We start from the raw sequence: 144,179 nt of genomic DNA on the forward strand, positions 1-144,179 counted from the left end.
TTGGAGTAATTGGCAGTCTGCAGATACAGTTGCAGCCATACTACGTGTGTAGCCATTACAGGAAAAAAAGTGACACGTGAGATGCCCATCTTAGGCAGGCTGCACATCCACAACTTTTTGTTCAAATGACTCCAGATTTGCCCAAAGCAGCATTAGCCAGGGCCACTGGGAGTCTCATCAGCATCACAAAAATAAGATCAAGCATACCACTATCAAGGTGTGCATACTTCCTCATTAAACAGAATACGATGCTCATTCTTCACTACAGCAGAGCAACGCACACTCTCTGGGATGGATCTGAGCACATACAGCACTGAAGTATTGTAAGTAATAAATGGTCTACCCAATAGTGCCTAGCTGCAGTGGTGATTAATCATTTAGGCCCTGATCCTGCAAACATGCATGAGTTTAATGTTACTACTATGAGTAATCCCCTTGATTTCAAATTAGATTAGTCACAGTCTTAACACTTGGCACGTGAATAAATGTTTGCAGGGCGAGAGCCCTATTTATGGCCTGATCTTGCAAATTATTACTGTCTAGCACAGTGCCTCTGTTCCTGAATAGTTTCACCGATGGGGGAAAAAAAAAACCAAACAAAAAAAAACAACCAAAAACCACTCCCTTGAATTGTGAATGTTGCAGGATTAGATCTGCTGTATGGTACATATGCGTAGCTCTGCATAGCATAGGTCATGGAGAGATACAGCTGTATCTTACCCTGGGTGTGTGCCTGCTAAAGGCTCTGATGCCAGGCACTGGGAAGCTGATCACCATTGATGTTTTTTACTGTCCTTTACCACTGGTTCTAAGATTTAGGTCTTCCATCTACAGTGTAAATGGAATTTTTCTCCTGTTTCTTTTTAAAGAAATAAAAAAAGAGATTAAATCAGTTTTTCTAAGTTAGGGTGAAGACAATAAAGAACCCAATAAGCAGCTTGCAAATTTAAATCACCAGTCTAATCAAATTCCTCTGGGGTGCAGTGTCCTTTCTGTGAAATCAACCTGCATTAAAGGGACTGGGTTGCTGTTTGTGAATGTACCCATCTCTGCAAATTACCGCTGCTCTGTTGCATTGTGTTTGTATGAATGGGGGTGACATGTGCTTGCCCACAGGTCCACGTGAGAGAGGTGGGGTGAGGAAGGAAGGATATTTTTAAAATGAATCTAGAGGGAGAAAGTGGAAGCTGTGGCTTCATAGAATGTGAATGGTATCCTAAAATAACCCCTGTCATCTGCCCCCCCCCCCCCCCACCAAAATCAAGGTGCATCTCTTTTCATTTAAAATTAATTCTTGGCCCCGGAGGGTATCGATAGATCAATATCTTGTGCTTCTGATCTCTTGCGGGCCACCCTTCAATGGCTCATGCAAAAGCTAAAAACAGAAAGATGCAACACAAAAGATACTGCAGTCAGCTCAAGCAAGGGGGATATTTTTAGATCAGAAAAGGGAAAGGAGGGGAGAGGGAGAGAGAAAGGAAAGAGAGGGAGAGAGGCTGGTCTAGGGTTTGCAATCTAATTTGGTCTTTCTCTCCCTCCACACCCCCCCTCTTTCTTTCTCTCTTTTTTTGTTCCATCGGTGGTATTTTCCATACAATCTGATTTCTGCCTGCTTGGCTTGGGGGGGTGGGGGGGGGGCGGGCGGGCGAGGAGGGGATGGGGCAGCACAGCAAAGCCAGGCTGAAGATTCTGGAGTTTTATGGCTCATTCCAGCTAGTGGCTTCTCTCTGCCAGTTGAATTAATTTGATACTATTTTTGAAAGTCAGTGTTTCTAAGGGAGACCTAATGACGCAATGACGTCAATGCAGGTCAATAGCACACACTGGAGGAACTGGCTGTGCTACCGGGAGCCAAGGGCTGGGAGCCCGCTCCACCGCCACGGCTCCCGCACACGCACCCCCGCCGCCCCGCACCCGGGGGCTGTTTGCAAAAGCAACCCCCCACCCCCCGGAAAAAAAAAAAAAACCAACCCAAAAAAAACACACCAAAAAAAAAAACCCAAACCACAACACCCAAAACAACGTGACGAGAGGCAGTGCAGTGAAAACAAAACCCACCCTCGCTACCTGCCCGCGGCAGCGCTCCCGTGGCGGTGCACGCACACGGAGGCAGGCAGGGACACGCATGTGCCCGCGCGGCCGGGCTATAAATAGCGGCGGGGGCGCGGGTCCGCCCCGCGCAGTCACTCCCGGAGGTGCCGGCTCGGCCGTGCGGGGGGTGGTGCGTGGGCGGCAGGGCGGGGGGGCGAGCGGGGGAGCGGGGGGGGGGGCTGCTTCTCCCTATCTCCAAGTCAGGCTCTGAACACGAACTGGCGCTTTTTTTTTTTTCTCTCTTTCCATTTTTTTCCTTCCCTTTTTTTTTCCCTTCCCCCCCCCCCGCTTTCCCCCCCCCCCCTTTTTTTTTCCTGCCTTTCTCCTGGAAGAGTGCAGGCACACATTACGCGAAACCCACAGCCTTTCGCGATACACAGCTAAAAACGCTCTAGTTTATTTATATAGCCCCTCCACCCTCGGCTCTTCCCAGCCGTCCCCAAATTCCCTAGAAATCCAGCTAAGGCGTGGGGAAGAGAGAAAAGCGTTTTGGAGGGGAGGGAATCATTTATTTTTGTTTCGTTTGGGAATTGTTTTGGTTTGGTGTTTTTTTTTTCTTTGCATACAAAAATAAGTGAAGAAGATTTTGCAAGGTAGGTTTCTCTGTGTGTGTGCACGCGTGTGTGTGTGTGTGTGCAGGTGTTTTGCTTTTGCTTTTTGCAAAGTTTTCTGATTTCAGTTGTTAGATGCTTTTCGAAGAAGCAGACTTTTCTGTTTCGTTCTGCTGCTTGCCTTTGAAAAGACTGGACAACATTGCATTCCCCTCCTTGCAAAGAGTTCTCTAGGCTGTCGTGTCGTGTGTCCTGTGTATTTGATGTTCCTGCAGGAAAGCATGCTAGTTTGCAAGCTCAAACTGCAGCCAGGGAGCTATGTACTTAAGACCCCACACACACTTTTTGCAGAGGCTGCAACTTTCACTTTGTCACATTTTGGGGTGGGGGGAGAAGGAAGGCATCGACTCACTCGGGTAATGAGCTTGCAAATTAAATTTTAATTGCAAACAGTCAAAGTCAGCAGCGTTAAAGCTTAAGGAGGATGGAAGGGAGTTGACATTTCTTGCATAGAGAATTTGCTACCACTGGGAATTGATTGAAAGCCCGGGGGGGGGTGGGGGGGTGGAATACGCAAAACAATAAGAAAGTAAATTATGAGACAAAATACTAATTAAAGTGATGCGGGAAAGTGAGAGGCTGTTACAAGCTCTAACCACCTGTAGAGGGAAATCTTTATACGTAGTAATTTCTGATAGCTGATCTATAGAGAAACTAAAGAGAATTACATGTTCCAAACTTTGCTGCTCTGCAATGTGCAAGCCAAGATGCCAAGCTGCTCAGTTAATTCTCGGGGGCTTGCAAACTGCTAAGCCTGTTAGCTCAGGAGAATCCAGGGTTTAGCAGCTACTGAGTCTTGGTCTCCACCTTGGCTGCAGCCATCTGTGGTGCATGTCCTGGTTTTCTTTAACGCTGCTGCACTCGACGTGGTTATCAACAGATGTCTTGACTGAGAAGAGTGGGTTTGATTTATTGCTAATTTCAAGCGGGTTTCTTAATCGGGAAAGGTTGGATGGTCTTTGCTGTCTGAGGGGAAGGTTTCTAAAGCAGCCATGGGGACTGACTGCTCTAACCAGTGGAAAGCCTTTTCCCCTCAGAGAACCCTGCTCAACTTCTGTGTAACCAAAAGAGTGATAACTAATACCGTGTGGTAACTGGCACAGGGCATGATGCGAGTGATGTGCCACACCTTGTGCAGTGCCTTTTCTTCTGAGGAACCTCAGGGCACTCAGTGGAGCAATGAAGCAGCCTGACCTCAGAGGGGACCCGATGTACAACTGCAGGGTGGTGGCCAAATGCCTCAGAAGTGTGAGGTGGCACTCGAAGTCAAAGCCATGGCAGGTGGTGCAGAAAGTCAAAAGTGAGGTGGTTTGGAGGCAGCATTTTCCCTTTGCATCTGGTCATGCAGGCGAGTATTTCCACTTGTCATGAAGTGCAGATCTGTCAGGAATGGGCCGGGGTTTACAGAGCCCTCGTCTCTTAATTCTCCTGTCTATTGCACCATCAGTCCACCTCCCCTACAGAAATATGGAAATCTTAAGTTAGCTTGGCCTTGAATCATCTCTATTGATTGCCATCTGTTCACCCCTCATCTGTCATTTGCCTATCCAGCTGAGAAAAGGTGGAAATCCTGTGGTTTATTGCTGTGATTCTTGCTGCACATGTCATCAGGGTCATCTGATTAGTGAAAGCTGCAGGAGGTGAAACACCATAGGGCAATGCCACTCTCTTCTTTCCTCTGCACGTCATTACGACAGCTGGAGTCCATCACCTGGGGGTGCTGGTTCAGGTCCAGCATGTGCCTTCATAATATACATTAGTATCTCTGATTTCTGGTTCAGTGACCTGTACCATCTACTGCCAAAAAAGCAGGTTTTCTGAGGTTTGGGCTTCATCTGTTTTCTTTTCTCGGCTCCTCATCCCCACCCCCAAATCTTTGACTGATCTGGATATGTGAGTGTTTTGAAACACCAGCAGGTTTGAACAGCTTCAGGAGCTCTTTGCTTGCCCCTTCAAGGAAGCAGTCTGTGACAGAATGACTCTTTGTAATGAGTTTTCATTAACTTCTTTCACTTCCCCTTCTCTGGGAACTTCTGAGGTCCTACACATGGTCTTCTCAGTACAAACTCTCTTTAACCCAGATATTCTCACATCCACTTCACCTATGAGTCACTGCACTTTCTAGCCTACAATTACATTTGCATAGCTTGTGCAATAGAGGGAATTCTCCAGCTTGAACAAAGCTCATCTACCTTTCTGCAGCATTCCAGATACTGTGTCTTTTCATGTCAGGTCTACAAGGATTCTCTGCGATGAAACAGCTAACCACTGCCTCTTTTTCTGCCCTGTCCTTTCTCTCTACTTCCATTTCCTTCTAGTCCAACAATGAACAGGACTGCATCAACACAGGATCTTAGCCTGAAAGTGCTTATCTAGGTTTAGATGCTTGTGCTGAAGGATATTCCTTACCAAGGCTCCTCTTGCTTCGCGTGTTCTTCTGCTGCTCATGATTCTCTCATGTCAAACTATGTCCTGTGATGCCACTTGTCTCAAGGAGGCCGCATAAGCTAGTTGTAAAATGAAGTTTTTATTGAAGACGACGGTATCATATGCCACCATGCAATGTATTAAGAGTGTCAGGTGGACAGCCATGTAGATGAAAATTCTGCATTTCTTCGCACAGTACCTCTCCGGATTGTCTCAATAATTGCATAGTACTGTTAGAGACCTAGGTACAGTCGTCTTCATAGTAAGTGGACAGCTAGACCAGCCCTTTCTTATGAAAAGCCTTCAGAGAGGCAACTCCATGCTGTCTTATATACTCTAGGAATAAGAAGCAAAGCTCTCTCTTCTGCTCAACTATGTCTATAGAAGGACTGGACAAAAAGTACTGGTAAGGTAGAAATATATTTTGTTCTTTTACCAGACACCATATGCTATTTATGACCATTGATCAATCAAGCTTCCATTGTGCTAAATATTGTACTTCTTAAGTGGATAAATGAAAGAACAAAAGAGTTTATTGCTTGGACTCAACTCACCTTCAATTTATAGAAAAACAAAGAAGAGGGCACAAGTCCACAAACTGTCTGACAGATGTATTGTCCTCTCTCAATTTCATTGCGGACCTCTCTGAAAGACACTCCAAACTTCATTGACACCCCTGTGCAGTCTCACTGCCGGGTTAGCTCACCTCTGCTTTCTCATTTGAAAAACTAGTGTCAAGCAAGATGAGTAGCTCCAGTCATCCATATACTCCATGGCGTATTTTATACTCCGTGACATTTTTCCCCTTGAAACACCAAGATCACAAATAAGATAAGATTGTCTCACCCCTGATACTTGCCTTATTGCAATGCATTCAGGCAAATTCTTGTGTAGAAGCTTCAGTTTCTTCCATTTTTCAGGCTTAGTCCCCAGCTTCCAGTTGACTCCCACCGTAAGCGTGAGGCTGTGCATCTTGCTCTTGCCACCTGTGACTTTCCACTCCCCTTTGTTCTACCCAAGATCTCCTTCCTATCAACTTGTGTCTGTCTCTTACTGTGATCTTACCAAAATGATCTGCATAGCTGGAATACCTTTCTGCAATTTTAATTTTTCCACGTCTCTTCCAAAATACAAACCCATGCCAGGACACAAGTCATTTTCATGGAGCTCCATCTTGGTTCTGTGCCCTGTGATTTGGGCTGTACCTTCACGGCGCAGGTACTGTGTCTTGCTGATTATTTTGTACAGTACCCACCACATCATGGGTGGTTAGGTAACGATGACACAATCTGTCATTATTTTCCTTTTCTTTCCCCCTGAATAAGCATCAGCTTTATTGTAATGCCCCAACCTCTGTTTTCAGGTGCTGGCTCCTGGCTAGAATGTTCCACGTGATTACTTTTTGATGCTGTGTTTGCACAGCATCCAGTAGAATGGGAGTTTAACCTCTGATTGCCAATATATAATAATAAGGCTCCCATTTGAAAGTTTAACTTGTGACATGTGTTGCTAATGTAAGGAGCAATCAACTGATACAATATTAAAGTAACAGAAATTAACACGTTTCTAAATTTAGCTAAGTACTCATTGTCAGTCTTGAACAACAATTCAGGATAGCTTTTATATGCAAACCTTGAACTACTCAGAAAATCATTACATGGAATATAATTCAGACTTTGTATGTCTATTCATATAGTCTACAATAATTGCAATTACTGCAAAAGCAGCACCAAAACGATGATTGGTGAGGGATTTGCAGAAGTATATGTTTCATCACCTGGCTCTGCAGCAGGCATTTATAGCCATATGATAATAGCCAGCACTTCTCTGTTGCTCATCTATGGATCTCCAGATATTCTGTTAATGCTCAGTAAGTTATGTATGATACTCACTTCCCCATCCAGTTCACATCATGAGCTGGGTAAGTATTAATACACATCTCCTGACATTAAGAGAATGTAAATGCAGCCACAGCCAGGAGCAAGGACACAGCTACTACCCATCCTTTCTTTGGCAGGCCCAGTGATAAGGGGATGCAATAGAGAAGACCACAATGGTTCCACTGCACACATTTGGCCACACATTGGCAGATAGGAGTGGTGTGATCAGATGTATGCAACACAGTGGTGCTTCTGAAGACTATCTTAAGGGCCTATACTCTTACAAGTATTGAAATGTGTCTTTCTTCCTGTTAATTTCATGGCATGTCTTGTCTTCTCAGTCATAGATGTTAGTCCAGTAGCTGTCACAGTTCTCCCTAGGGGAACTGAAGCATGTCTTAACAGTAGAGACTTATAGATATGTCCAATCACATGAATTTCCTCCTTGCAATTCATGATTCAATAACACCACGTACCAATAGCCATAGTCATTTATTTGGCAAAGTAAAAGAACATGAAGTATTGTAACTTTCTATAGAAGATTCAGCAGCTAGGAAAATAAAAGCCATTGTTGCTGCTTGGCCAACTGGTCCTCCTGGGAATTCCAGAAGTTCTGTACACACTGATGGTTTGCCAGTCACAGTCAGGGAACCAGTGACTTAATTTGTAAACTGTGCACAGCAAAGACAGCTTGGATCCAAGCAGAAACAGCTTGGATCTTGGTGCCATTTATAGGGTTGAACTTGCTATTAGCATGTGGTGCATAAATGTTAACTCGTGATAAAAATAGATGTTCAGACAAAAAGTCATATGTGATCTAGATCTTGTGCTCCATTCATGTTTTAATTTTCCCTGATGTTATTGGTAACAAGTTTGCCAGATGTTTCTGCCCTACTGAATGTGGCTTTCTGGAAGTTCAGGCTCTAGCTAGATAGGAATGCCAGAACTACTGAATGGTGTGAATTTGAGATAATTTTTTTTTGCCGCAAAAGGTAAGTAGAGAAGTGACTGATAAAATTGCCATCCTGTCCTTGTTTGAATATCCATTGGATGTGCTGGCTGAGTAGCAATTTTTTGTGTTGTAATTTTTGATAGACAGATTGAACTACACTATAAGGAAGAACAAATCAGAGAAAATAAATTAGGAAAGAATAGTGTTGCAGGAGCATCATAGGTCAGGATAAGAGTTCACAAGGCCATGTCTTCCCAACCCTAGGCATCTCACCTTGTCTTTCATCTCACCATCTATGAAATGTAGTTAAAGGAATGTATTTTCTTTTTCCACTCCACTGTCTTCTTCCTTGAGAGTACTTGATTTTTTTTCTTTGATTGGATCCTTTGGCTTCATGTTCTATTATCTCAATAAATAAATTCTTCCTAAATTACTTTAATATCACCCCACTCCATATCCCATTCTCTCCCATTGGCTGTAATACTGGCTAGCTTGAGGTAAAGACTGATGCAGATTTTTTGCATTTCTTCATCACTGCCTTCTCTTTTTTTCTACCAGTACAAGATCCTGTATAATACACCTCAAAGTGTTGTCTTATCCTTCTGTTCTTGTTTATAACTCTTTCTTTAAGGTGGTTGCCAGATATGTGTTCACGTTATGTTAAAGGTCATGGGTCTTATTCATGAAAAGTTCCATTTTAAAGGCTAATGAAAATCAAATTTTAGTGTAAAGGCTCATCAAATTTATAACAGGATTCCTCAAAGGTTATGCTCCTTATATCTGAAGTATGATGCCTATTCACTGTATTTCTTCCATAGGTTCAACTTTCATTAAAAAGTGGTATGGTTTTCTTTTGATGTCATCCTCAAGATCAAGACCTTAGTACTCTTTTTCCACCAGCTTCATTATGCTAATGGTTTTCTTCTTTTCATCCCTGTTACACAGAAGTATGTCTCTAGGGTCTGATTTTGCAGCCATTGGAAGAAGATCCAGTTTCTATCCTTTTATATATTACAGACATGATATATCTCTATAATGTAGACAGAAAAGCTAAAGATAACAAAGCGACCCAGGTATACTGGCATTTCAACCCAAAACTCTTCAAAGTGTTTATCAACGCAATCTGTGTGAGATCACATTAGCACGTGAGTTGTCTATTTTGTTGGTTTCCTGGTCTATGCATCCAGATTCTCCAAACATTCCATAAACCGAAGTCATAATAAGTCCTTGATCTTCTGACACAGGTGAGATTTTCTTTACTAACATACTGCACAGCCTCTTATTCTGATGTTGGAGGAAAAGCACTTTTTTCCTCCTTGTGCTTCCTTGTATGCTCTGATCTCTCTGATTATTTATAATATTGCTGTCTTCTTACTGATGACTTTTATTGATTATCTCAATGCTATAGATATCTTCAAGAACATCCTGGTTAGGTAAGTAGGTATTGTCCTATCTTTGTTTCATGGGTGGATAAACCAAGCATAAAGTGATGGGCACTTCACCTGATATTTGAGGAGAACCTCAAAAATATTCAAGGAAAAAGCCTTTCCATGAGAAATTTTGGATCAAGACTTGTTGCGGCAAATTTGTGATCTGAAGAGGAATATCTAGATCCTGATTCTCTGTTTTAACTAGCAATTACTCTTCTTCAGGTCCTTTCACTAGCTTATACTTTGCAACCTATAAGAGCCAGTAGATCGTTGAATAGATATTGCTCTAATTTATTTCCATTTCAGTGTGATTGCTCTTTCCTCTGGGTGTCATAATTTCCTTTAACAAGAGTTAACTAGTGTAAGTTATCAATTGCCCTGATACAAGGTTAACTATATTCAAAAAGATGAATTTTTTTGTGAGTTCATGCTATATCTTGGTGGCACTTCACTCTGTTTCTGGTCATCTTCCGTTCTCCTTATATTTGGAATGTATCACATGTCATTCAGCTGCCCAGGTGAACTAGGCCAAGATTAGACTCTAACTATTTGTGGGAGTAAGACTAGCTTAGGAGAATATAGCAATTAATGAATGGTTCACAGGTCAGCAGAACTCCAAGGCTCTGAGGAGGTAACTCTGGAACTACAGCAAAATATTGTTAGGCTTTTTTTTCCCGTTGTTTTGCGCTGCTCCCTCTGGCTGATCCTTGTCCTGAAGAGAGAAGTGAAAACCATCTTCCAGGCTGAAATGAGAAAAAGGTGGAGCCTTGAACTTGCTGGATCAAAAACCCAAACAAGTAACAAATACCACTAAAACAGCTTTACTTGCAAACTAAACTACTTTCTAGGTGACAGATTGTAGTTGTTTTGAGCAGCAATTTTGTACAGGCTAATGTTTTACTACAATGACTAATAGTAGTATCCCAATGTGTGCCGCTGTCCATCAGGGCACAGTTTGGAACGGAAATTTCCAAGGGTGAGGACAGTCTGATATGCAGATTGTGTGTATTGGAGACTGCACTGCCTGCTTTGGCATCTCCAGTAGCTCTAAGTGAAAGGCCACATACCTGCAGCTGATGGGCACTCTGCTGCTTCGGCCAGTATCAGCAGTATTGCTGTTGAATGGAGGTAAAAATACAGAATTCATTGCTCTCATTAGGACTTCATTGGTAGGGAGGCTTAATTGTTTGGAAACGAGGAGGTTGCTGATAACTAAATATCAAGATAGAAGATAAATGTTCCTTTTAGTGCTTCTAATGATCAGGAGAAGTGGGGACGGCTGTTTGGTACATGATCGCCTGCCAAACATTCTTTCCAGTTTGGATGGTTTCCATTTCTTTTTTTTTTTTTTTTTTTTTTGATCCAGAGATTCCTGGGCACTGGACTTTGTTTCAACCAAGCCTTTAGCAGCAGACAGGCAAGACAGGAGATGGTTCTGCTGAGGTGGAGATGAGACATTTGGGTGGAGAGGCAGAGGACAGCAAAGGAGGAGGCAGGCCTGCTTTGTGAAATTGAGACTCGAAAGATGGTGCTAAATCTTCCAGAAGAACAAACCCTTTGGCAAAAATATTTAGTTCTTTCACTAAGATTAAAGAGTTTAGGGGGAAAAAAAACCCAAAAAACAACAAACACAGATGTGACTGCAAGGAGCTGCTCAATAAGGGCAGCAGGGAGGGAATTCCAGGCATCTGGCTGGCTTGAGAGGGCCTGAGGTCCAGGAGCTGCAGGGCTTGCCACTATGCCCGCCCCTGATCTGCCACAGACATCATCCTTTGTACACAACCATGCCCATCACCTTTTCTTTGCAATAGTGAAAAGCTAAAGAGCTTTCCTCTGGTGAACACTACAGAGAAATGCAAAGCTCTTAGGTATGTGTGGGAGGGCAGAGGGAAGATGACCATCCCCTCCTTCCACAGTAGTCCGTGGGTTGTCTGAATGCTCTTGGGTCTGAGTGGCAGAAGGTACTTGAGGTGTGCACGCCTCCATCCTTAAACTGCTGTGCGGCCTAACTTTTTATTCATCCAGGATGAGCTTTGTTGCAGCTCTCGGAGAAGGTATGTTTCACGTGTGGTTCTTTGCCTAAGTCTTGAGATGACAAGATCTGTCCTTGGTATAAGGTCTTTCCCTACTGTGGGTATTTCTTCGTGTCCTGGCTTCTGGGCTACTACTGCTGTAAAGGCCAGCTTTCCAGGTGTATATGGTGAAAACGTGTGTGTGTGGGGGGGGGGTTCCAGGTCTGACGCACAACACCTTCTCCCAGTCCTGGGAAGATGGGTTCATGGCTGATGTGTGCGGAGATGTGTGAATGACAATGTGCCTGCTCACTTCTACCAGAGAGTGCGTGTCATCATTTAAAATGCCTGATCTATCTCCCCAAGCTTAGCAGTGCCTAGATGTGGTCTTGTATAGGTGTGTGATGCCCCCTCCCCGGGTGCTGCTGCAGTAGCAGTAGTTGGCAATGGCATCATCTGGCTAAGAGAGAGAGGCAAGAAAGAGCCTTACCTCATTGATTGCAGTTTATTGACATTAGGAAATTCATTGTCTGCGGAAGAAGTTGGTATAATTAAGCGAGTTAATAAATAAGAAATGTGTGTGTACAGATTAGACAGTAAATAACTTACTGTCTTCTTGATTGCCCCGGCAATTTTGCTTGTCTTTTCATGCGAGGTGTGAAGTGGACTGATGGTGGGCAGAGCACAGCAGGGGATTCTTGGTGCTCACCTGAGGAAGAGACGGTCCCATAAACCTTGGCTTCCCCTCGGGTGCTGGCATGTGTGTCTGACCCTGTCCCCGGGGTGGGGAGATTGTTTAATGCTTTAAGTGCCATTTTCCAACAAATGAGAGATGTGTTTAAAAATAGCAACAGCCCTTTGCGTTTGCCTTTTTTAGGCGTATTAAGAAAGAGCTGTGTCCCTTTGTCTGGGAGACAGGGAAGACGACCTGCTCTTCAGGGTCCTCATTAGCTCCTCTGGGACCGTGGAAGGGCTCCTTGGTAGCCCCCCTCCCCGGCTGCATGTGTTAATTGTCGCCTCTTCACACCCTTAGTGGCGAGCGAGGTCGTTTCAGAGATGTGTTTTGCTTAATGGGAGCTGCGAAAGGTGTGGTGCATAAAGGAAATACCTCTCTTGGCCAGATAAACGTCGCATTTGTCAGCAGACAATTCTCTTTTGTCTGGTTGCTTTTGATGCCTGGGTTTGGGGTAGGGGGCTCGGGGCCGGGGGGGTGGGGGGGGTGGGGCTCGGGGAGGGGGGCGAGCGTGTGTGTCTGTGTGCCCCTGTGCAAGCTCAGGTTTAGCCATTTGCGTACAGACTATAGCAGCATTATAATTTTTAATTGCAATTTCATTTGATGTTCTCTCCCTTTCCCCCACCCTTGTCTCTGTATAATCTGGATCATTGCTCTCTGTAGCTGATTCCGTGGGAGACCAAGCAGAGTGCGTGGGTGCAGAATATAGAAAGCCAGAGCCATAGAATCTGTTATTTGCGTCATTCTAGGAGACGGGGCTGTTTGCCTGACAAATATACAGAATTAATCCTAGTTTTATCAATATCTGTCTTTTGCTACAGTAGCTAAATACAAGTGTAAGGTGGTAGGGGGACTAGCTGCTGCTGCTGGTCGTATTGGGGGGGGGGGGGGGGGGGGCCGGAGAGGAGGAGACAGAAAGAAAGGATGCTAAAATAGATTCAGCTACCCCCAAGCTGTTTGCCTTACAAATATTCAGAAACCTGAGATTTTTATCCAAATTGCTTTTTGTTAAAATTGCTAATCACAAGAAGGGCGAGGGGGTGGGGGTGTTCCTGCAAGGTCTGGCTATGCAGATTGTTCTCCCTGCCTGTGCTTCTGCATGGGATATATGTGTGTTTTTTAAGAAATATCTCCCTGTCCCCGGCGCATATTCCTTTTTTTTTTTTTCCCCTCCTCTCCCTCTCTTACAAACACACACATGCACACCCCTCAGGATTTTTGTGCAACTCAATAGAGAGCTGCACAACACAAAATATGGGGCTTGCTAATTAACTCTTTTCCTCGAATTGAAGTGCCTTACTGCAAGCACAAAGCTCTAAGCACAGACATCTTTTATGATGAACTAGAGCCTCTGAAGAGGAGAATCTGAACGTGACGTCAATAGCTGATAACTGACGCAGCCTTGCAAAGGAGTCTCAGGCTGGCTCCTTGCAGCCTGCAAGCCCTAATGATTCTATTTTTTCCCCAGTTCCCCCTCGTAGTGAATTACTAGAACGCAAACACACACACAACCTTTTTTTACCCCATATATATATTTATAGATCCTTTATTCTCCAAACAAAGGATTTTTTTAAGGGGGGAAAGGCACTGGGCGGGGAGGAGAGAATTAAAAAAAAAAAAAAAAAACCACACCAAAAAAACAACAACCATTCTTTGTGCTGGGTGCAATTCACTACATGAAACCATCTCTGTCTCTCGGCAAAGCCAGCATCCCTGCCTGAAATCCACATTTGTGCATGATGGCAAACGGGTGCGTGGTGGTCGTGTTTTTTCCAAAGCCCACTTTATAAAGACACCGCAAGAAGACAGGCACAATAATGCTTGCAAGGCAACAGGCAGAGGCACAGAGACAGACTCAATACAACTGTGGATTAGGGGTTTGTGCAATAGGACAGCATGGAAGGCGGTCAGTTGGGGTCGTTTGGTGTGGGTTGTTTTTTGGTTTTTGGTGGTTGTTTTTTTTTTTTAATTCCCTGCAATGATGCACCTGAGGCAACTGTGAGTGGTGGTGCAGAAAGAAGCTGGGGTAGGGGGGTGCCTGGTTGGGGGTGGTTGTGTTGTAGGGGAGCAGACTTAATGCACATTTAATGTTTTGGACGTAGCGTTCCAGCGAAATGCCTTTGTGTGTGGATTTTTTTCCCCAGTACCTGCTAAAAATAGCATCAGGGTTTTGATCGCGTTCCAGAAATAGACAGAGGGTTGCACTTGTATAAAAAGCGAGTGCGGGTGCAAGAAAACCTGGACATCACCGCAGTATTTTTTTCCAACTCCTGTCTGGAAATTAATTGTTGGATTCCCCCCCCCCCCCCCCCGGTTTCCTCGCCACCCCCCCCCCGTCCCCCCTCCCTCCCCTAACCGAGGAGTTCCCGTTTGGGTAAGTAGTGATCTTTCCTGTGCATGTTGCAGAGAGCGGCTGTGAGTCTTGTCTTTATTTTATGCATGCCTGGATTCATTTTTCCCCCTTCCTTTCTACTTTTCTTCTAAAGCGAGAGGGGTATACTCGTCTACATAATGAATTTGGTGCATGCTCGGAGCCCAGAGACAGGGAATTCTTGCAGAAAAGGGGAATCACCCTGTCGGTAAATCTCTGAATCAATAGCGAGCTGCAACTCTCTCTCTCTCTCTGTCGGCGCTGTTGAGCCCCTCTCCCTGCCCGCCCCCCTCCCCGTTTTCGCCCTCCGAGGGGGGGCGAGGCCGGGCCGCCGGCGGGGCCCGGGGGGAGCGGGACGGGCGGCGGGGGCCGGGCGCGCCCCGCGGAGCGGCCGCCCGGAGCTGTCCGCGCCCCGGTGCTGAACCCGCCGCCCGGCCCCGGCCCCGCTGCCCGGCGGGCGGGGGCCGCGCCGCGCCGCCCGGGAGCGCCTCTCCCGCGGAGGCTTCCCCGCCGCCGCCCCTCCGCGCCGCGCCGTGCCGCCTGCCCTTCCCGCCCGTGCGTTTGAAAGAGCCTGTACCTGATGATGGTGCTCCGCAAAATAAGAGGCTATAGGTTGCTTTACTTGGACTCACCCCTTCTCCTCCCACCTCATTTTCCCCCTCTAGGTGCTCACACCTTCCGCAGACCGTGTGTGCGCGAGTATCTAGTTTTATTATTGCCCGTCCTTCGCGTCCTTAGTCATATCCTCACCAGATGAGTTGGTGGAATGACTGAATTAGAGGCGAAATAGTGGGGGACTGTTGTGGTGTGTACGGAGTAGATATGCAGGGTTACCTCGGTGCTGCGAACACCCGTCATCCCCCCATCGCTCCTGGGAGCCGGGGAAGTTCTCGCTAGGCTATGAGCATGCAGGTTCGCAGGCATTCCGGCTAGCAAAGACGTGTCATCAGCTTGCATTAGAAGAGACGCGGATACACCGTCCGGTACTCACATGCACCACCCCGTTATCCCGCACAATGGTATCCCTCCGAATCGGCCGTGGAGGGGGGCTGAGCCGCAGACTCAGACCTGCAAGGGGTGGAAAAAGCACAAGGCAGACAATAGCCGAGGAAGCAGCTTTCCCCTAAGCACGTTTAGCCACAGCCTCGCAGTAAAAGCAAGCTTAGAAAATGGTGCACCTACCACACAAAGCCCAGCAACAATTGCGGATCCTGCAGACAATGGCATGATGCGGCCATGAACATCAGTATAGCACAGCACATTGGGTTGGGGGGTGAGAGCAGCTCCCGGCCAAGACCGCATGCAATGGCTCTAATCTAGGCATACAAAAGACATCATTTCTTGCAATTAATCAAATACCAGCGCCTGAATTCACAGCATGGTACTCCGCCCACGGCTGCCCTTAATGTCTAAACCGTCCCTTCCCCGAGCTTGCGTGGTCGTATTTACAAGCGGACCCGCTATCTAGTTTGTTTGTTTGGTTTTTTAAGGAAAAAAAAAATCCCCTTACGACACGTGTAGCCAATCATTGCAACTCTTAATATATCTCTATAAAACAGTCATTAGAAACAAGAAATGCCCTCCTTCCTCGCCCCCTCCCTCGCCTTCCCAGCCCTCCCCTCCTAGATCGTTGCCTCTCTTGGCACAATGCATAAGATTACCCTTAACTGGATCCTATTAAATAATTCAATGGTGGCGGTGTAATTTTGCTTGGAAACTGCACGGATTTCCAAGTCGTGACTGTAAAAGTGAGTAATGTGCTCTGGCTGCGTCATGGCTCCAGTCACAGATGGTTCCAAACTGAGGAGAAATCGTGACTTCGACTTGAGACGTCCCCTCTCCATGAAAAGACCATCCAATCACAACGGCGTCGGGGGGCAGCCGGACTCCGCGGAGCTCGCTTTCTCCTTGCTCTCCCGTCCGTGTGTGTGTGCGTGTGCCCGCCCGTGTGCCCGTGCCTGCGCGCGTGTGTGTATAAAATCCTCAACAAGTTGCAGGAGGGGAAGGGAGAGGAGGGGTTAATTCTGGGGAATCTTCTGCACCTAGCGAGATCGTGACCCTCCCACACAGTACAGTAACTTATATACATACCTGGAGGAAGGGATGCTTTGCTTTTGGGCTTTCTGGGAAAAAAACCCAAAAAAAACAAACCAAACAAAACCAAACCCCCCAAAAACCAAAACACTGTTGGTGACGGTTGCACCCCGCGCGGGACTCCCCGGAGCGGCCAGGGACGCGCCCCGCCAGGTAAGTGCTGGGGGTTTTCAAACTTCTGCTGCCTGCGCTGCCCCGGCCGCCCTGCCCGCCCCGCGCTGCGCTCCGCTCCGCCGGGCTGGCCGGGGGCTGGGGGGCGCGGGGCGTCGTGCGCCCGGCGGGCAGCGGCGTCGGTGCGGACGGGAGGAGGGAGCCTCGGCGGTGCGGGCTGGGCTGCGCGGGGGTGTCTCGCGGGGGTGTCCCGCGCCGCTCGCGCGGGACCCGGTGCCGCCGCGGGTCAGCGGCGGACTTGCAAGTTCTGGAGTTCGGGCTGCGGTACGAGTGCCCCCCGGTCCCCTGCGGGTCCCAGCCCCAGCGAGGGCGTGCGGCACGCGGCGAGGGCGTGCGTTTGCCTTGCTGCCGCTGCCGCGGGCCCCCCGCAGGCTGCAGCACAAGACCTCTGGAGTTCGGTGACATGTCCTGGAAACTTTTACCGGGCGGGTGTCCCTGCCGGCGGCCGGGCGGCTCAGCGCCCAGCACGGTGTTACGGCGCTGAGGAGCGGAGGGGAGGGGGCGTCCCGCGCCCCCCCGCCGCCCCGGGGAGGTCGCGCCCCGGGGTCGGCCGGCTCTCCGCGTTAACGGGGGCGGTGGGAGCAGGGAGCGGCGGCGAGTGCCCCGTGTCCCCGGCTGCCCGCCGGGAGGTGGCGGGCGGCCGGGGGCGCTCTCGTCGGGGGGGAGCGGCGGCTCCGCGCCGGGGGGCCCGCGGCGGCGGGGCTGGTCCTTAGCTTAGCGGCGCCCCTTTGGCAGCGGCTTCCCGGAGAGGGGTTTGGGGGTGAGGGGGGTCCGGGCTGGCCCGGCCGCGCTCTCGGACGTGCTGTCGTCGCAGGTTCGGTGACTAATTAAGCATGGAGAGGGCGCTTTTTTTTTTTTTTTTTTTTCCTTCTTCCCTTCCTCCTTTCCTTCCCTCCCGCTCTCCTCTCCTCTCCCCCTTTCGGGAAAAAAAAGAAGGGGAAAAAAAAAAGAAGGAAAAAAAAAAAAAAAAAAAAAAGCCGAACTAGGCAATGTGAGGCGCTGCCTGATTGGTGGGTGACGATTTTAGCCCGCACCAATGAGCTGCCCGCTTGCTCTCTATTTATTTAGCGCTCAGGGGGGAGAGTTTTCTCTTTACGCAGCGCCCGTGCCCAGCGCCGGAGCCTCCGCGCCGAGCGGGGCCGCGGACACGCCGCGCTCCGCCACGCTCCCGCGGCCCCGCGCCGCCGGCCCCGCCGAGGGGGGGGTGCGGCGGGAGACACCCCCCCCCCCCCCCCCCCCCCCCCGCCACATATACACACACGCACCTCGCCCCGGCGGGGTCCGGCGTTTTCGGAGCGGGACTTGGTGGGGATGGGGGGTGGGGACCCGGCGTGGAGGGGGATGGCGGAGCCGATCGCCCGTGGGTCCTGTGGATGTTATGGTGGCAACCGGATGCATGGATGTAGGAAGCCGCGGGAGACTTTGTCCTTCGCGAATCTTTTTGCGGTCTGGGCTTGCTGTACATAACTACCTACCCGGGAAGCCCTTACCCCAAAAAGCATTCGCGGAGGGCGCATTCGCCGAAGGAGCAGCAGCTGCGATCGCCGACCCTTGGACTTATCTAGACTCTGTGGGCTTCTATTATTAATTCCTGGCACCTTTCCCTTTCCCCCGTCCAGCCCGACCCCCCACCCGCCCCCACCCCCCCCCGCTGTGAGTGTATATATGTGTCTCCCTAGATATATATAGTGAGAGAAATAAACACCCTTTCCCCGCTTTCCTACTCCGCTTGGTCCCCGAGACGTTCAAATATTCACCGTCGCCTACTAGCTAACTTTTTAATCGACTTTTGCCTAACGGAGCAGATCACACGTTTATTCGGATAAATGTATGGTGGCTTTTATTTCATTAATGGAAAAATAAAAATAGAATAAAACTTCCTAAAAGTTCTCCTACCCTCACCTTTTTCCCCCCTCCCCTCCTCCTTTCAGGGCATAGCCGTGTTTAAAAAATATGGATGTCCTGGTTGATCGAGATTAATTCATGAAAAAAATATTCGGAGAGATTCATTAATTGCTTTGTAATCGGGAGCCTCGGCTTATTTCGAGGTGGGGAGGGTGGGATTTACTGGGATCACCCCATAAATAATAGGGAGGGAGGAGGAGGGGGAGGCGCACGGATCCGCCGCGGTTTGGGGGAGACCCCAGTTAGCAGGAGATGCACCATGGAAGCGCTTGCCAAAGGCGCCTCCCTCCCCCCCTGCCCACTTCCAACCTGATTTTAAGCAACTTGCAGTCCGGTGATCTCTCCGATCACTCTTTCCCCAAAAGCTAGTGCCCCCGAAAAGGGTAAAAAAGGCAGAATCCGGAGGAAAACCCAGGCGAGGCGATGCTTTTGGACGAGGTGATTGCAAGCGAGCAAAGCAGCATCAGCACCAGCTCTCTGGTTCTGAAACTGCCTTGTGCATGCACACAGCACTGAGAGCATCTCAGGCAGGAGTTGGGGAAGCTGCATTTTCCCTCTCTTTGCAGTAATTACCAGCCCGGATTCCGTGGGCAAGAAATAAAGAGCAAAGAGAAATCCTCCCTGCTTGCCACCCCCCCAAAAGAAGGAGCGATTAAGAGCAGATCTGTCCGTGCAGATCAGCTTCGTGAAAGAGACAAGATCTGAGCAGCAAGTTGGTAGCAGAGTGGTCGCTTGACGCAACACAGGGGCCTATGGTTTGCCCGGCTGTAAAATAAAAAGGAGGGGGGGGGGCAATCTAATGCCTCGACTGTTAGAAACTAGAAGGGCTTCTCCCCTCTGCTCCCCCGACAGCAGCACGGAGAGCGATCCGGCTGAGAAAGGGCTGATCTTGCACTTCAGAGAACCCTGCACTGGAGAGATCGGGCGAGGATCACAGTCGAGGCTAAGAGTTAACATTTCTCGAGAGATAAAAGAGATTTTGAAGCCCTGCCTGCACTTTAGAAAAGAGTAAAAGGCCAGCTAAGGGATGGGCGAGGGAAGAAGGCGAAGGAAAAGCACCTCATTGCTCCCCTCCCTCCATTCTTTCTTGCTCAGGACACGTAGCTTGAGCACCGGCTGGCTTGATGAAAACAAAGGTGGAAGGGCCACAGCATCTTTCACTTAGACTCGCATTTTCATAATTATTTATCCTTTACTATTTAGAGAAAAAAAATGCATTTGTCCTTTCCGGTCGCCAGCAAACCTCTTTATGGGGGTTTTATTCATGTGAGCATGTTTTAAAGGGAGAGACAAGGTACTAGAGGGAACTTGGGGAAAAAAAAAAAGAGAAGTGGTAAGAGGGATCAGCCAAGCTAAGGCTAAAAAAGCATCCTCTCTCTTCCCTGCCTACCGTCGTCCCTCAAGAGGATTGAAACCAGGCGTGATTTGGGGGTGGGGGGGCAGCTCAGGCTCTAGTGGAAATCCGAGCCACGGTGGTGCAGCTCCACGTCTCTTTACCTTGCCAGCCAACTGTTGCTGCCATGCTGTCGGCGGCTGCTGCTGCGAGCGGGAGCGGGTACCGCTCCTCTCTGCCCGGGGGCTGCCCCCCGCCGGGCCCGCGCCGCCGCAGCCCTACGGGGCACCTGTCCCCCACCCCGCCCGCCGGCCCCCAAGGTCTCTATCCGCAGCCGCAGAGTTAGCCACGTCGGGCCAGCCGGGCCGCTGCCGCGCCTGCCCCTGCCCACCGGGCGCCCAGCCCCGGCAGCACCCTCCGGGACGCCCTGACCCTCTCCTCCTCCCGCCGGGCCCTAGCCTGGCGCTGCCGGGGTCCGTCCCGGGCCGGCCTCGCCTCCCCCGAGGTACTGGGCCGGGGCCGGGGCGCTCGGCCCTTTGCTGCGGGCCTGGGGCAGCTGGGGGGGCTCCACGCTGGGGCTGTATGTGTGTGTGTGTGTGTGTGTGTGTGTGTGTGTGCGTCCCACGGGTGAAAGGGGCGGCCGGGTGGGGCCGTGAGCCCGTCTCCGCTCTCCCCCCGGGTACCAGGGCTAGTCGCAGCCAGGTGAGTCGGGGAGGAGAACAGACCCCAGCGGGTGCAGGCAGCGGCTCCGCCGCCCCCGGCCCAGTTAACCCTCCTCTCCCTCTGCCTCTCCCCTCAGGTGCGGCCGCGCCATCGAGGCCGAAGGCACCGCGGGAGCAGCGAGGGCCGCAGGCAGGTGAGAGCAGCGGCGCAGCGGGTTCCTCCCCCACTCCCGGGGCTTCGTGGCGTCAAGGTGGGGGCTTGGGGACCTCACAGAGACCGGGGAGCCGACCTGGGGGCTGTGGGCTCCCTCCCCGCACGCGGGATAGGTGCGGGGACGGCAGCCCCCCGGCTGGCTCCTCGGCTGCCGCCCTCCCCTTTGACCCCGGCGGCGGCTGCGGCCAGGCCCTGCATAAGGCCACACTAGACGGCGGCTCAGGAGCCCCCGGCCCAGGCAGGGACCCCGGCCCAGGCAGGGCCCTGGGCAGCACCTGCCGTCCCCGGGTGCAGGCAGCCACCCCTCGTCTGTGCAGGGAAGGGCACAGGCTGGTGGAAGGGCACAGTCTGGTGGAAGGGAGATCGGGGCATTGAAAGAGGCAGGCAAACCTACATAAAGTTCATATAAATTATATATAAAAAGGCTGTCGCATTGGTTTTGAGTGAAACCTGTCGTCGTAAGGACGCAGAGAAGGAAAAAGTTAGTGGGCTTTGCCTGAAATCTCATTCTTTACATCAAACCTTGTTCTTTACCTCATCTCTCCTTCTTTGCTACTTCACGCTCTCTCCCACTTCACAGTTAAAAGCATTGTCCAACATTTGCTATCCTCGTAATTTTTGTCGTGTAGATTTCTTCTTCTATTATTTTTTTTTTAAACACACGATCCTTGAGACAGCTAGTACAATTTCTGCCTACTACTAATTGTGAGGTAGAAAACTGAGGTAAATGAATTAACACCACGTTTTAAAAGCCGAAGGGACCCCCTACAGTAAAACAATGAAATAAGTTGTTTTCAGTCATTTTTAGTGATCATCCCTTGCCAGACCTGGCAACCTTGGAGACAGAGGAAATATGTTCCAGTAACAAAATCAAAAGTTTATAGATAAGTAACTACAGCAAAGTCTCTTTACATTTACTGTATTTTGAATTTTAAATTCCATTTATGAGTAAATAAAATATATAGGAAGGCTTTTTGCACGCCCATTTTTGTCGTTTCATTTTGGCATTTAATTTCTCAACATCCGTTATCCGTCCACAAATTGTGAGGTAAGATTTGCTGTAAAACAGCAAAAATGTCTTCCTTCAGACAGCTGCCATTATGGGCAGATGTCTTCAGAGGTTAGGGGCTCAGTTGCCACCTGACTTAGGTCAAATGTTTCATTAGGCCCCATAAAGCTTAGCAGCACTTTACTGCTATCAGCTAGTTTACCACCAAAATAGACAAACTCTGCTTATTTGAAGATAGGAAAGAAAAGCAGATCCTTGTAGCCAAAGACGGAAAGGGCCGGTTAGGGCCTCAAGTACATACACCTCCTATACCAGCATTTAATCTCCCCCAAAAGAGAACGTATCAAATATTAAACTAGTACTACTCTTGAGGTTTTTTAAAAGGTCAAGGCATACATAGCTAGGAGCATGGGGTCAGTGCATGTTAATTTAACGTCTGTTACTGCGCTTAATACAATTATATAAAGGCTAAGGGCCTATGAATAGAATTGCTGCTTAAGGCCTCTGAGCCTCCTGTATTCCTGTCAGTTAAGGGTTGAGGAATACCTCCAACCATCTGTAAAAAAATGCTTTGTGAACATGGGCCTCATGAAATAATGATTAACACTCTTATGCTCCCCTCCTTCTACCCTCCCTCCCCCCCAATTTGTATTAGTATTTGAATCTTTTACAGATCATCTGCATATCAGTTCTCATTTTTTCTCATTAAATCTGTCACCACAAATACATTTGGCTATAATATTTGCATTAGCTGTGGTATGCTGCCATCTCATTTCTGGCTATAGAAATCGCTCTAATAAAGGACACAAGTAAATTAACTTTTATTTTTATTATTATATTTTCAGGCAAGTTTTGTGGTGGTGGTTGTTTGTGTAGCTTTCAATAACTATCAGCTCTTGCTGAAATGCTAGTGTTTTTTAAATATACTTTTGGAGGGCCTTTTTCTAAAAATTAAATTAAATACCTTTTGTCTTTTATAACACTAGATGTACCCCAGGTTCAGTGAGGGCTGGTTGGCTAGTTAATTTGGTTAGTGTCATCATCCCCTGTCCCCGCTGTCATCGCACCCCCCACCCCCCAAGGACAAAAGGTTATTATTTCTCTTCCTTTCTGTGAAATATTTTATGGGGACTACTTAGGGAATGCTAAGTAACATTTATTGAGTCACTGGCAGTGTCACACAGGCCTGTTTTGCCAAAATATTCCCACTGTTATTATCACCTGTTTAGCATGACTACTGGAACTGCTCTGATAACCAGTAATGCAGTTAGCAGTTCTTACAGCATGCTTAGCTGGCACTGCATTTATTTAATGTAGGGAGTGTAAGAGTGAAAACCCTGATGAAGCCTAATTAGCAGTAGCAGTTGTAGGAAAGGTTAGCAGATTTATGGTACTGCAGACGTGATAAGCAGTCTGGGGGAAAATACAGGGTGTAGACTTATCAAACTTCAGAGAGGAGCACTACAGCAGCCAAACAGTCTGAAATGAGACTATGCTGTTTCACTTTAATTTCTGTTTGTAAATATAATCCATTTCTTTTTGTAAATATAACAGGGAAAGAGATGCATTTGGACCTGCAGCATTGTCTGTGGATATTGTTTGGAGCAGGGAGAAGTTGCACCTTATTTAAATACAGGCCGTTTTCTGTATAAGTGACCTAGTGTTGTTCAGAATAATGTACAGCGGCACAGGGTTGGCTGCATACATGCATGTACACATGCACACAATATACATATATATGTGAATATAAAATGGATTTTTTCCTAGCATTTTGTTTTAATTCTGGATATTCAAACTTCCTGATTTGTAGAAGAGAGTTGCAAAACTTGTCCTTGTGAAACTCAAAGTTTCCACTTAAAAAATAAGAAGTGACACCTGTGTTTTAAAGTGTATTTGATGCTGTTGATCGGATGGGTTTGGAAGGATCACAGAAGATGCTTTATCAGTGATGGTATTTGCACATGGAAAAATGCGTCATGGTAGCAGCATGGCATGAGTCTCATTTCTAATACAGCTTTAGTCTTGGTAGAACCTCCCCGGGGTTGGTACACACTGTCTGCTCTGCATGGCCACAGTATGGCCTCTAGCACAGATCAGGTGCTTCCTGTGACCCATGTTCCTGTCCCTGTGCAGGTAGGCACGGGCTGAGCTGTAAGTGCAGTCATAAGGATGTGCATTCCAGTACCAATGGTACCCGTGCTGGTCACCAGGATGCAGCATTAACCTCCTCAGGAGAAAAGGAATGATTCCCTCAAATCCAGCCAGAGGCGAAATGGGACCGCTATGTTTGTGCAACGTTGCTGAGTTATGGCATTGTTAGCCCTAATGTCTAGGAACGACATTGTTCTCTTCCAAGCTGGCATAGATGGGAGACGTGCAGGAGGAAAAGGGACATAAGTTTAATTTTCCATTTATTTTCTTAGGGGATTCCCCCATCCCCAAAGCTTTCTGAATCTGGCAAATCCCTGTTTTCCTCCTGTTCTTGCTCTCCCATTGCAGCAGCTCTGTCTCCCAGTAGATGGCCAGACTATCTTCTGAAATTGCCCCCTTTGCTAGCCAGTGGAGGTACTGAAAGGGTTATTGTCAATTTGTCCCCACAGCTGAAAGTGACCGCTTCAGTTGGGCACATATTTTTTTAAAAAGGGCTTGGAGTAATGTGAGTTTCTGGGCTGAGAATATAGTAAACAATTTACTAAGAATAAAGTCAGGGTGTGCCCAGGAAAATGTGTTCCATCATCCTGTATTTTCAGTGAGCTGTAAGTAAACAGTATGGGATAATGCCATGCTAAATAACGTAAGCTATCATGGGCTTCTGCCCAAGCGGATGAGGTTCAACTGCCTGGGAAACCTGAACATTTTCAGTTTGTGTGCAAACCTTCCTGGAAAAGGAAATAGCAAAAAAAAAATTTCTTTGGGAATTTGATTGTTTTAAATGATGCATTTTCAAAATAAGTGCACGGTTGATAGGGGAAGAAAAAAAAAAAAGCAGTGGGGAAACTGCTATGGAGATATTACATCTAGTTTTCTTAAGGGATGTGATTCTTCCATTTTTCCCCCTTGAATTATCTGCCCTCATATGAACAGTCCTACCAGATCGGTGTGGGAGGCAGAAAGCACTACTGAATCAGTGCCCACTGCACCCTTGAGCTTATAGCTTTACTGAAGCAAATGAGGTTCTTTTCCAACACAGGAATCGGGACAAACCCTGAAAAAACATGTGGTGTTGTGCAGCTCGTTGCATTACAGTCCCAACTGTACAGGTGTATGTCAGTGCCCATGTTGGTGTCCACCCTCAGCAAAAGTGAAAGGGGGGAAAGGAGGAAGCAGTTTAGAAAAGAGTGTTTTTGATCTTGTGCTGAGTGAATGACACATAGTGTCCACTCCCCAAAAAATGTCAGCATTTCCTGGGAAAGGAGTAAAGATGAAAAAAGCCAGTTAATTAGTAGAAGGGTTGGGGAGAAGTGGCCAGCAGCCATGACAGTATCAGTTATTTAACCTCAATATACAGAATATATAGTCAGCAGTATTAATTTAACATAAATACCATGAACTACAAGCATCCAAAGCAAGACACAAAAGCCAACACAGAAACATCTCAATGCCCTTGCCTTTCACTGTCTGGAAAGCCTGGCTGGGTGACTTGCTAAAATCCTGCATGTCAGGCATAGCTGCCCATGTCCTTAGTGGCAAGCTGATGCCAGGTCTCTTATCACTTTCTGGCTTCCTTTCTAAATCTCTTTAATTATGTTGTTAAATTTTAGTTAATTTTCAGCATGTGTTCTTGTGCTGTTTTGTTACATTAGAAACGGCCTGTGATTTAAGAGAGGAGAAAACCAGTAGGAGCAGGGCAGGCAGGAAGGCAAAGACCGGGAATGTACATAAGCTATTTATCTGTTCAGAGAACGTGAATAATCTTGATATACCTGTTAGAAGTTCCTGCCTGTGCCAATATGTTTGCCAATTTTGATTGAAACAGATACTTATTGCTAATTTGCTGTTTGTTGGTACATCTCCAGTGCAGGGATGGTGCGGCAAGGGGTTCCCTGCCCAGGCACAGTTCTTGGCCTTTGCCATAGATCTGCTTGTGCGGCCTCTTGCTTCTCAGAGAGTCTCCAGCCCATGTGTCCCAAACATAGGGCTAGGTAGAATTCCTGGTTGGAAGAGGAACTTAATTTCCTCTCAAGGAGGTATAAAGGGAGGGACATCCTAAAGTACGGGGAGAGCTGACATGGCTTTGGGGAGCGTCGTTTTTTTGGCAATGTATTTGGTAATTTTCCAAACCAAATGTATTTGGTAACCTTTCAAATCAGGACTTAAGAAGCCAAAAAAAAAAAAAAAAAGAGAGAAAAGAATTAGCAGAGTGACCCACAGTTTTTTTTTAAAAAATAATTCTGTCTACTGTTGGTTCCCAGACTCACCCTCATCAAAGCAATGCTTCTCAGTCACTCTCCTTACCCTCACAGGAACATCTGCTAGGGAAGTATGATACAGCACAGGTAGAGAAATGACTAAATGCAACTCATGATGTGAACGTGGCAAGACAGTTCCTATTTCTCCTCTTTCAATCCCTACCCCTCACCTTTTTTTTTTTTTTCCCCTCCAAATTTCCTGTTTTCCCCTTTTTTCTGTTTCATTGTTCCTCCTTCACCTTTGTCCTGACTCAGGCATACATGCACTGTCTCTCTGTTTTTCTTCCACTGTTTCCCCCAGATTTTCACCCACCTCTATGGACACCTGTCTGTGGAAAGGGCCCGCAGCTGACTCCCCTGCTACACTGCTCCTCCTGCCTTGTTTCCTACAATATACAAAATGAACGCTCCTGGTGAACACAGGACGTGAAAACTGGGAGGCATGGCAGAGGGCAGAGTAGTGAGCCTGAGTCTGAGCAGCCAGTTCAGCAGACGTGACCACTAGCTAGGTTGGCCACTGTCTTCTGGCACTTGGATAATCACAGAGTTCATCACGGAGCAGAGGAAGCCGATTTCAGGGCCTGTCAATGTAACTGTGAGAAATCTTCCTCTCAGCTGTGGAGTTTGGTGTAAGGTTCCTTGCCTTAATTAAATTGCTTTGTAGGTAAATTAGTGTGGTGTGTGCTGCTGTGCCTGTTGCACAGGGCTGATGCAGCCTTTGCAGGCAGCGTGGCTGGGTCAGAAATGCCTTACCCATCTGCAGTACATTGCAGATGATGACAGAAGTTACAAGGTATAGAGGGGAGCGTGCGCTCCCTACTTCATGATAAACTGAGGAAAGCAAGGGTGGGATGGAAGAATCTACTACACAAAAATAGGATTTGTTAACATGTATACCACACTTTTATAGAGATTTTTTGTAAATAATTGTTTGTGTATGTCCATATGCATGTGTTTTCATCGTGCTGTTGTAGGAAAAGGCCAACCTAATTGAACCGAATGAGAAAAACAGGAGCAACAAAAAAAAAATCCCAACTTACAATACTGATTTGTGCACCAAACTGTTCTAGTCCATATACTGGCAGGTCACCCACACTTTCACCTCTAGGTTTTATTAAGAGGCTGAAGTATTTGGGTATAGTGTGACATAAAATAGCAGGGTGCCAGATCACTAAGCTGAAACATTTGGGAGCTCTGCTCAGCAGGCTTGTGGTACAAGGGATGTTATGTTGAAGTGTGACCCTAAAAGTCATCCTGAAGGACCTGTGGCCATGACTTCTTAAAGTCCCATGTTTTTCTTAATTAAAAAAAAAGGTATGTTTTTGAGAAGGAACAGAAAAAAAATCTTTTGTTTTTAAATTAAAGGACTTTATTTTGTATTTAATGTCAAAAAGCCGAATTCACTGATTTGTGTTAGTACATGACAGCTAGGAGGTAAAATAGCTAGGATAGGAAAATAAACAATTGATTTTTTTAGTATTGGGTTTTTTTTTTACTGGTCAGACTGCCATGCTGAACAAAATACAACAATAAAGAGCCTATGAAATGGGAAATTAACGTTTTTTTTTAAAAAAACATTTCTCCAAGTGTGTTCTGGTTTTCCTCTTTATAATAAATCTAGTATCAGAAACCATGACATTTTTTAGATAATAACTCAGTAGTTTAAACTTATTGTAACAATTATACAAGGTGCATTTTTTAGTTCTTCATGTTTTTTTACCTGGTATTTGTGAATACACAAGTCTTTGTATGTGCGTGCAGACTATTTTATGGGTGCCTGGATGGATGTGTATCTGCACGTGTGAATATATCCACAAATACATGTACATGCAAATCCATAGCAGAAATAATAAACACAAAATGTGATCCTTTTCTTGATATGTGTAGGTTTTACAAAAATTTAAAGATGGTTTCCTGAGTCACAGGCTTTACTGTACACTATGAAAATTATGGTTCATTTCATAAATATTTACCAACTTTTTTAAGGCCTATTCAGTATTAATTATGCTGAAGTATGGGGCAGACTATCTTACTATGTCACAGTTTCTGGAGTTGAGAACATTTAAAAAAAAAAAAAAAGGTCTTACCTGCATTTCTGCAAATTCCATTCAGTTTTTTAACCCCAATTTTAACCATATAGTCAGGAAAATATTTTATGGCTGGCTGTATTCACCAGCAGTCTGTTGTGATACAAAGCTTTGTACGTTATTTGCAAACTCAGCAGCTATTTCTTGAGTAAAGTAACTACGTCCTGATCCAGCAAGGGCTTTCCTCTTCCAAGCAGTCTTCTAACAGGACTTAGCCTGACCACAGTAGGGCTCCTCACAGCAGTAAGCACTGCTAAGAGAAGCAGATGCTTGCGGGGAAAGGCCTTTTGTCTTGCAGTACTGCATCTGAGATTTTTTTCCCTTCCTTTTACACAATGGGTAAAAATACCTTGATTGTCTTGAAAATCAAGCTCTTGCTGATTTTTGCTTTGCTTTTAATTGTCCAGTCGCAGAAGTGGGATAAAGACCTTACAGCCCTCCCTGAAGGATCCTGGTTCCTGTGAATTTCTATTTGTTCTTGCTTTGAACAGTTTCCATAGGATGTAGTTCTGGCACTGAGTGATGGGGTTTCTGTTCACATGCTTAGTAAACCCATTAGCAATAAATATTCTGACTTTATTAATTCACTGTCCCATGCTACATCTGCTCCATGGCAAAGGGATGATTCAAAGCCTGACAGGAATATTTCTTTTTCCAGGTTCTCTCTGCTCAGGTTGTCAAAAGATGAGGGTGGGGGTATTTGTATTTTTATTTTTATTTTTAACACTAACAATTAATCCCTGGCAACTGAACAGAGACTTTCCAAACTTGTATCACACAAACAATTGATACTTTGTTAGCTTGTTTGCTTGTTTCCTTCTCTGATTATTCATAGTCAAACTAGGCCTTTCTCCATGTAATGGATTTTAAAAATACGTGTATAATGCAGCTGCCAAACTGAGAGTGGAGATCCTGAAGTTTAACACTCAGTAAACAAAATGTGACCAAGTACTTCCATGCCAATAGGTTTAAAGATTCCCAAATGAACATGAGTGCTGAAACCCTTGTAACCTGCTATTCTGTATCTTTTTGAATAAGACCTCCATTTACTCTTCTATAAGGTTCATGAGATTATGGAGTCAGCTCTGCTCCTACAGTGAGGCCACTAGAAAAACTCCTTTAGACTTGTATACAAAAAGTACTGGTTCAAGAGTGATAATTTTTTATTCTGAAGTTATTTGACCTCTTTTTTGAGGCATATTAATCTATTTAATTTATTTTGTTCAGTCAATATATATTTATATACAATAGAAACATCATGATTTAGCTGTTTTATTTGCTGCACAAATTTAAGAAAATATTACAACCAAGAAAACAAATCTTTTAAAAAATCAGCAAAATCTGATGAGATTTAAATGGAAGAAAACATTGTTCTGCGTAATGTTTATTGCATTTCATCTTTTTTTTTTTTTTCAGATTAATTTGGGTGTTCTGATCTACAAAAAAAACCCCAGTCTGTCTGCACCCCCAGTCATGTAACACTCCTGAAACACTCCTGAACTCACTGGTACCACATAAGCATGCCTCCCTCATATTTCCTGCACTTCATATGTGAAATTTCAGCTGCCACTGTCCCAATTAAATAATGGTCATAGCTTTTCACTGTTACTAAACTAAATTTGTCCCTTGATTAATTTCTGTTAAAGGAATTTCTTGTATAAATTCGAACTAGTATAGTAGGACTTTGTATGTGGGGGTCTGGTTGTACGCACATCTATGTAGGCATATGTGCATTAAAAAACTAGGAAAAGTATAGTAACCAAAAATAATAAATAGAATCGAATTTATCTGTCCTCAGTTCATTTAGTTGTAAGGCATCTGTGTAGGTTAATAGAATTTTAAGTTGTTCATGAAACTGCAGTATAGTTCTTCTATATAGTGAAACAGTTATGCTGGAGAGGGATTTCACAAATGCATTGCGGTTCCAGTGGTTGACTTGAAAATGTGTTTGAACATACATGTCGATAAATTACATACTGCTCACCTAGTTTAACCAAATCTGATCCAAACCCCACTGAAATTAAGGGCTATTTTTTCACTGAATAGGAATTGTGTATCAGTCCATTCTGTAGCCTCGTTTATTTGAGGAAATCAGCTGTCATGACTTCTTTGTGTGTATGGGTGCACATGTAGCCATATATATTCTATCTATCTATCTGTTCATATACAAAAAAATGTATGTTTTGTGTAGTTCTTACTGTGGCTTTGTGCATGCATTAGGTAGACATGTGCATGAGGTTGTACATGAGAGAAGAATTGTGTACCAGTGGTCTCCTCTTTATGCACAAGTATGTTTTGAGTTTTTTATATATCTAGGGGAATAGGCATCATCTGGACTTCAGTGGGAAAAAGCAGATTAGTTTTTGCTGCTTTTTTCCATTTTAATTTGTCCTTGAAGGTAAAAATTATTTTGGTGATCACTTAATGTCACGATTTTTATTTGGAAACAGACTGCAGTGCCTCTGTCACAGGGACTGAGAAGCCATGAACATGTATCTGAAGTGTCTAACACACCAAAGGAGATTTCCTCTCTCCTCCCCTCACCGTAGTGATGAAGCAACTGTGGGCCAAATCCTTCTTACTTTATTATCCAAATTTTCCTAACAAAGTCCGCTTACTTAATTACCAAGTTAAGAATAGTGGTTGCTTTCATAGGTGGGCTTTTGCATCTGCATGTGTCATAGACATTACACCAAATAGTTGTTCCTTGATTTAAAACGCTTTTATTTATTGGCTTGCCTTTCCCTGCCACCTAATTTAGGAGCCTAACCTCAGACAAGCAAGTTTGAAGTTTTTTAACCTTATGGATAGTCCCCAAACTATATAGCACTTAATCTGTAGCAGTTTTAAGAATAAAAGTATATAGAATCTAACAATTATGAGATATTACTTTCTGGTATCCAGAAGGTAAGGTTAGGTCTAATGGAGTTTTGGGAAAAGATGTCAAGAAGGATCCCAGTGAGCTTGCTCCCTGTCATTTCTAGCAGCCCTGAACAGTACGGAATTTGAATAACAGAATTTCAGTGGAGCAAATAGAAGGTCTTGGATATAAGGGAATTCTGAAAGGTGCAATCGGTGCTAATGGAGCACAGTGATATGTGCCCATTTGGTCATCTAGGCATCAGTTTTGGGTGAAACTTGTCTATGCAGTCGGTCCCCTACCCTCTAAGGCCAGCAGATGCATAAGGCTGTGGCAGTGCATCCTATCAGGTGAGTGGGCAGGAGAGGGGACGTGCACCGTCACACTGAGGCCACCTGCTCAGCGTGCAAGCCCTGTGGTAGCTGCAGCACCAGCCCTGCTGGGCTACCCACTGCTCTGCTGCAATGGTAGCTCAGCCTGGTAGAACACCTGCGTCAAAATAAAAATGGAATATATTTGGTCCTGATCTTTAGTCCCAGATAGTTTTTAACCTTAGTGGGCTTCAGTCTTGTAAACCAGTAGGTGTGTAGTGTGTGAAGTCCTGTGGAGTTGCAGTGGCTGATACCAGTCAGCTGAGCCAGCAGCCTGCCTCAATGCTGCAGTGTCAAGGCTTAAGATAATCTATCTATTGAAGAGGAGCAAAAATGAAGAAAACGGAATGCTAAAAATGTAAGAAGGAAACAAAGATCAAAAAAATACCAAGAATTCTTGGAGTCTCATTTTGAAATTAGAAGTTAAGGAGGCACGATGAATACAGGCTTGGCTTCTTATTGGAAGGAATATTTGTAATAATTTTGGTTTATTTATTCTAAAGTTAGGCAGCATTGTAATGGAGACCTTGAGGATGTTTTACATTTGTGTAGTAGAAGTAAGCCTTAATGAAAATTTTACTTTCTATATGCTTATTCAAGGGTCTGGTATGTGAGTAAGAGAATGTTGGGGGTACGGGGGGAGAAAAGTGTGCCTGTTAGGCATGATACAGGTTCCAAGCCCATGTGCGTAAAGGCCAAAGACAGCTCACTTTCTGCACATTATTATATCATAGTCTTGTTTTCAGTAAATGAAGGTATTTATCTGAGTGGCCAGAGCAGAAACTGGCATTAAAAATCAGCCATAAGTATGATTTCTTTGCATCCTTTGGGAAAAAAAATATCCAAATTTATAATGAAACAGAGAACAAACAAAAAATTAAAACTTTACTCTGTCATTCTTGCTATAGCTAGTCAGGGGGTTATTGATATAAAGTGCATAATGACTGCTACAGCTAATAAAACAAAAACTAATTGCATGTTTAGATAACAGTCAAATCCATATTGCTCTGTCCCATGAATCTAGTCCTATTATATGTAAGCAGCATCTAGCCCATTGGCTTCATAAGGGCAATTCAGACATATAAAGCAAGCATGTTTTGGCTCAGTCAAATGCAAACAAAAGTCTCCTGCACATTTACAACCAACAAAGCAGGTTTAGGATGAATTTTTTATATGAATGTAACCCAAAGTAGGAAAGAAAAATAATTCCACTGAGGTAGTAGTGGAAGCTAAATGTTAAACAAGCTTGGATCAGAAAAAAATTTGTCAGAGCAGCATGCTGCCATTTTATCACTCTGTCATCTGTTAATATAAATGTTATTAAATAAATATGAATATTAAAAATAAATGTTAATCCTCTTTTCATATTTACTCCATAGTAACAGTCATTTTTTCCTTCTTTTTTTAAATTTTGACATTAAAAATATAGAAAAAAGCTTGCTGTTGAGAATAAAGGCTGGAGATATTTTTTTTTTTCCATTTAAATTACCGATTAACAATTTATTTACTTGTCACTTACTGTTGACCATCCTGGTCATTGCTTTTTATTTGATATTTTACTTAATATTTCTTTCTGGGCAGATATGAAGCAGATTTTAATTTCTGTATGATTCTAATCCTCTATTTCTATGTATATTACTAGCATTTTCCTTGTCTTTCAAGTATCTTGTCTTTCAAATGAGGATTTATCCTCTGCACTAAATACTCTATACTGAAGTTTTCTTGTTTTGAGCAGTCACTGTTTGGGATAGTCCTTCTTGCAAGCTTGGGGATTCAGGTTTGAGGTTATAAACACTTCTGTACGTATGAGTAAGCCTAATTTTGTGAGTAGTCTGAGCCCTGCTGGGCTCCTCAAACAAGTATGTGTTTGCAGGCATGGGACCTGCAGATATTTGGATGGAGAAGAAGACAGGGAAGGGCTACAGATACTAAGTTTTATTTTTAATTACATATGCCTGCCAGGATCATCAAGAAATATGACAGTCTATTTTGTGAAATTGGCTGGATTGTTTGGGACATGTAATGCATAAATGAAACTGCTTAATTTGGTACCATAAGATAAAGATGACTCAAATACTTGATAATCAAATATAATCATTGTGATTGTTGAAACATTTGGTCCTGATTTAGTTAAATCTATAGGTATTATTCTAGCATCTAGAAATCTTCCCATATGATAATACCTGGTTGAAAAATGTGCAAAACCAGGCATCAGTCTTTAAAATTTGTGTGTGGGGTTCAAAAGGCTTACTAAAGATGCTATTAGATTAACAGCTTTTTATTTTATATATCTAAGTTGTTACAGTTGCTGTGTGTTTTCACTAAGAATTTTGTTTTGGTTTGTTAGGCTTTTTTTCCCGTTCACCCCATCCCTTCCAAACTGCAACCAGAAATTAAAAACCAGCTAAGAAAAAGCTACATGCCTGGTTCTTGATACTGCTCCTACTGAATTTAATAGGATCAGTATCAGTTTTAGAGTTGAGGGGTATGGTGTAAAAGCAGAAGGACAGAGGTGCATAAAAAGAGTATTTCACAACTTGGGCAATATTTATAATGTAGTCAGAAGCCTGTGCAATGAGAGAAAAGGGATCTGAGGACATAGTCAATGGTAAATCAGGAGGCCAAAAAAATATATGTTTTAGAAGCCATGTTTGCAACTGTGACAAATATATCTACCTGGTAAATGGCAATTAAGTTTTTAAACAATACTTTTTTTACAGTAGTGAAAATTAAGGAAAACGATGAGGGTCAAATTCTGCCCTTAGATATACTACTCATATATTGCCTGTTGACATTGGTAGGGAAGATTTTAACATTTCACATTTGACTTGGAATCAAACAAAAAAGATTCTTTTCAGATGACTCTGGAGTGACTTCTGGATCAGAGGATCCCAAGTGGATCTGCCAATGTGTAGAGATACGATTTCATCAGGCAGTGAGGGTGGTCTCTTTGCAATCAAACATGATAGGTATTTGACTGTACATAGCAATGACAAATAGCAATTTTGGCTTTTACAGGAGAGAGTGAATTTGCTCATGTGTAGAACTGTATACTACAGATGACTGTCTCCACTAAAAGGGGTGACAGCAATATTGGCCATTGTTCCTTCTTCAAACTACTTTGTAATGGCTTCACTCCTGTGTCCTGTAAATGTGAGTAGCCCAAATGGATTGCTAGGTTCTGTGATTCAAATACAGCTAATAAGCAGGACTTCCAGGTCCTCTTCTGGCTCCACCAGCTTTTCAGTATAAGCCTGGCCAGATGTCTGGTTTTCAAATGGTATGTAGTATCTATGTGAAATGTTTCAGCAAAATGGAGGCTTCAACAAGCAGACACAGTTTTGGGCAGACTGAACCTAGGCAGCTGTTACTGAATTGTGTAGACTGGTATACACTGACTTACTCCACTTTCTTCACTTCTCTTATGAGTGTAGCTTGGTGATCCCATCTGAATGGCCTGGTTGCTGATCATTCCTGAAGGTTCCTGTCTGGAACAGTCGTTTGCTCCCTCCCTGTTGTTAAAAATTACTGAGAAGAAGGAAGGCAGCCTGCTGTGTCAGAAGGTGATGTACAAAGATAGGTAGAAAGGTTTTGGTGGGTCTTCCCAAACCACACTGACCAGAATTCATGGTCCTTTTTTATCTGGCAGACCTCAGTCAACACTTAGTTTTCCTCAGCTATTTTGAGAGGACCCAGCTAAGCTGCCTATGATGTTTCTTGGCCCTTTGTTGAAGAAGGTGGTCAGCAAATCTTTGATTCTCATTTGCCTTGCAAAACAAGTCCTAAAAAAAATATTTAAAAAGTTAAAAGTTCTTGTCTTCTTGCTGTCAATCAGGATCAGTTTCCTGAAGACCAGCAATGGGAATGCCCCTGTTAACTTTCACCAGGAAAAATAGGGAAGGGGACAGCACCTGAATGTCTTACATACCATAGCACCAGAACTGACAAAGCTGATTTCCTAGGGTTGTTTCATGCTTTGCTGCAAGTTCTGATGGATGCTTCTCCTGCAGCTGGGATATTCATAACTGCTCTCCCCTATGTGGATTCTCTGGTGCCTAATAAGATGTGCTCACTGTGTTACCTTTCCCTCCAACCTGGGAAACTTACAGGTCTCTGTAGTTCTGGTGGCCACCTTCTTCCACAAAACTCATTGGATCTTAATTATCATCGAGAACTGTATCTGAGTGCCAGGTCTGACCAAACTAGCAATGCACGCAACAGTTATTGAAAACCCTGATGGTCACCTTCTGTCTTTTACATGCACATGGATGCACACATACACATGCACACACACAGCATGATCACAAGCCTTGTTGCCATAGGAAACCAGGCTAAAAACAAGCAAGGTCAGAAGGCATGAGCTCATTGTTTTTCCTTTCCAGCTCCTTTTTAAAACTGCTAGCACAGGCTTTTCTAATTTGTTAGATCAGATGTGTTCTTGGATGCTAGGTAATGGAAATCATACTAGCTGCGTGCCAGGCTCTGTTCTGCATGACACTGTGGTGTCTGTCATGGAGTTTGTCCAGTTCCCATCTTTATCAGGCCTTAGCTCATTCCCTAGTCATTCTCTGCTTGATTCAGCAGTCATACTTGCTGCTTTGGCTTGCAGGTTTCCTTCCTGGTCCCCTGCTTCTTGTTGAGTATATATCCAGTAATCACTTGGATCTCACTGCAGAGTCTTGCCCACCTTGAAAAAAGTAGCAGCATCACAAGGATATTCTCAAACGGATTTCAGCGGGCTGCACTGTTTGCACAAAAGCCCAAAGTGGGGTCATCAGTAGTTGAATATTAAGGAAAACTCTAGTCTGGTTAGGACTAACTCAGCTGCTACCATCTTTGCTTTAGCATAAATATGTATAGTGCATTATGGCTAAACCTTTATAATAAAGAGGTCTTTATGCTGCCTAGCATTTGTGGATGTGGGCCACATTCATCCTGTGACCAAGGGGATGGCCAGCCACCCCTCCAAACTCATGTCTTGGTGACAGATTTGAGCAGCTGTTGCGCATGCCACCAGCTGGCAAACCTTCCCTTCCCTTGCTACACATCACGTTCTCCACCTTTGAGGGTATTGTGGACTGCAGAGCTAATCTTGGGCAGGAGATGAGGTGGATACCAGAGGCCCCTTATCTGCAGACACTGATTACCTTTCTGGTCCTTTACTTTTAACTTCTTGCAAGGTTGGGGCAACTGTGACCAGAGGAATGTGATGTTAGTGAAAACAGGTGCGGAGCTGTAGAATTTGAAGAACTTCTCTCTGTAGGGGAATGAAGGCCATACTTTTGGTAGCTGTTCATGTATAACCCTTCTTTCTTTGTTTCTTTGCCCTCCAGTACAGCAGCACAAATGTCTGCTCTTTTGATGAACGTGGTTACTTGCAGAGACTTAGCTGCCTTTTCAGCATGAATTGTTGCATTCTCCTCCACTTCCTTCTTCTAGCAAATACAATTACAAAGTACAAACCATAAGGAGCAGGAATTCATCTGGGTGTGAATGTGTAAACCAGCTTAATTAGTGATAAAGCATAGTACATATCCCTCTATCTATCTCTTGGAAACATTAAATTAAGGTGCCTAAATATGGGCATAGTTATTTGGTCATATATTTGTCATGTAAGAGTAAATCCAATGTCTTGTTTTCCTAATAACTGAGGAGTTCAGAAACTGTAGACCTACTTGGTTATGACTGCCTGTCCCTGTGGCCAGGGTAAGCTTTTTCCTTGCTTGTGATTTTCAATACTTTCACATGTACTTGCCCTTACAGAAGTTCTTTTCTTGGGTAAAATCAGAGATATTTCAGCCTTGGAAAATACTTCCTCTTGTCTTGTCTGGATGGTCTTTCACTTTGATGGATGGAATTTGTATCTTAGCTGTATATACTGTTTATTAGTGATTCTTTTGCCTTCCAACTTCCTACTTGGGTCGGCTGGCATTTTGACTTAGTGGTGATTAGTAAATTGCAGTGGCACATAGGTCACCCAGATCCTGTTTGCATTTCTACATCTTCTTTCCCTGGGTTTGTCAGTGCTGCAGAGACAGAGAACCTGAAGTCACTCAGCAGTGGCCCCCAACCACCTCAGTTTTGTTGGGCCTTCTAGGGACAAAAGCTCTTGTCATCAGCAGGGGTTTATTGGGGAGTGGGAAGCCTGCTAGACTAATGGTGGGAAACTAAAACTTGGAGTACTTCTGGCCACCAACAAGGGCATGGAAAACCTATTTTCGGAAACTCTCTTTTCACCACCCTGTTCCCATCTTCCTTAGAGCTATATTGCTGTCATTACTGGTAGCACCTGTGGTATGGGATGTTCCTGGTGCTGAGCCACGAAACGTTTGTAGTCTGGGAGCTGTGCTGATGTTCTGGTTGATGTTATCATATCAGCAGAGAAAGACGCTACTAGAATGCAGTTATTTTCAAGAGCCATCTAGGAGATTAAAGTTGCCACAGAGTATGTGCATATCTCCCTGTATGCCTCTCAAATCCTGGGCACATAGCTTTAAAATCCTTAAAGAAAAGGGATCTGGCAGCTCACTGAGAGATATCTCAGAGCTGGCACCATGTATCTTGAAGGCTTACATCACTGGCTGTGTCCACACTAGTAAATTAAATGCATCCTGGACCATTCTCTGGCATTGAGGTCAACTGGCACAAAATAGCCAACATCCATACCATTAAGCTGTCTTGAACTTCAAAACAGGCCAGTCATATACGAAATGTCTATTGGGAACAGTCCCTGGCTCGTGGTCACTCCTAGCCCACACCCAGGAGCATTTGGGAGAGTGCTGTTTGGCCCCGGCCTGGGCCATGCCAGGGATCTTCTAGAAACTGGAGAAGAGGTGCCAGCGGTAGTGTCCCTGGCACCATTTGATGGTGGTGTAGCCAGCAATCTTGCAGGTGACTGAGCCTTTGCCACAGCAACAAGATGAGAGGGTTAATCCTTTTTGTAAGGGCCATGATTCCCTCTCTCTGTCAATCCCTCTGTCTTCTCTGTCAAACCTGGGATTTTATTCTGATTAATGCTGGAAGGGCTTACTGTTTTCAGCTGTTTAATAATTTGCTGTTGTGGTTGTATTTGGTTGTGTTTGAATTTCTACCTCCCCAAGAATCGGGGAAGGGATTCTATAAATATTATTTGATCTAATTAGTAAGTGTCAGCATCTTTTGTAGTGTAGTAGGGAGTGAGGATGTGCACTGGGAGAATGACATCTAAGGACAGAAAGACATTTCTGGTTTTATTCCTGTGCCACTTTCACTGTAGTCCCTGTGCCACTGTTGCCAGAAACTCTTAGTGCCACTGTAAAGGATATTATCTATTATAAAAACCTTTTCTAAAGCCCCAAGGTATTGAAGACAGAGAATAAATCACTTACTACCTCCTTAGGTATTTTTCTGTAACTCATAGTTTGCTACCACGATCCTTGGAAACCGCATAGTACAGACCCTACTGAAATGATGCTCCTGGTCAACATGTTTTTCTTGATTTGGGCATTCAGATTCTTTTGATCCACTGTAGGCTCTTCAGCAGAAGGCAATCGTGATTTTTTTGTGTTAGTATAGTCTTCCAAGGCACATCTTTCTGAAATGTCCTCTGTAGCCTGATTTAAGCCCTGGTTGAATTTGGTCAGGTGTGCTGATAGGGCTTCTGGTTACTGAGTCAGAGCATTTGTCAGCAGTGGTCTAGGAGGTGTGCTGTTAGCCAGGGAGAAGTGGCTTCCTTTTGCTGATTATTTAGTTAACTGAGAAGACTTTAAATTTCTTGTTAATAATATTTTATAAATATATAGATAAAAATGTATGTCAAAAGATTTTAATCCGATGCTGGTATGTCTTGGGGCAAATTAGTGACGGTACAGTGCCATGCAGATTCATGGTAGTCCATTAAGGTTGTGCTTACATTCTCAAACTGGTGTATCTATTCCTAGAGCTATGTTGGATGAGTAAATAAAATGTCTTTGGTACTTTTGCTGTTCTGGGGCATTCCGATAGGTTGCTGGTTGGGTGAAGTAGGCCAAATGCTGTTTGCTTAGCTTATGGATCTAGTCTGCTTATTTCAACAAGTTAGCAAAGCTAACTGGATTTTGTTGTTTTGAAATTATTCAGAAAGCTGCACTGTATTTTTTCTAAAGATCGTCCACTAATGTGGATGCCACAATATGCTTAAATCAATGGGAAACCCGTGGGAAAGTTAGAAGTTATGGCACTGAGTTTGCAATGTTTTAGGATTTACAAGCAGATCCTTAGAAGGGGAGCATACACAGGGCAGATGGTACCAAAGTCCAGTACAATCCAAATGGCATTAAGTAATATCCATGACTATTTCTTACCCTGTGTTGTATATGCGGGGCTTCTGTGGAAAGAAGGAGTCATGCATATACAGTGCTGGAATTACGATGTTCTAAACCAAGAATTTCAGAGTAGTTTTAACAAATGTTCTATTCATCTGTAAAATCTTGAAATGTATTCTGTCAATGGAGGTTAGTACATAAAGACTGATGACTGTTAAAAAAAATGTAAACTTTTGTTTGAATGTAACTATTTGTTTTGATGGTAATTGAGGCAATTCCTTCACTTTCCACAAACATTCATTAGAGTGATATTCTGCAGAAAAACTGTCACATGCAATGATGCATTTCTGTATCCATATGAATTCCTGAACTGGAAGTCTGCGTGCAGCTCTTAGGAAAGCATTTGATGGGTTGTAAATTTACCAACCAAGGGTAAAAAAATGATGTCAGGTGATTTGGGTGACCAACAACCCCTTATAAATACTAATCTATGAGTGGTGAATTCCTAAAATACACAAAGCAGTCATTTTAGTGAATAGCTTGTGAGCAATCTCATGGGCAGAAATATGTTGGCAATTACTCATTCAATAATTTCTGAAAAATATGTCTGCTCATTGACATTTTGAAAAAAAAAAAAAGATAAATCTTATAAATGCATTGCGGGAAGTATCTTGCCAGCTAACAATGCAAATTACATGACTCCACTTACAAATATTTAACCTTCAGAACTTCTGATATTCCTTATTGGAAGAGGTCTGTCTAGATGTACAGACTGCACCAGTTCCCTGAGCAGCAGAAATGTAACCACAGAGTTGCAACACAATTTGAAAAAAACCCGCAAATCTATGTATGGTTTGGTCCCAATCTAAAATTTGCAGCTGGCTTATTTTCCTAAACAAAATTTCAAATTCTTGTACTTGGATATATTTAAAAAAATTGATTGTGATTTGAGCTTTGAAACAAAATTCACTTCTATAGGCAGTTATGCATGTGCATTAGGGATTCTGGCATGTATTTGAAAAAACAGTTATTGGCAGTCATTAAACACCTCCGCTGACCTCATAAGGTGTGCAGGTAGATCCAGGACAGTTCATAGCTCATGATCTGTCACCTGCTGCAGTGGTAACATTTATAAAGGTCCATTCCTGCATCATTCCCTTCTCATGGGCCATCAGGAATATCAGTTCTCCCATGCTGCTCCTCTGTGAAATGCTTTAGAGGCTCAAAGGAGGTTGATTTTCTGTGGCTTCTTCTTCCTTTTATGTCTTTGCCGAAACTCCCAACAAGGAAGGTCATTTTTAAGGGTATATTTTTGTGACGGGGACATGGGACATGAATTGAGGCTGACAGATTAATTTCCTGCAGGATGTATGAATAGTGCTTGCAACTAGTGGTCCATATGTGCCTGCACTGATTTCAGATTGGTAGCTTAGCTGGCATAGCTACTTCCAGTTTCTTTTTTTGCAAGATTATTTGTACCATTTAGGCCTCAGCTCAGGAGTGACTGGACAACAGATCCCATCATGTATAGACATGGAGCCCTTCATATATTCCTTTTCTGCTTTATTAATATAGTTTGCTGACACATTTGTGGTTTTTTTTACAATTTTATAATTAAAATCCAGTTCCTAAAGCACTCGTATTACTAAAATAATTTCATATTTTACTAAAATTTCTTCTGGTTCTCAAGTATGCAATGACTACCCTAGCACAGTCAAACCGATATGCTTCTATTATAACTTGATGGTACATCAGCATTAAAATGACTTTGCTTTGACTGTCCATTTATCAAAATATTCCAAAAGCAATTTATGATGTTAGCAGATTTTACTTTTCTATTTTATACAGTTAAAAAGTATGGAGAATTTTGAAACCATTCACATTCAAGACCAGTTAAATGAAGATAGAGCAAAATGCACATTCCACAATAGGTACCTCTCAAATAATTTGTTTGTCTGTCAGTTGCATCTGTCTTGCCACGGAAATGATAGTTAAAAGGGGCAAATGAATGAAGTTGTTTCTAGTTTTAGATTTTGTTTAGAAATAAAACAGCTGAAGATGGGTAGAGGTATTTCATAGGACTTCTTCCTGATACATACAATGCTTTTGTTTATATTTTTGGATTTCAGCTTTCCTTGGAATGATTTGCTATCCAAAATCAAAATAAGGCTTTTCTAGTAGATGCTAATTAAAAAATGAAAACTAACAAGTACTAGAAAATGAACCTTGTTCATTGAGGACTGGTGACCTGTACTGCGATGCAGAAGAGGAATGATGACCTGAAAGTCAGAGAGAATGGAAAGAGTGAAAAAATTTATTAAAAAATTATTAATGAAATTGTTAAGGAATCTGTGTTTTGAGGCAGCCATGTACCTTTAAGCTTGTCACGATTCGATTTAACTTTTTTTTTCCTTTTTTTTTCCCCAAGCGTTCAGTGATGAGACTGATTTAAGCATTCCCAGCAACTCTGGTAACGGTGTTGCTGGCCTGAAATACTCTGCCTTTTGTCCCAGCTCTTCTTCCTGCATGGCATGCATTAGTACACCTAGCCCTGTTATCAAACGTCCCTCTCATTCTGGCCCCATTCTTCTTCAAGTCAATGGAAATTACAGTATAGGTTTTTGTGAGAACAGGGGCTGGCCCTTTCTCAGGATTTCTTTCCTCAACAAAACAATAACTTTGCACAGTGCCTGATTGGTTTTGGGGGGGTTGTTTATGGTAACTACTTGAGTTCAACAATGTTTTTGTATTTTCTTTTATTGTTGCTAATTTGAATTTATTTTAAAAAGGGGAATTAAATTACCCAGACAGGAAGATGTTGATGCAAATTTCCTAACTGCTAAGATAATAAGGTTGAAATTAGGAGCATGTACATATCTTCAAGAAGCATCAAAAATGCATAACTACAATTTAGGGACCTTAGAAAGATTTCAGTTTTAACAGAAATGTGATTTCTTGACTTGCTTAGTTCTAGTCTGTTTTTTAAATGCCGTGACCAAGACTGAAAAGCTCTTTGCTTCCTCAGTGATTCAGCAGGATTGTGTTGAACCCTTCCTGAGCACAACATCCTGCAGCAAACTTCTCCCCGTTTTTTTCAGATGATCTCAAAGACTCCCGAAACCAAGCATTGTGAGAATTATGCTTTACAGTCCAATCCACCATACATCTTCTGTATAATTTTATAATTTTACCTGGAAATTTTGTGGGGGGGTTGAGACAGCAAACTCATGCTATGGGACAGTTGCTACATGCACTTCCATACACATACATGTGTGCAATTATTTTACAGCTCAAGAAGCCTAAAGTCCATCTCCGAGACTAGCACTTTTTAACCAATTGAATGTTACAAAAATATAGCACATCTATTATTTATATCTCTTGCGTACAGCTAACAGTGCATATTCAGCCCAAAGGATCTCGCAGTGCTTTACAAATGACATACGTACAGGAATTCCTTCTACACTGAAATTCCCAGGCTTAGAGGGTGGGCCACAGCCAAGGAAATAATCAGCTTATAGCACACTGCATAATGTGTGTGAACTGCACAATGTGTATAAGGGTAATTCTGGCCAAGGGCGTATCAGACAGTACATCTCACCAGTGCATCCTGCTGGTAAAGGTGAATGTTTAAAAGCTATATTAAAAATAAAAACCTACCACCAACATTGTTCATTGACAGCCACTGTGATCCATTAAGTTTTTTCTTTTATTTACATATGTGTGAATATTTTTTAATATATACACATTCAATTAAAGTGTTGATTTATCATCGGCATCCCTAAAACTTGTCTGTTTTCACAAGTAATTTCCTTTAAGCACCAGGTTTTAATAACTGATGGTAAAGGGAGCTAGAAGAAACTTGACTTACCCTCCTGAGAGGACAGTATACATCAATATTGAGTGATGATACTGACTTACAGCTCAAAGTACCAGCCCATACACAGGCTGTCTAGTATAAACTGTAAGCTAGGCAGTGAAATGTGTGCATGCATTTATTTTTTAATAATAGAGTGCCTACTGCCTGGTTCTTATTACTTATATACTGCTGCCAGCTTGGAGTTCCCCAAACATTTTACCAAGATTAATTAAGGAATAATCCTATTTAAATGAAAAAAAAACCAAGGAAAAAAAACCCTCCGACAAAAACCTAAAGCTTTTTTCCCCCGTTTAACAAATGAGAAACCATCATACAGTTATACGATATGGCTTTACTAATAATGCATGGTGACCCATGAGTTAATACTTATTATTATAATACAAAACTGAGTGCCATAACTACACCTGCCAAGTTCTTTCTCTGGCTGGGCTTATCCTTCTGATTGCTTTTGGGGTAGCAGCAAACAGTTGAGAGACTGTACAACCCTACCACAGTGAGACTAAATGTGGTTGTCCCTTAGCACCAATGGCAGTTTTAGTGTTGGTTAGTAATTATAAGAAAGACAGCAATGCTCATAACCATGCCAGTGGCATCAGTCTTCTATTACAAAGTCTTTCCATAGGAGACCTTCAATAAATGCTCCAGTGTCTTGAGGATAAAAATATGTTGGCTACTACCTTAGCCTTTGTACTAGTGTGAGGAGAAAGGGCATTGTTAACCTTCGTCTTCACCATAATTCTTGCTGTCTAGGTGATTTAACTTAGCTTCTCTAAGGTGTTTCCCTTGCTTTCTCTTCTCCTTTCATTCTCCTCACCTCCACGCTGACTCCCAGGATGCCTCTGCTCTCAAATGACTACATCAGCTCTCAGTTAATTTTGCTATTCAGGTACTGTCTTTTTCTGCAGATTCCTCAGGACAGGTTTCTTCTGCAAGTCCTTTCAGAGGAGGTCTACCAGTGAAATGTCAATGAGAACAGGTTGAAAAGGTTGATAAAATAAAATGGAAAGGAATATGTGGAACCAAACAGCAACCCCTGGCTGTCTTCTGCAGAAAACCCTTGTACTGCTCAAGCATCCCCACTCTGTCTCTCCCTTTTCCTCATATCCCCTAAGGTATGTTTTGGATTAGTCTATTTTAAAAATTAGCTTTTCAGCAACAGATTTTATTTATATTTTTGTCTGTACTGGGATATATGTATGTATGGCACCATATCAGTAGCAACAGGAAAGGCATCAGCACACTTCCTTCAGCTCAGATTTGTGCGTGCTAACCAAGGGATCCATTATTTCTGCTCTTCCATGCTTTGATTTTCAAGTCAGATCATTCATGACAAGGCTGCAGGTGGAAAGCCATACTTTGGAATAAAACTTGAGGTAGTAAAGTGGGGGTAAAAGATCTTTATAAATGTAAGCTAAGCAGTTATTATTTAATAGCTGGTATTTTTGCTTCTCTCATCCCACTTAGTGCTGAAGGACAGAAGGAGTTCGTAAAGAAAAAGAGCTTGATGGGGAAAATAGCTATTTTTTTTTTTTTTCTGAAAAATAGGGACATCTCTCTGGAATATATGTAAGTGGTGGTATGTACACACTAAAGTGTGCCTGCATTTATTGTAATTGGTGTCTTTGAAACATTATGTGTACACAGTCTCTCTCTGCAAGAAAAAAAAAAGGGGGAAAAAAAGATGGTTCAAGCTCAAATAAAATTCCAGGCTGATGTGGGGAGACAGACAGTAATATGAGAATGTGTACACAGGGTGCAAATGCCTACATAATATGTATCTTGTCTGAGTGTAACTGTGCATGTGTTCTTTCTGTGTGTCTGCACATGTGCACTTAACCTTATTAATATTTGTATGTGTTTATGTCACATAGTTGATACATATTTTTGTATGTATTTTTATGTGTGTCTGTTTGGACACACATACAATCCATTGTAAAGGTTTTTCCATGTCAGTATAAGGCATAAATATATCCGTTTAGCTGTGATGAAAAGATGCATATACTTCAGTTCATATGACATGTACTCATCAGGACCTGTGCTTGTTCATAAAGTATGTATGCATGCATTCATGTCGACATGGTTAACCTGTTTTTGCCTGATCTGGAGAGCCAGTATACCTCTGTGCAGTAGTGTGTGTGCAAGGGAAGTGTGTTTGTGCTAGTTTGCAGACATTTAACAAGTTCTTAGTGTACAGAACGCTGGCCACAGAGTGCTTATGACAACGTCAGGGTCAGTAATAATTGCTAACATTAAAGATATTTTAATTTATCAAGTCAATAATGTCCATATTCTTGCACAAAACTGACTCTATTTTCTCTCATCCTCAAAAAAAAAAATCAGAATTACAACACTGTGAGAGAAGCTATCTTTGCTTTTTAAGGGAACGCAAAATAGGGCCAAGACTGGTTTTGATAGTTTGGGGTTTTTTGAAATTTTTGCCTCATGCTTAGAAATACAAATCTTTAGATTTCTGATCCCAGGTTTGGAAATTGCACCCCTAGTAAATGTTTTACAGGCTACTGGTAGCTGTCTGGTGAGCAGAACTGAAGGATTGTGTCCATCAGTTGTTCTGTCTAGTTAATTTGTTAAGTGAAACAACCTTCCTGAAGATCTTCTTGGGAGCATTTCGTACAGTTTGTTAAAGAACCAGGAACTGGGTTTTTCATGGTAACAGGAAAAAAAAACCCCACAAACATTTCAGTCTAGTACCCTGAATAAGAAAAAGTCCTAATTTTTCACTGCTTCATCTAATAATTAGGCCCATGCAAAGTGAGTGCAGAACAGGTGTAGATGCTCTGTTTTGCACGTACTTTTCTTATCTGAGTCTTGAAACATGATTCCCTAATATGACACAGAGTACCAGCATGGTAAAACAGGTCCACTTTGCTTATGCAGAACTGAGTATACAAGGGGCAAGACAGCAGAAAATTAGGGCATAGGGGCCTATCCCAATTCCCCTGAAACAAATGGGAGCTGGATTAAGCCTAAATCTCTAATTACATAGGGGTAATAGTCTATCAGAACTCCCACTGAAGCAAAAGGGAGTTGGAGCAAACCCAAGACTCTAATTGCATTTTTCCTTGCCATTTTTGTTCATATATTTTGTTTACTCTGGCTCATCGTTACATTATTTTGTAATTATTATGATGGGATTAGCGGCCATTAAATATCTGATTTCTGAATGGTATGACTTGTTTTAGTCACTGATGTCACTGATGTATGTCAGAAAGGTTTGTATATTCTGGTGCACATGGCAAGAGATAGATGAATTTATCTAATGATTGAAATGAATTGAGGCTTATATATTTCCTGCCAGCACTTCAAAGAGCCATACTACTTTTCTGTGTGCAGAAAACAATATAGTGCAAGGCCACACCAGGATTTTTTTCTTTCCTTTTTTCGTCCTGGTGTTTATACCAGTACCTTTGAATTTCCACTGTGAGGACTGGATTTATCTAAGGAATTGGATAAGAACAGAGCATTACTGACTATGTGATAGAGAGTTGTTATTATTTGGAGAAAGTTTCCATGATACCTGTCATTTTGGAGCACCCCAATACATTTGTTCAGTTTGTTCAATACCAGATTTCCTCCTGCTCTTCTGAGATTAACTCTGCAGTGGTACCCACATGTCATCTACAGTATAGACATTGAGGTTTTTTTCCCATCTTGAATGCCATTCCCAAACATGACCGTTCTACAGTAAGAAGAGAGTTTCAACACATACCAGGCAAGGAGAAGTGTACTCATCCTTCCAGCGGTATACTGACTGCGCCATACTGGCAGTATTAAAACTAAAGGACTGTATAGAGGCCCTGGTACATGATGGGAATTCTCACTGACGACAGGAGAAACTGCATTGTTGATCTAGGCAGGACTCCAGGTAGATGGCTTCAATGTGACTTGGAAAACATCGAAGTAGGAAATACATGCTGGAGCAAGGGGCATTTCTGCAGTCATTCTTCACAACACAATTCTACTTTGTTGCCCATTAATAGTGTCCTAAGACAGGTGGGCACTGCTTTATTTTGGAGATGTTATTGAATTGTCCTAATCTGTACTTCCAATTTGTGACCCTAATAAACTCAAAATTAGGGAAGGGCTTTACCCCACACAGGTGTAGAGTTCTGGAACAGCTTTCTTACAGGAACAGTAGAAACAGGCAAGCAAATTAGCTATGGATTTTGATTAATTAATGAAAGGGTTTATATAATGAGGTTGTCCAGAAAAGGAGGGCTTTACTCATCAACTCAGGAGATCCCATCCATTGTAAGTTCTTCTGTATCTATTTGGGGAGCTGCGAAGGAGATAGTTATCAATGCACTGTGGAAGGGCATAGGGAATTACTGCTATATCTATTCATTACTTTCTGGGACTTTGACAAATTTGGAGGTGTTTTGTTCCCAATTAATATATTTTTGGCTACAGAAGAGGTACAGAAACTTTGAACTGAATAGTAGAAGACATGTCTGTCAATTAAACTATCCATGAGATGTATCAGTAAGCCACCTTCAGTTACAGTAATAGGAAGTCTAAATAACCGCAGTCACTTCACTGGAGTCATTCAAGACTTAAACTGACAGAAAAGAGGAAGCAAAGTCTTCCTCCCCTTTTATCCTAGTTAGAGTAACACAGCCTCACCATGTATCTTCTAACTGCAGTAAGGGACATGGTTTTCTTTCAAACTGAACAGTATTTTGGTGTTGAGCTCACTTGACATAGTCTCTGTCAAAGAAGAACTTTTTTTTCTTTTTGAGTTTACAAGCCTGGTTTGCAACATTTCCAATATGTGCATTAAAATCCATAGCGCCACATGACGTTGTAGTCCTAGCATGCCATTGTCAGTATCAAAAGCGACATTTGCTTAAGACCAAACAGGGTGAAATAGTTAATGATAAACAATAACAAAATGTTTAAAAATAGATCTGACTATCTAGCTTAAAACTGATTTGTTCCTTTACATTCATAATGAAGATTAGTTAGAACTGTTTACATGATTTGTAAAAAATAGTATCAGAAGGCCATTCTAGCTGTTCAGTGCTTGCTGCTCTGGGCTGTGTAGAGCCTGGGAACTCAAGGAAGTGGAGGAGTAAACTGGCTAGTCCAGCTTCACCATTCAACATGACCAAAGTGCACGGACAAACAGATACTACAAGCTGTGAAATGCAAGTGAACTTGTAAAAATTGTTCTCTAGCAGTTCAGTGTGATATTGGTAACAAAAGTAAGGAAGCTATTTAAAACATATACCTCAACTAAATCATTTACCTTAACATTGCTTTTGAAAAAAAGCTATCTAAAAATACCTGTCAAATCCATTTTAACAGATAGGTTCTGTTTTGCTATAAGAGAGGAAACCAGGTACTGTATGGGGAGACAGTTTAATCAGTGGGGACAGTTTAATCAGTGGGGAAGGTAAGGAAGTCTTCTCTCTATAACTTCAATGACAAGGTGTCATCACCCTGTCTCCCCTCCTCCCTCCATTACCCATAGATGCAAAGGGCAATACACCTCCAGTCACTGAAGTTGTTGGGAGTTTTGGGTGGCTCATAGGGGCTGTCTCCTGCAGAATTGTGCTAGAAAGGGGAAAAGTGCAGGTTCTGTGGTGCAGCTTTTGTAAATAAATACCTAAATTATGTGTAATTCAGCAGCTAAGCATTTCCTTAAACACTAGTATCAAGATGCTGGCTAAACGGTAAATAATATGAAAAAATTGTGTTAGTAAAATCTTCTGTTTCCTAACATAAACAATTGGAGAAAATATATTGTAATGTACCTGCAAAATGTTTTTTGCTTTTTTGAAGGAAAGAGTGTGTATAAAGAAAACTGTTTGAGCTAAGTTTAAAAAAAAGAAGTCTGAATGTAGTAATGGTCAAAAAGATGACTGTACAAGATTTTGCATACATCTGTAGTTCATCATAACCAGGGAAAAACTGATTCTTCTGCAGAGCGCAAATAGACAGACAGCACTCTTTTGGGCTGGGGCTCTGTGTAGATGGCATGCTGGTTCTCAGCACAGAGAGTGATTTCACAGAGTTAAGCGGTAACTTTTCCAGCAGGTTATTACCCACATTTTAGCCCCTGAGATCTGAAAATCAAGGTACATCTTACTGCCTCTCATAATGTTTATTGCAAATCTCTGTGCTCCAGTTGTAAGAGGTCATGATGCTTTACCAGGCAGACTGAAGTTCCACTCTCTGTGTCTCATACAGGTAGTTTGACAGTTAGAGTGAGAAAAGTACATGCAATGGACACAAATCCTTAATGGCATACATGAGCGAAATTGCTAAAATCATTGCATCTGCAGATGTTCACATCAGTAACTTTGGCTTTAGTTTGTCAGCAAGATGTGGAGATCTTTGCTTTTAAAATGTTTGGGAGTTTTCTGCCGTGGGCCAGTGCTGTGTACCACATAACTTTTCTTTAACAGAGTGCATGTATAGATAGGGAACTCAATGCATGTGCTAGGAATTGGTAGTTTTTTGCAGTCACTTTTCTGGAAGACACATGCTGTAAACCTGTAGCAAAGAGTTAACATACTGGGGGCTAATCACAGAACAGCTGCTGACCTCCATGGATTTCAGCAGATCAGACCCCAAGAGGCTTTTGTGATCAGACTCCAGGAGGATATTGCTGAAGTCATGCACTGGGGGTTGTGTTGTGGGTTTTTTTAAACTAGTTAATGGCTGTTGACTTTAGTGGAAAAAATGTAATAAAAAGGACATTTTCTGCTCAATGCAGAATGTTTTAACTTTTCAGAAGGTGGTTCTTACTCCTCTCTTACCCATCTGGTCCTTTGTCCTGGCCACTTTCACGATAGGCTTTTTGGCAGCTGAGGACAGAAGAGCACAGCAAAGATGACATACTTGAGACTGCAGTCAGTGGGACAGCTACGCAAAAGAGTCCTGCAACTGGCAACAGACCAAACTGTGACCATTAGATTCCAGTTAAGTTATAGACCTTTTAAAAAATAAAATCTGAGAATAAGGTGTTTGGTTAACACTTTGGAAGTGGGGACTTTTAAAAGGAAGGGTGGTTTGTCTAGGGAAACACAAATATGTAATGGTCTACCATGAAAGTGCTAATAAAGGGTAAAATCAGCAAGTCCATGGGTCATAATACCTGTGGGGCAGGGACTCCTTTAAAGCAGACTAAGTCTTTTCATATCTTCTAGTAGTTAGCTTCCATGTATAAAAGCACTTTTTCTCGTTTAAATAATTGTCTTTATTAATTAGTAATGGGCTCAGAACTTGAACTTGCATTGTTTGCAATTGCAAGAATATTCAAAATCACCTGAACAGCACTAATTTCTATTTATTAGTAATGCTTTTTTTCCAGACGTTAAAAATAAGACAAATTATGAATTACATTTTAAATAAGTTTCACACCTTGTGTAATTAAAAGTTTGTTACACATCAAGACTGAAATTTTAGATGTCCTGTTTAATTTAGTGAGACAGGTTTTGGCTCAAAGAAAGGTAATTCTGAATGAAAATGTTATCAAAGATTTATTTTTGGCAACAGCTTTACAAAACGGCACGGGGTGTAGTCTCCTACACCTTGTGAAATTTCAGGCTCTTGCTCTGCTGAAAGTGCTCCCGATTACCTTGGATCAGTCCCATAATTTTCTTTGTCACCTCAAATGGAGCCATCAGTGTCTCTACATAACAAAAACCTTGTTAACCCTTCCCTGCCCAGCACCTTCTCAAAGATTTGCTTCAATTCCAGCAATTCAAAGAACCAGCAGTGGAAAGCTTTGCTGCTTGGTTTGGTTAGTCTTTACCAGACCATCCTGATTTAACTCCCTTTTTTTAAGAAAGTAAAGGAGTTTTCACCAATTTTCTCTCTCCTCTCCAAGTTCAACCCTTTCTGTATTTGCTGGGAAAATTCCTTTCCAGTTTGCTGGGGGTGAGGGGAAGCCTATGGCTTAGCAGCATATAGACCAGAGGCATCAAGGTCACAGATAAAATAGATGAAACTACTAATTTTTCACAGCTATACACTAGCAAGGGTGTGCACCACAAAGGCCTGATCCTGACTAACCTTTCATGCCTTTCCGTTGCCCTCTCTGTTTGACACCTGCAGGTCTGTGGATCAGAAGCCGACTTTCAGCCCTGCTTTTGCTAGTGCCCCAGCTCCTGAGCCTGCAAGGGACCCGTGTGCACCCACCACCCAGGGCCGGGGGGCTCCTGAGTGTACTGCTTCGTCTTTGCACCATGCTCTGCTTCTTGGGTTCAGAGTCATTTTTATATGAGGCTAAACTGCCCTGCTTGCTGAAGAAGTTTAGATTTAGCCCCCAGAATTTATAAACGATTCCTGAAACTATTTTGTCATGTTAAAATAGCTTCTATAAACATCAAAACTAAAGATGCTCTCTGCTCTTTACTGAAAAAGTAAGGAATCTCTGCTAGCCATTTGGAGGCTAAAACCTACAACCTTTAGTGAACATTCATGCATATTCATGAAAATAATCTGAGGGAAGTCAATAGGAACATTCCTGTGGAACAGAATTGTTCCTAGGAGTGCAGGTTAGCATAATACAGCCCCGGTAGAACCTCTGGTTGATAATGCTCCCGTGCTTCCTCTCCTAGTACCTGGCTTTTAGAGCTAAATTCTGAAAGGAGTAAATAAAAAGAAAAAGTTAAAACTTTTAACTGCAGGTTTCGGAATGCAGTATACATCAAACAACATTAAGTATTTCAAATGAATTAAAAAACAATTCACCAAAAAAAGCCTTTATCTGTGGCTTTGTTTGGGTTTCTTTTCTTGGACATTTGGGATCTGCTGTGATCAGTTCTACAAAAATTAAAATCTCCAGGACAAGCAGCTTATGTCTTTAACTACATAATCAAAATATTGCAAAGTACTAAAGTTTTTAAAGGAAAGATATTGGTGATTGGATTTGTAACAATAATTTGCAAATTTAACTTGGAAACCAGCTTTTTCTTCCAGATGAGGGAGAACCAGAACTAGCCAGAACATTCAGAAAAGGTAACTATATAAGCTTTCAAAGCTGCTTTGATAACATACTGTCTACCACAAACATTATTTTCACATAATCATAAACCCTATATTTTTAATATTAAGAGAAATTACATACAGCCCTTTTGACCTCCATAGTTAACTTAGGCAAAATACCTACTGTCTTTAAATGTACTGCCTGAAATTACGTTTGTCTGGGGAAAAAAAAAAAAAAAAGGTTGAGCTTTATATAGCCTTTGTTTGTATTTATTACATTTTGTGAAAGATTGACATATAGAGACCAGTTCTCTTATTAATCTAGAATTCAGACTTGAAGGAAATTAGAAATTAGAATAGATTAACATTTAGGGAAAACACTATAGGGCTGCAGCCATCAACCAGATAATTTCAGTGGGCAGGTTTTCTTTAAGTGAATATTTATACTAAATAAATAACATCCACTTGAAAAATCATTTTCAGGGAAGATGTTTTCTTATATTATAGTCTGGAAGTTAGACTCATAATAGCCCAAGTGCTACGTAGTATGCAGCTAAATGTAATACAAAGGAAGCTCAGTTATCTAATATAGATATAAATACAAGTATTTGTGAAATCTATTTAGAGCAAGGGTGGGGTGTTTTGTGCCTTAATATACAAAGGAAAAAACTGAAGTGGGAATACTGTATACTTTAGCCAAAGTACCAGCTAAATATTTTTCTCCTTTTGCTGGATTTATTTTCTAAAAGTAATTAAAAATATTTTAATTATCAAATATGTCCAAAGAGTAAGCATACCTAATTGTTACCAAATTCATATGGTAAAAGTTAGAAGACAATTGGATTTAAAATTCCTGTGGGCTGATCCTGCTGTCCTGAAATCAGTGGTAAAATGCCCTTTGGCTTCAAAGGGAGCTGAATTTCATGACAGCTTTTTAAATAGATTTATTAACTCTTCAGTATTCTGCTAAAGAATAAAACTTCACTGTTTCTTTAAAACCACAGTAACAAAATTTTAGATTAAAATCTAAGCAAACAGGAGTAGCAAATACCATAAAAAAAGCTTTTAGGTGGTTGCTATTATTAGCCTATCAGCTGATAATTTGATAAAAAGAATTCGATCTTACTTATCTACTGTTTTTCAGTGGTTCATAGGACTTAGATGTTTTACTTTCTCCATTAACATATATAGGATCTGAAACAAATAAAGCCCTGCCCTTGCAGAGTAAAGGCAGAAATATGTTTTGGCAATTAGAACAATTAGATCTAGCTGCTGAATCTAAAACTTAATTACTTAAGTATTGACATTTTAATGTTATCAGTAGAAAATAAAGCAGAGAGATCTCCGCATCAAGAAAAAATCCTTTAATAAAATATACAAACTTGATATTTCAGACATAAAAATAAATCTTTATTTGTATTTGTGAGTTTAAATTTGTTGTTCAGTAAATACATTGTTTAAATAGGCAGGGACAACCTGCAAAGAGGGGTAATTGGTAGGATTAAAATTTACAATTTGTACAAAGAGAAAATACTCTGATAAGGGCAAACAATAAACAGAAGTCAGTTTAGGGTTCATCACTATCCTATGTATTCATACAGTTCATACTAATTTGTATGACTTAAAAACTAAAATAATAGAATCATTACTCATCCTTGCTAAATATATTTCTATTAAAAAGTTTTCTTCCTCTTTTGCAAAAATTGCTATTGACTTTTCTGCAGAGAAGCTGGAAAAAAAAGTTAGTAAATTTGATCATAATTCACAAATGCTCCTTCTGTTGAAGCAGATTTTTTACTTTGAAATTACTACTAGGAAATTATTTGAACAGTTTTTTAAACTTAATTTAGGTAAGAAGCTTTTTGAAAGTTATAGTATTATCTTATAACTGACTGCAGTTGGAATACAGCCCTTTTTCAAATTGAATACTGTACATAATAATTAACAAAACATGTGGATGTAGATTCAGTTATAATTATTAGGAACATTAATTTGCATTGTTGAATCTTAGTGGGGGGTTTGTTCTTTCTTAAGGCTTTTAAGCAGTTAGCAATGAAAATAAATCAAGATTAAAAAAATCTGTTTCAAATCTTCCTTAAAAAACTTTAAAACCTTTAAATGTGGTTTGATATATTTTTGCCTATTATGTATAGGTTATTTATAAATCTTATGATAAAAGATTTCTATTTATACATATTTCATACCTCATTAAATCGACTGAGCAGACAGGGTTGCATCATACTTGTTTGTACGTTTACCTGAGACTTATTAAATAGAACAGTGAGCTAGGTAAATATTCTACATGAAGTTTTATCCAAATAAAAACATTTGTAATAATTAATATATGTTAACAATCCCACATTGATCGTGTTTCTGGAAGCTGTATTTTCAGTTTCTACTTAATATTCTTGGAATTTTTTTCCTTTTATGGCTTCCAGAATAATAAACATGATATCCCTGTTGTTTTTGGAATTTATAGTAAAGAATAAATATTGATTATATTTTGACATCTAAAGAAATTACTGACAGAAGGAGATATATAACAATTTTGCTCAAGTAACTTCATGCAATTGAAGTTTTAAAGTCCTTGAAGTAGGGGAAGGAGTTTAAAGGAAGAAAAGCAAACCACATCCCACCCCCACCCCCCAATTGAATAAAATTGTTTTTAAATGTCTGCTGCAATTTTTTTAAGAGAGGAAAAGAGTTTTCATGCTTTGGTAATGTATCAGATTCAAAGAATGCCATTAAAACTCATGATGAGACTTCGACCACAGAACTTAGCTTTTCAACAGACTAGTCAGCTCCTTAAATTTAATTGAAACTATGTTAAAATAAAGATTTTTTCATGTACTAAGTAAACTTAAATGTTTATCCTGGAAAAGAATAACTGCATGTATCTGATCAATGGAAACATGCACACCGCAAAGGTGATTTTTTCAAAGAAAATAATTATTTCTACATAACTTGTAAGTCAAAGGGCATCTGTTTGTGACCATATTAGTGCTAAAATCAGTACAATAAGCTAGACTTTACCAACTAAATGGAAGGTAGGTACAGTATGATCTGGAGTGGGAGTGAGCTCAGAGTCAGCTCAATGTAGTGGCAGCACATAAATCTAACTGTCAGGAGCAAAGTCAAACTTCTTTGACTACAATTTCCACTAAAATACTACCTTAAATTTGAGTTTGCTAATTGTATGTGCTTCAATGAAATCACATGCTTTCAAAAGACGTATTAATAAGCTTAAATATGATTATGTTATTAAATATTTAATTAATTAGAAAGTGAGCTGTGTAAGCCCAATATGGAAAACAGAATTGATGTATTAGTCATATGCTTTTTTCTTTATTTATTAATGAACAGTTTTAGAGGTGAATAGTAAATTCTCCAGAATAAATTCACAAATGCATACCTCTCTTAATTTTTTTGGAAAATGTTTTGTTATTCTCTCACACAAATTATGTATTCTTTTTGCTCTCTAGAAGTAGTTCCAAAGTTGCTGAAAGGGTCAAACATATTACCAGTTTGGTTTAAGTCCCAAAAGAAGTTTTCCAAGATTTTCATATTTCACGTTAAATTAAGGCAGATGTGGAAGATGATTCAATGTAATCCATTAATTTTAAAATTCCCAATGATGAAGATTCAGCTATAAATTATTATTACAGTAAACCATTATTATGTAAATTGATATTAATTTCTTCTGTTGGACACCATAAATATGAGACAAAGTCCTGCAGTCAAAACTCCTGCTGCTGATGATAAAAGATTAGGCAAGGCAGATACTGCAGGATTTGGAATGCATATCCTCATTTGTGCCTGTAATCTTACAACCAGAGTAATATCTATATTAAAGGTTCAAATTTTAATACTTTTTTTTTACCACAGCTATCTAGATTTCTATTCTATTTACTAATACTAATACTTTTACCACTGTTTTCATTGTTAATGTATTTCAAACAAGAAGATCGAATTGCTTGGTCTCTGGTCTTTAAAAATCCATCCTGTCAGGAAAAGAATTAATTAATACAGCTTTAACTTTAGGTTTTCCTTTTCCTTTTTTTTCCCCGGTTAATTTGGGGGAGGGGAAAAATAGGACTCAGATTCGTATAATTTCCCAACTCACATCAAATCCTATGTTTCTATAAGACAAATTCATAGGGTAATAATGACAGACTGCCACTAGTATGTATTTTTTAACCTAAAATACGCCATTAATTTAATCTATTTCTCTGGGGAAAAAAAAATATTTAATTGTCCTCTATGTTTATCAGAGGTAGCAAACTGTAGTTTTAGTTATTAGCTCTTGGGTTTGATGGTCGTTATACTTACAGTATAGAATATTATTTAAACAACCAGGCCTCATGCTTTTAAGATTTAAAGCAACCATTCAAATCATCTTTACCACGGTTCTGTTACAATAATGCAGAAAATCTGTATTTCATGACATAGGGATATAAGATGAGATGGCACTACATGCACAAGGGCACCTGATGGGAACCAAAAGAAAAGCAGTCAGAGTACAAGGATATTTGGATTTAAGTAGGTTAACGCTAAACTTCTTTGTAAATTGCTGAAGATGTAACATTTCAATTCATATAAAATTGTAGGTGTTAAGATGTGAAATTATATAGAGTCTGATCTATATAAATCCAGCCAAAAGGTTGTCAGTGATCTTTGGGCTTATGTGATAGCAGTGCCTAGTTGTACTGCAGCCTCACTCCACACTGAAATGGAGTTTGAAGTTGAGGTGTGGGTGAACTAGAGGTACAGGCTGAACTTTGTAGCTGGAAGATGGGCCTGCCTACCCTCAGAGCTGCCCAGCACCGTGATGGGGACAGTTACAGGTCTGTGGTACCCAACTACATTTGCTCAGGCCTCCAGAAACTTTGGGTCAGGACTGTTTCTGAAAAAATTATTTGGCTACATACATTTTAGTACACCTTGCAGTTGGTTTTAATCAAGTTGTATTTATCAGAAAATTTCTGTGCGCAGTATTCTATGTTTATGGGTTGGGCTTTGTGATTATTCTGTCTGGTTGCTTAAATGAATTTGAAGCTTTAGGAACAGAGAGCTACTAATTTTTTTTCCAAATAAAAAAATATTGTTGCATCGAATGGACTCTATATGAAATAGATTATATGTCACCTAGCTACCGGTGCACTTATTCCTTACCCATATGAGATGGAAGGTAACATGAAGCTAGAAGGTATTAATGGCTGCGTTAAAGTAACGACTGGTAAAAAGCAGGTGGATGCTGATAGATTCACTTGCCTTCTGTGGGGGCTCCACATGTGTGCCTCATTTTCCAAATTTAATTACAATTAAGATCTTTTCCCATATATGAAGGTCATTCTCTGGAATTTCAGAGTTCACTGGTTGCACACAGATTTGCAACAATAGACTGCTATGGGTCATGTGCTATGTAAGTAGTACATAAGCTCTGAATGTTCAAAAGGGGAAAAAAATCTTAGCTAGGTTGTGCCAATTAACAGTGTTCTCCCCATGTTTAGTTTAATTTAGAAGGATAATGGAGTGAAGTTTGAATTAATCTGCTTGAACCTTCTCTTTTGTTTGATTTTGGCAGCTAGCTGGGTACCTTTACAGAACACAGTAAAACCAGCTTCAGTACCATTATGGTGAGAGATACAAAACCTCAGCAGAAATACCATACCTGAACCTATACTAAGTAGCTACTTCATACTGCTTTGATTGGGAATAAGTACTGGGGCCCACAACCACCATTTACAGATAGATCTGTAATTAATAGATGATGTGTGGATAAGTATCAGGCCCAAATTTTCCTTTTCTGTGCCCTTGCCTATTTCCTGATTATTTTAACTATGTTTGGGCAGCTGGAAAAGACTAGATTGCTGTTAGCCATGATTGAAATGCCTACAGTATTTAGACAAATAATATATAACTTTTTATGAAATCTTCAACCTCAGTATTTAAGGGCTGCAAAATCACATAGGACAGTAAGAAATGTCCATGGGAAAGACTGACAGGTTGACATAAAAATCTGCAGGATTGTTGGTATAACTTTTTGTGTGTGTGTGGGGGGAAAGATCAAAGTCATACCTAGAATATTTCTGAAATCAGAACACTACTTCTGTTTATGAAAGTCTGTTGGATTTTGTTTCGTTTCATTCCATTGAAATTCTTACGTCACTGCACTATTGGAAAGCCCCACACTTGCTCAGTGCTGAGCGTGCTTTGCTCTTTAGGAATGGCTAGACTTAGTGCCCAGGAAAGGAATGGCTTTACCGTATGTCCAGGTTTAGCTGGACACAGCTTGGTTTACAACCTGTGAATATGCTTTCTTGAGGACTAGATACAGTATGTTTCCGGGTGGTCCTCCTGAAGATAAAAATGGATGTTCTGGTTATCCTCTGTTAATAGATGGTTTCTGATCCTCATTATAATACAAAGCAAAAATGTCTTTTTTTGATGAGAGGGTGTTATTTATTATGCTAGCTTGTTAAGAGAGCAGAAGAAATAAGGGGTATTTTATCTTTTGCAAGCAGTTTAATTTAATACAATGAGTTGAATGTATGCCATTTGCTGAGGTGCACTGGAATGTCAAATAAAATGTAGAAATAAGGAAAATATATGATTGTCAGATTTGCTGTAGGAGAAATGTCATACCATCTTCCCCAAGCCACAGCTGGGGAAGAACTTTAGGAGTTTGAGAACTTTGTTGGAAAAGTTCTTGATCCCTAATGCTTTGCAAGCAGAAAGTAAAGTTTTGTATTTGAAAATGAAAGGAGACTACTACTGTGTGCACTACTACCATGTGCAAAACTGGTCTAAGTGCAAGAAAATAGAAGGGCCGTTTGGCAGTAAGTTGTTTTCATAAAAAAGGCAGAGGGAAACAGAACAAGCTCATCAGCTGTCTCCTTACAAGCCAAAATAAATGACAGGTACCAAGGTCACGATACATTTGGAGACAATCAGAGTCCACAGGAATTTTAGACATGCTGAGCACTTCTTCCAAGGGAGACTGGTGGTGTGTAGTTCCTTCCCATTCTTCCACTAGTAACTCATTCAGGAGGACTATGCTTTTGGACTATTAGGATCATGCCTCACTTTTTCATTGTAGGACACTTGAATATATGGCAAAATGGTAGTCACTAAATGAAGAGCTTTTAATTGATCAAATCCGACAAATCTGTTATCGGTCAGCCCACCATCAGGAAAAGTTCGGTGGTTTCTTTTTTAATGTCATAGGGATCAAGCGCTCAGTACCTGTCGTGCAGTTCCTCCTCCTGTTAGCAGGCAATATATGTGCTTCCTTTTTTTGCAGTCTACTCTATGCAATGTTGTTATGTTCATTAATGAAGTATATGTCCAACTTTCTGGATCTGTGACCTCCTTTTGATTCACCTCTCTCTGTTACAGTCTTGAATTCTTCCCTTTTTTGACAATAAAGACTAAGACTTTATAATTGCTGCCTGAAAACTTGCTCACTTTTCCAGGGAGTCTGGACTTGCTGCCAGTGAGCCAAGGTTGCTAGCAGGCTGGGGGGTACCCTAGGTACTTGCAGGAACTTCTCAGTCCCCTGCTGTCAAAAACCAAGCTACTGCTGATGAACTTTGTTTATTCTAACACTGAATATTGTTGTGTTATTTTGCAACCCATACTTTGAGAAATACTTGTTTAGCAGAGATGAAGGTCCCATCTAGTGATGAATTCCGTAGCAGCACAGTTTGAAAAAGTGACAGAACTTGGATTAGTTGAACCTGGATGCAGCAAAGGTAATGGCAAAGGACTTGCATTATTCCATGATAGTGCAAAGTAAATATGATCATCTGAGTTAAAGAATCACAGAATGGTCGGGGTTGGAAGGGACCTCTGGAGAACATCTAGTCCAACCCCCTGCTACAGCAGGTTCTCCTAGAGCAGGCTGCACAGAGTCATGTTCAGGTGGGTTTTGAACGTCTCCAGAGGAGACTCCACAACGACTCTGGGCAAAGACAGCTGTCATCTTCTCATGTTTCCTTTCAAAATTATTCTTGGTAAGGGATACGGGCTATAGAAAGAGATTTTGATGTTGGTGTACTTGCTTTAAATTTAAGGAAAAAATGAAAGTATTTTTTCCCCTATGTTGTGTACATATTGTTTTAGATCTCTTGATCAGTTAGTTAGAAGTTAGAAAGTTGGAAAAGGTCTTTAGTTAGAAGTTGGAAAAGATTGTACTGGAAATCTACAGGGTTGCGTTCTATTGTTGTTTAAAATGAGGCCAGATGACATTTATAATACCTGTGTTGTAGTATCCATTGCATCTCTGTCAACCCCCTTGTGCAAACAGTGAGACGCTCTTGGCTCACAGGCATAAGTAGGGGCCCTCAATGCAATTGGGATGCTCTCCACTGACCCCCATCCATGGCAGCTAGCCTGGCTGTTCCTGTGCTCATCTTGCTCTCTCCTGTGTGAATGTCTCATTGAGTTAGGAGCAGGGCACCGTTTAAGAGATGAGGAAAAAGTACAGGTAGCTAAAGTCTGGTGTATTTGAGACTGAACTGGAGTGAAAAAGAGGTGAAAAGTTGGCGATCCTAGGCTGTGCTTTCTACACCTGTCAGATCGTTTGACATGTTCACATCTCTGTTCCTCAGTTTAACCTACCTGTCACAACAGTTACTCTCTGCTACAATTAATATTAACAATGTGACTATTGCATAACACCGGGGGTTAGGCTTGATGATGCCTTCCAAAACAACTACATTAATGAGTATTTGTTAATAGTTGCTCCGCGCTTTGTTTCCAGATGGGAAGAGGAGAGAGGAGCAGGCTGCCCCTGTGATAACCTCTTGTAGTACAGCAGGACCTGTCAGGAGAGGGCTGGGAACCCCAAGGAGAGACTGCAGAGCCCTTCAGAACTGCTAGTGTGGCTAGGCAAGGCACCTCATGGAGAGTTCTGTTCTTTGCACTTCAGGAATTAGTATAACACTAAGTATCTTTGAAAGAACATCAACTCTCTTTCCATCATCTTTCCCATGTAACTGTCTTCTGCCTTTCTGCCACACTCAGTATTTTGAAAGGTTCATTGATAATACTTGCTGTGAGGTGGAGGCCTTCATATCCTTAATATCACAAGACAAAAGTTAATTTTAGCTGTGTGATTGCTATTTATCTGGTTCGTTTAAGGAACATGAAAAAAGTAGAGTAAATATTTATATAAAAGCCAGGTAAAATAGAGGGCAGAATGCTTCAGATGGAAATAATTTCTACAAGTGCACCAAGAGCAGCATTTAAGAGCCAAGGCTAAGTTATGAAACATCCTTTAAAGGAACCATTGTGAAACAGGCCATTTTATTTCCCTGTAATTATTTCTTTCATTGGTAATGATCCACCAGTATTAACTGGTGGATATTTACTGATTTCATGAGTGTCCACTTAAGTTAAGCTTCATCATATGTTAAAGAAATTGGTACAATTTGGGGTCTGCCCTAAAAGCTAAAGTGGTGAAAGCTAGTGATAGCAAAGTCTTTCTCCCAGGGCACTTTATTGCTGGGGGAGATGCAGCCCTGGGTGAAAGCCTGATCCAAAATCTGTGTGATGGTGAAGTCCCATCAAAACACAGGATCAGCAGCCCTGTTGCAACTTAGGAAATTAGGAACAAACAAGTCTTAGACACTTAGGCAGTTAGGAAAGAGTGGATTTTGGCACTTATGAGGAATTTGGCTACAGTGGGACATGGAGGTAGCATGTTGTGAGTCTCTGAAAGTCAGTGTTGTGAGCATGCTTTCTGGTAAACAGTTTTCTGTTGACCCAGGTGATTATAGTGGTCTGTCTTTGTATGGCACTGAAGCACTTCAAGTTGGGTTGACCTAGGCAAGTGAATAACCCCACTGAACACAGTGGGTGTTATTTGTATGCTTGAAAGTAAGTGTATGTGTAAGTCTTATGTTGAATTGGCCTTGGAAACACAAAAGATGTCTTCTGGGGAAAGGAGAGGAGAGGTGGAGGTAGAGAAGGAAGGCAGAGAGAAATTCTTTGAGAGTGGTTACTCCTCTTCCCTGTAGTAGCATCCAGGAAAAGAGGAAAAAGGCAACGTGTACTAGATAATGCTGTGGAAGCTGCTCGTGTCTAGATGCATGACATGGTAATATAAGTCAGATATATAGTACCACAGTCTACTGGGACAGAAAAGCGTGCATCTATGAAGTGGATGAGTACATGATCACAACGCAATTCCCCGTTTTTATTCACGTTTCATATGGTGAAATAAAAGAGTAAGGTAAATAAAACCAAGATACGGGTATTCTCACAGGAATTCCATATGTGAGCTTTTAAGATTTAACTTTTGGCATGTAAACAGGTCAATAATTTCTGTAAGCAGCTGGGGACAGTTTCTGTGTGTGCTTGTGGGACACAGAATTTCTGGGAAAGAAGTTGAAACAAGTGAATGTTGCATGGCTCCTACAAACCCTTAAGTCTTTCCGTTAAGTCTCAATGTCTCAGGAATCCTTGTGTGTACAAAGCCAGAAACTGCAGTGCTTTGGCAGCTAGGGGAAAATTTAATTGTACGTATATGTGCCGGCCTACACATGTGTGAGTCCACGGCTGTGTTTTGGAGTCTGTGCCATAGGGAGGGGAAAGTTATACAGAAGAGAAGATAAAGGTTTTGAAAATAAAATGGAATCCATTTTAATTTTTTCTGCTGTTGATAGTTCTAGTTTCTGAAAGCAGTGTGGTTTATCCTGAAAAAAATGAGGGTTACACAAGTACCTGCTCTGGAAACTTTGGTTACAAACAAGGTCCTGGTGCAAGACAGTAACAGCTGTGTGGGCTTGAGTGTCTCGTATAGCTTGCACAGGGCACAAGTAGGAGAAACAGTTATTTGCAGTTGGTAGCAGGGAGATACAGTGTTTCCCTCCCCATGCAAACCAAAGTGGATAGGTGCCCTCTAATTTCCTACGGCCTGTGTCCAGAAGGGCATTTAGCGCTAATTTAAAAGCCTACAGAAACGTAAATGCTGGAACTGTTTTTTTCCTCTTGAGTTTGCATAGGAAAATAATTGAAGGCAAACACTGCATATTGTAAGGAATATATTGGTCTATGTATGGCATTCTTTTGTGCCAGATTACAGAACCAGAGGCCTGATCCTGCTGTCAGTGAAGTTAATGGCATTTCTTATTGATTTTAGGGAAAGGAGGAGCTGATCACAACCTGACATGAGACAGGTGAAAGCTGTTCCTTTAGAAGGATGCTGCCCATTATATTTGGGCCCCAAATTATGTTTTCTTAGTGTCCTGGGAAAGAGATGGATATGAATTGTTCATATTATAAGTGTAATGAGGATTGTTTAAAAATGTAAATGTCTTCTTTAACATTGCTGAACTGAAAATATAAAAAATTCTGCCAGTGCATGGAAGTGAAACTGGCTGAGAACAAAAGTGAAACCAATAGGCAACTTTCACTCCCCAGGCTGAGTGAAATGCAGAAAAGTATATCTTAAACAGGTGATGCTGAATAGTAAATCTGAATTTTAAAATTTTTGTTATTTTTATTAGTGTAGAAAAGTGTTGGTAGTGATCTAGATAAAGATAAATCTTTTCTTTTGATGGTATCTCTGTAAAAAGTCAGAATCAGTTAAAAATCTCTGTTTTTTTCTTTATGATGTTAAGGGGCATCTTTACATGTTACCCCCTTTTCCTTTTTCATTCTTTGCATCACAGGCTTGCAAAGTCATTTACACTTAGTATGCTGACAGGAGCATGTACTAGAGCAGGACAGGGCTCCCCTTGCTTTGCAAAAGTATGGATGACTAATCAGCAAGTTCGTTGAGAAGAAAAAAAAAAGAAGTATCTTTAAAAATATATGAAAATGACATTAGAATGTGTTTAATCTGTAAAACATTAAAAAATGAGAGATAGTGTAGGAAATGGGAGAGAGAGACATTCAGTTCTTCCTGCCAGACTAATAGGATCAGCAGGAGACAAATGTACAGAGAAGTGGGCAAAGACCAAACAAAGCAACAGCAGAGGGTAAAAAAAAAAACCCCAAAACCCAACAACAACAACAACAAAAAAAAAAACATAGGGTGCCATGGAGAAAAAGAGAATGGAGGAAAGAAATGGTTTAGATAAGTTAACATTGTGCGAAATTCTTCCTTGGATCACATTTGTCAATGTCTAGGAAACTGGGTGGAAAAATAGATGTGCGGCAACAGTCCACTAGGATCTAAGCAGTATGAGAAGGGTAAAATATGTGGAAGGAGAAGGGTAAAAGATGGAAGAAAAGAATTCAACACAGACATGTCTCTTTTTTCTTTTTTTTTTTTTTTTTAAGAAAAAAAAAAGGCCATTTAGTCATAAATACTACACCCTACAGTGCTGAGGCTTTCTGACTATGATTTACTTTGATAATGCTTATTAAATGATAAACTGAAACAAGGGTTTTTTGGGGGAATGTAGTACACTGTGGATTTGTACTTACCATTAACTTTTTTTCCCCTCTCACATCTGTTTGAAAAAGTGTAGAGGGAAAAAGGGCATTAAAACCGTGTATAGACAGTGATTTTAGCTGGTATCTTCTTTGCAGGTAGAGGGAGGAGATAGGAGTCTCAAAACTACAGGCCTGTGTAAATTCTGCAGCGTCACAAAAAAGTACACAATAACACAAATCACAGAAAAATAGATAAAGCAAACACCATGTTCATCTGAGAAGGTATTTAGCTTTTAAAAAAGGGGAGGGAAGAGTTGCTGTGGGAAGGAATATCCCAGGACTCTGTCCCTCATGAAAGTGGCTTTAAAACAAAAATTAAATTTCAATATATGTAAAATATTTTTTTCTTTTTTAATATAAGATCATGCCATTTGCAGATTAAATATTGTTAATGAGATGGAGCATGCAGCAATATACAGGCTTCTAAGAACTGAAAACCAAGTCTGGAGAATCTGGTACTTCGACTGACCATTTATGGAGCTAATTACTGACATGTGTACCTGACTTATCAAAAACAATTTTGAGAGCTCTAATTAGAGTGTAATAGTAGTTTTTAACATGCTTTCCAGACCAAGAGATACAAAGCCTTGTGAGGGCCAGATAATTTGAATGTGCAGAAATGGGTCTAAGCATATAATAAACTTAATTTATTCTCTCTTATGTAAAAGTGAGCATGGCACAGCCCCTGTCCTGGACAGAAGGACGGCCATCCAAGGGACGCGAGCATCACTTCTCAGGTAACATGCTGTTACTGATGGCTTTTGACGTAGAGAGAAAATAACTTTTCTGTTCAGATTAAATAATACCTGACCTTTTGGCCTTTTCAGTTTGGGAGTTTATTGATGTTTCAGACAAATGTAAATATTTTTGTTTTATTTTGAGAGTGGTGAGGAGGCAAAGTGCTGTGAGGGAGGGAAGTTTAATGCCAAGTCCTTCTGAAGTCCAGTCGGTTGCAGGAAAACAGCAGTGCTGACAGTGGTATACTGGATTTTGCCATTAAAAGATGCAAATGATAGGATACTATAGAAAGATAGATGTATTTGTGAGCTGTGGTATGCGTTTCAGTTCATCTTATATTAGATTAGCAAATAAATTGGAAGTGGATGCTGTAATCTGTGGCTGGTCAAAGACAGGGCTAAAAAAAATCAGTTCTTTCTAATTGCACGTGGCTTTATTGTATTGACAAATTATTTGATGTGGTAGTAATTAAAAATAGTCTGTTTTGATTAAGTTGAAGGAATGATACTTGTTTTTAAAGCATGCTGGTTAATTAAGCAACAGTCAGTAAATGGCATAAAGATGTAGATAGGATGCTCTTTGAGAAAATGTAATTCCTTGAGGTCAAATTGGTCAATAACTAAAATTTTCTGACCAGGAAAGAGGCTGTATTTCTGAGATATTTTATACTTTGTGTAAGCTTATTATACACTAACAGAGAGAGGAGCTGTGTTATAGTGTTGGACTTGCTATTGTATTACGGTACATCACTTGTTCTTTCTGTTTTGAATTGTTGATTCAACTCTGATAATTTAGACAAGAGAGAAATGTAAATTCCATTTACCAAATGGGAAGTTTGTAGCATTTAAAAGAGAGAGAGATTTAAAATGGTTAGAAGTCTCTAAAATCTGTAATGTTGCTCTGTAGCCTTCTAAAAGGCAAAAATCTAAATAATAATATTTCCACTGACAAAATATACAATATCTAAAACCAGTATAAACAGCTGTTAGAAGAGCTTTGAAATAAACAATACGTGTAGATAGGTAGTTAGGATTTTGCAGTATTTTTCTTCCCCTAGTCTCCCTCCTTTTTGGCAAGGAAAATTGAAAGATTTCTTTTAAATATTAAATGAATAAACAAATACAATTGGAATGAAACATGCTTGGTATTTGGTGAAATTTCTTATAAGTATTTTGGGTTTTAATTGTAAGTCCTGTGAAATCGTTCAGATCTCAAAGTTTGTGGGGAGAAAATGTTTTAGCATCTTTGTTCATACCTGAGGAATCCATTTTAGAAGTCCATTTTCCCTGTTTGCAAAATACATTTTTATTAGATCTATGTATTTGGGTTAAGACTTACTTAAAATTACTTAATTAGGTTATACTGAAATTCTAAGTGATTTAAAAAGAAGGATTATGGTAATATGACAAAACATAACACTATTTTCATTGAAATCCTTAAATAAAGCCCTTTTAACATGCCCATTTTAAAAGTCTATAAATTTGGGGTGTTAAAATAGTACAAAATATAAAAAGGCCGAGCTCATAATGGAATGTATAATCCTGTACCAGTGAGCAGGGATTTTGTAGGTACGTTTGGAACATGGGAGGAGGTCATTTACACCTTCAGTTTGTTTTTGAGCATTTCTTTTATGGTGTTGTCCTTTTTATGACTTTATTATATATATGTAAAGTATTTATAAAATGCTTGTGGTTGATTTGTAAAGATAAAATGTAGAGAAAGAGGTAATAGTGTAGGTGCGCTAAGCTAGATGGGAATTGATTGTGTTTTCCCAGGAAATTTTGAAAAAGATATCAAAGTAAAAATTGCTACAGTAAGGAATAAATTCTAGCTAATTGTATTTGTGCTGTTTGGAATAGCGTGGCTGTGAATTGTCTTTAAAAACCTCCTGTAAGTGTCTGAAAAACAGTGCAACATAAAAAGGCTTTCCAATTTTGTTTTCTCTAGATAAAGCTATTGGCTTGTAGGCTGATTTAAGGGACAAGGTATTAAAAAATAAGCTTAAAAAAAAGAGCTATATATGTGCTTTTCTTCTTGATACTTTTTTTTTAAAAAAAGGAAAACGTATATGAGTCTCCTCTGTGTTGTTTATGTTCTGAAACAAGTAATAAATTTGTAGTTATTTATTTTTAAAAAAGAAGTATTTGCATGAAAAATCTGGCAGTAGGTTTGTTTTACTTGTGTTTTAATTATGGAGAAATAGCAGAATGTTTCTGGATATTTACATTTGTTTAAGAGGTTGGAGCATAAGCCAGATTTCTGTGTAGTCTGTCAGGCAGTTACACGTCTGAGCATGTTACAGTTTGTAGCACTGTAACACTACAAATTAGAGCCATTTGACTTGTATTTGCTGCACGAGGTTTTCATAAAAAAAAATATTTCAAATAAAATAGGTGTGTAGGGGATGAGCTCTGTGTGTGCGGGGGGCATCTCAGGGGTCGGGTGCTGAGCTGTGGAGGGGGGCCAGGGAGACCTAGTGGATTTTGCTCTGAGGTGCTGCTTCTGCATGAACTTGTGCTGTCTGCCCCTGTCCCTCAATTTAAAAATAGATTCTAACTCTCTGGGCTATTTTTTAGTTTGCAGCGGGTTAGTTGTATGCCCATCATTTACCACTTATTTTAAGAGAGGAACTGAGAAAGTGCTCTATGTGTTAGTCATGCATATACTGAGCACCTGTATGAATCACATGGGAAGGAGGACAAAACATGCTAATGTGACAGAGTTTTCACTTTACTTTCACTGCAGGATAACCCCGGATTTCCTGGAAACTTTGTCCCAAAGTTTTCTGGGTGTTGTAAAGCCATTTTTGAATTAATTTACTTATTACAATTTGTCTTTCGAAACAAAAAATTAAAAACCCCCAACCAGTTGGAAGAAGGTGCTTCTACCTGCTCGTTATTAATGGCATGGAGCAGGCAATTAATGCCACCGCCGCCAGTCACAGACAGGAGCAGCTGGGACCAGCAGCCACGCTGCAGGAGGACAGGGACCTGCCAGGGCGGCCGCAGCGGGCCGGGCCCGGGCCGCTCCGCTCCGAGCGAGCCCCGCCGACGGGCCGGGCGGGGGCGGCCCTTCCCCACGGGCCGCGGAGCGCCGGGCCGGGGTCCCGGGCGGGCTGGCAGTGCGGGCCCGCCGCGAGGAAGCGGTGGCGGCGGGCGGGGGGGGCCGGCCGGGTGGCGAGGGGCCGGCGGCTGCGGAGGCGCCTCGGCGCTGCAGAGGGTTAACGGCGGCGGGGCTGGGCAGGCTGGGAGTTGTAGGCGCCGCGGCATGCCGGGAGCTGTCGTAAACGGCGCCGCGGCGCCCGGCCGGCATGGCGGGCCGCCTCTGCCTCGCCAGGCGGTAGCTCGGGCGCCTCGGGCCCGCCTGCCCGGCCGGCATGGCTCTAGGAGCGCCGGCTTTATCCCTCGCTCCATGAGGACCGGCGCTGCGGCCTGGCCGGGGTGGCCGCTTCAGGCCCCGGCAGGTCAGTGCCGGGTTTGCCCTTTTCTCCCGGAGCCGGCCGGGCCAGGCTCGTCCCGCCAGCCCTGGCGCCGGCCCGCCGCGGAGCTGCGGGCGGCCGGGGCCTCCCTCGGCCACTCGTTGCCTGCCAGCGAGCTCTCCGCCGCGGTGCCGGCCGGGTGCTGCCAGGGGCCCGGGCTCCGGCCCGCGGGCGGTGGGGCGCTGGGTGAGGCCGCTAGCCGGCCGCGGGGCGCTCGGGCTGGCCTGGCCTGTGCTGCGGGGCGGCGGGGCCTCCCTGCGGGCGCGCCCCGGGCCCCTTCCCCCCAACGGGAGCCCGCCTGTGTGAAACCCCTGCGGCTTGTCCGCCTGGCGCCCGCTGCGGCTCCGCGTTCCTGCGCGCCCCCGCCGCACCCGTGGCTGCTGCGCGCCCGGCCGGCAGCGCGGGCTGAGCTTTGCTCCCGCGCAGTGCCGGTTCGGCATGAGGACGAAGAGCCCAGCCTGGCTGCGGCCTGCCCGGGCCGGCTCCCCGGCGGCAGCCGCTGGCACGTGGCAGGAGGGGTCCCAGCTTTTATCTACAAGTTTGGTGTGGTTTGGGGTTTGTTATTGTTTGGTTTGTGTTGGTTTTCTTAATGTGGAAGGGGAGAGTTAAGGTGCTGAAGTATGTTCGAGCAAACAAGACTTGCTGGTCTACCTAACAGCGAGGTATTTTCTCCGAGGACGAAGTGAGGAGGGATGAAAAAGGAGGGAAAATGTTACATGTTGATTTAAGTTGTGCTAATAGTGGACCCAAAGTGCAAAATCAGCTGCTTGTATTAATTCTGTATTCTGATGTTTTAAAGGAATTTGTTAATTGGCTGGAAGTACCTTATGTATGAAAGGAATGACAAATAATAGTATGTGAAATAAATCAGTCTGAAGAGAATTTACTAAAGTTTGTTTGTTTGTTTGTTGTTCCCCTCCTTACTTTTTGAAGGCAAATCTTGAAAGATAGTTGGTGCCCTGCATCAGTAGTTAGTGGAACTTGGGGCTGAGCATGCTTAGACTTCTCATAGGAATGAAATGGGAGATTCTTGTTAGGTGTTTTTTTCTTGCTAATAGTAACCCTTTTGAAATGCAAAAGAAAACACGATTTGTTAATGAATAAATGAAGATGTGCAAAAAAAAAAAAACCAACCCAAAAAACAACTGTTGAGATCAAACAAAAAAAGAGAAATGTGCTGTAATAGGTTTTTTTTCTATTGCACGTTACAGTTAAGTTCTGAGAGGATGTATTTGAGGAGCTCTACAAACATTTTTGTGTCAGAAAGTACATCACATTGTGCCAGAGATCATCACCTGAAAAGTAGTCCTTACAGTATATACAGGTGGGTGTAATTCTCGGAAGAAAGCAAAAAAATAAATTGTATTTTTTTGTTAGGGAAAGTGTTGATCTAGTGGAGGAAAAAATGTTGGCTTGCTTATAAAAGAAAATGTTGGCTAGACAAAAAAAGGGGCTAAGTCTCTTAAGTGCCTGCTTTATAACCTAGTGGTTTGAACTTGCAGATTTAACCTGTTGAAGATAACTTGAGATACAGAATGAGGAAGTCCAGAACAAAATAAAAAAGTTCAAGAGAAGGGAAATGTGAATAATGTATTGCAGTGTGTTTTAAACTTTGTGTATGGCTCATTCTGTTACCATCTGAAAAGTACCATTGCTTTTCCAGTGCTTCAGTGGGAAATTAATTTTACTGGATTCTGTTTTCTTATTTTGGTGGCAATGGAAGTACATTAGCACAATAAATACAATATGTCCCTTTTCCAAAAATGTACAGTGTAACTTTAAATACTGTATAAGCAGTGAAAGCTACATCTGAAGGGGGCCAAATAATTGAGGGTACCCAATGGAAAGACAGGTTTTGTAATATGGATGATCTGATAGCCACGGTATACTGTAGAACAGCTACACGTAGTAGCTGTAGAACAGTTTTTGAAGGGCAAAATAAGAGAAAAAGGAAAGGTGGGACAAAATGCGGTAGAGTTCCAGCAAAAACAGACTGCACCAGGCAAACTTCTTACCTTATGCTAGGATTTGCTAGACAGAGGAAATGCGCTCAATCTAATATGCATCATCGTCAGGAAAGTATCTAATATTGTACCATGTGAGGAGATGATGTAAAATGGAGAAAATTTGGATTAATTTTGTTGTAAGATGACTCGAAAATGCACTGACAATCGGGTGAAAGAGAATGTACTGATGAAAAGGAGGCTGCAAACTGGATTTTTCAGACTGTATTGGAAATTTTTTAAACTTTTCCTTAGTGACACTAGTGAAAAAGTAGAACTGTGGTGATAAAATCTTACGATGCAAAACTGATGGACTCTATTGATAGAAAGGAGGTTGGAATATCCATGTACTAACAAGATGAATCAAAACTGAGATTAAGAGAAGTAGATGAGATTTAGTGATGCAAGTAGAAGCTAATTAAAATTTATTCTAGAAGAGCTCATCACTAGTGGTGAATTGACGGTGGTGTAGTCAGCAGCAGAACAATAGTATACTGCTGTGTGATGTGGCTGAGAAAATAATAAAAGAAAGGTGGTATCCTAGAAAGTATTAGGGGAGGGATTTCCTATATGTTTAGAAAATACTAATGTCAAAGTATATGGCATTAGTGAGACCTTATCTGGAGCCTAACTATTGCCCACATTCAGATAAATGTATTCAAACAGATGGATGGAACAGATGCAGAAAAGAACCACATGGATGTTAAGAGGAATAGAGAGACTTAATGGAAAGACACAAAAGTGACAATTACACGGTTTTTGTATAAGGGAGGAAAATAATTATGTAAGCTCAAGGTTAGAGTAAACAGGCAAAAAAAAAAAATGCATATAAACGGGATAATGAACAGTTTGCTGGAAATTACCAGAAGAGTTCTAACTTAATAGACCACCGATATTATGGTGTGGTTTCAAATGACAAAGTAGTTTAAGTTTCTTTTAAAATTAAGTTTGATAAATCCTGAAAAGAAGATCAGTGGGAAATTTGACTTGGGAATCCTGGATATCCCCTCCCTTAGTTCTGCATTCTTCTATACCAATAAAATGGATTCTGCGATGGATAGGTACGTTTGCAGTGGGCCCATTTTGAAAGTGCTGCTGGCTTTTGTCATCTTAATTTCCTTTTCTATTAATCAAGATCTTTTCTTCAGGCCCCTTACTAGAAGCAGAGTAGTTTGGTTGTATTTCCTATCAACTGCTTATCACCTGCACACTCTGAATTGTGCTGGCAGAAGAGAAGCAATGTTCTTTACCTCACTGACTTTAACATTGGGAGTAGACAAACCGTACGGTTTGGACAGCATGGTTGAAGGTGTGCACACGCGGTGCTGCAAGACTTCTTGACTGTGGATGGGTAATCGGTAGAAGTCTTCATGGAACAATTTTTAGGAAAGTATTTAAATAAAAAACTTAAAGTCATCTAGGGCAAGATAATACTGCATGCTAAGATGTATGTATAATCAGCTCCCTTGAGATGTTACCTGAGACCTTGTATCTTTTTTCTGCCTTTTAGACTGTACAGGTTTTGACTTACAGCACTTAGTGCAGCAGTGGAGAATTAACAAAATAACCTTAAAATTAAATAATATTGCTTTTCAGCAAGTCTACCATACTCTAGGTAGACATTTTAGGTTTTTGCTTGGCGTTTCTGCTGTTTAGGAAATCTCCACAAAAACAGGGAGTTAATCATTGCTCAGCCACCCATTTTAATTTTATTTTTCAGTCCACCATTGTTGCAAAGAGAAAGAATTTGTTTTAAGGAGGTTAACTTCAGTGGTCAGTAGAAAATTAAGTGATGGGAATCAATCTAATCATCAATGTATACATTAAGTGCTACCAGTGGCACTTTCATTAGCTGTTGAAGCAGAGGAGTGAACAGATTATAAGGATTAAACTTCCTTCATCCCCCTAGAAGTGAACAAGTCATGTGAAAATAGAAGGCTCGTTTGGTAGGAGGCAGTGTGAATGACTTGGCAAAAAAAGAAATATATATTATCTCTAAATGGTTTCTTGCACACTTTTTTCTATAATAGATGGTGGGATTTGAGCTACAGACAGAATCTCAGAGCTTACAGGGCAGAAGTGTGACTGTAAAGTGATTTTATGATTATGGACTGAAACATACCTGGTCATTATTTAACCTGAAATTCTGAAAAATATTTTCTTTGCCATCATATGTCTGACTCTTTAAAGAAAATTATTCCTATTCATAGCAGATGCTTTCTTTTGTTCTCTTCTTCACCTTTTTGAATTGGAAGAAAGTCATGGACTTTCCCACTGAAATGGTGGGAACATAGTGTTAGGACTACAGCAAAGGGAAATTTTCTGACCTGATTTGCCTGTGTCATCCTACAAGGCTTTCTGCTGCAAAAAGAGGCACTGCCACTAGCATCACCAGTTTTTTGTTTTCTTGTGCTGTATTATGCCTCTTGAAATACTTCTTATTGGAGGAGCAAATTTATGGAAGTGAGAAGCATTCATGTGATAAGGTTGATAATTACATTTGCATGATTCAATAACAAAAAGCAAAAAGAGCTAATATTTTAATATTAAACAAAAATAAGGTGTTAGTGCTGTTATTAAGAGTAGGACAAATCCATTCTTTTGCTGGCTTGATGTAAACAAGTCTGGGAGGAATGTGTACGTGTGTATACTCACATAGGTATATATACACATACACTGCTTTGCTGCATATGCTGGCTGATGAGTAAAAATAGCAGAGGATCAATATATAAAAAGCACTGGGAATTTACACACTGTGTATGCCAGGGCTTGGTTTGGTAGCAGTAGACTGAGAAAGGGATGCTTTACTGCAGCCTGCAGTAGCGTTTTGGGGATTTTTATTTTTAGTTGTTGTTTGGTTTTATTTTTAGTTGTTGTTGTTTGTTTTTAATTACTATTTGTAGGAATACTTTGGAGCCAGATCATTGCTGCTATAAATCTTCACATTTTCATTGATGTCTTCAGAGGGATAATGATTTACACTCCCTGAATAGATGGCCTTATGGTTGTGGACTTTATGGCGTCTTTGGTCTTACATCATTTACTTCCTCTTATTCCCAGAAAGAAATAACAGTCAAAGGAGAGGTAATGATAAGCTCCTCAAAGGCTCCTCCCTTAGGAAGGAGGAGGGAAAAAAAAAAAAAAAAAAAGGCCAGTACCTCTAAAATGCTTGGACAGTTGATACAAAAGCTGTTGGATGATGCTGTTACAGCAGCATTTACAGGAGTAGAAATAGCAAGGTGGAGAAAGAGCAATTTTGGCATTCCCCCCCAGGTCTTCAACTTGTGAAAATTCTGAGATAGGAGGAAATGCTTTCTTTTGGAGCTAGTTTTGTTTTCTGCAGTGCCTTCATATACAGAAACTTTTCTCAAAATTTCATCAAGATAGAATAAATAGTAAGATAAACTATTGTTTGTACTTGCTTCAGAGCGGCAGTGGTCATTTCTGCCTCAAGTGTTTTTGTGGGAAGAGAGTCCAAATGAGTGCTAGTATTCTTGTTGCAGTATTCGGGTAGATGACAGCTTGGTTTAAATTACTGAGGTGAAATGAGTTTTGCTCTCCCACCATCAAGCACAAAGAAGCATTGAGGTAGAGAAGCCAGACCTCACCGCTTGAGCAAGGCAATATTCTACTGCCGTGAATTCCCCAACATAATATTGACCTTCTTTTCCTATTACCATCCAGAACACCTAGGCGCCTTCTCAGCTTCTAAAGATAAAGCTGAGTCCTCCCAGATCACCTGCTCCGGTGACATCTGTCAGAGGGCTTCTGTTCCTGCTCCTAGATTTGTCTGCCTGCCAAGGTCTCGGTGACCTTAGTGCGGGTGAGCAATACACCTGCGCTGGGCTGTACCAGCATGGCATTCTTCTCTGCCCCCTGCAAAGTTAGTGGAAGTCTGTCCTGCCAGGTCTCCTAAAGCAGGTCGGTTGCAGTTGAGCCTCATGAAGCAAGACACAGCGTGTGTCACTGGTCTGCCAGTTCAAGTGTGTGAGGCACAGAAACCTGAAGTTCAAATCCCAGGGCTACCTCAGCAGATCTGTCTCCTAAGAGCTCATGCTCCATTGCCCTCAGGACCTCTGAGGTACTTGGAGAAGACAGGTATGGGATGAGTGTGCATGTCGGGCAAACAGTTACTGCTTGGGCAGGAGAGAATGTAGTGCCACATCGCTGAAGCTGATGGTTAGGGTAACCATCTGCAATGATGGGTACAACGTAAGGATCCAAATCCTTGTTGTAATGAGGAGCAATATACAGTCCTGGGAATGACTGACTCTCCCAGGGTGTTTTTAAAATGCCAGCTTTAATGGTTAAAACCTTAATGGTATAGAACTCTTTAGAAAGCCTGGAAGCTGGACATTTTAAAGAATTACAGTGAATTTGAATTAAAAAGCACAGAGCATAATTGGGTGTTAAAGACGGGAACCAGATTTTTTGCTCTCAACTTCTGTCTCTGGAATAGTCCTAGCTGGAACTGTCTGCCCTCGCATTTCCTCCCTTGCAAACTAGGAGTGATACACTGGGCATTCTTCAAAGCATGGTTGGTGTTTGTGAAATAGTGGGAGTGGCCAAGACAAAGTCTTCCAGAAGTACCAGGTTATGACAGGGGCACCAGAACTGTCTGGCAAGTGGATCTTTAAGGAGACACTCAAGGAAGACAGAATTTTTTGAAAGGATGTGATGGCAAAGCTAGCCCAGTGGGATATGGAAGAGGTGAAGTAGTAATGTGGAGGAGAGGGAATGCTGCATGATTCCTGTCCCATGGATCTGAATGAGCTTGTGCTAGGTGGACTCTCTCAGGGACAATAGATGCATGGGAGGGGGGTGGAAGAGGGGGCTATAGACAGTCTCACATTCGATATGCTCCACAAAAGGATGCAGTGAAAGAGGGTTGAGTGTATATAATACAGTGCAGTGGATAAACAATAGGTTATAGATGAGGAGACAAAGCTTCATTATCTAATGTAGTCCATCATCTGGGTCTGAACATGAATGCATTGTGCAAGGTGATGCTGAGCGTTGGCAGTGGCATGAGGGACACGTGGTCCTGAACTTTGTTCATTTTATGTGGGCAAGTATCTGTATTGCTTATCTACAGTTACGAAACTAGGTAGCAGAGACATCAAGGATTAAACAATGAGAACACAGTACTTCGTTTCTACAGATGATATTTTCAGCTCAAAATCAATACTTTGCAGTGGGCTGTAGGATTGGGAAGGTTAATCTTCTGTTGCCGTGGCCCATATTATGCTTCTCCACTAAACACATGCTGCACTTGGATTTGCACCATGCATAACTATTAGAATTTCTTTGGAGAAGTACTTGATTTCCAGTGCTGCTGGTGATTAAAAAAATAACAGACAGCCAAACTTTACATGCATGTCTTACTCAAGCCTTTCCTTGGTTTGCATGATGAGAGGATCTGGAGCTCCCCATTGTAGTACCTTCTGAGAACTCTTAACAGGGAATGGCAACAAAAAGAGGGATTTTGAGATTTTAGAAGAGACTCACCTGTTAATCCATAGTAAGTAAAAGTGAAAAATCCCTGTATAGAGTTCTAGAAGTTTGTAGTGCCATTGGTATTGCTTCCTGTTCTTAAGGGGAATTGAATGGACCTTCTCGTAAAAAGCAGTGTGCATCTGTGTGGCATGTTAAACTTACAATCTGTAGACTCAAGCAGTTAATATGCCAGCTACTGTCTTGCTTTAGGTTCTGTTTAGCTTCTATTGCTACATTTGCCTGGAGTGATTCGTTGTTGAGAAATTTGGGACTTTAATCCCTGAAGCAGAAGGACAGGCTGCTGACGCCCGAGGTTTATTTAAGAAACAAGGAGTGAATAGCTGTTACAGTGTGGTAACCTAAAATGCCTGGATGACTCAGTTTCAAGCTAAGACTTGTGTTTCAGAGCTGACTTGGGTTGCAGGTTCTCGTCCTTCTTGTAGAAACTATAGTGAAAAGGTTACAGTTGCAGGATGAGAGACACGCAAATCAACATTTGTGCTTGCTTGCTTATTATTAGGGAACTTAATGGTATCAGTTTCATCCCTTTCAGCCTGCTGCTGTCTGGCTCGCTTACCCCTGGAAGCTTTGCAGGGCAAGGGCGATCAGCCTCTACGTGTTTGTTCAGTGTCTGGGTGAGTTGGGTGCTCCTTCTTCACAAGAGCTGAGGTGCCTTGTGTTAGGCCCACAGCAGTACTGTAGGGGCTGAGAGCGAGAGCCAGCTAGCTGCTGCTGTCTAAAACATAGATCCCCAAGCCCCTGCTTACTGGTGAGCACATCAGGAGTGAGGAAGGTTACATAAATACTTGCATCCAGAGTTGCCCAAATACACAGCTTTGACATATGCTTAGGGTTTATGCATGGGATGGGGCTGAGAATGCCTGCCCAGCCCCTCCAGTCCTGCTGGCTTTCCCTCCCATCATTGCAGCTGATGGAAAACCAGTTATTCTGCATGCTGTGCAACAGCTTGAGCCGAGAGCACCTCACCCAGCCCACGTCTGTGCCATGCTGTTAAGACACTTCACTAGTGCAAGTCCTTTCAGGCAGAGGAGGGAAAACTGGGTTCCTGGGTGAGTGCCAAATAGTGTGTGAGAATGGAGGGATACCATGACCCTTGCAGGGGGACGGAGTAGGTACCTAAGAAAAGGCTCAGGATTGAGAATTCCACACGAGGTGTCTTGCCTCATCCCAGTGTTAGGACTCACTGCTGTTTGAGGTCTCTTGAGAGATTTACTGGCATGCTGGACTGGTTCCTGTAGAGTTCTTCACTTAACAGGATGGACAGTGAAGATCCCATTCTTAGGTATCCCAGTTTTTGTCTTCAGTGTGCACCAAGGCAGGGTGTCTTAATTTGAGGCTGTTCAATTTAAGAACCTGGATGAGGGGACAGAGTGTGCCCTCAGCAAGTTTGCTGACGATACAAAACTGGGAGGAGCAGCTGACCCACCAGAAGGCTGTGCTGCCATTCAGCGAGACCTGGGCAGGGTGGCAAGCTGGGCAGAGAGGAACCTGATGGAGTTCAACATAGGCAAGTGTAAGGTCCTGCACCAAGGGAGGAACAACCCCACACACAGCACAGGCTGGGCCTGACCAGCTGGAAGGCAGGTCTGCAGAGAAGGACCTGGGAGTGCTGGTGGGCAGCAAGTTGCCCATGAGCCAGCAGTGAGCCCTTGGGGCCAAGAAGGCCCATGGGACCCTGGGGGCCGTTAAGAGGAACATGGCCAGCAGGCCAAGGGGGTTGATTCTCCCCCTCTGCTCTGCCCTGGTGGGGCTGCATCTGGAGTGCTGTGTCCAGTGCTGGGCTCCCCAGTTCCAGAGAGACAGGGAACCACTGGAGAGGCTCCAGCAGAGGGCTACAAAGGTGATGAGGGGACTGGAATATCTCCCTTATGAGGAAAGGCTGAGAGAGCCGGGCCTATGTAGCCTGGAGGGGAGAAGACAGAGGGGATCTCGTCAATGTCTACAAATACCTTAAGGGCAGGTGCCAAGAGGACGGGGCCAGGCTCTGTCCAGTGGTGCCCAGTGACAGGACAAGGGGCAATGGGCACAAACTGCCACACAAGAAGTTCCATTTGAATATGAGGAAGAACTTCCTTATCCTGAGGGTGCCAGAGCACTGGGACAGGCTGCCCAGAAAGGCTCTGGAGTCTCCTTCAATGGAGGTGTTCAAAACTGTGCAACCTGCTCTAGGAGAACCTGCTTTAGCAGGGGCTTGGCCTAGATAGTCTCCAGAAGTCCCTTCCAACCCCGACCGTTCTGTGATTCTATGATTTAGGCAGACACCCTGCAGTGCTCAGCACCACAACAGCCAGGTCCTTTATTGAATCTGGCCTCACTGCAATAAGTGTGAGTAATGGTAAGACAGGCATGAGAGCAGAATGACTGTACAGGAGGGAGAGCTGCACTTGACTTGCTAGAACAAAAAACATATCTGTAAAGGGATAAAATTAGTGCTGGGGACAAGAATGCCATTTAGTGAAACAAATGACTACACCTCAGTGGCAGGAAAAACGTGACACATCACAGATAATTGTTAGTCCCCCATCCCTCTGTTGGGGTTGCTGCAGTGGAGAGCACTGCCAGCTGGGCTAGCCAGGCTGGGGCGAGGGGTGGAGTCGGGTGCTGAGACCCCCCAGCCACAGCCCTCACTGGGTGTACAGTGAACGACTGACTTTGGTTCTCATCCATGGGCTTGTAGTAAGAGGTGTCTTCCCTGGATGCCAGGAGAGCAGGGCAGGAGGGAGGATGTATGTGTGACATGGGAATGTAGTCTCACTGAGATGTGATTGCTTGTGAGGTACTTGTGGCAGCAAAGTCACAAAAAAGCCTAATAATAAGAATTGTATGACCGTTCTTACTGAATGATCTTTTATCCCCTATTTATTGTATTTTATTTGCCTTCTCTGCTATATTTTTTCTTTTTTTAAGTCTCATTTTGATGTCTTCCTCTCTGTACCTCTACATCCTTATTTTTCGTTCATTTTTATTTACTGTTGCTTTTTTATTCATGCATGTATTTACTCCCTTAGGTTTCCTAAATACTTTCTTTTTTGTCTCTCTTGTCATCTGCCATACAGTTTGGCCACCTTCCATGTGATGGAGAAATGTTGCTGAGTCGTGGGTTGACTTAGTCTTGCATCACCACCCTGAACCAGATTGCATCTGCAGTCATCTGGAACTGGCTACTGATATGCCTGAACTGATAAAAGATGCTGTGGGAATGTGGATCTCCTGGGCCTTGGCAAGGTATCCCCATATATGTGTGTGTGCATGTTGATGTGTGCGTACATTCAAAATACCTCTCTGTTCCATCAGCTCGGCTCCTTTGGGCTTTGCAGCAGCTTATGGGAAATGGGAACAGACCTGCAAAGCTTGTGGGAAGACTGGGATTAACCCTGAAAAGGGGGATATGCCTGTTGCTCAGGAATGTGCGATGACTGGAAGCAAGAGATCCAAAACCCCTCACTTGACCTTTGTATAATTCTTTCCCTTCCAGTGAGTCCTTTTCCCTGCCTCTGACTCATCTTCTTCTAAATGCAAACTGTAAGCCTCTCAGAGGATTGCCTTTCTCTCTGAACAGAGTAGCATAAAAAATAGCAACACTGTTGAATAACCAGTAGTATTTTTTAACACAAAAAACTTGAGGATTGCCTTGCTGTATCTGTGCTTCTCTGTCAAGGGATGTATTGGTTCCCCAAGAGAACAGCAGAGCAGGTTCTGTCCTGACCCGCAACAAGAAGGTTGTTCAGACAAGAGGTCTCAGGAACAGCACAGCTGCAGTACAGTGGGCAGTAGACGTTGTAAGAAGAGATAGGTAGGCTTTGACAAAGGCCAGTGAGTCTTTTGTAGCACCCACGTACTTCCTTCCCTATAGCTGACCCATTTGTAACTGGCAGCATCCCCATGGCAACTGCTGTGTGGCTGACATGGACATCCAGTAGGAAGTTGCCTGCCCTCTTCAGCAGGTTGCCCAACATCCATCTCCTTCCCTCCAGCCTCTACATACACTGTCCAGCTGCCCTGTCCACTTCTGTTCTTGACGCTTGGTGACCCTGGTGATCACACTGTTACCTTCCATCCCTCACTTCAGCTCTTGTTTTGTCTTTGAGTTGGATCAGATCTCTTACTAGAGCCAGACCAGTTCCTTTTCTCTTTTCAGATGCTTTTGCAGTACCCTGTCACTTTATTGCCTGGTCTTCTGGAAGGCAAGGAAAGTGAGACTTGGTGGTGCGTTGTTATCCTGCAGTTTTGGAACTGCTTTGACAGCCAACAGAAGAAAACAGTGATGTGGCCACAGCAAGTGCATGCTCTTTCTAACAATTTACAGTTGCACTATGATCCCAACGAGGAGTGATTCTCAAAAGTTCCCTCTGATGACCTTTTCTCTTACTGTATTCTTTTCTCTTACTGTAACAATGTTGTTTCTTTCCAACATAGAAGTGTTCAGAAGTGTTCATGCAAAAGTGCCAAGATTCTCCATGCAGATTAAAGTAGGTTTACAAATTAAGGAAAGGCTGGTATGGAACAAAAGGAAAATTAAATTATCCCAGCAATTTTGTACTTCCTTGTAATCAAAGTCCTGTATTTGGCAGGTGCTATTTAGGATACACACTCGGTGAGGCCTATGAGAATTTTCCTTGTGTGAAGACTGCAGGAGTTAGCTTTAGTAAATCGCTCTATTCTAAATATAGTGGCCAGTAAGCAATAGGTGGGTTCTCTTGGGGAAAAATGGGAAGAAAACTTGGTGAGAGCTTGATCCTCTGTGATGTCACCTTTCACATTGAGTGACTGACAAACAAAAAAGAAAAAAAAAGGTGAACTAAATCACGGTGAAGATGAATGCATTCTGTTGTGGAACAGAATGAAATCCATTGATGGTGCTCCCTCCCATTAGATCTGATACAGCCGATGTACGATAGATTGATTTCTGAAAATAACAGTAAACCTGTAGGCCATCCAATAAGACAGTGACTTTACAAGTTTTTCATTGTAAACTCTACGAAAGTTTCATGCCTTTAATCTGTGTCACTGCAGACAGGGTATTGTTGAATCCAATAAAGTTTGAATCCCACTATGAATCTGTTTTCCACAAGCAGATGGTGAACAGAAGCCTTTGATTTCTATTATGTATCTTTGAAAAAAAAAAAGTGTAACAAACAATTATTTTTATTGAATTAATAAAACAGATAAACCTATCAAAGCATGTTCTCATTTAATTTCTTTGGTGTTGTTTCCCTTTGCACTTGATGATCTTTGATTTATACTATCTCGAGTATCTCAGAACACATTCATCAGGTAGTTTGTTGCCTCAGGTAGTTGATGTCGTACAAAAGTGCCTTGTAGCAACTAAGAGCTTTGGGGTTGCAGTAGTCTTTATAACTGCATCCACATGGTACCACAGTCTGATTGGGACCTCATGGTGCAGCGCTTGGGGTACTACTTACGGGTTGCTTTTAGGGTAGTACCTAACAGAAGATCTTTCCAAGCTCTGAAAAATACAATCCCTGCCTTGAGGAGCTGACACCCTGTGAACAACAAGCAGGCAAAGGTTTAGGGAACATGGACTGGGACAAGGAGAGGTGACTTGTTGACACCTGAAGGCATTCAGTTTGCAGTAAGCAGTTGGCAGGAGTGGGGTCTGTAAAAGGAAGGTGGACATAAAGTGTGCTGGGGTTTGGCAGGTGACCTGCTGGAGACTGCATCCAGCATCAACGTGGCATGTGGGAAGTAGCACAATTGAGCAGGAGTAGGGAGCTGGCGGATGGCTGCAGCCCAGAGCAGCACTTCAGCAGAGGCACAGAGGGCACGGAAAGCTGGAGGTGCCTGAAAACCAGCCGGTGGCAAAGCTACATGAGGAGACCCATAAATGTGAGTGTCACGGGCTGAGTGGCTGTGGCAGCAGCCAGAGAGCAGAGCCAGGCAGTGAGCGAGGGGAAGAGCGGTGTAATGAGGCTGGTGGGACGAGGAAGATCAGGGGCTGGTGCAGGCTTTCCTGTGTGTCAGAGCAGCATGGGGAGAGGATGAAGCCTTGAAGCAGAGCAGTGCTTTGGTAGAGCCTGGAGGTCTTCAGCAGCAGTGGTTGGACTCTTGGTTTGGCCCATTTCCTGAGGCAGGGGAGAGAGGAGAGGCGACGTGTAAACCTGCCCTCCGTGCTGCCTGCCGCTAGCGGCTTAGGCAGGCGTGGGTCTCTGCAAACCCACCTGGGGAAGGTGCCTTGCTGCCCCTCACCAGCACTGCCAAACACACCGTGTGAAAGGCTGGCTTTCCAGAACAAGGTGGCGACAGCGGGGTCGCGTCCGAGGGGCAGCAGCGGGGGGCAGCGGCGAGGGGCCGGCCCGGGCACGGCGCGGCGGGAGCTCGGTTCCGGGGACGGGGCCCCCTGGCCCTGCCGGGGGAGCCGGGCGCTGCCAGCCCCGGTGCGTGGGGCGCGGTGCGGTGGCAGCGGGGCCCCGGCGACAGCCCCGACGGGCCTTCCCCGGCGCCCGGCTGCCAGTCTCTGGGCACACCGCTCTGCCCGTGGATCAGTGCGGGGCCGCTGCGTGGGAGACCGCGGTGGGGGAGGGGAGAGCGAGGGACAGACTCAGGTGCGAGGCGGAGCCTGAACATTTTATGAATGGGCTCATATGACGTCAGTGGGGGCGGGAAGAGAGGCCCCGTCTTTCACCAATCCTGCGAGAGCCCAAGGCGGAAAGGCCAATCGGAGCACGGCCTCCGGGTGACGGCCATCCTCGCCAGCCAATGGCTGTAAGAGAGCCGTGCCGACCACGTGGGGCGCCGGCCGCAAGTAGTACGGGGGCGTGTGGCTGCTCGCTCCCGGTCCCCCTCCTTTCCGGCGCGGCGGGAGCGTGGCGGGGCCGCGCGGCCCAGGGGCGGGCGGGGCTGGCGGTGTTGCTGGGTTACGCGGTGGCTGAGCGGCCCCTCAGCCAATGGCGGCGGAGCGGGGGCGGGCGCCGTGACGGCTGCGGGTCGGCGGTGGCCGGGAGGGCTCAGTTCGGCCGCGGCCGCCTCCGCAGCATGGTGGCTCCCGCCGCGCTCCCGGCCGCCGGCCTCCTCTACTGGGTGGGCGCGCTGGGCGCCCTCTACGCGGCGGCGCTGGCCTCCTACCGCCTGCTGGCCGGCCTCCGCGTCTGGGTGCTGGGCAGCGGCGCCGCCGCCGTGGGGCCGGCGCTGGGCCCCTGGGCAGGTGAGTGCGCGTCCCGGCCGGCCGCCCCCGCGGCGGCCCTGCGTCCCCAGCTGTCCCACTGGGGCCGGGCTTTCGTGGGGCGCCACGGGCCCGGTGGGGAGCGGGGCGGGCCGCGCCCCTCTCGGGGCGAGCGGGCGGTGGGTCGGATCCCTTGGGGGAACGGGTCCGGCCTGGCGCGGCGCCCGGGGGCGGCAGCCGGCTCCGCGGGCGGGGCGGTCTGGGGCAGCGGCTGAGGGGCCGCCGGGCGCCGCCGCTCGCAGGGCCGGGCGTGCCCCCGCGGAACCGCGCTCAGGCTTCCGCGGAGCGTGTGGGGCTGGGGGGAGCCGGCCGGAGCGGGTCCCGCGGGAGACGCTGTTTGCGGGGACTTGTGCGCGGCCGGTCACGCAGCGGGGGTCGGGGCCCGCTCCTCGCCCGCCTGGGCCGCGGTGCCGGTTCTCGGCGCGGCTGGTCCGTGCTCCCCCCCCTTCCCCCGTGCCGTGGCGGGCGGGCGGCTCCGCGCGCGCCGGCCTCGCGCCTCATCGCTGACGTCACGCCAGCCCCGCCGCCCCCGGAGCAGCGGGCTCTTCGCCCCGCCGGCCCCGCTCCCTGCGCGGGGGAGGGCAGAACGCCGGGGCTACCGGCGGCCCCGTGCCCGGCCGCGGCGGCGGAGGCAGGAGAGGGGCCGCCCCGCCTGCTCGGCAGCGGCCGGCGGCGCGTCCCGGGGCCCCGCTCCACGCCCGGACGGCGTCCGCTGCAAGCCACGGGGAACCGCTCCGGAGAGCTGGGGCGGGGGGGCCGGGAACCGGCGCGCCGAGGGGCGCTTGCGCGAAACTTGCGGCAGCCCCGCCGCTGCGGCGGGCGGGCCCCTCCGGCGCCCTGGGACGCGGCTGCCCGCAGCCCCGGGCCCTGCGGGCAGGGCCGCCCCCGGGGAGGGGTGAGGGGGCCGCGTCCGCAGCGCTGAGCGGTCCCGCAGGCACGGGCGCGCTGTGGCAGCGCGGCGGGGGCCGTCACCGGGCACTGCCGGTGCTGCGCTCCGCTGCCCTTCGCAGCTCCCCGAGTCCTGGCCCGAGCAAGCACGCCGGGGAGAGACCGTTTCTTCCCTCTCGGTCTGACACCGCTACCGTGGCTTTTAAAGTAAGGATGGGGAACTGGAAAGGGCTCCTCTGCCCACATTAACAGCTCAGGGCAAGAGAATTTTCAAACCCGTGCCTGCCGAAGGTAGCAGGAAGGGGAGGTCCCACCTCCAGTTGGGAGCTGATAAGGTGGGCCATAAAAAAAATTGCAAACTCTTTAGAGCTTGGAGTTGGAGATGGTAGTTTAAAAGGCTGAAAAAGGTGCTTTCTTCCCTCGAGGGGAGCAGGAGGGCATCAAGTGCTTAGGCTCTGGAGCTGCTCCGAGGTGGCTGGCCTGTAGGTACAGCACAGCAGCCCCATGGCAAACTGGTAGGTTGCAGGGCTCGTGAATGTGGTTCCCCATAACCTCTGTAACAGCCAACGCAGAACTTCTGTGTGAACACGTGGTCGGGGAACTGAATGTCTGCTTGTGCAAGGCATCAGTAAATCAGCAATGCTGGTTAAGGCAGCCTGCGTAATCCCTGAGCACGTTGTGGGTACTGCATGCGCAGGTTGAAATACAGCAGCAGTACTTTGGACAAGTTATAGCATTACATACAAATGGTTAAGGCCCATGTTTTCCTTCCAACTGGAGAAATAGTACAACTTCTAAAGACACAGTTGGCACAGAAGACTCAAAGCCTCTTTGGCTTTCTAATGTTGGTTTTGAGTATATTACTGCATTGTCAGTTGCCTGCTGACCTGTGGTGCATCACAGAAATCTTGGTGGCCACTTTAGCTTGTTCTTCATTGTTTCAGGCGTGGAAGTTTGCTTATCAGCTGGAACCACAAACTGTAGACAACAGATCTTTGCTCAGTCACATCCTCAAACATCCTGTGAACAGAGCTTTGCAATGCCAGTGTCCTCTGTTGCTGTTTCGTAGAAGTCCAGGCAGCAGCAGGCCATTGTATGTGGCCAACGGCTGCTCACAAAAATTACTCTTTCTCTATGCCATGATTGTGATCTCCAAGGCATGGAGGAACAGGAGTGTTGGCAGTACAGCTCAATTCCTTGTTTATTGCTCCTGCTCTGAAGTGGGAGCACTGCTGCAACATCAAGGAGGATGAAGAAAGATGATAATGATGATGGTGCCTGTTTACTTGGACCTGAGTTCTTGGGTCTCTCTGTAGAAAGATGTGTGGCCATTGTCAGCAAGCTGTCATATGTCCTTGGCGTGCTACTGGTGCAGGCGAGATGCTGCTTTGCTGGGGCAGCTGCTGTAGTCTCCAGCTGGAAGAAGGAGATGTTTTCTTAGAGTAAGCAGTGGGGTGGTTTGCTGGCACCAGCGATAGGCTGGGGAGGCTCTCTTGTTTTCTCTCCTCCTGGAAAGGAGGATGAAGGCACAGCTGCAGATACATTGGGTCACCTTGAGAATTAGTGAATTACTAAGTCATACTGTAGGAAGAAGTGCATTTCCTCTTCTGGTCTTTTATAAGACAATGGGTTGATGTGAATTAGCTGCTGCGATTACTGTGACAATGCATTCTTTCTATTAAACAACTAGGAAGCAACTTTACAAAAACTAGAAAGCCCTTACAGGGTTTTTTGCAAGGGTTCCCTGCTGCCCTTTAACTCTTCTGCATGCCTGAAATGGAGTTGCACATTCTTTCCTTGTTTTCTTGGTGGATTTTTGGTTGCTTATATGCAATTGCTTCCTTCTGTATTCAGTCTAATTTGCTGGTATTTAGAAGGAAGGGATGTGAGGAACAGGAACTAAGTGAACTGGTAATGTACTCTGAGAAATTTAGGTTTGCATGACTTTAAATAGCTGTTTTGACAAAAAAGTTAATTTTTCTGTGGTTGCTCTTATGTGTGAAGGTCTGTATGCAGCGTTTCTCTCCCCATAACTCACATCTGGCTTGGTTTTCACTACTGCACAGTGATAGAGGTTGGGTGGATGTTTTTTCAGTGTGGGATTTCTGGGTGCATCTTGAGAGAGAATAGCGTGAGAACTCCTGTGTTGAGTGCTCCGGTACCTTTAACGTGCCTCAGATTGGTAACAGAAGACAAGAAGAACTGTTCCCTTGCTTGGAAAACAGTTTAGCTAAATAAACCACAGGCTCAACATGAGCAGAGTGCCAGGGAGTAATTCTGAAATCTCCAAGAATACAGCAAAGATGTGGCTGCTCCCCTGCCTCCCTCTAGACAGGCGGATCTGTTGGCAGTGCTGGTAGTTGTGATCCATAATGGTATTTCCTTAGGCTGGATGAGGGTGTCCTATTCTTCTCCCATTGATGGTGGTGGCAGACAGCCACTTTGCTTCTCTGCCATTGACAGTTGGGTGTATTCTGGAGTGCAGAGTGTCTGAAGCAGGGAACCGTCTGCTGCTCTTATAGCTCCTGTTTGGAGAGTTGCCGTGTCTCCTATTTTAGGAAGCCGCCTCTTTTTCTCGGAAACATGAAATCGTTTTTCTGCCCCATCTCTTCAGTAACTTGCTGAAATGAAGTCAAAATCCTGTGGTAATTCAGACGGGGAGGGACCTCAGGAGGCCTCTAGTCCACCCCCCTGCTCAGAGCAGGGCTGCCTGTGGGATCAGACCAGTTCAGTATGTTGAAATAATTAAGGTTGTATGTTCAAAATACGCTGGCACTACAAGTTGGAGTGATCTGATGCTCTAAAACTTGTAACATCTTGGTCTTGTCAGATACTTTTAACTTTTCTTTCTTTCTTCCTCGTTCAAAATTGCAAGTATTTTAATAAGAAACATATATATATATTCCCCCTGCCCCCCCAGTGTGCTGAAATTGAAGGGAGGTGGTCACTGGAAACATGAGTTTATTTGGGCTATGTAATTGGCCATATGACACTCAAAGAAAAGTCTTGTTTTCTTTCAAGTCTCACGGTGGCTTAGAAAAGCATCCACTTCTTCCTCCAGTGCCCTTGATAAAGGCATGGCTGAATAATTGTACGTTTAGTGACTACAAAATCTGATAGCAGTGATGCTTTCTTATGTGGTGGATACAGCTGTACAGTTGTATTGGGGCCAACAAATGTTTGTGAAGATGAACTTGCCTTAATTAAGCCTCATGGAGTTTATTCACTAACATGCAAAAATAACTTAATGTGGGCAATTTGCTCTAGACTTCTTAAAAAAGAATCCAAGAGGTCGTTGATCAGGATGGTGCTTTTGACTGCCTCTTAACTTTCTGTAATGTGGTTTTAGACAAAACCCTCTTATTCAGTCTTAAACCATTCTTTTCTTGTGTAGATGTTTAACAATAGTTCTTTCACCAGCTGCAAAGCTGGGTGAATGCTCTCTGCCTGTTCTTGTTGGCTTTTTGCTTAACATGAGCTGCATTTGACTGTGCATAGTCCAGCATCTAAAAATAGCAATTTGTATACCAGAGCTACTAAGGGAGGCATGAAAAATATATGTAACTGGGTACACCAGCAGTGGAGTAGATACTTATTTGTGTATTTACAGTCAGATCTTTTAAAAACCAAGACTATGTGGGGTGGTTCCCAAACCCTTACTGTCTAGGAATTTGGGGTAATAACAAGCAGATCTTAATGATAATCTTATTAATTAATAAGATGTGATGCTTAAGTGAAGAGGAAGAAGTGACAAGCTGGATTTTGTGCTTGTTAATGGTTTGAGTTAGTTTCCCACTATAAGATTATGCTTCCGGTGGTTCCTGGAAACAGCATCTTAAAAACCAGACCCTGATCCTTATGAAGGTCTTGGGACAGCCCTAATGAAGTAAGTCAGATGATAAATGATTTTAATGACAATTTAAGAACTCCATACAAAGGACATTCACTTTAGTGCTGACCAGGTGATAACTGAGCAGCTTTCACAAGCGTCATCTTTCAAGCTCCTTAGCATCAAGCAAAATAGTTGTTAACTGAAAGATTTTTGTTTTCTGCAAACAGATTTTCAATCCCTCTTGCACAAATAAGTGCAGTTGTGCTTCGCGAGTGTTTGGCAATGTGCATTGATAGCTGACAGACCATGTCACAAATCACTGTTGCAGATTAAAACAGCCAACCTAGTGCAGTGTGTGGTGCAAGTATCGTTAGTGGGGAAACAAAGGGAGTTTCAACCCCTTCTAGCACTGCTCTCTCTGCAGATTGTGAGAGGAGAGGCTCTGCACAGCTCTGTTTTCCCTGTGTCTGAGTGCCTGGGTGGTGTGTGCAGAGCTTTGGGGAGAGCTTTTGGTTCTCTCATTCTTTAGCAGTATCGCTTATTCAGGCCTTCATCATTTGCAGCGCTTTGGAGCAGTGGCAAGGGTTTTCTGTGCTTGTTCTTGATTCTGGGTGCTACACAAACACTATCCATGCATGAAATAAAGTCTGGTGTTCATCAACCCCAAAAGTAACGTTAAGAAGATGTGAAAGTATGTCAGCTTGCTTATAACCCTTGATCGTGGTGGCCCATGTCGAGCTTGCAGCCTGAACTTGGAGCATGTATTGTTTTCTTGTGTGGCTGTTTGCAAAGTGCTTTTGAAGGGTGACAGCATTGAAATGTGGCTCTGGGAACGGTCTGGTGCAACTGTCCTAAACCTGTCTGAACTTCCCAGAAGCGCCGTGCTCCAGCGTGTGTGGCTTTTCCCATTTACCATGTAATGTTTCCCAGTACCCATCCTAAATTTTAAAATTTTTTAAAAAAAGCTGTCTCCCTTTAGTCCTCTATCCTACTCTTAGCTTGTGATTTAGAAGATTTCTGTCAGTGTCTCCATCCAGCTCGCTTTTTGTTGGACTAAACAACTGCTGCTCTTCCAGAGCAATCCAGGTGAGGTGGCATCTCTGGCCTTGTTGCTCTAGGCTCAGCAGCTCGCCTTGCATGGTACTTCAGTGGGCTGCAACTCCTCTTTGAGACTTTGCAGTTCTTAGTGAGCCAGGGAAGTTCTCTAGTACATAGGCTACTGCTACTGATGTATCCTAAAATCATTTAGGCTTCCTGGACAATGTGAGTGAACCATACTCTACTGTGTTCTACAATTTCTACAACTGTAGAAAAAAAAAAAGCATTGTAGAAATGTGTCTTTCTGCTTCTTGATTGCTTCTTTTAGGTGTTTTCTGTTGTACATGATGTTACTGGCTTTAAAATGTCTGCTCAGCAGGATTGCTCAATACCTGTTGCATTAAGTTCTCCTTGCACTCTCTGGTCAGAAGAAGAGAGGGAGAGCAAATGGTTAGAGCCCACAAGTCCAGAGTCCCATCTCCAGTTCTGCTGCATCCCTGCTGATGGGCTTGGCTTGTGTCAGTACCTGTTGAGGCTGAATGTGTATGTGTGAGAACCACCAACCTCAGCATCAACCAGGCTGTTAATCTTCAGGTGTAGAGTTTGATTTGGTGTGAATGCTTCCTTTCTCGTGTTTGTGGGGTTTTTTTGAGATGCTTTTCATTTTTCAACTGAAATTCTGGGTGGAAGTGTTAGTAATGCAGAGCTCTAATGTCAATGGTGTATTTGAATCAGGATATGAACACGCTTTGCCATGTTTAACTGCAGGAACAGAGATGTCTGAAGGAGAGTTAAATGCCTTAGTACGGTCTTTCCACCTCCCCCCCAGAAAAAGCTAATGGTGAGTGGAGGACAGGTGCTGTCTGCTTTAAGGTGGAAGGAATACACTTCTCTGATAAACAGTCTGAGAAGGAAATGCTTGAAAATTTATTAGCCTAGCAGATGGATAGCTGTGTTACTTTAGGCTAGCTCTTTCACTCATCCTTCTGTGTATTTTAAAGTAGGAATAATTGTAATGCAAATTGGTTACTTAACATTCTTGAATAAATTCTCTAGTTTTATCTAAAGTATCTTGCTCCAGTTCCTTTGTGTTGCTCTTTTGGCCAGTGTACTTCCCTCCTCTTCGGGAAGGTTATCTGTGAAGTGCCCTGGTGAAAGACCTTGTGTAGCAGTGAGGAGTACAAAAGTGTCTCCAGCAAAGAAGTCCAACTGGAACTGTGCCAGGTGTTAAGAGCCAGTTGGCTAAATGCCTTCCTATGTAAGGAACAAGTGAGCTAGCCTGAGGGTGTGAGGGCAGAGCTGAGTGGGCTTTGGGGATCACTGCAGTAGTTTACCACCTGGGAATTAGTTTTTTGGTAGGTGGGTGAAACATATTGTTGTTCTTGGTCTTGTCAATATTTTCATTCGTAATCCATAGGGTTGGGATGACCATCTCCGCTACAGAAGGGATGATAGTAAGAAAATATCTTTCCTAATTATTCTAACAGGAATGTCACATGTGATTCTTTAGGCTTGCATATGACCCCAAATGTGGGATAAGCAGTGTAGCTAGTGGGTAAAACATCTCATGTTGTGTTGGGCTTGCATAGTTTAATCACTTGCTTAATTAGATTTAGAGTTGCTGCTTGTAACTTCAGATGACTTCTGTTGCTCACTTATTGATAGGCTTTAGGAAACCTAGTTTCCTAGAGTAAAGCAAAACAGTTTTCAGACTGAGTACGTTAATATCTGAAAATGCTAGTATTTGGGCTATTTGACTTCCTTCCCCTGCAGCACATTCAATTGTGCAAAAGGATTCTATCTTAAATCTGCTATTTTTTTGACTCCTGGTTATTTAACCTTAATGTAGGTGGGTTTTTTTTTCCCCAAATCTGTGCCAACTTCCCATATTCCTGCAGTTGGAAGACTAGAGCAGTACAGCATCACCCACTGGGTGAGTCACTAGCAGAGCTGAAATCCTGATCCACAATATAAACTTCTCCAGCTAACACTGGAAAAGAGCTATATGCAAAATTTCCTGCTGAGCTTTTAATTTACTTCCCTGCCCTCAGCAACAGTTGGTGACACCTAAAATCCTGGGGTTTGGTTGTAGGTTTGGAAAGAAACCTCTTGTGCTTGTGTAGCAGTTCTTAAAACTGCAGATGGAGATGTCCAGAAGCTGAGCCTCAGGGAAAATGTTCTTGTCCCTTTGTTTCTTGTAGTACTTTTTCCATTTTGTGTCACCTTCCCTGCTGCTTTCTCTTCTGATGGTTTTCTTGTGTTTCTCTTGTGATGCAGTTGCTTGTCCCAGAGAGGGTGGGAGACAGCTGTGTGGCTCAGGTTGAGGCATGTCTGTGTATGTGCAGTACTTGCTGTTAAGTTGACTCTATAGGATTTAGTTTTGGTTGCTTGGTTGGTTTTTTTTTTCTTCTGTTCTTATTACCTGCTTACTGTTTTTTTCTTAAGTAAGCATGAGCCATGGAGGTGGCCTCTTAGGAGAGGGTGGATTACATCAGTCATGCCAGTACCAGAGGGGCACCTGCACTTCTTTTTGAGGAACTCTATACTGACTGGATAAGGAAGAGCAGGGGCGAATAGCTCTGCTCTAGGGATGTTAACCACAAAGATTTTCCGAAGGATTTTCATATATGCTAGAGGACTAGCCCTGAAGCAGAAAGGGAGAACAGCTTTAGAGAGGGGGAATGGGAAGTGTGGGATAAGCTCAGCGGGGCAAAGGTTTTTGTAGTTGAGGGGAGGAAACTGTTGTGCAGAGACTAGAGAGTCTGGTCTCCTTCCAAAGTATCCTACTTTTAGATGCAGAGGTTTGTGGAGCTGTGCAAGTGTGTGTGTAGATATGGAAAGCAGAAGGGAGAAAATTATCTACAGTGTGACTACTGCAATCCAACCAATGCTTGCTTATGCTTGCACGCTGTTCTTCTCCATATTGTACTTCACCGCTGAATCCTTGTTCCAACAAGTCCCTGTTTCACGTTCATTCTCTGTGCCCAGCCAGTCTGTTCCTCCAAAACTCTTCCCTTCTATCTCTTCTGAAGCCTCTGGTTGACCTGTGCCCATGGGCTTTGGCTCCTCTGCTTCCTGCCCCACAATTCTTACCCTGCCAGCAAAAGCGCTTGATCTCTGAACTTGTTTTTCACTACTAGTTTTTACAAATATTTTTTTCTTGAACAGGTTTATATGCCCTGTACTCCTGGTGTCTGAGACCCATCCGCCACAGGAACTTTCCAGAGTGTGGCTGAGTAGAGGGGGTTCAGCTTAGCTCAGGAGTCAGATCTCTAACAGGAGAGGGAAGAAGCAACGAGGAGAAGGATAGGGCAGTGAAGGATCAACGCACGGCTGGAAGAAGCTGCTACCCTGTCAATGGTTGAACAAAGGATTAGAAGCAGGGTGTCTGAGGGTTTGTTCCTGCCCTCGGATGTCCTGCATGTCCAACCTAGTGTTTGTCTGGTGTGGCAGAAAGGGATGTGTGTTCTGATCGACCTAACAGTTTTGTTTAAAGGCAAGTTATCTGTCCTGATAAAAACTCTTCGGTCTTTTTTTTTTTTTTTCCTGGTAGTCCCAATTCGGTCTTCAGATTCATGTTGCAACTTTAGGGGCTCAACAGCTTAGTGTTGGTTTCTAGATTTTGATCTAAGACCCTCCTTTTGCTGAACTGGTTCTTCACCTTTTCTGGTTTTTTGCCAATTATAGTTGTGGTCTGAGCATTCATGTTCCTTTGCACTGCGGTAAGTTTACTACCTCTCTCACATGTCAGTTTATAAATGAGATACCACTGGTCACAAGAAGACAGAGTGTGTGGTTTTACATTGTGGCTTTCTGATCTAATTGGTGTGGAGGAGGGAAGAAGGTAGATGGAGAGCTCTTCTGCTTTTTCCTTCCTTGTGCTGGCACTAGTGTTTGTAGTCTTGTGCAGTGATCCAGTTTAAGGACTCTGCCCTGCAGAAAATTGGTTGCCTTTGGCTATTTATGCTCCCTAGATGGGTTTTGCTGTGGGTCAAATGAGTTCCAGTGCTGGTGCAACAGAAAGAAACTCAGTAGTGTCCTGAAACTGTATTTTGAGGGTACAGTTAAACCCAGTAGTCAGCTTGAGTTGCTCCAAGACCAGACTGCTGCCAAAACTGCTGCCAAAGAATTGCTTCTGCTCTAGTCACTGGCTGTGAGCTCACTGCCTCCCCATATGCTGCTTCTAGTTGATGCATGTAGATGGTGGAGTGAGGTCTGCTTGCTAGCACGGCTGGCAACTAACCATGCAAGAAAGATCAGCTTCAGGGTTAGCTGGTGAGCTTACCAATTTGCCTGAAAAGCAATTGGTGAACAGATGCTGAGGAAGCAGGCAGGAATGGATGGTTGGGTGACATCCTGCAGCTACGCTGATTTAAGCTGAGCCTAAAACTGCAGGAGAAGCCTGTTGTCAGTTCTGTTGCATGGCTGCATCTTGGTGGGCTATTCCAAAGTCTTGTTTTGCTCAACTCCACGTGGGTCAAGGTGGGTGGCATATATGCAATCCTTTTGTAGGTATGGGGAGAGGCTTGTTTGTGAGTTGCAGAGTACAGTTTGGGAGGTCCTTGCTAACAAGTTTTAACAAGCTCCTTTCCTTTTCAAAGACTAGGATAATGGTCTTGTATTGATTTGCTAGTTAGGGAATTAACTTTAAGAAATAGAATGCTTTGCCACTGCTTACACAGCAGTTTTAGTACTCTGTTCTTTCTGTGGCCTTATCCTTGGAGACAGACCAGTTGTATTTGGCTATATTTAAAACTAATTCTGGTAACCAAAATCTTACTGTTTTACAGAGTTTCAAAAAGGGGGCGGGGGGGAAGCTTTGGATTGAAATTGTCTCTATAAACTAACATAGAATTTGTCTCCTTGCAGTTTGCTTTTTTTTGGTGTATTGCTTCTAAGAATATGTCTGATTTTATAGATACATGTTGTTTTAAAATAGTGTTTACTGTAGAAGTTTATATTTTCAGTTTGAAAGCCTTATTTTGGGGAGAATTAGTAGTATGATGTGCATCTAGGCAGGGAATGTTGATCATAACTTTTAATGGTCAGTCCTGTCCTGCCTATATTCTTACTAGCTGTGGATTTTCTGCAGTTTGAATTTTGCCCTTATTTCTAAATCTTGGAGCAGCGACCATGTTCCTAAACAAACTTGATCATCTCCCCTCCCCCCCCCCCTTAAGGTGTATTAGTAGCTTTGATGCAAGCTACTTCCTCTAGCCACAACGGCCGTGTTTAGCATGAATAATGCTCCTAAATTTGGTAGTGCATTAGGTTGCTGGTGAGGTGGCTGCTCTGCCTCTGTCAGTGACCTGACCAGACCGCGCGGTGCCCCAGCCAGCCCGTACTCAGAGTGGGAGAGCAGTATTTTTGGTGAGGTGGCACTGGCTGGCTGACCATGTTGTAAGAAAGGTTTACAGGACCTGAAAGAGAGCAGCAGTGTGGCTGGAACATTTTGCAGGGGTGGTGGAGTTTTGTGTTATTTTGAGGGGTCTCTCTAGAGAAAGGCTAGAAGGACCTGAGGATAATAAAGCTGTTCTAGCAGGCTGGTTTTGGCCAGCAGGCTAAAGGTACCATGATCAGTCTATGCAGAGGTGTAAGACCAACCTCCTTTGCTCTTCCTAGTGTCTGACTTGTAAAGGAGGGTATTCTCTTGGATGAGAGAGAGAAGTCTGATAGCAAGCCCCCAGTCCCACTCAAGAGAGGGGTGGGGGAGCACAACTCTTCTGTTGTCGGTTCTTCTAGTGGAAGCTGTAAAAACCTTTCTAAATGAAAAAGGCCTTGAGAAGCTGGGATAGGAGAGCTGCAAGGATGGGATGTCAAAAAGGGAGGGAAGAAGCAAATGGAAAAAGGGGGATGGGGTAGGAGGTTCATAAAGTCAAGCAGGGAGCCAGAGGGGTGAAACCTATTGTGGGTGCTGTGTTCCAGAGCATCCATGCAGTTGCTAGGTCCTGTTCTCCCTTTATAGCACTAGATCCCTGGACAAAGGGTGTTGCTGGAAATTCCTCTGAACGTCCTTTTCTCTGAGCCCTGGCTGGTCAGCTGGATTGGGATGAACTGGAGCCCTCTCACTGCTTGCTTGCGTGGCAGACTCCAAATGAAAAGGGCATTGGGGAGATTGCAGTGATGACCCTTGAAGGAGGTTGTGTTGGATCTTAATGGGGGTGCTGCGTACTTGGTGTAAGCATCCATGGAAATCTCCCATCTTGCCAGGAGCAGGGTGCGTGCTGGGGGCATGGTGAGTACTGCTGTGTTTGTGCCAGGGGCTCCCGGACGGAGCCAGGGTTCAGCGGGACCTGAAATACCCGTATGGGGTGAAGGCTGGCCTGGGGGTCCCCCCTTGGCCGGGGGTGTGTGTCCCGCTGCCTTGGCTGTGGGACAGGGGGCACACAGGGCTGCTGGCCACGAGGGTGACTCTGGAAGCCTGGACTCTGAAGCCGGACACCAGGGAGGGGCCTCTGGAAGCCGGCTGGGAGGCTCGTGGGGCGGCGAGGGGTGCAGGGAGCTCCCAGCGCTGCGGCGAGGTGCCGGTAGCCCCGGGTTGGCCCTGCGGGGGACCGTGCTCGCTGGACGTGCCGGCTGCAGGCCTGGAACGGGGCTGCGGCGCCCCCGTGACGCGCGGTGTCCTGTCAGTGCTGATCCCGCTGTGTGCCGGGGCCAGGGCGTGAGGGCCGGAGGTGCTCCCCGCACCGGCTGGACCCGCGGCCCCGGGCAGAGCTCTGTGCCGAGCTGCCGGTCCCCGCGGCCGCCCCTGCCCGCCCGCCGCCGGCCCGCGCAGGGCCACGTGGGTGCCGCGCGCGGGGAAGCGGCTGCCCGGCGCGGCCCGAGCCGGCGGGGGCTGTGCCCGCGTGCCGCCCCGCCGCGGCGCCGCAGCGCCCCCTGCCGGCCCCACCCGGCCACCGCTGCGGGCAGGGGAGGGAGGGCGCGGGCGTGGGGGGGCCGGCGGTCGGAGCCGGAGCCGCCGCGCCTCCCGGAGCCGGCCTCGCTCCCCGCTGGCTCCGGTGGGCGGCGGCGGGGGAAGCCTGCCCCGCTCCCCGCGGGCGCAGGCCGCTGCCGCCCCCGCGAAGGGTCAACGCCGCCTCACCTCAGCCGCGCCGGGCGGGAGGAGGCGGAGGCGTGCCGTCACTGCGGCGTCTCCCGCGCCCGTTACCTAACCGGTGACATAACGCGCTCCCTCCGCTCCGCGTAAGAAACGCTCGGGGCCAGCGCTGGGGCCGGACGGCGGGCCCTTTGAGCCCGGCCGGGGGGCCATCGGCTGCCTCCCCCCGGACGCCCGTTATTCCCGAGGTGCGGGGCGCCCCGGCTCCCGGCCCCCCCGCTGCGGGGGGCGACGGAGGTCTCCTCCCGAGGGAAGTGCCGGTCAGGGCTCGCAGCGAGCCGTGCGGGCTGTGATTCGGCGGCAGGGCCGCTCACCTGGCCGGGCCCGGGGGGCCGGGGCCACCGGCCGCCGCCAGCGCGGTGCGCAGAGGCGCTGCCGCTGCCTCCCCGCGCTGCCAGGGAGCGGAGCGGGCGGCGGATCTGCTGTAGCTGGAAGATTCACGGAGGCTTGATGTGAGCCTCCTTTCCATAGGAAAATCTGGGGAGTTCTCCACCGGGGAAAACACTGCAACTTTTCAGGGGCCTGGAGGGAAATAGAGGAGGCATCAGTGGCCCTTTCTTTATTTAGAAACGGTAAGGGAAAGGCAGCGTTGCCTGAGCTTTCCCTTCAGTCTGTAACGCAAATAACTATTGCAAAACAGTGCTGGTGCATATGAAACAGTCAAGGCTTTCTAAATCACTTTAATGTAAGAGTCTCCCTAATGCTTGATGGTAGTTTATCGAGGGCATTTCTCCTGAGACAGCTGTTACCTTCCAGATTGATTAACTCGGGTGTGTTAACATCATGTGTCTGCTCCCTGCCCCGGTGGATAGAAATACTTAATTAAAGCAAAGGTAATTAAGAGCGTGGAATGGAAGGGACCTGTGGAACATTAATTACGGAATATTCTCATTTTAGCTAGAACAATATATGTTTTAGGGCCAAAAAACATAGAATGGTCTCCAGGTCTGATGGGTTTCTAGCACTCCATCGTTGTCGCTCAGCTCTAAGCGACCCTGTTTTTATGAATGGCAGGTTTTGCTCAATCGAAGAGACTAGTCTGGTAAGGTCTGTGGGCTAGAGGGTGCTGCTGAGCACCTGAGTAATCTTTCTGGCAATGCGGAGAAGAAAGACTTTTTCGAAAGGTGTGGTTTGAGCTTGTTTAAGCTTCTGTTCGAGAGCTGCAGTGCACAAAAGATAATCAGATGACTTCTAATTTAAATAAAATCGTGCTCGTGTATCAGTTTCTAGTGCACAGGCTACAATGTAAAATGTGGACTTGAAATACCACAGAGCAGGGCATGCTCATTGTAGGCAGGGTATCTTCTGAAGATGTTTAATGGCTTTTTGGCAACTTTAGGCTTTGTCTTTTTTTTTTTTATGAACTATTTGAATAGTTTGCTCCTCCTCATAATTAGGTAACTTCCAAAGACTCTAGAAATTCATATTCTTCTTGTGCTACTTCTCTACATTTTTAAGAGTTGCCTTTATAACATCTGGGCTGCTGAATAAAGACTTGCCAGCTACTTCAGCTTTTATCTGTGCTTGTCTTTGTGTCTTTTTAACAACACATTATCTATTAAATACACTCCTAAACCCATCTTTGTGCACGAGAAGCTATTTCCAGTACAACTGAGAGGGCTCTGCTTTTAACAGAAATAATGGTCTTATTTGGAATGAGAGGTTACAAACATTTAGAACCATTCCTAGCATGGCATAAACATGCTTACTGGCCTCTCGTGGATCTTGGAGTGCACGCAATTGTGCTTGTATCTGTGAGAGGGGTAACACCCTGAGGCATATTTTCTTCTCTCCCCAGAAGTGGTTTGAGCAAGATTGCACAGATACTTCATTTCAAACTAGTGAGAGGGAAGGGGGGAAGAGCAATATTGATGATGTTTTGTATCTTGGGTAGCAACAGGCAGCTTAAACTGTCTAGTCCACCTTCTTTTGTACCTGGGGAACTGAAGATTTGGATGATCTGAAATTTTGGATCTTTCTGTTTGGTGGGAATAAAGCATAACCTTTTACTAGAAGATACGATAATATCACTAAACAAGAAGATACCACTTCTTGCTTAATGTGTACTACTTTAAGAAGCTAAGGTAATTAGTCTGCTAAACTCTTCTATTTTATTGCCTAATTAAAGTGCTGGAGACTTTCACCTGTAGCAGGCACATTAGTTTCAGTCTACATTTATCCTAGACAAGCTGCACGCAGATGTAATAAGGATATGACAGATTGAGCAGCTCACTTAAAATTGTGGATGTCCTGCAGACCCATTGTTCTGCAGCCTCATGTGAGGAGCAATGGGCTGGGGAATAGGAGCAGCTCTGTCAGGCTCTTATGACACTGGTGAATGTTTCTCGCCTCAGTGTCTAAGACAACAGATCTTACGTTGCTGCCCTGTTCTTTGTCTCAGTGAAAAACACCATGACTATGGGAACTGGCCTGGTGTCTTGGCTTGTCATTGCTCCTGTAGCGCAGGAGTGCAGCAGACATACTCTTGCTTCTTGCTGTATATACATAAAGGGCCTGAGCTTGCTTTCCACAGTTGTTATACTCCTGCCACCTTCATGAAATCTTGTGAAATACCCTGTGTGACACTCCATGTACTGCTGTTTTGGGGCTTCAGGTATGGAAGTCTTCGTGCTTCAACTTCTCTATTCTTGAGCAGGTTATGCAGTTTGGACATGAGTCTTGTTGCCACTTCAGCTGTTCTGGAGAATTTTTATTTTCATACCTCTGTGTCCCTAGAGCAAATGCTAACTTCTCAGTGTACAGCTTGTTTTAATGTTGCTTCTAGCTAAAATGAATAAAATATCACTGGGTGTCTTCCTGCCTCAGTCTGTTCTACTTCTGAGCAGTCAGGATCTCTCTAAGAGAGTTTGATTCCCTGTTCTGTATATAGCTTCTGAATGAAATCTCTCCAAGTCTCGCTGCTTTGCTGCTGCATTCCTTTTTCCTCAGATAGCCTGTGGATGTTACAAATTCTACCTACATTGGCTTCCCCATGCTTTTGGTGGAGGAGGAGGAGGAAGTAAATATATTGTCTGGGTGGTAGGGAGGCAGAATGTGACTGCTCCAAAAGAGTAGTGAAGAGTTGTCAAGCTCTTCTACTTCTTTCTTGTGTGGTACATGATACAATGAGAACTCATGAAGAGGGGAGAAGATCTTGGAAATATCCTAAAACAAAGCAAATGCTTTTGCTGTGCTCAGATCCATCTTTACACCTGCACTTTCCCAATCTGTTATGCACTGTAGCAGCTGAGGTGTAAAACTTGAAACAACTCTTAATGCTACTCATGCTAACTACAGGCTGTGCAAACCGGCTGTGAAGTAAGATGTGAATTGACTCATGCCCAAGTTGTTTTATGGCTGCTTAAAAAAAATAAAATCTAAGCCTGGAACATAATCAAGATGTTAATGTAGAGTTAAATAGGTTATGACAGCAAAAGTTTGGAAATTATAACAACTCACATTTGACTTGAGTTTTGTTGTTTTACATATGTGATACATACAGGGGAATTCCTCCTGAGCCCTAAATGCTGGCCATGACTGATAAATGGATGGTCTGAAATAGTAGGTAAGAGCTGCTATATATACCCTGCGTGCATTAAGCAAAAGAATCAAACTGCATAGCCGCAGATTGGACTCATGGGTTTATTAATATATTGTGTCCATGACCACATATTCAAAACAGAGAGTGTATTTTTTTTTTATGGCCCTTGAATGTTTTCTTCCCTCACAGGCTCCTGGAGGTCAGAAGTCAAACAAAAGTAGTTTCTTGAGTAGCTCTGATTTTTGGGGAGGGGGCAGGTGGAATTTGGGATTATAAGGGGTCAGTGGAAAACTTATCAGTAAGCTTGAATATGTTACATATGAGGTCCACATGGCTAGTGCAAAATCCACAGATTCAAAGGACTGAAAAATCCCTACTCTATTTTAAAAATAATTTTAAAAAGCCCTAGCATTTCTGGATCTCTTCTCATTTTTAGAATTTTTAGCTCTTGTAACAGTCATATAGCAGAAACGTGGTTTAACATTTGTCAGACAGACACAAGAACTTCTAAAAAGATCTCCAAGAATGGAAATAGTTTTGGGAAGGATTAGATGCTGTATTAGCTTCGTGGGGTTTTCAAAGTCTTCACAGAACTTCAGCAAGGAAACCAAGCTGCTTCATATTCCAATAGAAAATCAAGAGGCCAGGAAATCCATGTACAGTGTTGTGTAACTTTCTTGTCAAATACACCTGCCCTGCACTGTATTTACCAGTGGATGTATACATGCACTTTTTCTCTTCATGTGTAAAATCTGACTTTCTTGGAAGATACAACTTTAAAAAGGGTGACTTCTGCATTAATATGCTGGTGCAGAGAACAGGAAGGGACAATGCAGGGTTATTAGGTATCTTGTAACACGTTTTAAAATGGCTTGGGCTCTTAAATGAAAGGTTCTGGGAGAGCCCTTGCAGCTATTGCATCACTTGCTAAAAATAGCATCTTTACTGCATAAGGCAGCCTGTCTGCAGTGTGGATAGGCTTGAGAAATTAGTGCTTTTGTGAATGATGTTCAGTCATTTTTGCTTCTTGGCTAAGCAGGCTTTTAGTCTAAATTTTGAGGCAGAATAAAGTAAAAGATTTTATCTTCTGTCTCTGGGGTAGGGTGAGTTTGAAAAACAGCAGTGTCCACAGTTCCGTCTGCAGCATGATTTTAAAGATATATTTTTAAGCTTACTGAAATTACAATTTAAAGACACTGATAAATAATGTTCTTACATTGTAATTGTCTGGGGAAGGGAATAAAAATTTTTGCTTTGTGCTGCATGAGGTAGTCTGCTAGTCTCATCAATAACTTAAAATTTAGGAGTGTGGGTTTTTTTTAAATTGCAGTTACAAAGCAGACAAAATATAACACTAATCAAAATTCATATTAAAACCCACAAAACGCAGATTCTTTCCCTTGAAAACAGAAGGTATGTTCCACAACGTTTTTTTCCCCCCTTCTCTTATTCTGAAATCTTAGTGAAGATGTACCAGCAAGGGAGTGTGTTTGTATTCCAGTGCTGTTGCTGAACCAGACAGGTCTGCAGCACAGCATTTTATTTTTAGACTCTAGGTTGCCATTTTTATCCTGTAGAAAATATTCATCAGTGTCTGGATGACAGGCCATCAGTTTTTATAAATGTGTCAGACCACGTTTTTTCCACCTCTCTTTCTACTTCTCCTTTTATGTCCTGCTGTATACATTTCTTTTTTGGGGGAAAGAGAGGGGAGAATGAGGGTGCGGGTTTTAATTCATGCATTAGATTTTTCAATTCACAGATCTTTAGCGTCACACGGTTCATTCATCTTCTGTACTCGGCTGCTTATGCAGCGTTGCTTATTGTCCGCAATGGGTGAACTGTTCTGGTACGTGGAGCTGAAGACATGGGAAGGGGCAAAAACGGGTTTGCTGCTGGACTGATTGCCTGGGTTGCCCACTCACTCTGCTCACCCCCAAAATACCCTGATGTGGCCGTGCTGTTGAGAAATAGTTTCATGTATGGTTTCAGGGTACTTGTCAGGTATAAAATTACTTCCTGGAGAAGCTGCTGAAGATCTCTCTGCAATACATTCATGTAGGTCAGCTGACTTCTAAAAATAGAAGTGGGGAGATCTCTTCTGGTGTAGGATATTGAGAAGTGGCTTAGTGCGTGGCAGTAGGGGCTCGAAGCAATGTGGCTTTAGGATGCTGAGGCAGTAACTCTCACTAAGCGTGACTCTAGCACAAATTTCATGACAGAATTGACCCACATATTACAGTTGCTTCCTAGGGTGCTGGACTTCTGAATCTCTCTAGTGCAGCTACCCTGTATGTGTGTAGAAATCCTGAGGCTTTCATAAAGAGTTTGTAATTCATAAAGGACTCCTTGAGTCCTTGAAGAGCCATCTAGGTTGACGGGGAACTTGGCTGTGGACTGCTACCACCAGGGCAGTTGGTGCTGCTGCTGGCCCCTTCCTTTTCCCCCGATCTTCCCGTGGAGGTCTTGCTGTAGCAGTGACAGGAGCTTGCTTTTGAGTGACTCTTACCTCCTTTTGTTTTTTTGGGGAAGAATTGTTGCTAGTGGGAAATAGCAACCAGGAGCAGCTTGCTGCTGGAGCTGAGTTAGCTCACGGCTAGAGGGGGACCTGCCTAGGAAGGGGATGAGTTGGATAATTGTATAGGTGCTACTGAGGTTTACCAAAATGATGGGAGACATAGCATCTCAAATGTTAAGAGGACTGAAATAAACAAGTAACAATGGTGCAAATACTCTTATCGGCAGTTGAAGGTCTGAGTCAACTCTGTCCTGATTGGTTTTGATTTATTTATAACTTTAAAAACTTGAAGTCATGGGAGCACTAGTACCCGAGACAGCTTGTTGGGGCAGGGCCAAACTTAAGTGTTATGGTAAGTAATGGTAGGTATTCACAAATGTAAGAGCAATAAAATGGTTAGGATGGTTGATTACTGATACTTTTTGAGTTAGGAGTGGAGATTCAGTATGCTTAGACTGTATATACACGTGTTAAGCCTTCTGTAAGGGTGGTGGGGAACGGATTGGATTTTGATCTTACTTGGAAGAGGCACTGTAGACTGAGACCTTCCTAAGGAGGGTTCTCAGGTACAACTGTGTACCTTTTGTGTATGGGAGTAGAATACACTGAGTGTGTGCTGTGACTTAACTAGTAACCTCCCTAAATGTGTATGATTAAGAAGTAACTTATTAAAGATAGGCTTTATCAGTCCTATTTCTGCTGCATGAGATAACATAATGCTATGCTTTTTTTCATGGTTAAAACTTGTTTTTCCTTCTACACAAATTGGTAGGTGTCCTGACTTATAACGTTCCTTCCTGTTGGAGTGAGTCCACAGGAGGGCCACGAAGGTGATCAGAGGCCTGGAGCACCTCTCCTATGAAGACAAGTTGAGAGAGTTGGGGTTGTTCAGCCTGAATAAGAGAAGGCTCCAGGGAAACCTTACAGCAGCCTTCCAGTACCTAAAGGGGGCTGACAAGAAAACCGGAGAGGGACTTTTTACAAGAGCATGTAGCAATAGAACAAGGGGTAATGGCTTTATGCTGAAAGAGGGTAGATTTAGATTAGATATTGGGAAGAAATTCTTTACTGTGAGGGTGGCAAGACACTGGCACAGGCTGCCCAGAGAAGCTGTGGATGCCCCGTCCCTGGAAGTGTTTGAGGCCAGGCTGGATGGGGATTTGAGCAACCTGGTCTAGTGGAAGGTGTCCCTGCCCATGGCAGGGAGGTTGGAACAAGGTGATCTTTATGGTCCCTTCCAACCTAAACCATTCTATGATTCCTAAAAATGAAACTTTTTCTTTTTTGTGTGTTAGGGTTTGTAAACCCTAGAAAAGTGGCCTTGTGGAAAAACAGTACAATGGCAAGTGGTATTCCAGAAGAAATTCAGTAACCCATGTGTTCCAGTTTTTTTGATCTGTCTTATGATGAGTTTGAAAGCATCTTGTAAATAAGAGGTTAAGGATTGGAGGCTGGACCTAAAATGGTTTATTGTCATGAAGGGTAGCGATATCCAGGTTGGACAGATGTTACAGGAGAAAGCAGGTGAGGCAGAAACATGCTAGTGACTGGGTGAAGTGAGCACAGGCCTGGCGTGGCTGGTCTGAGCCAACGTGAAAAGGCTTATTCACACGAGGCAGCTCCTGTGCAGCCTCAGTGTGCCTTTGGCAGGAGGCCAAAGACAGTGGCCAAGTTCATCCATGCAGACCTAGGTTAGCTAGTAAGCCTTATTCTGTCAAAAAAACCCCAAACCACAATGCTGAGGAGCACAATGTAGGTACATGATTCCAACATAGCCAGCCTGCACCTAGCTGGGGTGTTGGTACCAACGTGGCAGTGACTAGGGTGAACTCGTCTCCTGCTTGAGACTATCTACTTTCTTTCCCAGGGGCTGTGCTCTGCCAAGGGGGTTTGTTGCTTGGGTGCAGTGCTGGATGAATGCACGAGTCCAAAGCATTCTTCAGTTCTCCAGGAGTCTGAAAGGCTCCATGTGGAGGCACCCAGTGGCTCTGTGGGAGATGAGTTGGGTCTGGATTGGCTTATCCCCTGAAAGCTGGCAGACTGCACTGTGTGAGAGTATACCTTGAGAGTATCTGCAGCTCTGTTGCTTCTCATAGACCATCTACCTGTCTTTCCCAGAGAATGCTTTATCTTGAGCACAGTTATCCTTGTTGCAGACTTAGATGCTGCAAATGTTTATTATCTTCGGCACAAGACCAGGTACTGATGAGGGTGGTGAAGAAAAGTCCAAGCGGTTCTGTGGTTTGGGGTTCGTTGGAGCTGGAAGTTAAGAAAAATCAGTTTCTACGGTGTCAGTTTTCTTAGCCTTTCTGTGCTTCCCAGTTTGCCTATTTTTGGTGTATTGTTGACGCACTGAAATTCTACTCTGTAACTTGCTGTGAAATGAAGATTTTAATTCTGGGGATAGGGAAGGAGCATGATTTTTCTAATAAATGGAATATATTTAGAACATTTTGGTATTTTAAATGTACTTAATTTTTTTAATTCATTTGCTCTCTGCAAAACTGTAGTCCAAACAGTTTCTGATAGAGGCTCCCGTCAAAAAGGGTTGCCTGAATGTCTAATCTTATAAATTTTGTTATACCTGTTAGATTTAGAGAAAGTTAAGCAAAGTGATCAGCATCACTGCTTAGCATGATCTGGGGATGGTGGAGAAAGCGCCAAATCCCAAACTAGCAGATCAATTTCAAAAAGAACAGGAGGAGATAATACTGTTCTATGCAAGGTGTAGTTCAGCTGTGTGGCTTCCTGTTACAGTTGAAGATGCTAAAGGTTTACATGGATTAAAAAAAAATACTGTAAAATATATTGGTATCTTTTTCTCCTGTGAATTTGTCTACAGTCACCAGCTGTAGTCCACCAAACCACATAGCTGCAAACTGGACATGGGAGGAGTATTCTGGAGAGGTATTACAATGTGCTTGCTGCCTTCTTGAATTCTCCCCTCAGTACCTATTAGTGACCACTGCCAGAGACCCAAGTCTTGGGTTAGCTGGATCTCTGTTCTGAGTTGGAAGGTCTAATCTTGTGATAAAACTGTTACCCTATGAGAACTTGTCTACACTATGGGGTTTTTTTTCCCCTTCACTTCCTATATAGGTGGATACGTGCAAATGGAGGGAACAGGTGAATGATGACAGGATGTTTTTATTATGTTAAGTTTGTTTTTTTCCTAATGACTTGCTATATCAGAATGTACTGTGCACGTGCTGAATGATGCATTATGCTTGAAATGCACCCAAACCTTTATTTAAAGATTCCTTCAAGTCTGTGTTTTCTGTAATTCTAAATAGTTCATGCCCTAGTCATGGAGCTCTGAAAGGTCAACCCATGTTTCAAAGGTGTAGAGAAAAGGTTTTATTTAGCATTGTGTTCTGGGGTCTCTTGACATGTGCAGCAAAAAATTATGGAATTTCATGCCCACAGTCTGATTTTTAAAAAGCTGTTACAAGGTGCTGTTGCTTCTTTTCATGCCCCAAAACTTTTTGGAAATTGGTGTCCTCACTGTGAATATGAAGGTACTCAAGTAAGATGATTTGAGTTACTGCCAGCACAATATGGGGTTCCAGAAGGAACCCCTTCCTGGTTCAGATCCTCTTCATGAAACCAGAATCTCTGTTCTTTTAGGACCACTGTTGTATTTGTCTCTCATATCCCTAGCTGTAACTAGCCTCTCCTTCATGAAGAGATGAGCAGAGACACTCTGAAAGTGTGTTGAGATGGGGAGTGGGAGGAAAAAAAAGGTAATTTTTCTGATGCCCTCTGACAACCTGAAGAAAGCTAGAATCATGCAGTTAGTGATATATATATGTAAAACAATCAACAAATTAGGCTTATTTTGTTTCCCATTTTCCTTCTGATGCTTTAAATGGCTAGTAATAAAGAGATTCTTGTTGCAAGTTTGTAGTTATGTCTGTCTTGTCCTGCACTGCTGTCTCGCATCTCAGAGCTCCTCCAGCAAGTTAGGTTCTTCATCCTTACTGTGCTCTTCTGAGTCAGAAACAATTTTTTTTTTCTTCTTTGAGAGATCCTAGTTTCTGGGCTTAATTGTGACCAACTTGTATTTTCTTCCCAATGTTAAACCAAGCCAGGGGTCCTCAAACTTTTTAAGCAGGGGGCCGGCGCGGATGAAGTGGCAGGCAGTCATCTGCGGCTGCTTGGTTCCCCCCCAGCCCCCGGCGGGGGGGTGTGTGTGTGTCTGTAAATACCGGGGGCCGGATTGAGGACCCTGGGGGGCCCGTGGGCCACAGTTTGAGGACCCCTGAACTAAGCTTTTCCTTTTCTGTTGGTTGTGCTACATGGGCTTATGATGAGCAAACAAAACCCTTTTAGAATTCATCTCCCAGAACAGGTAACTCTTAATCATTTTAGCAGCCTCTTTTTTTTTTTTCCAGCTGTTGCCATTTAAATGACTTAATGTATTATTGCTTTCTATTACTATGGGAAGCACCTCAGTGGATGCAATCAGGTTGTATAAGTTGTCTTTATAGCTGCATCGGAATGGCAGTTTATAGTCCATTTTATATTCAGCCACTGCACCCCAGATACCTTTCTTCCATTGCTTACGATGGTCACCTCAACTCTAAACAAAGTTAGTCTCCAGTGCGTGTCTTGACATCTTGTACTGCCATGTCACCAGGTAATATCTGGCAATACTATTTTTTTATTACTCTGATCTATAAACCCATCTAATTCTTTGTGGTGTTACTCTGTGAGCCTTTTCACTAGCTGGGTTATCTGTGAAATTCATGAAGCATTCCCTTCTTTGTGCGGTGGTCACCAGTAACAGTGCTGAACAGGATTTGTGCTGAGATCAGTCCCTGAGGAGTGTAACTAGTAATTTGGTTTTATCTTGATAAAGTTCCTTTTTCTTGGTCTGAACCATTGTAGGTGCCTTCCTGGGTAGCTTCTGTCAGTATTCTAAGATTCTTATGTTTGGTCCCAGTCAGCTTGAGTCACAGTTTCTTATGGTCATCATATAAAATGATTTCCTTTTGTCTCATAGATTTGGACCATTATTTTTGTCTAAATTGATCACACTTAAGTTTGGCATAGTTTGCCTTTTGACTGAAAATGGATCTAGTGCTGCATTTTGTCCCAGTTGCCACTTTTCTTCTATACTTGTGATTATTCTGACACCTTGCATAGCTTTGACTTGAAATGAGTATGTCCATAGCTTGCCAAGATCACTTGTTATCATCTTCTGTTTGCAGGTGGTGGGTTTTTTTTGCCATGTCATTGACTTGAACTTGTTTTTCTGCCTGTTACAAATATATAGTGAAAGAGGGGAAAAAAATGTCAAATTTCTTCTAGTGACTTCTTACTTAATGCTGCTTTTCAGGCTCCAATCTCAGACGCCCTTCTACTGGCTGCTTAGTTCATTCTCAAAAAGCAGCTTATCTATGCATGTTTCTGGTGGCAAACACTGAAAGCCATCAGATGGCACAAGTCCTGAGCTATCTGATGTTCAAAACCTTCCTGTTGTATTCACCCACTGCTAGAGACAGGAAGAACCGAGAACAGTAACTTGATCGACCTCTCTGCATGTGCTTTCCTGGCCTGCTTGTGCTTGCAGTGACAATTGGCATCTGTCACTTATTTTGCAGTGACGAACAAATCAGAGCTATTTGTTTGCCAAATGCTAATACTACATGGTAACTCTTATGGTAGTGCCTTACTGAGCACAAAGCAGCTATAGTTTTTGCGTATGCCTAACAGACTTCAGCAGATGATCTGAAAGACTTGGTTGCTATTGCAGAAGTTAAGTTCAGGGCGCTCTTGGGTTCACCTGACATTTTCTGGATCAAAAGCCTTGAAAGCAATTTGTAACAGGATGAGGTAGAGGCTTCTGAACACAGGAGATGGGATGACAAAGTTCCTCCTCTCCTCCCAGGCTCCCATATCCATAATGCAGCAGCCCATGACTAACAGGAGAAAAAGACCTCATGGCAAAGATTTGAGTGTGAGTGTGTAAAAGAAGGTCACTCTGGAACTGGGAGAGCTCACTTAAAGGCACCTAGGACTGATGGTGTGTAAGTGTTGCCCATGACTTTCATGAACTCTTCGTGTGGTTTTCTTGTTGAGATTTCTAGATTGCTTCTAGCTCTGAAGTCTCAAGAAATCTTGAAAATGCACTGCCCAAAACCCTTTCTTGCTGAAGTTCTGGGTGAAATGGGAACTTGTCAGTGCTGTGGTATTTATAGAATATTTTTCTACCCACAATCCTACTAGCTCCTAGACACAAGCTGTTACCAAGTAAGTGTTTGGTTCTGGGAATTGAACCTTTTTCTGTAGCCTGTCTTTTCAAAGCCTGACCGTTAGGTGTAAGCTCCTTTGTGCAAAAAACCCCCCTTTGTGTGAAAAAATACACAGAATTTCTAGGATTTCAGCTTGGGTACAGGTGATCTTTCTGAAGAGGTTTCCTATTTCGGCAAGTTAAATTGAGAATAGAAGTGAAGTTTGTCTTATTTTGCACAGAGTTTTCTGTTTTTATTTAATAAAAATGCAGGGAGTTACTGGCTGTCTTATTAACTTGCAGCCAGCATGCTTATCTTCTTTGTTCTTTGTTAAATATGAGCTGGCATGTGTTAGACTGCGTTAGCGTTCACTCTTTGGGACTTCAGTGGTTTCTAAATTTGGCATTGCTAAGCCGGTGCCCTGTTTGCTTGAATCAATTGGGGCTTCTATTTTTAGCAACAAAAGGGAATTGAAATAGCAATTTTCTTTCCATGTAATAGATCCCCAAGAGGAATACTGATGCAAACTCTCTGTCATCCCATATTCTCCCCCTCCCCAAAAGCACTCAGACGAAAGGCAGCTGTCACGGTTTGCGGCTGTATTAATCTTTAATCAATCGAGTGTTTTCTGCATTCAGGTGTTCAGGGAAAACAAGGGTCACGACTAGGATCTGCCTAGAATAACTAAGTGCTCGTGCATGGATTGTGCAGTCAGAATTTGTGGGCAACGGCAGGGACAGACAGAGCAGCTAAAAATAGTATTTGCTTGCAGTGTTTCTCCAGTCTATTTTTGATGCTTGATTTTGATAAGGTTGATTGGGCTCTTACTAAAAATAGCTGTTCCTAGCAAGCTGAGGGCAAAAAGTAGAATATTTTTAACCAGCACAGACTAAAGTACTTTTGTTGGCTGGAGATAATCTAGAAGCTTGGTATTGGTCAAATGCCAGTGATTTATATAAATCTGTAATAAATGAAGCACAGCTTGATGCCAAGCAGGGATAGTCTTTTCTCCCCTTGCCAGCTTTTGTTTTCCCCAGGAGCTGTCATATTCTTAATATAGCCTCCGTGTTTCGTAGCAGAAGAATCTTGAGTCTTCAGTTATTTATGTGTTGTACCTATGCTAAGGTTAGCTGTGCTATGAAGCTTCTCCCAGCCGTATTGCTTTAACAAAACACACTAGGGTCATACTTTATACTTTATATTTATGTCTGCTACAGCTGTGTACTGTGCCTTGACAGACCCTCACTCCAATCCGGATTCAGTCTTGCAGGACAGGGATGGCTCTTCTGTGTGAACAGAGGATGTAGCTGAGAGACTAGCTCTGCAGTGGCCATTTTGACAACAAATTTGAATACCTCTCAGGATCAGAAGTGTAGCTGAGCTGCCCTCCTTGAGATCTATTTGTTAGCTTAATTTTTTGGCAGGAAGAGTATAGGTATTCCCAAATCACTGTACCCACATCTTTCAAGGGGGGAGTAACATCGTTAGTAGCTTGAGTTGTTCTTCCTAGGTAATGATGTGCATGAGTGCATCTGCAGTACTTTGAAAGATTGCCTAAACTCATGGTTTTCTTAATGAAAACAGGAAAATGGCTGAACTGAAATGGCTTGTAGTTTGAAGGGGATAGTAGAGAACATGCGTAATACTTGTTAGCTTGGTTGTGCAGGTAGTCAAAGCAGTGTGAGGAGTGTGCCTGGTGCTGTTTGTTAGCAGCAGCATGGATATAAGTATTGCATGCTTTATCTCCATTAGGCATCTCAAAAGCTTATTTTGCAGTGGAAAATGTGTGTGTTTACCTGAAGGCAGGCTTGGTCTCTTTAAGCTTTGTCTTCACTGTAGTCTAACCTTGAATTGGGGAGTCACGAATCTATAATCTTGTTTCAGCGTGATTGCTCTGCAGAACTGCAGTAGAATTTTCTATGCTTGCTGTTGCTCCTTTTCCCTGTGTCAGTGCTGGTCCTTGTTCCCATCATGAGATGAGATGATTTCTACATGCCTGCCTCATGCTTTACTGCACCATTCTTTGATTTTTGTTTTAAGATGTCCTGGCTGCATAAGAAGCAGACTAAAATGTTCTTTCTGGATGTTGAATATTCACTTCAGTCACAGAACAGACTGCTGTGGTCTGCTAGGTGCTGCTCTTGCCTGGCTGTAGAGCAGTACCCCCCTTTTTAACAGCAGGGAATGTTTATCCAGCATACTACTTAAGTGGTGGATGTTCTCTAAGTGACCTCTTATTTGGGAAGGCAGGGGCTGTTACAAGCAGAAAGAACATGCGAGCTCCATGCACCATTGGTGGTACCTTATCCTATGCCTGTTTAACCGTGGGCTGTGGGATTTCTGAAGGATGCAGGAGCTATTGGAAGCATTTGCATATTCAGCCCTTTGGAAGCCTTCTGGAGTGGTGCCTACCTTTGTAACCCCTGAAGTCATGTACCACTTGGCATATTAATATTCCATGCTAAAGTCACTGGTTGGTTACACAACTTCTTTCATGGGCTTGGTCTATGGCTTTTTTTAATATCAGGAAAGCTATTTCCTTTTAGTGCAAGACCATGCATTTCTCTGACTGCTGAGTTCGTTTAACTTTGCCCTGTATTTGTCAAGGGTTGCCTTGAGTTTCGTCCTGGGTGGGAAATGATGCCCAGTGCCTATGAACTGCATCATATCTGTTGTATATGTGACAAAAGCTGTGTAAACACACAATGTGAAACATTAGGAGGTGAAGTGGCTAGGTGGGGTTAAGGTTTAGAGGATTAGTGTGAGTTGTGTCTAATCAATAAGTAGTCCAGTAGTAGAGGTTGTGGTGGACTTCTGTGTAGCTGTATCTTAAAATTAAGAGGTCACTGTAAGAAGTCAAAGTTTATGTAATTAAACTCAAAGCAGGAGGTGAAAAGGTGTAGGTGGCTTGTTTGTTTCTTTTTCTTCCCTCCCCACACCATATAGGAATCAAAATTCTGGCACGGTTGTTAGGGCAAAGATGCCCTAATGTCCTAAGATGGTTTTGGTGATTTATGGAAGTGATTGCATGATGTGTTAAGGATAATACTGTAATTAAAAACTTAACTGCTGATCGGAGTTCTTCTGCAGATGACTTGTGTATATGCAATGGCAGTTGAAAGATCTACAGCACACATACAGCATAGCCTCCTTGAGCGGTGTAAGCAGATAGATGATGCCCCATACTGCTTGCCTTGTTCAGAGACCTTGATAGTACATTGAAGTTTCTCTTTGCATACCTACACTTTAAGACTGTATCCAGAGCATTGGTGGGTTCAAAGACACTTAATGTGGTGTACACCAGTGGCTATCATGAATTGTGATTAAGTGTTTTACTAGCTTTCCCACTACTTATCTGCTATTTTGAACAGTATAGGATCAGTTGGAATATAAGGCTGTTCGTGCACAGCTGAAGTGAAAGCTAGGACTAGAGGATAAAACCCATGCATACATCAGTTAGCCGTTATAGCAATGATTACGCCAGTCTTACATATTCAAGAAAGTGTCATTACATAGAAGAGCAACAAATGTTCCTTACAGTGTTCTGTACTCGTGAGGGCCAAGCTATATGTCTCAAAACAGGAGTCTTCAGGCAGGTTTCTCAGAATGGAGAACAGATGATGTAGTCTTGCACGTTCCAGGTCTGTACTTATATGCTAGTTTCAGAAAAACATGTCTTGAGGTGGGAATCTGTTCCAAATGCAGTCCAATTATTTTCTGAAATACCTTGTGTCCAGAGTTGAACGCTGGCTAGTGGTAACTTGTGGGGTAGAACATCTCCAGCCCAATGCGCATATATTGATTTATTAAGTGAACTGTTTTCAGAGTATGTCATGTTACTGGATACCTTTCCTTAATTTTCTTCCCCTTTTCTTCTACAGCCCCAATAGTTGGGGAAAGATTGATGTTTACGTCTTTGCCTAAAATCAGTGTTTCAGTACAAGCTTCCATTCAGGCAAACTTTTGTTTGGTGGGCTCACACACGAGCTGCCTGGGCTCTCTTCTGGAGACGGCAGATGGCTGAAGTGGGAAGCTACTACAGTTAGTCTATGGGGTAGATGTGTATAATCACACTTAAGAGCTGGTGCAGCTTTTTTTACAGACAATAACTTATTCCTACCCTACTTGCTTTGCCTTCTTTAAGCTCTGCCAACTGCAGCTTGTAACTTTTGTTGGAAGACACTGGAGAAGAAACAGAATTTAAAAGCTTAATCCACACTTGGAGTTAAAACTAGCTTCAGCACATCAAGTTGATAGTAAAGATTTAGTTAAACTGGCACAGCTTTAGAGCGGTTAAAACTAACACTTGGCTCTGGAGTGGAAACTAGAGATGAACGTAATCAATATGAAATTTAATAAATGAAATAAATGACAAGTGCCTTGCTAAGGCACAAGTCTTACCAAAGCTGCTTCTTTTTGTTGCTCTCCCCTTCCCTGCAGCGTGCATATACGCTTCAGGTAACTCAAAACGTGGAGGAAGGTAAGGTTGCTGAAGCTGGACATTGTGATGGCCCAGGCAGTTGTCTTTACCCCACCTCTCTTCCTTGCTTTTACAACATAGGGCTTAAGTATGCTGTCTGCTCCGGCTGGTGTCTAGCTGGGCAGGCTTTCTGACCCACCAGACTCCTCTCTAATTATCCCATAAATGGGCAGTAACTACAGCTCCCTTGCTGAACTGGGTGCTACTGGTCAGGAGCAGGAAAAATCTGTATCAGCACATTTCCCTGTTGCAGTCCTCCGGTGCCAGTTTTGGTGGCTTCTGCACCAGTGCAGCTGCTGATGGGAAATCCATTTACTTAGAATGGGTGAAGCTAGGCCAGGTGGCTTCTCTTGAAGTGCCCAGGGAAGGGAAGTGTGGCCTAAAAAAAGGTGGCTTTTTGGTTGTATGTTAGAAAGCCATCCTTGTACTGTGTTTGCTCCACAAGATGATGTGGGAACACAGAGCAAGAGACAAAGTTATCCTTCATGAAGGGGAGTCATTAATAAAATGATCCTATTAGTGCCTTCTTGTAAGAAGAGGATTTCCCTTATTGCTAAGAAAAACTAGCTGCATGCTTTATTCTGATGCCTATGCCTTTACCTGTAGCAGAAGCAAAACAGTAATATGTATTAGCTAGGTGTCTGTTTATGTAAGTGATGGTTCAAGCACTTTTTTTTTTTTTCCTTCCTGGTGGGATTTCTTAATGTTTTTCATCATTTATCTGTATTAGATTTGTCCAAATTTCTCAAGTTATGTTCTGGAAGGTACTTTAGCCTCTGGACTACAGGTGATTTTAAGTAGAAGTAGGACCTAAGAAGGGAGGAACCATCCTGTTACTTGTACTTCAGATAGAAATCCCCACTCTTCAGCTTGTCTCATGCTCCAGCCGCTTCTATTACAATTTACCTAAGCAATGGATTCAATAAATGAGGTAAATATCCTTGACTGAAATTGTACTTGCACTTTATTAAGCCTTTAAAGTGCTGCAGATGCTTTTTGAAGTCCCTGCCTTATGGAGCATGCACTCTTAGCTGTAGCTGCTAAAGGTGAACAACTCACAGTGTCAGAAAACAGTATTTTTAAATGCTGAGCTTGTTATCTGGGAATGAAACCATTAAATCCATGAATTTTGAGTTGGAAGGAGGAGAAACTATCTATAAGCGTTATAGGGAATAGCTGCTCTTTAGGTACCTCACTAACTAGAATGAAGGAAACAAACCCCTTTTCCAGAGTCATGGAAGTGGACTGTTTGCCAGATTGGGTCAACTTAGAGCATATCCAACTACGGTTGTAAGCCTAGTGGGGAGTGGTACTGGGCACAGGTTTTCGTTGTGCTCCTGTTTGTTTTACTGCAGCAATAATAAATTATGTGATAATACATAATGTGAAACCCAAGATCAGTAAGGCTGAAACTGAAGCTTGTTAGTCCTTGAACTAAAGGGATGGTGCCATCCTGAAGGACTGTAATGCTGTCTGGTACATGGGTAACAATATTGGTGCAAGTTTGGTTGTAGCAAGTGGACTCCTGGGAATACATTCTTGATTTCTTCCCCAAGGTCTGCTTTTTTTCACCATTTGGCCCCTTGCTTGACTTCTCTACATGGGGATTTGTTACTGTGACTCATTTCTCTAATTGTGGCTGGATGGCAAGTGGCAAAATGGTGTGACCCAGGCACTTGGTTTTCTCGATAAAATTCACTAGAGCTCATGGTGCAGCAGCTAGAGCTGTTTACTAGCTGGGGCATCCTGTGTGTGCAGTATGTGTTAATACGCGTATGGTACAGTCCTGCACATCCTTATCACATGGGAGCTACAGCATCTTGCAAATAAGCCTTGAAACCAGGGAAGGGATAAATGTATGTGTATGTACCTTCATCTAGGGTCATCCGTAAACCTAGCTTAAATCAAGGGCATGACTATCTTTCATTCCGAGCCTGTTACTGCACTGTTGGCTGGCCATTCAAGCTCAGATAGGACCATCACTGGCAGCTTCATCACTTGCTATTACGTCCACTTATTTATAGCTAGCAGGCACAGAAACTGAAATAGTTACAGCATTTCCTAGCTGTTATTACTCAAACAGAAATATTCTGGCTGCTGTTTGCATGCCAGCTGTTATGGGTGATCTGCAGGCAGTGACTAATCAAATCATGTGCAAACACATCTCCTTCTGGTGCCCTGAAGGGAAGTTATTGCTGGATCCTAGTGCTGGACAACACCTCCATCTGCTGTGAGTTTCACTCAGGTAGAGGTTGACCTGAGAGTTCAACCAACACTCTCAGTTCAGTTTTCTGAAACATTAAACAAGCCCAGTTATTTGGGCATGTCTTGTGTTCATTTATGCTTCCACTGCTTATCCCTGAACTTGTTCAGATCTAACAAGTACAAACAGAAAAATCCAGGAGTATATTCTCTAGCCACTTGGAAGTGAGAGCAGAGACAGAAGAATGAGTAAAGCTAAATGAGTAAGGATGTTGAGGTGTAGGCATTGGTTTGATGAGGAGGAAGTGGAGCTGGATGTGCTTGCTTGAAAAGTAGTTGGGAACATGGCTTCTGGATGGAAGAACTGCTGTTTAGTGGGCAAACTGAGATGAGTGGCTACTGGTGTGGTCAGAGTCGTGGAATTATCTGTCAAACTAATGACGTGTTGAGTCGCTGAGAGCTTGTCAGCATGCAGAAAAGAATCCTAGGAAGACTTGAGGCTTGACACAGATCCCAGTCACCCACAGGTGAAAGTTTAAGCTCTAGAAGCCCAGCTTGCAACTAATGGCTACTGATCAGTCACTTATACTGGCTGTTAGTAGTAAGCACAATGGCCACAGAAATCTACTGGAGAGTCACTAACAGAGACCTGTTGCTCGTGTCCTAAAATGTCTGTTTTATTGGATGCTTAAAGGCTTTAAGATACTTTTCATTTTACAGTGTACTTAAAACTAAGTTGAGAGCTGTTTTAATAGTTATAACTGAGCTTTTCTTAGTTAAATGACTTGGAAATCTTCCTTAGTCTGCAGCGCTTCTGAAGAAGCGTAGTGGGCCAGAGGACTGGCATGAGGAGGAGTGCTGAACCTGAATCTTGAAACAGTTAGGCTCCTAGCTCAGTCTCTTCCTCTCCTTTCTTACATGTGGAAAGGTTTTAGTTTGAGTTCTCTAAGAGATTTATTCAAAATTGTACACCTATTCAGATATGTTTTGATATGTCTCTTGGCTGGAATGAGTATTTTAATAGCTTACTAATAAACACTCATTGCAGTTATTTCTGTGAAGCAGCTAATGTATATATTTTTTCCCCCTCTACAGTGGTCACAGGAGCTACTGATGGGATTGGAAAAGCCTATGCAGAAGAGGTAAGAATTCTTAGCACTTCCAAGTGATACCTTGATCCTTGGCAAGATGTCATGCTGTCTTAACTCTGTCAAGTAGTAGGTCATATCTCCTCACCTTTATTTAACAGGTATGTGTGGAGAAAGAGGTCTCCTGCCTTGTCTCCCTCTGGTGACCAGCCAAGAATTTTATCCCTTTTTGTTAGCTTCCTTAATTTGTGAATTCTGTTTTCAGCCTTTACCTTGTCCTTTAGGTTTTTTTTTTTTAACTTCTTCTAGTTGTTACAATTCTTAGCTTTCTCTACCTTTGCTATTTCTTTTTGGTATTTTCAGGCACTGACTAAATGGCATTTCTAGGTGGTTGCAGTACGTTCCAATTATTAACTATAGTTCATGAAGTCTCTGAAGCTGGGTTTTACCTCTATCTCTTTTACTGTACTTTTTCTCTTGATGGATATGTGGGCTCCAAATATGGTACTGGAATGTATTGCTTAAGACAGAAAGTGCCTGTTAGTATGGGGCAATTTAGCCTATAAGCCCAGAGAACATCATGACAAATAGTGCTGACTACAACAATTTATAGCAAAAATAACTTTCAGCTCCAGCATCAGTATCAAAGTGAGCCAGTCTGTACTCATGTTTGTGTTCTCTGAAACACCAGCACGACTTAGCGTGAGGAGATCAGCTGTGAGATATTCCTTTTTCTTGAAGTTTCTGTTCTGTGGAGCCCACAGGGAAAGTAGCATTCCTCTTCATGGGTAGTCCTTGTCCTTCAGATTTCCCTACATCCCTGTGTGCTCTGCTACCTGTACCCCTGGCCCTTAAATTCCTTTATGCTTTGCAGAAAATAGCACCTTGTCCTGCTGGGTCAAGAAGGGGGGGTTGACTGCAAAGCGAATTAAGCCTGGTGCCAGCAGCACCTGATTCTGGCCTAGAGCTGGCAGCTCATACCTGCCAAATATCCCAGTTACCTGGCACTGAAGCAAATGATGCAATACTTAAATCTAACTGCCTAGAGTAAGTGGAAGGAGGTGACTGTGCCCAGGGCATAACACTATGAGGAGGAAGTCCTCTGATGTGAGAGACACCCACTGATCATCATGGGAGATTGGTTTAATGATCTGTGTTAGGTTATTGAGTGAATGAAACTACAGCTTGCTTTAGGTTCTGCTGGTGTCTCCAAGAACTAGAGGCTGCCTTCAGACATGAACATGTGCTGCTGGCAGAGCCCTGTATGTGAACCCTCGTTAGGAAAGCTGATCCGCTGCTGGGAAACCGACTGTTTCAGCTTCTTTGCCATAGTTGCTGTTGGCACAGAACACCCAAAAGCACCCCAAAGGGCACATATATTCATTCTTGGGCTGTAGAATAAAGCAAATCTTTCATGAGTTTTTTTATGATTGTTATTTATTTATTTATTTAGAATAAGATAAAAATTCACCCTTTGAGAGTTTAGGTGGATGAAGAGTACTTGATGAAGTAAAGCGTGGGTGTGGGGTGAAATGTGGAATGCCTGGAAAGACTTCTCAGTCTTTCAATTGACTCTAGAGGTGTCTTCATAAGAAGACTGTCAGCAGAAGCTTGACTTTCTACTAGAAACTACCTTCAGGTTACTATAAATGCCACTGGCATACAGCTGATTGGGTGCTGACGGCTGTTGTCATGATCATGCAGATTACTTCCTTCTCCTTGGATGAGTTTGTGAGAAATATAACGGTGTGTTGAGAATCGCCTCTTTGAAAGTTTGACATGATCACCACTAAGTAATGGAAGAACGTTACAAATTTGTGGATTCTTTCCAGTTATACTCTGCTGTGTTGTTTATTTTCCTTCTTTTCCAAGCAAAGAGCCATTTTTACACTTTCCACTCTTGCAGTATTTAGATCTCTGTTCTTTGCTTGGCACTGGTAGCCTTTTCATCACTAGACCACCTCTTCATGAAAGGTGGTGCCATGGTAAATGCAAGTTTTCTCTGTCTGGGTAATGATCACCCAGTCTTTGATTCCAAAGCAGCATGGTTTTGTGTTTGTTTCGTTTGGTTTTTTTTTTTTAAAGGATATGGTCAGAAATCATTACTTGTTACCCCTGTATTGCTGTTTGCTTTTGCAAATCGTGAGTTAAATTTTAACCTTAGATGTGTTTGTATGCTAGTGATAAACTAGAGGTTGTGATCCCATTGTGTGCTCTGTAGTACTCTGCTATGCACATCTGCTTAGTGTTGCTTTTTTAGATCCTCTTGCTATACTTACTCTAACAAGAGCTTTAACTCTGCTTTGGTGGGCTGTCATTGACATTCCTTTCCATCCTGGAGAGAAAGGGCTTTAAAAGCGGTTATGTTTTGCTACCAAGGTGGAAAAAGTGGTAGTTACGAACATGACATATAAGAAATCAGATGTCTGCATCCACCAGCTGTGTTAGAATGGTGACTCTTGCTTGCATCAGTCCTTTAGCTATGAAAGTATCTTGCCAATGCTTGCTACTCCGGTGAGTTTTGTGATGAGTTTTAAGGTCTTCTTGTGCAGCCTTTTCATGAACCTAGAGAGAACGTGCCAAAGATCTAAAGACAGTTATCTGCGAAGCAAGAGGGTCTTCCTTGTTTCTTACATAAAAACATAATTAGCTACTGGGATCTCAGAGGATCATTATTGGTCTTTGGACTATTGTGGTTCCACTAGGCCTCTACCAGTGAAGTCGGAGCACTCAGCAGAAACTGATTTGGTTGCATCAGACTCAAACCAAACGTGCTGTTGAGCACTGTCTTTTCCAAGTTTGATTATTTCTCTTAGTGGTATTTGTTCCTAGTTGCAGGCTCTTTCCTTGGTCATTTTATGGGCTTTGTACTCTTGAGAACTCCTCTTGCAAATGGGTTTCTGTTTCCAGATTTCAAATGCACTTCTCAAGGTGTGTCCCTTTAATGTGAATGCAGCAGCAGTTTCTTGCAAGCTCACTCTTGTGGCAGAAGTTCTCTAAACACGCAGAGGTTCTGCTGAGTGCGTTGGCATGGCTTTACTGCCTTGGCTTTTGAGACAAGTACAGCTGGATAGTTTTCCATAAAGCTCAGGTACCTACTTCAGCAATTTGAGAGCCCAGAGGTCATGGCTGCTGAAAGAAAGCAAACTGCCTGTCAGCAGTCTGGAGTTTGCGTCCATGGGGAACATCTTTGGGGCTTTTTTGCCCCATGGGACCACAGCTGTTTCAGACTTTTGAGTGGATTACTGTCCAATTGCCCTCAGTGTCACAGGCTGAGATAGTTTTAGGTATAGTGTTTGCCTTCACTGCCTTGATCCTGTGGAATGAGAGTGCACTATGTTATTCCCTTCTTCCCACTGCCTTCTAAGCCTACTGTTGGCTTCATGAAAAGTTAATCTAGTGAGCTAGGTGCTTATCTGGAGATGGATGTGTTCATCCCTTTTAGACACTCGTCCTCATAACACCACATCATTTCCTTGAGTGGAAAGCTTAAGTTACCCATAAGCCTGAACTTGGCAGTGGTTTGTTAGCAGCTCCTAGTGAGTGTCTTTGGTTTCATCACACCTCACTCTACGCTCATGAGAGATCTAGTATGAGATTTCTTCTGCTTAGAGATCACACATGTGAGTAAAGCATGGAGGTCACTAATGAACTTGGTCATGCTTCTCTCTGAAAGAAGCTTTCTTTGTTTGTGTGCTTCTGCTAGAAAGGTAGATGAGATTAAGTCTCTTTAGGTTGTTGCTGTACCATGCTGTGGTGGTGTGGGATTTTTTAGGTTTCGTTTTGTGTGGGGTGTGTGTGGTTTGGTTTTGGTTGTTTTTTTTTTTTTTTTTTTTGCTCAAGACCCATTCTCACTGGCTTCCTAAGGCAGTGAAGGAGTTTTATGGAGCAATGATAACTTACCTGTTTTTTATATGTAGGTGTTAAGTGTCTGGAAGGCAGTGTCACTATGAACTGTGGATATATTGTTATTTTTCACTGGAACAGGGACTTACAATAGTCACAAACATTGTTTTCATTGCGGAGTAATTCAGATATGTAGCTCTCTTTCTGCAGACACTTTTAAATTTAGTTGTTCTCATTTCAAACTTGCAGTAGTATGTCTGATTTGAGACCAGGATATCCTCTGGCCACAGCTTAAGTTACACAGATAGCTTCCCTAAAAGAAATGCATGAGTAAACTAACCTTTATATCTATGATTAGTACAAAGTTGAGTGGAGCCTGACTAAAGGAAGGAAGTATTGGGTGCTGGGGTAATTTTGTAACACGGGTGTTCAAGTGACCATGGATATCTTAACTTGGCATGTTAAACTTAATTGTGGGTAATAACTTCTTTGCTCTGACTTGCAGAGGTGTGGTAAAATTTCTGTAAAATACCTGCTTGTTTGCTTTCTATTTTATAAATGTACTTATACACCTGTATCGCATGACTGAGAAGGTAACAAATTTGTCATGAAGGGAATCAAGTAACAAGTACCATGGAAGTATTTATCCTGGTTTTCCCGTTCATGTGTCTATTTAAAATTGTAATTTTTTCAAACTTGCTGGTCATATATATGTGATATTTGATAAATTATGCAATTCTTTTAATTAGGATACTAACTTGGAAGTGATTTATGACTGTTCTATGTCTCCTGTTTTCTTGCAGTTAGCAAGATGTGGAATGAAGGTGGCTCTAATCAGTAGGTCAAAAGAAAAACTGGACCAGGTTGCTAGTGAAATAAGTGAGTTGAAAACTTCTTTCCTAAACTTCATGGGCATGCTTATAAATAAATACAGTTGCACATGAGCTTCATACATGCTAATATATACAGCTCTAATTTTGAAAAAGCTTTGCTGTTGTGCATAGTGCAAATGTTAGATATAAATGGTAAAGGCCTTGCAGATTAATTTTATGGGTGTTCACGTTTAACTTCTGAAAACAATAGGGCTCAGTTCTCAGATAAGTACTTCTAAAACTCTTAGCCTTCCATAAGAACAGCTTACCAAGTCAGTCCAAAATACCACCTATCCCCATAGTAGCTGTCTAAAATCATAAGGCAAAAACCATGTAGCCTTTAATTCATCTGAATATTCCCTCAGCTTGAAGCAAGTTCGATTTCATGGGCTTCAGCCTTAAGGGTGGTTTCTTTGTAAGTCAAAGTTGTTGAAAACACGTTCTTTATGTTGCTTGTTATAATACCAAGTATACAAATTTATTGTGGGTAGTTTCCCCCTCCTCTCCCTTTTTTGTTCTGTTTGGATAAACTACTTGGATCAGATTAGAGAGCTGTAAGCTCTTTTTGGGTGACAAGTGTGCATAGTCAAAGGAATGAATATAGGGAGTGAGTTACTGTGTTTAAGAACCTGTATTAGCAGTAATTGTGTAGTAAATGGCTGTAACGCAAAAATAAGGGAGCAGCTTAATATTCCAATTACAAAAGTAAGGTGGGTATTTCTATGGGATCAGTTAGGAGAAAGCTTCCTCAAGTCTCATGCGGACAAATGATTTTTGCAATTGGAGCAAAGTATAACCATAGAATCATTTAGGTTGGAAAAGACCTTTAAGATCATAAAGTCCAACTGTTAACGCAGGACCCTCATTTAATCTATATCTCTTTAAGTCAGATTTCCTGCAAGGTTACTAGTTTATGCAGAGTATGTCAAGATAAAGTGAAAAATGCAGCCTGGTGTATAGAAGTTTTTGATAAGCAGGAGTGGAAGTTGTGTGCTATGAAGCAGGTTTCTTGGCATAGTGATGTTGGGTAAAGAAACCATTAAGATTATACTTCTGTGTTACCCTCCCTTGTCTTGCTTAGGTTTTCATAAAATGGTTTGTATACACAATGCAGATAATTCTAAGAGCTGTTCTCTTTCACAGGTTGTAAGTGCATTATTTTGGCCTGAGTTCGTTAAAACTTTTATTAAATTTGTTAGTGGCACTGTTTTACTGTAAAGCATAATTTGTAAGTCAAGCCCCCACAAACTGTCCTATACTAAGTTGTAGGTGGCTGCTTAGTGAATGTAAGGATGACTGAAAGAGTCATGGACTTCAGTTTGCTTAATGGTAACTGGTTTACTAGTTTACTGAAAGGCAGAGGGCATACAATTCTGTTGATACAAATGCTACTGTCTCTGATTTCTAGTGTTCAGTGCAAAATGGCATATGAAACTATTCTCTAGACAGAAAAGTTGTCTTGTCTACCACCTAAACATACAAGTAGAAAGCATTTCTTCTTGGAGTGAAGATGGCATAGGGTCCTATCTTCAGCTGGTTTGGAAGTAATTATCTCTGTTCATTAGTGTCCTGCATTTAAAGATGTCCCTGCAGTGTCTGGACGTACCTGGTACATCAGTGCAGTCACAGTGTAAATGCAACAGTATAGGCGTCACTGCTTGCGTAACCTGTGTGAGTTCTGAAGCTTAGTGCAAATGCACAAAGCAGTTGCAACAATGTGGTCTTGGTGGCAGTTCACTGCAGGAGGTGGATGGTCGTTTGCTGCATGCGTCAGCATATGCAGTCAGGTTTCTTACAATGCTGTATGTTGTCTTGCTAAATAAAAGTCCAGCTGACAGAAATATCTACAAATATCTTGTTCTGGAATCAAACACTTATGCATGAAGCAACAAGCTTCCTGAAAGTGGTCATAACCCTTTCTATAATAGTCTGGAACTCTCTTCCTCCTCGGGAATTAAGCATGATGCTGACAGGACAGATAAATCTACTACTGCTTAAAGCTTTTGGCATTTACATGATAGCTGCTGGGGGAGTTTTTCAGATTAAAATAATAGGTACACATACCTATGCAGAGCAGCATGTAATACATAATTACTGTTAGGCCTCACCCAAACATTTTTCTGCTTTCTTTCCTAAACCATTCTGAAATGAGATGACTCATGCTGGATTTTCAGAACATTTCTTTTGACAACACTGAGCTACTGAAATGTATACCTTGTTCATTGTCCCACATGCTGAAAGATTGGGATGGCCTGCATAAGCAAGCAAAGCCGGAGTCGCACTTTCAGATCCTCCTAGGTTTTAGCTGGACAGAATTTTCTCATGTTTAGGCTCCAAAAAGGTGACTTCTTTGGAGCTTAGGCTGTAACTACTTGAGTGTTTCCCTTGCAGGCTCCTAAGGGAAGCTTTAAACTTCTTTGTGGTGGTCCTGCAATTGTTCTTCAAATTGAGGTAAGCTTGCTCCTCTTGAGTAATGACCCTTAATCACTTTAAGGAAGAATGGCTGTTTAGCTAGTTCCAGTTCTTTTGAATTGTGTGAGCCATGCTGTTTTCTGTTCCTTCCTCTTTTTTATCGATTGGAGTCCTCATCCTAGTCAATGGACAGGTGCCCCCATCACAACTAACAAGAGGGCTTTTGAGGATCAGACTTAGTCATTCTATTTCAGAAAAACCCTTTCTTGTGCTCTTAGGATACACTTACATTAGGAGTGATATCTATGTATAAAATGCAAGTTGCATAACCACCATCTTAAAGGAAGTACTGATACGTCTTTCTGACTGTTAAATGCCAGCTGACCTGGATCTGATATTTTTGTGTGTATATGCACGTTAAACTGGCTGTAATGATGTTATAGGGAGGCCGAATGTTCTGAACTTGCTGCTCAGTTTGAGCATTGAAAATTAGTGGATTAATTACAGGAAGTTGAAGACTTTGGAAGATTTTCCAATGTGTCTTCAAGCATGTTGTAAAGCAGATTTCTTTTTTTTTGGCAGAATACTTGGTTGTTGTACTATTTGCCACAACAGGGAAATTCTTCTTTTTGTTCCATAAGAAACAGAGCATTGGCCACAGACTGAGGAAGAAGAAATTTTGAGTTTCCTCCTCAGTGGTCATGGACCACCTTTGCATGGAATTACTTAGATTTTGTAGAAACATATTTGAACTTTTAATCAAGATTTCATGCACAAACATGGACTACTAGGGTCACTATACAAAATGCTTGGTCTAGATAAGTTCATGCTACATCAGTGCTCCAGGACCTTTTTAAAGTATTTAATGATGTGATATTCACAACAAACTCTTTCAAAGGTTCAGGTAGGATCAGAAAGAAGACTTCTCTGTGGATGGAGACAGTTGTTTATATGCCACATAATGAGGCTGTTCCCTGATTTACTGTATTTAATGTGTATGATCCAAGACATCTCAGGTGTTCTGTGCCAGCATTTGGTTCAAGAACCATGGACCTGCAAGCAGAAAAGCTTCAGTTATTGCACTGCTGCTGATAGGTATTTTCTGAGCAGACTTGAGAAGACCTTTGCTGTAGAAACTCATTACCTTGAGGCTGCAATATGAAGAATGTAGTGAAAACAAGTCAAGCAAGGAAAACACTTAAAAGAGGGCTTGTCTGTAGGGAAATTGTCAAAAGAATTTGGTATTGGTATATGTTATTAGCTGATGGCTTCACAGGACAGGTTGAGGAGTTGTGTGAGCTGTCGAGGCCAAGAAAAAACAAAGTCCTTTTGTAGCTAAATAGTGTTCCTGCTTGCCAGTGTAAATATCTACTTACTTGTGGGTAAGTGCATATAAATGCAACACGGGAGATTCTGAGCTTGTCATCAATTACTATATAATGCAAAACTTTTTTGAAGTAAATCCCCATCTGCTGCTTTAAAGGTGGTGGTTGTAAGTACTGTATATGCCCAGGGGATTACATTAGCTCCTAAGGTATTGTTTGGACTGAAAAAAAATTACCATTTTTTCCCAATGTGTACTCGCAAATGATAATTTAACTGGAATATGTTGTATTTTAAACTTTTAATACTGTTTAAGAACTAGTGTCTACAACTTTAGTTTGATTCTGCCACACATTTTTCTTTAAGAAAATATAATTTTTTGAAATTAAGATCTGTGTAGCTGACTACTTATTTCCGGTAAGTTTCCTGAGCTTAGTGTGTAGTGTTCCTGAAGTTGCTTGGTCATGGTGGTTTCGTCTTGAGCTACTCTGTAACCCTAAGATTTAAGGTACATTGTAAACGGATAGCTGTCATGTTTAGATTTGGGTTCTATTGCATTCTCACTACTCTGGTATGATTTGTTGAGTACAAGAGAGGAATGGGATGTGGTGCCAAAACTAGAAATGTTCCTTCTCCATTTCCTAGGTAGGTGGATTTTACAGCTTTCTTCTGCTTTCTTGGTAACAAGATAGTGGGGAGCATTCTGAAGCAGACCTGACACTGACCACTGTGCTCATGCCTCAGCTGTTACCGTGACCTACTGCTACAAATGGCCAATGCCCCCCATGGCAAATCTGTCCCCTGCAGATGCTCAGCTGCACCTACCTTGGAGCACTTTGCCCCTTAATCTCTGCCCTGTCATTTGCATTTCCTCCCTGATCTGCACTCCTTAAGTCCTCCTCGCATCTTAAGTCCTCCTCATGTCTTGGAGTTGGCAAGTAATAACATTTGCATTTAATAGCAAAGGTTGAAATGCAGACAAGCCTGGTTAGGAAGGGGACATAATTAGTCGTCATATTTTTGCACAGAAATGACAAGGTTCACTTTCCTGAGCTTAACTTGAAGACTAACTGAAGCCAGCAGTTATTTTGACCTTTTGTGATCTATTTCAAGGTAAACTAATGTGTTTGCAGTCTTCTGTCATCTGAGCTAGGTTCAGCTGGACATACTTGAAATTCCCCTATATGTCTTGGACTTGACAAAACTGCTTAAAATATTCTGGACTTGTTTTGGTGCACTGAAGTCACCTTTGACATAGTTCTAGTGTAAGGATCTTCGATTCAAAATGAGCTCTTGGCTTTCATCTCTGAAGAAAGTGAGGAAAGTTCCCATGCTTTTGCCTTGAATGGTGTCAACCAGTTACTAAAGGAGCAATTGTCAGACATGTAAAAGAACAGTTGGGAAGGGAACTTATTTTTAAAGAATTTCCTCACCGCGCCCCCCCCCCCCCCCCCCCCCCCCCCCCCGGTGGTTTGAGATGTCCCGCTTAGTCCCTCTTCTTTTTTTTATCATCTTCTCTTGCATTTTCTCAGTGAAATTTTGCCTGGATTAATTTGAAGAAACTGAGCAGAATGCTTAGAGAGCAACACTTGACAAATGTCCTGCAAGCTACAGGATGCAATCCTAGGACTACTTCAACCTTTAGGAGAACTTTGAGGCAGCAACAAGGTAGGATGAACCAGGAGTAAAATGTTTTACAGGTGACTAGGGACATCCTTGCAAAAGGACTTTGTTTACACACCACCTGTCAGCATATGGAGTAACAGACCACGTTGTCATAGTTGCTTTTAAGGATGAAAACCAGTCTGAGAAAGTTTAGCACTCAGTGTCATGGGTTACACATAGCAGCAAGTGATCTGGCAAGTTCTAGCAGACGGTGCCTTTTCACACCTGGCAAGGGGTTAGCCTCTTCCAGAAAGAAGGATTGGAAGCGTGCTTGCCTGTGAACCTCACTGCCAGAGCGCTTCTATGCGATATTTGTTGTGCTGTGTTGATAGTTTGTTAACCCAGAAAGTCCAGGAGAAGAAATGTGTAAAAGTTATTTAAATATGAATTGGCTGGTTTGGGTTTCCTTTTCTGAATATAAACTACAGCAAAGTAGCCTCTTCCACACATCACATACTCCATATATTATGTCTATAGGTTCAGGACTAACTCTGGGACCTAATTAATACTCCTAATTGAGTCTTAATGTTTTACACACTACGTAGCTGGACCAACTGGGCAGATGACTGCCTTGGTACTTTAGAAACCTAGACTGAAGAACCAGAGATTAGTCTTCCCTACAAACGTTCAGGGCCACTGCTGTCTCTGCTGGGTTGGGTGGGGGAATACTTTGTATTTTCTTTAATACGCAAACTTAATGCCTGTCTCTGCTAACAATCCGTTTTGTGGATGCCAAAACCAAGAGCCCTTGTGCTGGTCTCTGGGTCATTAAACACCTTCTGTTAACACAAAAGCTATAACATATCGCTTATTACTTCCAGTGTAAAATAAACTAAATATTACATGAAAAATGAGTATTGGATTTTTTTCACTGAGCGAAGGTCTGTTTTGCGAATCTGGTTTAAGTCAATTGGTGGAAGCTTTATTGCAGAGAGACTTAAAATTAAGCCTTTTAAGAGTGTCTACAGGGAACGGTCTCTGGCACAGGGAAAAGACTGGATGAAGCAAGCAGTGCTGTCCTCCTTCTACAACTTCATTCTATGAATGTGTATTTTAGTCTCCTGTCTCTTTTCTGGCAGGTTGAGTTCCATTACACCAAGCCCTTTTTATTTGTCAAAGCTGTAAAAAGCCCTGGTAGACTTCTCTGCTGAGGAAATGGTGATAATGGCTTTTATGGTTTTTTTAGGAGTATGTTGTGGTGAGGAAAATCATGCTAGTTAGTAGCTCTTCAAAGAGAAAGGAAACTTATTTGGTCTGTTTTTCACAACAGATTCTTTAGGAAAAAAAATCCATGAATATGAAAAATAATTTAAAAAATGGTGTGTCTAATGGATACAAGTATGCTTGCTGTGTAACTCCTTATACATGTGCAACACTTCCAGTGCTGAACTGGGTACTATACTGCTTTGTGCATTATATGTGGACTACTTATGTGTTTTCCCTTATAAGCAACACTTTAGAGAACCCTGACAACTGTGCTTTTAAATGCCTGTCTTCTGACTATAGTGAACACCTTTCTGTGGATGCTGAATGCAGGTGAAACTGTCAGGGATATAATATAATGCTGAATTAGCCTAGAAACTTGTTTCACTTTTAAAATTTGTTTTAATTCATGTAGAGTGACTGACTTAAATGTCTTGAAATTAACGTGAAAGTAAAGGCGCAATTTTTTTGTTAATCCATACTAAGCTACCTTTCAGTGACTCTCAGATTCTTTTAAGTAATTCTCCTGATCATCATGGAATTCACTTTGTTGAATTTAAATCTGAAAAATTCTGCATTTGGTTTTTGTTGTTTTGTTGTTTGTTTTTTGTTGTGTGTTTTTTTTTTTTTTTTTAAATCACTACTGTTCTAATAATTACAGGGCTGGAGAATTAGATTTTATTTGCAAAAAGTGATGAAAAATTCATATTCACATGCATATACATATTGAGTGTACACATTGTCGCAGGCAATAATAATGACATTAAGAAAAACTAAATGTTACAGAAGTATTGGAAGTAGTCCATATGCCCTTCCTAAAATGAGTTAGTAAATTAAAACCAGCTTGCTTCATGTTGTGTGAAAACTAGTACCACCAATGAATACCCAAAAAAGCCTTGGAGAGGGGATTGAAAATAGTGTCAGGGCAAGGAGAGAAGGATGGGAGTTTGAGGTGCTGCTTGTCACACAATACTAACCTAACCACACCTCACGCTGCATTTGTCTCTGAAACACTTTGGGATTGCATCCTAACGAACTGTGTGGAGCTTCAGCCATAGTGGATATTTTGAGGTGGTGATGAGGAAAACCGCACAGGGCAAAATGATGCTATTCTTGCTAAGCAGAACTGCTGACCTGCACGAGGGCAGTGGCTGTCAGTGCCTCTCGTGCCTACCCCTGTTGCAGCATGCTGGAGCAAGGGGGTGTGCGTGGTGAGCATCAAAGCTGTGCTTGCCTTGCTGCCTGAAATAGTGTTGGTATTTGGAAACATTGCGATGACTTGACTGTGCAGCCCCCCTGGCTGTCAGCCTCTGCAGCTGTTTTTGAAGGCTGCTTGATTTCGTGTTTTCAGTTAGCTTTGTAATTAGGACAAGCTTGATTTAGGAAAGCTTGCAATGTTGAGCATAATATTTGGGTGAATGGGCTTATTCATTGATCCTGTGTGTTCCTAAGAATGTTTATCTGACTTGATAAGTGTGTCTTAGAAGCTGTTGTATATTTTGATGTAATGGAAATGAGAGAGGAGCAAATGGAGGAAAGTACTAATAAAGCATGTTTTCTTCCTATGTTTTGTAGTAACAGTACTGCTTAGACACATTAAAAACTTAATGTCCCCTGTGGCTCAAGGGTTTGTGGGCTTTGGCCTAGAGATCTGCCTTCTGTTGCATTGTCTTTGAAAGCTGAGGAAGTGAGGAATTGGCTTGTGTATGTATATTGAAACTTCAAAGCTGTTTAGCAGAATTGTAACATTTTAAATGAGGTCTGGCATTTTTTACTCATTCTGTACTTTCATGTGGTTAGATTTTTTAAATATTCACTATTTTTAAGGAAGCTGTATTTATGAAATCACATGTGCAAGAGGCGAAATATAAAAGGAATCCCTGGAAGGTGTTGCACATGTAGTTGAATGAAAGGAATCTGAACCTGTTCATTAGTGCTTGACCAAATGTGCATACACATATGGTTCTAAAATGTGTTGAAACATAGCAAGTTCTGGTAAAGGGTAGGCAGGCATCTCATGCTATGCAGAAGTGGATACAATATAGCATTCTTATCTGGAGTCTTCTCTTGCAAGCCCAGTGCAAACAGAGCTTTTTTTTTTTTTTTGCTACAATGTACTTTAACTTTTTTGTTATTCCTTAGGTTACCAGTGCTTTGTTTCAGACTTCTATAGAAACATCTATAACTTACAGCAAGATTTTTATTACAATACGTATCTGTTGCTGCATATTGACTCCCCTTCTGAACACTCGTGTTCTCTTGCACTCGTGTCTGCTGTGCAGCATCCCTCTGGATGGGGGTTCAGCACTGACCCTCCCTTAGCTTCTGTGCTGCTCTCCATGCTCTGGTCTCTTGTTTCTTCTTTCGCAGAAATGAGAAGTGTGATCCATCGTTTTGGACAAGGACTGATACAGCTACATAAATGGGAACTCTCAGCCTTTCAGAAAGGCTAGCTTCTCAGGTATTCAGTTTGTCTATGGGCTTGGTAATTGACGCATAAATAAAATACATGTGGCAAAAGAGTTCAGAGGTTTTGCTCTAGATCACCTTTTCTCCATCTGTTATCTATGCTACTGGGATCTGACTCCTGAAGATTATTGCAGGTTCTCCAGGGTTTCTGCTCTTTTTGCTTATAAGTATCTAAACACTTCTCTGGTAGTTCTGTGTTTCACTGTGACTGATAGGGGGTTTTTCGTGTTTTCGTGTTTTGCTTTCATTTCTCAGCTTCTTAGCCTTTATTAAAAGGTTACAAACTCTCTTTCTGGAGACTAGGTACTGGATTACGGTGAGTTCTGCCACTGCAGTGGTACTGGAAAGATGACATCTTTATTTGTGGATGTAGCTGACTCTTCTTACTTCATTCTTCATCATACAGGATGGAAAAAAAATTAAGAGCTGTTTTTTCTACCTCTTTGGACTTCCGGCCATCCTGAAGCTAAAGACCAAGTGAGACTTTTTATGTTTACTGCATAACTATGATGGTATTTGTCTGAGGCTTTGAATGTAAAATGATGAGATGCTTCAGTTCTAGCAAGGGTTTTTTAATGTACTTTACCTGAGCTTGAAGTAACTGTTCCCATACCTGCTTGCAATGTGGGCCTTGTATCCTGATCTCTCTGTTGCAAAGTTAGCTGGATTTGTTTCCATGTACTCTGTGCAAATTCAAGCTGCTGTAGCCAGCTGCTTTGAAGCAGGTGGTAGAAGTACGATGTTCTTTTGTTAGGGAAGGTGATATTCTAGTTTTTCTGTTTCCCAGCAAGACTTTGTACCACAGACCCCTTTGACACTGTTTGTCAGGTAAACTGGGCTGCTTCTCCTGACTACCTGGCTAGTGTCTGTTTGCTTTTGCATGTAAGTACACAACATTTCCCCTCTGGGGGAGCCTTCTTTCAAGCTCAGTTTATCTGTGTCTGAAAACTTCACTTCCTTACCATTTTCTTAGCCTGTCAACCAAGATTCCAGTTCAGGGGGGCTGCTGCTTTGAATTATTTGCAAGCTTCCGAAAAATAATAATAATAATGTAAAAAATTTTAAAAAAAATTGAAGATGCTTACCTCCTAGACACTTCACAATTCTTTATTATTTATTTAGGATGTAGCTCACTGTAGTTTCTAACTTCCCACTTTTTATTTCTAGCGTGATCCTTTTTTTCTGGTGTTCCAGGTAATGCAGTGCTATTTCGCACCTGAGTCTCTTTCATGGCAAAGGTGTGGCCTAGTTTGCCTAATTATTTAAGAGTAGTGTTTTCCTTGCATACTAAGACACTGGATACGCTTCCTGTAAGTCAGAAATATCTCTGGCCTTTGGAGTTAATGAAGCTTTTGCTTCACCTAGTGAGGCTTTAACTAACCATTTGTAAGTAAACACCAAAGACATCTGTGTAAGAGTAAATATTCCTTTCCTGTGAACTATTGATGATTTAAATCATTTATGAATACATGAGTATCCTTCTAATAAACATCTTGAACTTGGAATTTAGTTTCCAGTTTTAAAATGTCAAACTGAGTCTCTAATGAAGTTTGTATGCAAGAGCTTCCATGAACATTAGACAGTGTCTGTATAAAACTTAAATACCAGAGTTTAGGAAGAGTATTGGGATCTGGACATGCAATATGACACATCATTTTTCTTCAAAGCATGAGTGTATTTAAAAATTTATCATAGTGGAAACCCCTTAGAAGGAAGGTGTAGGATAGATGTGCCTGTTGTGTTTTGCTGTCACCATTCCACCTTCTTTGTTTGTGCTTGTGAAATTTAATAACGTAAGATTTGTAAAAGCCGAAAGGGGCAAGTTCAAATTCTGGAAAAGTCTGAAGATGCATAGAAGTCTGACATGCATAAGAAACTGAAAAGATGGACATGAAAACAAATCAACATTAACAACTTAATGTCCTCCGGCTCAAAATTGACAAGTAATGAAAGTAAGTTACCTCTTCAAAGTTGGCAGCCAGTCGTCAGTGCAGTATCAACCAATGCTCAGTGACAAGAATAGGAAAGAAAAAAAAATTATTATGAGTTATGACCGAGGAAGAGGAGACAGCGGTTGAAAAACCTAATGTCAGATGTAACAATCAGAGTGGATCCAGGTGCACCAATTTGAAATTTGATCACTTCTGCTCTTGGCAGGTTCAAAAGCAAAAAAATGTGGCAGCGGTGAGATGGGTGGGCGCTGAAAATGCGTGAGGATTTGTAGTGATTGGCCTGTAGGAATAATTGGATGAAGGCCATCAGGGTAGACTACTCAGCTCAGGAAGTTTCTGAGCAACAAACTGTTGGCACTTGACTTAATAGGTTGAGGAAACATTGCTATGCGCTTTTCTTTATACCATTTTCCTCTTTATCTGCTACAGAATACCAGATACTTGTATAGGTGTACCTGTGGGCAGTCCTGGGATGACTGCTTAAGTGTCTTTATGCGTATTTTGAATAGTGGCACCTTGGCCAAGTTTGAGATATTAGTTAGAGTCCTCTTCTGAGGATACCGAAGGTAGTGTTTTCTTCAGAAATACAAACACTTTTATGGATAATCCCTTGATAGTCTGTATGTGAAGTGTGTGTTTAAATAGCCTGTTTATTTTCAGACCATCTCATCCTGTATTTTGCAGGAAGGCGTAGAATGAGAACATGCCACAGGAGTCAGTTCTTTATCACCTGTGCAAAAAAGTGGCGCACTGTTCTGTTGTATTGTGTTCTCCTTCTAATGTGTATTATACTGCCTTTGTTTGCATGACAGCTGTTACTCTGTAGACATTGGTCTGGGACATGCCTATGTCTCCGCAGTCTGACTGCGGTTTTGGGTTGCTGTCTGGATCTTTGAAAGAATCCATCCCAGCGTCTTCCACAAAAGTTCACTTTGCCTTTTTGTCTTGTACAATGTTCATACCATCCTGCTCTTACCACCGTTACGACTGTTGGTTTATTCAGCCTTCTCGTAGCTGTGAAGATGTTTTGTTGAGCCTTTCTTTGTGGTCAGCAACTAACCTTTTCGAATGATGGTGTGGTTGCAGAAGATCGTGGTCTGCTTTTAGTAATTACCATGATACTGTTGTGCATAGTTGGTCTCTTGCTAAATTACTTTAAGTCTTGGCTGAGATCATATAGGCCCTGTAAATTAACTGTACATGTGAGTTCAGGTTAAAAAATTATTTGTAGGGTCAATACTGATCTCACCTGAGATTTTTAGTAAATGAAATTATTTAAGACTGGTGTGTCAGAGTTGAGAAACGTGGAGGAGGTTTGCTGAACTTCCTTTCCCATCCTTGAGATGTTATGGGTAGGTTGGTGACTGACTGCTGCACAACTCCTGATAACATGGGGGTGTAATATTCAGTTCCTGCAACTATGGGTAACGTGGTGCTGTAATATTCAGTTCTCTGCTAAGAAGCATTTGAACTACCAGTTCCAAAGACGAAATATCAGATTCACTTTTCAATATTTTGTCAGGAATGCTGGACACGCTGGCAGATAATATCAGCTCTTTCAGATCCTCTAGCTGCTGGCTGCAAAAACTGGCTTGATACCCTTCTTTTGCTCCCTGTGGCTCCCCAGTACCTCATGGTCTTCAAGCTGAAAGCTCCATCAGGGAGTTTTGGGGTTTCTTTTCTTAGACAGCAGGAGCACAGGCACTGCTAGATACCCTGGGTTAGAACATAGTCTGCTTGCTTCCTTCTCTGTTACACTACATCTCAGAGTCCTTTTGGCAGATAAAACAAGGATGTGTGATTTCTTTCTTCTAGCCCATCTGTTTGAGAACATCTTAATCCTTCTTGAGATCAAGGAAATTTCCTTCTCCATTGTTCATACAGAGCAAAGCACATCTGTTCTCCTCTGCACTTTGTACTCTGACTGCTAGGGTGAGCTTACACAAGTGACTGTTTCTTGTGTCATCATCTGACATGGAACCATTTTATCAAGTGTATCTGCTAGTCTTTTCTCTGATGTAGTGCATCATCCCACCTGTTGCAGGTTCTGGGGCAGAGCATGGGGTGTGCAGAAGTTGCAGGGTACCTGAACACTGGTGTGAAATGGGGAGGGGAGGGTTTGATCAGCAGGTGGCATGTGCTGGAGCAAGACAGTCTTGCATGTGTGCAGTGGGCAACCACACAAAGGTTGTGTCCTCTGGCCATTCTGGTAGGTAGTCTTCTACTTCTCATGTTTCTTATACACTGTACCACCCACCCTCCATCCACAAACAGTACTACATTTTTTTATAGGTGTGTTGCTTAACTACCTTAAATGTAATTGTTCTTTGCTGATTTTCTGAAGGCTTGAAACAGGGTCTTATAGGAACAGTAGTGTGAGGACTTTTTTTTTTGTTTGTTTTACAGTATTACTAGGTCTTCAGATTTTTTTCTTACTTCATCCTCTTAATATCCCTGTCGTGATTTCAAAAGGTTTCAAAGATAGATCGATAGCAATCCTAATGCAGAGTGTTTAGTATAAAAGAGCCAGTACTAATTAAGCAAATTTGTGAGGGTAGCGATAGGGTCCTTTAAACAACTCTCATTTCATGAGGTGTCTGAGTGGCAGTGAAGACAGCTGCAGATCCCACAAAATGGTTAAAAAGGCACGCGTGTACAAGTGTGCAAGTTGGGCCAGGCCGCTTGCATGTATTATTGTGCCTCTAATTCTGTCTTTGAATTCAGTGTCCTGTAAGAATTCAAATATGTATGCTAAATATCAGAACAGCTGTGTTCAAAAATAGACGCTTTCTAGCCCCCCTCCTCCCCCCGCAATGTTGAACTTGGTTTCCTTCTGACGCGATCACAAGACTGCTGCTGCAGTAGGGGCTTAATGCTATTTACGTCGTCATTTGACATAGCAACATCTCTCAGGGGATTTTTAAACAATGCAGCTGTTTAGGAGAGATGAAGAGGTTGAGGGTGGGGAGAGGGAAAGGGAGGAGAAATAATTTCATCTGCCATTAGGGATATTGATGGGAGGAGGGGAGGCAGCCAGCAAACCAGTGAGTTCAGTAGATTCATGATTTCTGCATGAATGGACAGCAGGATCATGGGAACGGTGGCTTTCCCTTGAATGGGAAGGAGGATCATGGGAATCTGGCTGTTTCTAATCTTTTTGTGAATGACTCTTTTCCTTTAACATGGCACTGCTTTTATGAATGGCTCTGGGGGCAAACTGCTGCAAAAACCCTTCCTGAGCTGTACACAGGTGCCTTAAGGAATGCTGGAGAAGGAGTCAGGTGCAGCAAAACAGAGATGCTGCAGTGTTAAGCTACTGTTCTGCTTTTTTAAAGTCTGAGAGGACATTGTACTGATTTTAATTCAGTGTAATTAATTCGGCTTAATGGAAGCAGAATTGAGTTTTATACGAAGTATTTGTAATGCTTGCTCTCTTCTGTTTCAAAATGTAGTTGGCTATGTGTATTTTTCCTGTTCTCTTAAGGATGGAGATGGCAGCGTATCAGCATGGTTTTGGAATGATTAAACTTGGAAGTTCTGCTCTTCTTGTTCACCCACATGTTCCCTTTTTGATTTATGTTCAAAATACTAAATACTCAAAAAGCTTTATGGCACCAGAAGTAAGAATGGAAATGGAGGGCAATAAAGAATTGTTTTGCCTGGTCTGAAGCAACTAATTTACCATATGGCTTAAGTTGGGGGGGGAAAAAAAGTGTTCTTGTCACATTGTACTTGAACACAGTTGTGTGTGTGCGTTTACTGATTTCTGCTTTTTTTTTTATTCTGTTCAAACCTGTATGATTTGTTTTCGTGCCATCTTACAAATGAAATGCTCTGAATCATTTGTGAATTTATGTTCTCACCAGAAGTAGCTTAGTGTCACAAACTTCTTGTGCAGGTTATGTTAAAATTCAAGGATTCCTATTGCAGAAGTGAAAAAGCTAATGTGTAGTGTTAGCTGCCTAATGTTTTGTAAAACCAGAGTAACTGATACATTATTAATATTTGAATTGTAATTCAACTATTTCAAACTTAAGCTTCAAAAACCTTTTTCTTTTTTCTAGAGGAGAAGTACAAAGTGGAAACAAAAGTCATTGTGGCAGACTTCGGAGAGAGAGAAGATACTTACAGTAGAATCAAAGTGGGGTTGGAAGGCCTGGAGATTGGTGTTTTAGGTTTGTATCTGATCTTTCTAAACCTTTCTTAGTGGTGTTTCGTCTTGACTTGCTTGCTAACTTTTTCCCATATTGAAGTTTATTTAAATGAATTCATGAGAGCTAGTATTTGCCTGACTAAAACTATGTTGCTGCATGTTCAATGTGGTTTTTAGCTTCCTGTTGATACACTACATGAGAGAGTGCTTGCCTTGTGCCTGTGTTCTCGGAATTGTGGTGCTTATTGAATGTCTTTTGATGTGTTGTTCTGTGGTGGCTAAAGGCTCTTCCCCTTACGACTGGGTGCACAGTGACTTGACCGAATGCCATTTTAGAAACTAAGCAAGCTCCAGATGCTTAGATTCAGCTTAGCAGCAGAGCCCTGTGGGAGAACCATTAACTCTTAATTATAGAGCTGTTGAAATTTAATCATTACAGTATAGTATTGAGTAAGTGGCTCCTGTTTCAGAAGTTTTAAGCATGTTCTGGTCACGCTGGTAAGCTGCGGTTCTTTTGCTGGTAGCAATGCAATATGCCCAAGTATGGTTTGTGATACTTGCGGAAGTGTCGGTGGCGTGGTAGTCCTTGAAAACAAAAGGTGATCCATCCGGTTACTTTGTTGAATGTAGAACTGAGGTGATGTCAAGAAGGTGTTTGTCACAAGGTGAGAAGAGTTTAAACATAACAGCAGTTTACCTGAATCTTTCCTGAACATTGGGCTAAAGGTGACTGTGTATCAGTTTTCTGGTTCTTTCCCTAAACCCACATATACTGGTGTGTATCCTGTATTTCTACAGTTACTCAATATGGAGATGAGAACCTGTGATGGTTCAACGTAAGGCACGAAATTTTATAAGTTGCATTGCTCAGACATCTAGTGGTATGTGTTATCTGATAAAGTACTTACTACAAAAGTAGTAAGTTTTACTAACCTGAAATTCAGTAGTTGGAGCTAGTACTGTTTTTTTAACCATTTTTTTAACCAGCATATTTCAAATAAATTCATTATACATATGATATGGTCTATGAACTTTGTTGCTAATAGATAAATCTCACTGATGTTGACAAATAATGCACAAGAAAATAGCATATATAAAACCTATTATATATACACCTGTAAATACTAAAGGCTAAACCCCAGAATGTTTCCTAATATTTCTGACAGATTTGAGTATATACAACTTGTGACATCCAGTATTTAATTACTATAAAAACTCAAATCCACTGGAGTAACTGCAACTGCCAACAATGTGTTTTGTGTAAAGAGCAGTGACAAAGCTGCAGATGCCTTTTTTCTTGTTTCTGAAGGAAATAAGTTCCAAAGAAACTTTGTGGATTAAAATTAATGTCAGTTCTAATCTGTCCTATCAAAATCAACTCGGAGAATGTACGACTTGCAAACTGCCTGTCACGTAGCAATTGCTGCAGAATAGTGTATCACTTTTATGTCTTAAAACACCAGCAAACCTTCTACTGTGTAACATACCCACACTGGAAGGGTTTTTATTACTTGGTAGGCTGTGATGAGGTTATGGCAATGCACAAAATTATGAAGATCTGACTATAGTTCTGCTCAAAGTGGGCACTAAAGCAGTTAATGCATCTCAAATTTTGTGTAAGCTTATTACAGGAAAACAAGCATGTTCCTCAAACAGAGCCTGGTTCTTGCTTTTATTTGCGTGAGCACCTTGACTAAAACCATGGTAAAAATAGCAACTAAATCGTCTAGAGTTGTGTATTCTCTTGCTGAGTTCCTCTGCGCCTTTTTTTTTTTTTTTTTTTTGCTTGCAGCCATTGCAGGTTTACAGAAATCTCTCTTCTAACTAATCACTAGCAATTTTAGTGGATCTCATGCTTAAGATCATCAGGTTACATGATACGTAGATTTCTTCTTTTCTCTAGATATAGCCGTATTAATAGAAACCACTTGCCAATGTAATTTTTCAACGCAGATGATTGCTACTTCAGAAAGACAGCATCTAAATTTTTTATGGCAATTAATTTCATGCTTTAGTGCATGTTTTACATTCTGTAGCATTTGTTGCAATCCAGAATATAGCTTTTGTTGTTCTGTGTTTTTCATGTTTGTGTGAGGGAAAACATGGGTTTAGATGAGAATGGCCATAAGGGATAAGTTTTAGGTTCCAGTATATTTTTTCTTCAGGTGTTATCTGGAAAGTAGGTATGAGAAGCATCAGTAGCACAGCATAGCTGCCAGGGATCAATGCTGATTATTTTTTAACCTTATACTTAGAGACACAGGAGTCCACGTATACTACTCGAGATTGAGCTTCTGATTATATAGTTGCACAGAGCCTAACTAAAGTACTTACAGATTGAAATCCTTGTAAACTTCTTATTTGGAAGCTTCTTTTCACCCACGTAGGAAGGCTAAAAGAGTTTGCATAATGTTTTGCTGTGTGTTCAAAACATCGTCTGTCAGTGACTTGGAACATGTGCTAACTACAGCAATATGTTAAACAAGCAGAGGTGGGAAATACTCCTCTTGCTGTTCTTAAACTGCTGTAATACTTGTAAGGAGTTTGAGCTGGACAGTATCTTACCCTGTTGTTATCCAGATTCCTCTAGGTAAAATACACCTGGGGTTTTTTTTTGTTTTTTTGGTTTTTTTTTTTTTTTAGCGTTCTGTTTCAAACTGCAGCCAACTGTGATCCAGTAAATAGATTGCTGGAAGTGGAAGGATACATATATGGGACCCAGTCTGTGGTACAGGGTGTGAATTTTGTGTGACTGTCTCTGTAGCATGAATCATGTAAATACTCTAAATTTTGAGAGAATAACCAAGGTTAGTCCCAAACCCCTGCCACAGTTCATAGCCAAAATCCTTTCCAGAGAGATGGCCTGAAAAATAGTTTATTTTAGGATTAAAAGAAGAAAGAAAAAAAAAAAAGGCTCACTCCAGCAATAGCAAGGTTGGACCTTCTTTTTTAAAAACTTCTCTTTCTAAATACAGCAGATGTCTGCTGGGAATTTGCCAACTCCCTGTTCCCCTCAATTCTCGCATTTTTAAAGGTTATCTAAAATTAAAAAATGTGAAACACACGATGTGACTAATGACCTAAGGGTTTCCATAAATACACAAAGATCTGGACCAAGAGAGCTGTCATTCGAGGGAATCTCTGAATGAATCAGTTTGTGCACTTTGCCAGAATCTCTCCTGCGGGTTTCCTGCATGTCCTGCTGCATCCCTATTGATGCTTAAATATCTTTCAGGTTGGTTTTTAAAATCATAGCTTTTAGCACAGTTTTAAGGGCTATTTTATTCTAATTGTTCTAATTATTTTTATTTATTTATTTTAAAAAGGCGTCGGTGCCTTCCGACAGTGTTTCTTGTCCCGTGTGGATGTGGGCCCTGGGGGTGCATGGTGCCCTGCAGCATTCCGAGCACTTCGGGATTCTCTGGGGTGTAAGACACTATATAAATGTAAAACGTTGCCACAGCAACCAAATGTCACACGATTCACTTGTGTAAGATGAACAACAGATACTTAGGAAACGGAGATCCCATTTGCTTGCCTCTTTTTTTTTAATTTTTATTTTTTTATTATTATTTTTGTGTCTGTATATCAGTGTGCTTTATTAAGTTTGAGGCAGCCGAGGTTGCAGAGCAGCGTCGGTTGCTGACGGTGTGAGGAGTTTCCCCTGCTGGCGCTGGGGTTCGGGAGCGGGTGGTGGCTTCGTGCCTGGGAGGGAGGGAACCTGGCCGGTCTGCAGTGGCGGCGGCGTGTGTGTGTGTGTGTGTGTGTCTGCGCGCCTTAAGGGGCCGGTGCATTCTCTCGGTTGATTTTTAAGTGTTGCCAACAGGGGAAGATGGTGGGGGTGACGGGGAGGACCGTCTTGTGCGGTCAGGCTCCGTGTCTGCGCAGGGAGCGCAGCCCAGGAGCCCTTCCCGAGGGCGGCAGCCCCCGCCCGCCGGGGCCCCGCTGCCCCCTACCGCCCGCCGGCGCCTGCTGCCGCTGCGGGGGGCTGGGGCCCTGCGGTCTGTCCCGCAGCCGTCCGGCAGCTGGAGACTGGCCAGAGATTTTTTTGTTTGTTTGCTTTTAATCTTATTTCACTTTATAAATGTCGTGGTTTAACCCCAGCCGGCAACTAAGTACCGTGCAGGTGCTGGCTTGCTCTCTCCCCAGAGGAATGGGGAGGAGAGTCGGGGAAAAAGGTAAAACTTGTGGGCTGAGGTAAGAATAATGTAATTATTAACAATAAAATACAATAATAATAACAACAACAATAACAAGAATTGAAAAGGAGAAAGAAGAATAAAACCCACCCCAGCAGCCATCGGCCCCTCCTGGCCAGCTCCCTCCGGTGTCTATACCAAGCATGATGCTCTGTGGTATGGAATATCCCTCTGGCTAGCTCAGGTCGGCTGTCCTGGCTCTGTCACCTCCCGGCTTCTTGTGCCCCTGCAGCTTTTTCCTGGCAGGGCCTGAGAAACTGAAAAGTCCTTGACTTGTTGCTAAGTAGTGTTTATACTAATGAAAATCATCAGTGTGTCACCAACATTGTTCTCAAAACACAGCAGCACCAGCTACTAAGAAGAAAATTAACTCTATTCTGGCCAAACCCAAGGTAGTATTTAAAAAGGGTGTTAAACAGCTTCACTTAAATGTCCTGCCAGGCACCGAGAGCTTTGCTTTGGCTTGAAGCTCCTTTTCCATAGCATTGCAGAGCTCCATGTTGCAGCTATGTCACTTGTGCACTTGCATGGTGTGCACCGATATTTCTTGAAGAAGAAACATTCTTCCCTGGCACTGTGAAAAACTGTGGAGGATGGGTACAATGTTTTAAACGTGCCACCTTTTAAATGATTAGAGAATCAACATTTACACATTTAAAATGGCTTGTGTGTTCACCCTCACATTCCACTTGTGTGTGTACAGGTATGTTTACAGTTAGGGAAACTTGGCTAAAGGCATTAGAATGTTTTAAGTGCTGCATTTTAACAATATTGATTGAAAATTGTCGTTAATCGCAGCATGAGAAATCAGATGGCATCCAAGTGATCTAATTCATGCTTTTGTTTCAGTCAACAATGTGGGAACTTCGTATGCTTATCCTGAATATTTTCTTGATGTTCCAGACCTGGATAAGGTAAGTGCTTTTTTAGTACCTTCTGGTGTTCTCATTGTTAGCACTAAATGCTTAACAGGTATAGCAAAATAATTTAGGTTTGGTTAGGGTACCCACGTAACAAGGTTTTCAGATTAGAATTAAAGGTTCAAAAAGCTGAGTTACATAAGCAGCATAACCCAGTTCAGATGATGGCAGTTTCAGTTTCTTGTGTTGCTTTTTACATGCTCTTCCCTGCTTCATTTTATATTTGTATTTCAGACAGATGCGCCTGGGGTCAGTATCTGATTTCTGCCCCTGCCCATGTCTCATTTGGCTGTTGTTTATGAGCTGCTTTAGCTTGTGTGTGGGTTCTTAAGTGACTGAAGGGAAGGGAAGCAAGCAACTTCATGAATGGAAGCTGCACATTCCATAACACTGTTATGAAACTTAAATACAACTGTTTTAGCTCATAATGTAGGGACAACCTTGGTTGCATTGGGTACATTGAAAACTGATTGTGAACAATTTCAGTGGTGCATGATTTTATTTCCAAAACCTCTGTAGCTCACTGTGTCCACTGTGGTTCTGTTTTCTGCTGAAGTATTGAGAAACGTATCTGCTTTTTGGTTCACCTTCAAATAAGGTTCATAATACGTAGCAAAAAAATACCCTTTTTTTAACCTGATAAATAAACTAAGTCACTAAAACACTGTTATGAAATAGTGAAGAGAAAAAAACCCCATTAATTATGAAGATGTCTTAAAATATCAGAATTTATTAAAGTTCTTAAATATTGCAAAGTGTTAGGAAGTACAGTGTCAATGTGATATGTCTGTGGGTTTTTTTATTAGTAAGAGTCCCTAACCGGACGTAAAATTTGACCAAGAGTAATTCACAGACTGCTTTGCAAGTCTGTCACTCTTCCTGATATTTAAGCAGGAAGACAAGGAGTAAAAGTGGATGTATAAGTGTAAGGTCTAATTTGTCTTTGCACTTAAACCCAGATGGTGTATAAATATTGATCAAATAACTTCAAACAAAACTGAAACCTTTGTTTTCTTGCAGACAGTCGACCAAATGATCAACATTAACGTTGTGGCTGTTTGTAAGGTAAGTGCCCTGTTAACCAACACTTGTTCCTTGATGTCTTAATTCAGGCCCACTAAATACTTGAAATTCAGTTGTCTGAAGCAATTACTTTTCATCTGTTGGACCACAGGTCCATTTTTCATCTTGGAGTGACCCAGAGGTTATGACTGTTTTATCAGACTGTTCTGGTTGTTGTGTGAGGTATAATTTGTTGCAAAGACACCTATGAACTATTGGAAGAGCAAGGTATGTGCACAAAACAATGCTTAATGCTTCTTTGTGCTTGTCGTTCTAGTCCTTGTAAATTGTTCGTTCTTCTCCGTATCTTTCCTTCTTGCGGTGGGCAACCTTTGTTTCTGCACACCTAAGGTTTTTGGACACTAGTGAGAAGCCACTTAAATATTTTCTGTGAAATACATAAGCAATAAGGAGAACAAAAGTTTTCAGAAGGGTGCATTAACTTTTGAAGTACAGTTACCTTCCCTTTTTGATATTCACATTCAAGTTTTTATTGAGAAGAAATCACCCTGACTTCAGGCTAAAACATATGGCTGTTCCTTTGTTTATTAACATGAGGCCCATTCAAAAATCAGATTTTCATCGTAGTATTTCAGAGTTTAAAAGGGGCAGAGGGAATAGCAGCTGCTTACACAACATAGGAGTCAATTACTGTATTACCATGAGTGCTGCAGAAACTCCTTGTGATTATTCACTGCTAAACCTTAACTTTCTTTTCTTGTGCATAACAAAACTGGCACCTCCATTAGCTGAGGGTTACTCTTTTGCCTCAAAGTCAAAATATTAGGTGTTTCAAAGGTGGCTCAAAAGTTTTGACGTTCTTGCAGCTCTTCTGATTAGGTGTAATAACTAAAAATCTAGTACGGTGCTCTTGGGGAGTATAAACTGGAAGTGTTTTGTTTCCATGTGAGGAGGCACAGGACCTCTTAAAACAATGCTTCTCTTTAAGATTTTCATATCTTACTGAAACGTAGGCAAACAGTGCAAATGCAACAGTTGCATGACTGAATGAGACTGTTAATGTCAGCTTGCTACCGCTCTCACTTCCCTGTGTGTTTTATTTGACATCTTAGAATTACTTGTTG

At 42.8% G+C, this 144,179-nt stretch overlaps 2 protein-coding genes and 1 long non-coding RNA gene across 4 annotated transcripts in view; 2 read left to right on the forward strand and 1 right to left on the reverse strand.

Annotated features, from left to right (window-relative positions):
- The first annotated feature begins 2,429 nt into the window (after window positions 1–2,429).
- Window positions 2,430–44,887, forward strand: LOC114013425 (uncharacterized). 2 transcript variants are annotated; one of them, XR_003556381.2, is made up of 3 exons: window positions 2,430–2,684; window positions 20,810–20,866; window positions 44,687–44,887. It is a non-coding gene; the product is annotated as an uncharacterized LOC114013425 (long non-coding RNA). The 2 variants fall into 2 exon arrangements; XR_008745455.1 differs by lacking the exon at window positions 44,687–44,887 and adding an exon at window positions 29,808–30,108.
- A 23,953-nt stretch (window positions 44,888–68,840) lies between these two features.
- On the reverse strand, window positions 68,841–69,839 carry LOC129785047 (translation initiation factor IF-2-like). The gene has a single exon (XM_055813081.1). It carries the CDS (start codon window positions 69,837–69,839, stop codon window positions 68,841–68,843), a length of 999 nt encoding a protein of 332 aa, XP_055669056.1.
- A 14,017-nt stretch (window positions 69,840–83,856) lies between these two features.
- The window catches only part of HSD17B12 (hydroxysteroid 17-beta dehydrogenase 12), an 89,513-nt gene continuing 29,190 nt past the window's right edge, over window positions 83,857–144,179 (forward strand). The window contains exons 1-6 of the mRNA XM_055793818.1: window positions 83,857–84,081; window positions 117,026–117,072; window positions 121,668–121,743; window positions 136,825–136,935; window positions 141,962–142,026; window positions 143,053–143,097. Of these exons, the coding sequence (XP_055649793.1) occupies window positions 83,913–84,081; window positions 117,026–117,072; window positions 121,668–121,743; window positions 136,825–136,935; window positions 141,962–142,026; window positions 143,053–143,097 (513 nt within the window). The 5' untranslated portion in view covers window positions 83,857–83,912. The remainder of the gene's footprint in view (window positions 84,082–117,025; window positions 117,073–121,667; window positions 121,744–136,824; window positions 136,936–141,961; window positions 142,027–143,052; window positions 143,098–144,179) is intronic.

The sequence above is a fragment of the Falco peregrinus genome, chromosome 1 (genome assembly GCF_023634155.1).
Source record: "Falco peregrinus isolate bFalPer1 chromosome 1, bFalPer1.pri, whole genome shotgun sequence".
NCBI lineage: Eukaryota > Metazoa > Chordata > Aves > Falconiformes > Falconidae > Falco > Falco peregrinus.

What these genes read in the sequence shown, in the direction of transcription:
- LOC129785047 (XM_055813081.1), bottom strand. Translation starts at nt 69,839, where the DNA reads ATGCCGAACCGGCACTGCGCGGGAGCAAAGCTCAGCCCGCGCTGCCGG.